Source organism: Loxodonta africana, chromosome 1 (genome assembly GCF_030014295.1).
Source record: "Loxodonta africana isolate mLoxAfr1 chromosome 1, mLoxAfr1.hap2, whole genome shotgun sequence".
Taxonomy (NCBI): domain Eukaryota; kingdom Metazoa; phylum Chordata; class Mammalia; order Proboscidea; family Elephantidae; genus Loxodonta; species Loxodonta africana.
Window position 1 is genome coordinate 11,294,956 of NC_087342.1, and position 144,179 is coordinate 11,439,134.

Consider the following 144,179-nt stretch of genomic DNA (forward strand, 5'->3'; position numbering starts at 1 on the left):
ATTCTGACCTTCCATTGAATACAATTTTCTTCTCTCAAAATGAACCTCATGCTCACCATCAACAGAATTGAATTTTAGCTGCTGAGAAATGGTAATGACCCCAAATTATATTAAGTTCTGTGAAATGGAGTTTTAGACCAGTCTGTGACAGGAGCCACTGTGGACTACAGTGCCTTCACTTTGTTCAACTGCTGCATTGTTTCTCTCTGCAAGAGAGGAAGGAAAGTTTGAGTGCTGATGAGTACAGCTGAGCTTGCTGAAAAGCATGGGTGGATTTACTCATTGACCTTCCCTATTCTTTGCTATTGCTGGCCTCAGAACAAAGTCCAGGGCTAGATGTGTGTTCAGAACAAGGAAAAGAGGGTTTATCTATATGACTGAAGGATTTGACTCAGACTGTGCTTTAAAAAATAGAAAAGAAAGTAGAACAGCTGGTGGTTTGGAAGGGAGCCACCCAGCCCTGGGAGAAGTGTGAGTTCTGAATCCGTTTCTTGGTCTTAGCTGCAGTGCATTGGCTGAAGAGGAGGGCGGAAACTGCTGAGTCACTGTCAAATCAGTTGGTTTTCCTAATCTGCTGAGAGAAAATTACAGATGAGTTTATTAGAGTTTTAAAATGCCATGGTCCTCACAGCTGAAGGTATCCGAATTGAGGAAGCAGGATCCTGCAGCTGATTTTCTGAGGCTTTGAGCTCCAGGACATGCAACTCTAGTTCAGTGACTGTGTAAAAATAATAGTCATACAAAAAGATAAATTGAGAAACTAGTTTGGTCTGTAAACCTTCATCTAAAGTTCAATTAAAAAAAAAGAAAAAAGATAAGTAAACAAATAACATTAAGCAAATGTGTTTGTATATTTTCTTCAGAGCAGATTTCTGAAGAATTTTATCCAACATAAAAACATGATTTCATTTCTTTCCAAGAAAGGATTATATGCACACTTGCCAAATGAAGGAACAAATGACTGAGCTGCATGTGACTTCAAAGCCATCAGTTCTTTGGCAGCTCATTAGTGTTTCTTTCTCACCTGGTCCCCAGGATAGGATTTATCTGTCAGAGTGGTTTTATGATGCTGATTCTAGGCAACACCCTGATGAGCAGGTGGTGTACCTCAATTCCTCTTTTTATTTTATTGAGTTTTTGGTGAAAGTTTATGCAGCAAGTTAGGATCCCATTGTTAATTTCCACACAAATTATTCAGTGACATTAGTAACAGTTATCATGATGTGTCAACATTTCTCTTTGTGTTCTGTTTGTTCTCTTTCTAGTACTGTAGTTTCCCTGCCCCCTTATCTTCTCATCTTTGCTTTTGAGTAACTGTTGACCTATTGGTCTCATACTGCTCATCTGCTATTCAAAGGTCAGCAGTTCAAATCCACCAGCTGCTCCTTGGAAACCCTAGGGGACAGTTCTACTCTGTTATATAGGGTCGCTGTGAGTCGGAATCGACTTGATGGCGATGAGTTTGGTTTTGGTAAGAGCTTGGGTGGGGCCCTGGTGGTGCAGTGATTAAGCACTTGGCTGCTAACCAAAAGGCTGGTGGTTCAAATCCACCAGCTGCTCCCTGAAACTCTATGGAGCAGTTCTACTCTGTCTACTCTGTCCTATAGGGTTGCTACTAGTTGGAATCGACTGGACGGCAGTCTTTTTTTTTTGGTTGTAGATACTTGTATTCTCACCTGTGTATACACCTGTACCTACCTGTATACGAATATGCCTATACCCATCCATGTGTGCTCACTCATTTTTACTTTGGTTTGCTGTCCTCACTACATCCACATTTGGTGCCGTTTTTTCCATCACCAAAAAAAAAAAAATAAAAAGCCTCACATTCTAAAACGTACTTTCCCCTCCCCCCTTCTTCTCCCTGGTAACCACCAATGAACATGGTCTCTCTATATGTACCTATTCTTGTCTTCTTGTAAAAGAGGGATCGTAGAATATTTGTTTTTACATGCTTGACTTATTTCACTTAGCATTATTCCCTCTAGGTCCATCCATGTTATGTTTCATGGTATCTTAGTTATTTAGTGCTGCTATAACAGAAATACCATAAGTGACTGGCTTTAACAAACGGAAGTTTATTTTCTCACAGTCCAGTAGGCTAGAAGTCCAGATTCAGGGTGTTGGCTCCAGGGGAAGACTTTCTTTTTCTGACCGCTTTGGAGAAATGTCCTTGTCATCAATATTTCCCTGGACTAGGAGCTTTTCAATGCAGGAACCTCAAGTCCAAAGGATGCTCTCTGCTCCTGGTGCTGCTTCCTGGTGCTTCTCTCTTTTATATCTCAGAAGAGAGTGGCTTAAGACACTATCTAATTTTGTAGATCTCATCAACATAACTACCGTCAATCCATCTCATTAATATCATAGTGATGGGATTTACAACACATAAGGAAATCACATCAGATGACAAAATGGTGGAAAATCATACAATACTGGGAATCGTGACCTAGCCAAGTTGACAGATATTTTTAGGGGACCCAGTTCAACCCATGACACACACATTGTTGTTCTTTATGGCTGCATAGTATTCCATTGTATGTATGTACCGCAATTTGCTTATCCATTCATCCATTGATGGGCACTTCGGTTGTTTACATTTATTTGCTATTGTGAATAAAGGAGCAGTGAACATAGGTGTGCATATGTCTGTGTCATTATTTTTAGGTCTCTAGGGTATAAAAAAAAAATTTTTTTTTTTTTTTAGGGTGTATACCCAGAAGTGGGATTGCTGGATCATATAGTGTAGTTCTATTTCTAGTTTTTCGAGAAAGCACCATACTGTTTGCTGTAGTGGTTGTACCATTTTAAGTCCCATCAGCAATGGATAAGCGTTCCAATCTCCCCACATCCTCATCAACATTTGTTACCTGTTTTTTTTTTTTTTTTTTTTTTTATCAGTGGCATCTTAGCTGGGGTAAGATGGTATTTCATTACAATTTAGATTTGCATCTCTCTAAAGGCTAATGATTGTGAACATCTTTTCATGTTTGTGGGCAGCTTTGATGTCTCTATGGTGAAGGTTCTGTTCATGCCCTTTACCCATTTTGTGATTGGGTTGTTTGTCTTTTTATTGTTGAGTTGTTGCAGTTTTCTGTAGATTTTAGAGATTAGACCCTTATTAGGTGTCATTTCTGAAGATTTTTTTCCCCAATCTGTAGGTTGTCTGTTTACTCTTTTAAAGAAGTCTTTTGATGAGCATAAATTTCTAATTTTTATGAGGTTCCATGTATCTATTTTGTCTTCTATTCATACATATTTTTTTTGGTTATATTTGTTAGGCTTTTTTTTTTTTGTTACAAAAGATGAGCTTCCATAGCTTTCTCCCAGGAATTTTTGGTTTTAGGTTTAACATTTAGGTCTTTGATCAATTTTGAGTTAGTTTTCGTGTATAGTATGACCTATAGGTTTTGTTTCATTTTCTGTGGGTGGATATCCAGTTTTGCCAGCACCTTTTATTGAAGAGGGTATTTTTGCCCCACTGAATGGACTTTGACCCCTTGTCAAAAATCAACTGTCCATAGATGGCTGGGTTTAATTCTTACTTTTCAGTTCAGTTCCACTGGTCTCTGTGTCTATCACTGAACCAATACCAGGCTGTTTTGATTACAGTGGTTGTATAGTATGTTTTGATATCAAGGAGTGTGAGGCCTCTTGCTTTGTTCTTTTTCTTCAATATTACTTTGGCTTTTTGGGTTTTCTTTCCTTTCCATATGAAGTTGGTCATTAATTTTTCCATTTCAGTAAAGAATGTTGTTGGGATTTGTATTGGGATTGCATTGTATCTGTAGATGGCTTTAGATAGCATTGACACTTTCACTATATTAAGTCTTCCATCCATGAGCATGGGATGCCTTTCCGTTTTGTAGGTCTCTTTTAGTCTCTTGTGTTAGTGCTTTATAATTTTCATTGTATAAGTCTTTTATGTCTCTGGTTAGGTTAATTCCTAGGTATTTTATCGATCTGGGGGTTACTGTAAATGGTACTGTTTTCCTGATTTCTTTTTCAGACTGGTCTTTTTTTAGTGTAGAGGAACCCAGCCGATTTTTTTGTATTGATCTTGTACCCTGCAACTTTGCTAAATTCTGTTATTAGTCCCAGCAGTTTCCTTGTAGAATCTTTAGGATCTTCTATGTATAGGCTCATGTCACCTGTAAATAGAAATAGTTTTACTTCTTTATTTCTGATTTGGATACCTTTCATTTCTCTTTCTTGTCTTATTGCTCTGGCTAGGAATTCTGGTACGGTGTTGAATAAGAGTGGTGAGAATGGGCATCCTTGTCTCATTCCTGCTCTCAAAGGGAAAGCTCTCAGCCTTTCTCCATTGAGTATAATGTTGGCTGTTGGTTTTGTATATATGCCCTTAATTATGTTGAGAAATTTCCCTTCCATTTCTATTTTGCTGAGAGTTTTTATCAGGAAAGGATGCTGAACTTTATCAGATGCCTGTTCTGCATCAAATAATATGATCATATGGTTCTTTTCCTTTGTTTTATTTATGTGATGGATTACACTGATATTCTAATGTTGAACCTCCCTTGTAATCCTGGTGTTAGGAATACCACTTCATCAAGGCGTATGATTTTTTTGATATATTGCTGGACTCTGTTGGCTGGAATTTTGTTGAAAAACTTCGTGTCAGTGTTCATAAGGGCTGTTGATCTGTAATTTTTGTGTGTGTGTGTGTGTGTGTGTGTGTGTGTGTGTGTGATGTTTTTGCCTGGTTTAGGTATCAGGGTTATGCTGGATTCATAGAAAGAGTTCGACAGTGTTTCTTCCTCTTCTGTGTTTTTGAAGAGGTTGAATAGGATTGGTGTCAACTCTTCTCTGAATGCTTGGTAGGATTCTCAAGTGTAGCCATCTGGCCCTGCGCCTTTTTTTTTTTTTGATAAGCATTTTATTGAGGTGTACTGCCCGTGTAGAAAAGTGAAGATGTACAGCTGGGTGTAAATCACCAGCCCTGAAGCCCTCTTCCAGCCATCGTCTGCCCCAAGATGGTTCTAACAGTGTAGACTAGTTTTGCCAACTTTTGAACTCTATTTAAGTGGAATCATACAATGTTTACTCTTTTTTTTTTTTAATTGTGCTTTAGGTGAAAGTTTACAGAGCAGATTAGTTTCTCACTGAACAATTAATATATAAATCATTTTGTGACATTGGTTGCAAACCCTGCAATGTGTCAATACTCTCTTGTTCTCCCCCCTGGGTTCCCCATTTCCATTTGTCCAGTTTTCTGCCCGTTCCTGCCTTCTTGTCTTTGGTTTTGGGCAGGTGTGCCCATTTGGTCTCATATACATGATTGAACTATGAAGCACCTTCCTCACCTGTCTAATCTTTGGCTGAAGGGTGAACATAGGGAGTGACTTCATTTCTGAGTTAAAAGGGTACCTGGGGGCCATATTCTCTGGGTTCCCTGAGAATATTTTTTTGTTGGCAGTTTTTTGATGACATTTTCAATCTGTTTTTTAATGGGTCTGTTTAAATTTTCTACCTTTGTGTTAGTTTGGGTAGGTAGTGTATTTCTAGGAATTTGTCCATTTCATCTAGGTTTTCAAATTTGTTGGAGCATAGTTTTTCATAGTAATCTGTTATGATTTTCTTTATCTATGTTGGATTGGTCATAATGTCACCAATTTCATTTCTTAATTTGATTATTTGTCTGTTCTGGATTTTTCTTTCTTTTGTCAGTCTAGCCAGTGCTTTGTCCATTTTATTGATCCTTTCAAAGAACCACTTCTGGTTTTGCTGATTTCTTTCTTTTGTTTTTCTGTTTCATTTATTTCAGCCCTGATCTTTATTATTTCCTTTTTTTCTGGCAGCTTTTGGCTTCTTTTGCTCTTACTTTTCTATTTGTTCACTTACTTTCCTAGTTGTTCAAGTTGTTGGTTTAAGTTAGTGATTTTTGGATCGTCCTTTTTTAATGTAGGCATTTTTTGCTATGAATTTCCCAGTGAGTACTACTTTTGCTATATCTCAAAGGTTTTGATATATTGTGTTTTTATTTTTGATACTAGGAACTTTTAAATTTCACTTTTGATTTCTTCTGTGATGAAAAGATTTCTCCTTTTAATAGTGTATTATTTAGTTTCCATGTATATTTTCCTTATTTTTCCTGTTGTTGATTTCTAACTTCATAATGTTAAAGTCATATTTTTATAGTTAGAGAAGATGCTTTGTGTGATTTCAGTCTTTTAAATTTGTTGAGACTTGTTTTGTGTCCTAGCATGTGGTCTGCTCTGGAAAATGATCCACGTGTGTGGAAGAAGAAGGTGCGTTGTTCTGATGCTGGGTGCAGTGTTCTATATAGGTTCTTTAGGTCCAGCTGACATATGGTTTTATTTAAGTTCGCAATGGCCTTAGTGATCTTCTTTTTAGATGTTTTGTCTATAACTGAAAGTGGAGTGTTGAAGTCCTCTACTATTATCGTGGTGTTGTCTATTTCTCCTTTCATGTTAATCAGTATTTGTTTCATATATTTTGGCGTGTTGCTGTTAGATGCATATATATTTATAATTGTTTGGTCTTCTTGCTGGATTGACCCGGCTAATATTATGTAATGAATGTCTTTATCTCTTGTAATAGATTTTTGATTTAAAGCCTGTTTTATCTGATATTAGTATGGCTACCTCTGCTGTTTTCTGTTTACTGACTGCATAGAATATTTCTCTCCACCCTTTTATTTTCAGTCTGTTCCTGTCCTTATGTCTAAGGCGTGTTTCTTGTAGACAGCAAAAGGGTGGATCATGCTTTTTTATTCATTCTGCCACTCTCTGCCTTTTGAATGGGGCTGTTGAGACCATTTACACTTAAGGTTATTACTGAAAACAAAGTGTCTGCCTCACTCATTCTGCTATTTGCTTTTTGAGTGTTCCCTATCTTCTTTTTTTTTATTCTGATTTTCCTGTTTTTATTTGTATTTCACTGCTTTCTTGTGATGATCCTTTTTGCTTTTTTCCTTCTTTTCGTCTGAATGTTTTTTCTTAGTGATTTCTTAGTGGTCACGACATATATTATATTACAACTTACAATTGCAACAATTTTTAACATATGAACAACAGTTAACGTACAACCTTAACCCAATAAATCTGTTCCTGATATGCGCCTCACCCTCCCCATTTCTTTTGTTGTGTCTCCCTTAACATCAATATACAACCTATATTTGATACGTTTATTTATATTTATTTCTTACAAACTTGATATTGTATTGTTTGCAGGATTAAATTACTGAGTTTATTTTCTGAAAATATCATATACTTGGTCTTTGTGATTGCCTGTGTTGCATTTTTTGGAGCTCTCTCTGTCTCTCTGTTATTACTTATTTGTTTATTCATTTTCCCTGTGTGTAGATACAAGTATTTATGCAGTGCTCTTGCTGTTCCATTTGGAGTCCTCTCTTGAGTAATACATGCAAAGCTGGTCTGGAGTGGCAGATTTCCAGCACTTCTGTTTGTCAGGGAGAATCTGGATTTCTTTCTTGTTTTTGATGACAACTTTGCTGAGTAAAGAATTCTTGGTTCACAGTTGCTTTTGTTCAGTATTTTTTATATGTTACTCCATTGTCTTCTGGCCTCTAGAGTTGCTAGGGAGAAATCCATGCAGATTCTTATAAAAGACCCTTGAAATGTCATATTGTGTTTTTCTCTTGCTGCTTTTAGAATTCTCTCGTCTTTGGTTTTCAAGAATTTTATTAAGATATGGTACGGAGTTGATCTTTTTGTGTCTCTTCTGATTGGGGTTCGTGTAGCTTCCTGTATTTACAGGCTTGGTTTTCTGTTCAGGTCTGGGAAATTCTGATTATCTCCTGTATATTTGTCCCTGTGCCTTTATTGTTGTCATGGTACTCTGGGATTCCAATAATTCTAACGTTAAATTTCTTAATTGAACCCCATATTTCCTTTTGGGTTTGTGTGCTTTTTTTGTTCTTTTCTCTTGATACTTGATAAGTTCAGTTATTTTGTCTTCTAGTTCATTTATTCTGTCTTCTGCCTATTTGACTCTATTGTTGAGTATTTCTCTTGCTTTTTCTAAATCCAGTTGCTGTATTCGGTTCTAGTAGTTCTCTCTGGGTTTTTTTTGTTTTGTTTTGTTTTTTGATGTTTTCCTTTTTCTTGTTGAATTTCTCATTTTGTTCCTCTATTTGTTCCCTGATCTTCACTAGTTTTTCTCTGTGCTTTTTGCTTTCTTTAAACATATTTAGCACCATAGTCTGAAAGTTAGCAATTTTTTGCATTAGTTTGGCCTCTGCAGGAGAAATTCCCTCTTCTTCCTATTTTGCTTTTGGTTGGTCCTTTTTCTCTTACGATTTTGTACGTTTTACTATTCTTTTTGTTGAACTCAGGCCATCTTGTTATATATTTTTTACTTTAATTTTGTATTCTGGTTTTTGTGGGAAAATTATCTGATTGGGTGGTCTGGTGGCACAGTGGCCAAGTGCCTGGCTGCCAGCTGAAAGGCTGGGGCCTGCATCCACCAGCTGCTTTGCAGGAGAAAGATGTGGCAGCCTATCTTTGCGAAGATTCACAGCCCTGGGAACCCCATGGGGCCACTCCACTCTGCCCCACAGGATCGCTATGAGTCAGACCCAGTGGCAGTGGGCTTGGTATCTTCTCCTGAGAACCACTAGAGAGCACTCTTAATCCTTAGTTTTTTTTTTTTTTTTTTCAGTGCCGATTCATGAGTTTTGGATGCTCGATCTCTGGAATTCAATATACATGCATGGGAGGGGGGTTTAGCTGGTCACAGACACTGATGTAAGTGCTGGAGCTTGACTTTCTGGTGGTGAAGGTGGGGGGCTATGTCTTTTCCTCATGAGTGCCCCTGTACAGGCTCTCCCATGGTGTCCCGCTGTAGGCAGGGAGCCAGCTATTTTCCTCTGTGTCACCTGTCAGTCTGAAGTATTTCCCTCGGCCTTCGGCCCTTGCAGTTCCTCCTGGTCCTAGTGCCTGTCTTGGCCCCCAGCAAGAGTCAACAGCACTCTCTCGAAGCACCATGGTCTTCCTTCACCCCCTTCCAATTGCACAGCCCTCGAGCCCCCACGGCCAATTTGAGCCACCTTAGAAAAAATCTAGGCTACAGCTTCTTCAGATTAGCTCTCTTTCTGTGATCCCTGTTTGAGGTGTTGCTCAGCCTCATCCCAAAATGGCTGTGATGAGCGACTTCTCCTGATGTTTGCCAGTATGTTCTCCCAGGTCCTGTGCTGCCCCCACTTCTCTTTTCCCCCACTTCTGGACTCACCCGAATATCCACCGCCTCAACTCCCATCTGGAGTTCTGAGATCTTAGTCCGTGCTTGTTTTTATTTGTTGTTCAATGAGTTCGTTGCTCAGAGAGTAAATGGAAACATCCACTCACTTTGCATGAAGGAAAGAGAGAGGTCAAGGTAGACATGGAACTACAGCTGCCTTTTCTCCTGTGAAAAAAGTCCAGTATTTCTAGTTGACCTTAATGGGAACATGGAATATAGATTGTCAGGGGAACTTGCAAAGATTTTTGTGGTAGGCTGGATAAAACAAAAAAACCCAAACCAGTTGCTGTGGAGTCTATTCTAACTTATGGCAACCCCATGTGTGTCAAAATAAAAGTGTGCTCCATAGTTTTTAGTGGCTATGATCTTTCAGAAGTGTCTCCGGGTGGATTCAAACCTACAACCTTTCACTTAGTAGCCAAGTGCTTCACTGCACCCCACCAGGGACTCAGGATGAAAAATGGCCCCCAAAGATCTTCATATCCTAAACCTTGGAACCTGAAAATGTTATATAGCAAAAGAGACTTTGGAAATATGACTGAGGATCTTGAGTTTGAGATGGGTAGATTATTTTGGATTATCTAGGTGGGCCTTGAATGTAAGTACAAGAGTCCCTATAAGAGAGAAGCAGGGAGAGATTTCACTAAGAAGAGGAAAAGGGTAATGTAATGATGGAATCAGAGATTGGAGTGATGCACTCTGAAAATGGAGGAAGGGGCCACAAGCCAAGGAATGCAGGTGGCCTCTAGAAACTAGAAAAGGCAAGGAAATGGATTCTTCCCTAAAGCCTCCAGAAGGAACCAGACCTGCTGACACCTTGACCTTAGCCCAGTGAAACAAAGTTTGGATTTCTGACCTCCAGAACTGTAAGAGAATCTCTGTTGTTTGACGCCACTAAGTTTGTGATAATTTGTTACAGTGGCAACAGGAAAATAATACAATTAGGTAGATCAGTGAGTCTCATACTGGCTAACTATTAGAATCACCCAAGAAGCTTGTTAAATACACAGACCCAGACCCAGTGAATCAGAATTTTTAGTGGTGGGGCCTCAAGTCTGTATGTTAAACCAACTCTTCCTTTTAAGAATGAAGAAACCAAGCTTTAGAGAAGTGAATCAAGTTACTCAAGAACATAAAGTAGCCCATTTTAGATTTAATTTTATTATTTTATCTTTTTAATTTTCTTCCTCTTTTTTTTCTTGTGCTGTTTTTATGTAAATGTGACTTCATTTGAGGCTTTGTGTTGTTGATATATTAAGATGAAGAAATAAAAGGTGAGAAATATTTTTTAAATTATACCATGTTTATTGATCGGAATAAGTATGATGCAACCTGGTTTACTCGGCTTAGCCTCCTGACCTCTAGAGCTAACCTTTCCTTGTGGAGATTAGGCAGCAGGCTGGGAAGAATGCCTTTGAAATTGAGAACAAAGACCAGCATGCAGTTTACATTTCGTGTGCTACTGCTGTGCATAGTAAGTTATTTAAAAATTACAGCTGGATAGGATTTTAGATATAATTTATTTATAAATGGTAAGGATGTTTCCAACCCCTGCTGAAATTCCCCATATGATATTCATCAGGAAACAAAGTTTTTATGTATGCTCCATTTTCCAGGACTTCAGCTATCACCATTGATAGGATGATCCCAACATCTGTGCCCCAAGCCTGCCCACTCCCTGTATATCCAGCCACTTTCTGGGTATCTCCACTTGGCTGTCCCCCAGCAACTCAGATTTGGCTGAAATGCTCTGGGATTCTGGAAATTGCAGGGCCATGTCCATATGCTTTGGACTTGCCGTTTCCTCTGGCTCCCATTCTTCTTCACTTAGCTAACTCCTATTTCTCTCTTAAGACTCAGCTAAGGAAAAGCTCCTTTAGGAAGCTTTTCTTGGTCCCATCTAACCCGGATTCAGTCCCTCTCCTATATTAATCTGTGGCGTCAGGTGCCTAGCACGGAACACTAGCTGAATAAATGAATGAGAGTTATTGCTTAGACCTAAAGACAAAGAAACAGAGTCTCATTTCAGTGGTGGCTGTTTTCAGCATCTGTATTAATTAGGGAGATTTTGATTCTTCCAATGCAGCATTACTTGAAGAGCATTAGGGAAGTGCCCAAACCCTACATCTGGGAAGAAGTCCGCAGTCTGGCCCACCTGGCTTAAGCCAAGGTTCTGGGCATTCTATTCAGTTCCTCATGCACGTGTTGGACACTGACTCAAGTCTGGGCATAAGGCACTGGGAACACGTCCCTTTTCCCTGTCCTTAAGATATTCAGTCAGTAGATGCCACTAAGGGTCATTTTAGAGCCTTGGCTTTAGTGTCAGACAAACCCAGGTTCTAATCCAATCTCCATCACATACCAGCAGTGACCTTGGGCAAGTCACTTAATCTCTCTGAGTTTAACTTTCTTTTCTGGTTAAATATAAACAATAGCACCTACATCCAGGATTTATTCTGAGGATTACAATATAAATTAATGCATGGTTAAATTGCCTAGCCCTACTAGCACATAACCCACAGATACTTTACACATTAAATAAAAAGAAGGAGTTATTTTCTAGATGAGGTGCTAAGGCTTCTACTGGCCAAGAGTTGATTTTGAGCTTTCTGACCGAATAGATTAAGCAGATGTGATTGGCCAGTGGGAAGCAGCCCAGGATGCTGCAGCAGAGTAGGGATGGGAAACGGACACAGTGAGGTGGAGACACAGTCCATGGTAGAGTGGAGCCCCCATGATGCCTACACATTCCCAAGACAATATTTGAAATGAACAAAGGCAAGAGATGGATAATAAGAGTTTTATCTCTGCCCTTTATCACTTCTCCTTCACACCCAGCCCCAGCCATATCACGAGTATCACCTGTGAAGCCTCTGAAAACAGGGGTTTGGACCAGGGAGTCTCCAAGTCCTTTCCAATTCTGACACAGTGGAGCTCCCAGAAGCTTCCCTAGGTTCTTTCTGAAGAAGCTGCAGTGAACCTCCCAGATAATTTCTTACCTTCAACTCGGCCATTCTCCTCCTGCTGCAGTAGAGATGACTTCTGAAAACCCAGGTCCAGGGAGGATGAGTCTAAAATGCTTCTGTTTCTCCCTCAAACCTGCCTCTGGATGTTCTTGTTTTCACAGCTTGGCTGTGCCTCACTGGGCAGCAGGTCACTCAAACTAGCCAGAATTGCTTAACTGCCTGATATATTAGGGAGAAAGTACAGCTACCTTATTTCTACACTGTTTAAACAATTGTCTTGGTTATTGATTAATCACAGGCCATTTCTGGAAGAGTTTGTAGAGGCCTGGCTCTTCTTTACTTGAGGTAAAAATTGACCAATTATCTGTTCCAGTTAAAAGAAGGAGGATTGTTGCTAAAGGTGGAGAACTTCAAGCTACGTGGAAAAGAACTGTGGTAGTCAGTGCTGCTGTGTGTGGCGGAAGATTCGTCACTCAGCCCTGACTCAGGTGGGAAAGGAACAGGGAAGAGAGCTCACTTTCCCTGGGAAGCAGCAAGGAAATGAATTGTGCTCTAACACTGGTGCACTGGCATCTACACACAGCTGCCAGAAGACAGGAGCCAGGACTAGAGAGCTGGCTAGGTTTTTCCATACACATTAAACCAAAAAACAAACCCGTTGCCACTGAGTCAATTAGTGCCTGTCTTAGACATCTAGTGCAGCTACAACAGAACTACTAAAAGTGGACGGCCATAACAAAGAGAAATTTATTCTCTTACACTCTGGGAGCCTAGAAGTCCAAAATCAGAATGTCAGCTCCAGGAGAAGGGTTTCCTTCTCTGTCAGCCCTGGGGGAAGGTCCTTGTCATCAATCTTCCCCTGGTCTAGGAGCTTCTCAGCACAGGAACCCCAGGTTCAAGGGCACGCTCCCCTCCTGGTTTTTTCATTCTTGGCAGTAGGGAGGTCTCCCTGTCTCTATGCTTGCTTCTCTCTTTTACATCTGAAAAGAAACTGACTCAAGATACAACCTAGTCTTGTGGACTGAGTCCTATCTCATTAACTGCCTCAAATCTTGCCTCATTAACATCACAGAGATAGGATTTACAACACATAGGAAGATCACTGTCAATGACAAAACGATGGGCAGTCGCAAAATACTGGGAATCCTGGCCTAGCCAAGTTGACACACAGTTTTGGGGGCACAATTCAATCCACTAACAGTGACCCTTTAGGACAGAGTAGAACTGTTCCATAGGGTTTCCAAGGCTGTAATCTTTACAGAAGCAGACAGCCACATCTTTTTCCTGCAGAGTGGCTGGTGGGTTCGAACTGCTGACCTTTCAGTTAGCAGCTGAGCACTTAACCATTGCACCACTAGGACTCCTTCCAGACATTACTTCATTTAATTTCACAAAAACAATCTGTAAACTAGGCTTTATTAACACAAACTCAAATGCAAACAGTCCAGGTAGGAAATATAAATGAATAAAGAAGACTAGATGATTGTTCAAGATAAAATTTTTATATGACGTTTCCAAATTTTAAACAGTGGCAACTAACAATAAGTAAAACCATTGTAGTAGACTGCAAAAAAAAAAAAAAAAGAAAATTCACAAGCTCCTCCCATTCTTTTATGCAGGAGCCTTTACAACATAACTTTGCCGCTCCTTCCAACAAGAGATGGAGTCTACTTCTCACTTCCAGGAATTTTACTTCAGCCAATGGGACAGTAGCAAGTATGGCACAAGCAGAGGCTTGAAAAGTGCTTGTGTCTTAGGACTTATATCCATTTCTTGCTGCCTAAGACCAACATCTGAAAAAGCTGTGCTAGCCTTGCAGAATGAGAGATCATGTGGATGGAGAGGCCTAGCCAACAGCCAGCGCTAGCTGTGGGACATGTGACTGAGGCAATCTGGAACCATTCAGCACTGTTCAAGCTGCCAGACTGCAGGTATATAAGTGATCCCAGGTGAGACCAGCCTCACATCAGTTAAACTTAACCCAAATTGATGACCCACAGAATTGTGAGCAAATAAAATGGTTGTGTTTTATATTGCTGAATTTTGGGATGAATGGGTAAGCAATGATAGAATAGACTCACCCATTGCCGTTGAGTTGATTCCGACTCATAGCAACCCCACAGGACAGAGGAGAACTGCCCCATAGAGTTTTGAAGGAGCGCCTGGTGGATTTGAACTGCCAACCTTTTGGTTAGCAGCCGTAACTGTTAACCACTACACCACCACGGTTTCCAGTGATGGAATACTGATACAGTTTTGAAGCCCAAAAAACCTGTAGGTGCAGTTCTACTCTGATAAACAGGGGTTGCCATGAGTTGAAGTTGATGTGGTGGTACTTTTTTTTTTTAAACCATATGTTTACACCATATAGAATAACAAGAAAAATCTAAAGTATCTAAGATGAATCTAACAAAAATATTTAAGTTTATTGTGGGGAAAAACTAACTTTACTGAAATAAGGCCTAAATATAAGGAGAGGTAAACATATTTATGGAGTAAAAGACTCAATATTTTAAAGATGTCAGTTTGCTCCAAGCGACCCACTGGTCATATTTAATTCCAATCAAGATTCTACAAGGCGTTTTAAGGGATTTGATATGCCAGTTCCAAAAAAAAAAAAAATGTATGCAGGTTTGAGATGGTGATGAGTTGCCAGTTTGAGACCCTCTGCTGTAAAGTCTAAGCAACCTCCAGAGGTCTCCAGGTTCCAGCACAGTGCAGTAGCAGTGCAGAGAGATGGCTTCCTATGAGGGGTTAGCAGAGAGAGGGCCAGACCAAGAAGGCCATGTGGAGAAAAACAAGTGAGCAATTAGTAACAAACTATGGGCATGGATGCCTGTGGACCAAGCATCTTACTGGCCATCTCAACAGATGTCAGGACAGATAGATGATGTTGTGGTATTATATAAGCCTCCCTGGGATTTATATGCAAATCTGGGCGTTACCGGAGTGGAGAGCCTGGCTGAGGCTAAGTCTTCATGTATTTGTGCAATATGCAGACTCAGAATGGAAAGTGAATTCCAGGATAAACATGTATTGCATACCTGAGTTTATGAGTACACTGGGTCTTGAATCTCTGTTGATCCTCAAAGTTAGCCTTTGGCAGTTAGGAAAGAAAAAAAAAGTGAATGGGGGCCAATAAAAGACAAAAAGCTTTACTACTGTCATGGATTAAATTGTGTCCCCCCAAAATATCTGCCAACTTGGCTAGCTCATGATTCCCAGTACTGTATGATTGTCTACCATTTTGTCATCTGATGTGATTTTCCATGTGTGGTAAATCCTGGCACTATGATGTAATGAGATGGATTAGTGGCAGTAATGTTGATCAAGTCTACAAGATCAGATAGTGTCTTAAGCCAATCTCTTTTGAGATATAAAAGAGAGAAGTGAGCAGAGAGACATGGGGACCTTATACCACCAAGAAAGCACTGCCAAGAGCAGAGTGCATCCTTTGGACCCAAGGTTCCTGCCCTGAGATGCTTGCAGACCAAGGGAAGGCTGATGACAAGGACCTTCCTTTAGAGCCGAGAGAGAAAGCCTTCCCCTGGAGCTCGCACCCTGAATTCGGACTTCTAGCCTACTGGACTGAGAGAGTAAGCTTCTCTTCGTTAAAGGCATACACGTTTGGAATTTCTATTACAGCAGGACTACATAACTAAGACAATTACCTTATTTTTCTGTGAACTTTCTATGCTCTTCCCATTGAGCCAGCTTTGAAGGCAGAGGTAAATGAGGTTTCAGCCCCTTCTAAGGTGTGAGATTCCTGAAGGAGTAAGAAAGTGGTAACAGATCCTTGACTGGATGAAAATTACTTTAAGGGCCTGGAAACATTTGAAATTAGATGAACCTACCAACTAACTTTAGAAGTTTCTCCTAAGTGGCTTAACTATTTCCTGTCTTTCTCTGAACAATGTAATCAATTCAGAAGACAGGTATTTACTTTGCAACTATTATATGACAGGCACTGTTATATACATACAAGGCATATGTGAGGATAAACAAAACACAGATGCAGATAGTTCTGATGTCTCCAATTCCTGCTGCTTTCCAGGTTCTCCACCTCACACATTTCTGGTTTTTAGCAACTTTCTTCTTGTTGCTCATCGCTTTGATAAAATGGCTCTCCATTTTAATATAATCATTTATTTATTAAATAATTAAATAAATTAATTAATTTATTTGACAGTTATTGAGGAACTATGTGCCAGACCCAGTGAGATTCAAGGATACAGAGATGACTAAGAGTGTCCTGTTCTCCAGCAGGGCAGCAGGAAGAAGACTGACCAATAAATGGGCCATTAGAGTGTGGTGAGTGCTGTGAACAGGACAAGCCCAGGATGCTACGGGAGTGACTGGAGCCACCCAGCCTAGACTGACAGTGCCGTGAAGGGCTTTCCAGAGATAATGCCTGAGTCAAGACACACAGAGTAAGAGTTGGGTAGGAAGAGCACTGAGCACAGGGAACAGTGTGTGCTAAGACAGAGAAGTGGAAGTGCAGTGCATTCAGAGATCTGCGTATAAGGCAGTGTGACTGAAATAGCAGCATGGTGGGGCCTACTCAGGGAAGGCGAGAGTTTTGGCAGACATCGGAAGTGGCAAAAGAGAGGGGGACCTTCTGGGCTGGGTGATCAGCATTCAAAAAAGATACCCAGTGGAAGGAGTGTGTTGTGTGTAGGGACAAGGCAGACATTTACTGAACCAGAGTGGAGTCACAGTATCAAAGCGATGAGCAACAAGAAGAAAGTTGCTAAAAACCAGAAATGTGTGAGGTGGAGAACCTGGAAAGCAACAGGAATTGGAGACATCAGGTGTCTGCCTTTCTACCACAAGATAGGTTTACTCTCTACAGAAGCTCCTTCAGAGAAATTCTGGACTCACAAACACCAGGGGGTGGTGGGTGCGACCCCAAACAATTGTAGTAAGTGAAAAAAGAAGTCTGTTTAATGATGAAACCTCCAGCCCTCTTCCCCCACTGCACTCCCAGAATGCTATCACCAAGTGTTTTACCCTTCAGTCAGGAGACTGGAAGATTCTTCCCTAGGACCAAACCAAATAAAACCCACTGCCGTCAAGTCGATTCTGACTCAGAGCGACCCTATAGGACAGAGTAGAACTGCCCAATACAGTTTGCAAGGAGCACCTGGTGGATTCAAACTAACGACCTCTTGGTTAGCAGCCACAGCACTTAACCACTATGCCACCAGGGTTTCCAATTTCTTTAGGACGGTGGCCCATAAATACTGTATATTTTTATCAGTAATTATCAAACATAGAAAGATGATCCTCCCAATTATTTCATATATTCAGGGATGAATAAGTCCGATTTCTAAAATGGGACAGGATTCTGCATCCTAATTTTTGGTTTTACAGATATAAGCATTGAGAAAACTTGTTCACATAAATATGCACTAAGAATGGAAAGCATTTTGTTATACTAAAAATCATTCACTTCTCTTTCCAAATTAAATACCAAAAGTCACATAGTGATCTACCATTAAACTTTATTTTGAATGATCTATCGGTCACCAACTTGATTACATTCTCCTTTAATTTTGTGGAAAGCAAATAACTGGAAACCTGATTTGCACAAGGATTTATTACCCAGCTGTTGGATTTATTCACTCTAATAAATGTTACCTTTCCCTTAGAGGTGCTCTGTCTACCTCATTTACTCAGGAAGAGTTGGGGAAATAAGAATGTTAATTTTATACACCTTTGTGTATATCAAATTATTTTTGATAGAAATGTTATTTTGCTATTTTGATAGACCAAACAAGAAGCCTTGCCGTGAAAGAAAGTGCCACAGCCCTCAAAATTTCTCCCCAAAGCTGTCTTTGCTTTGTTCTCAGGGACTCTTCTTATGAGCTCTGCATTTTGTAGACGTGGAGGACTGACTCCCGGACAGATGTCTCTGGGAAAAAGTGCAACGGATAGATTAACTGTGCTGGGCGAACAAACCGTGGCCCACCTAAGGGTCCTTGTGTAAGACGGTGAGGCACCAGTCAGATATATCTGGAGGGAACAGTGACGCTGATAAACATGGCAGGGATATATCAAAGACAAATGTTCCTGTTTTGTCACCACGGTGTGACAGTCACCTCATGCTTGCCTTGGCCTGTGCAGCCTTGAGAGGGGAGTGCTCGATTTATGGAGGGGAGATCATGTAGCGGTGGCCAGAACTTTGATGAACTCTGCTGTATTGGGACTCATAAAAGCACACAGTCCAGAATCGTAGTACTCTCTACTTTTTGATATGAGTTTACCAGTCCTTCTCAAAGGGTGAACACCCAAGACTACCTGCATCGGAATTACCTGATTGGCCTGTTAAAAATGCTAAATCCTGGCCCTGTCCCTTATACTTGGAATCAGAATCTAGGGGATGAAGTGGGGGGTGGATAGAAATCCTTGTATCTAAATTTTAAACAAGCACCTCAGGGGCTTTTTATGCACTCTAGAGTTCCAAAGGCGTTGATTTAAGCCCTTCAATGGAGTGCAGATTAATTGTAACTGGAAGTCTGAGCTCTCTCCTACTCCATGGAGCAGCCCTGGCGGGCTCCAGCTCCAGATATGTTGCATCAGGCAAAAATCCTGTGTATTATTTGCAGCTCAGGGTTCTCCCAGGACTAGATATCCTGAAACCCGTCCTCTCCCACCACAGTGATCTGGCTCTCAGCCTTGGGAGAACGGAGGAGAAATGAATTTTTAATTTCCTTTTCCTCCTTTTCCCGGTACCCTCCTTTGAATTTTAACAGATTTTTAAATCAGTGCAGACATCCTGTTAGACCTTCAAACCTCTTAGAAAAGGATGCTACCCATGCTTTGAAAATGCAATGAAAGCAACATCTACTGAACACCCATACAAGGCCCTCCCCGTGTTGGGCCCTACAGCACACGTTATTGAAACAAAGACTCAAAAGCTCTGATTACGGCAGCCAATAGGAGCGCTTTGTCTTCCCATACAGTCCATTTCCAGAATGGACAGAAAAATAGCATGGCTACATCATGATGCCTTGAGTTTGGGGACTCCTGAGAACCCAAGCCAAAACTGACGTAGAAAGGACCAGTCCCTCTGGGAACAGCTCTTCTTAGAGCAATGAGGTGGACATCAGCTCAAACACTGGATTCCAAGGGCCTGTCCACCTGAGGGACAGATGAGTGGCCATCCGCCTTCACATCTGGTCACCTCTGTGATTCATGAGAAGGCTGGTTAGAGCTCGAGATCACAACAGAAAGAAATCTCTCTGATTGTTAGCACCTTGCCCCACCAAGAAAGTAAGAAAACTGAAGATTTAATAAATACTTTTTGGGGACTATTTTGGTATTTATACTTGTTTGTTATTATTTACAACAAATTTTATGAGTAGTTCTCAGGAAGCCTCAGCAAAGCTTGTTTTAAAAACATTCTTTTTGAAGAACTCTGCCTAATAACGTTCATTCTGGCCAACAGTCTTATTTTGCTGCTACTCAGACTTGCCACAAATTAACCTTAAAGTATTAAAAATTATTTTTTCTTAGAAAACTAAATTCAGGAGTAAAGCTGGCAGCAGGAGGGAATGGAGTTGAGGAATACTGTTAATTTTTCAAGGTTGGAGTCCTAAGTAATGGCTATTTTTATAGAGAAATACAAAAATTGAGATGGATTTTTTTTAAATTAAAGAAATAGAAAGAAGGGGGGAGAGAAGAGATTTATTTTTTAAAAGGGGAACACAAAGAGCTTTAAGTGGCTTAAGTCTTGAACATGCATTTGGACTTCTGCTTCCCAAGTGCACAGCCTCTGACTGCCATGAGACAGTGGTGGCAGATTTCACACACGTCACCATCTGCATAGCTCTCCTTTGTGTCAAAAAAGAAATCAGGGCATAGTCTTGTGAGGGTGGAGGCGAAGAAAGACAAAGAATATTCTAGCTGATGAAAAGTGCTTTAAAAATCCTTTACCAAACTCTCAAGACTGCCTTTCTAAAAGCACCCTCTAACACTCTTATTTCAATGTTCTCTTTTCAGTGTACTCTGATTTCCAAAGTACTTCTGAGATTTCATTAAAATGGAATAGCAAGTGGATTTAGTGTCTTCCCCTAGTTTTAAAGTAAAAAACTGAAACTCTGTGTTTATTATTATTATTTTTTAATATGGATCAAAATCAGGAGTGCAGGGACCTGCAGCAGAGCCAGAGAGAGAATATGGGTTATAAGGTGTTGTTGTATGAGTGAGGCAGGAGATTAGAGGTTTTGGAAACCAGGTTTATATATTAAGAAAGAACTGGGGCAGAGAGAATTAAACAGGCAATAAAAGATGGGTAAAAAAAGTAACAATGAATGATTATGCATACAAACATACAGCATCCCCAAAAAACACAACCCCCCCAAGCAAAACTCACCCAAAACATATAAACAAACCAATGTGATGTTAAATAAATTACTGGAGTGATTACGGAATCCAAGTCCATAATTCATGGAAATGTGTTGGCTGTGGAACTTATTTTTACTTCTCTCCATAAACACATTGTTGACACAAAGTATAATATTCTTAGTTTACTATTTCAGGACTTGACTTTTCCTTCAGAAAAATAAAAATGAAGAGGCTGTGCGGGTCTTAGGTAAGGGAATGCAGACAGCCGTATCCTAAAGGGTGACGGATTTGGTCAGCTGTCAGTTTCTCACAGAATTCTCTCCTGGTACTGCCGTTCTGTATGTATTATTAATCTGTATTTATATTTAACTCCAGCTATAGGCCGCCTCTTCCAGCCACAGAGCCCTTTAAGGAGAGGAGTGGCAGACAAGGGCTGCTATTATTAGGTATCCCTGTGTGTGATGAGGGTGGAGACAATTAAATAACACCATTTTGCTGCTTCCAAAGTGACAGAGAGATTGTTTGCGGTGGACAACTCAGGTCTGGTTAATGTAACCTTTCCCCTCAAGAAGGTAAAACAATAGAGATACATTTTTGAAGTACTTAATTAAGCCTTCAGCAATCAGTGTGGGAAAATTACAGACCCATAAAAACTCAGCAGCTCCAGGCAAGAGTAAATTTTCTCTGCAGCACTCTGTCACTGTTCATTTACTGCATCATTCTGACATCTCATATTTCCACAAGACTTTTACATAATCTATAAACAGGGTCAGGAAGGTGAGGAACAGAGAGGATGGGGACAAAATCTGGACCTCCCACACTGTTACTTCTTTCTTTTTTCCATCAGAGCGTGAGGCTGAAGGGTGGCGTTTTAAGATGATTTCATTAAAAGGCTGAGACGTTAATAATTGACACAGTAAGAGGAAAGCTGTGAAAACCCGCCACTGCTTGCTCACTCTTCCAGAGGATAAGTGTAATTTAGTCGTAATGAAGGCTCTTGAAGGTTCCTCCCCCAAACCTTTTTCGATCAGGAAAGCCTGCAATCTGTAGGCAAGAAAGACGATCACGTTAAGCCTCCAGCAGGAAGAGTTCAGATGCCAACAGCCTTTTCCATCTCTTTTCTCATTTTCTGTTTCTTTTTGTCTGCTTGTTGTGCCTTAAAGAACCAGCTTTCTGAGGTTTTACTCAGAAAACCGCTGAAGCTTTAAATGATGAAAATGGGAAAGATGTGCAAACGACTTGGTAACAGTGTCACCTAAGTCAGGATGATATTCACCTACTGGAGTTCTGTATGAATTATTTGCATCGTGGTAGCCTCCTGAAGTTTTAAGGAGACGATTTTCTTCTATTATCTTATGATGGAACCTTATCCCTGGCTGCTTCTTGTTCCTTAGACTCTTATTTTCCCTTTTCCCTGATTTCCCCCTTTTATATTTAACAGGATATAAGAAAATCAGTTGCTTATGCCCTGGTGGCACAACAGTTAAGGGCTCGGCTGCTACCCAAAGGGTTGGTGGTTCAAACCCACCCAGTGACTCCTCCGGAGAAAGGCCTGACGGTGTGCTGCTGTGACGATGAACCTGTGGCCGTTGTGAGGCGCTGCCGTATCAATTCTGACTCACAGCAACCCTACAGGACAGGTCAGAGCTGCCCCACAGGGTTTCCGAGGCGGTAAATCTTTACAGAAGCAGACTGCCACATCTTTCTCCGGAGGAGTGGCTGCTGGTTTCGAACCACTGACCTTTCAGTTAGCAGCTGAGCATTTAACCACTGCACGACCAGAACCCTGTAGGGCAGTACTACTCTGTCACATGGGGTTGCTGTGAGCTGGAATTGACTCGACGGCACCCGATAAGAACAACAACATGAGCAGAAAGGACTTCTTCCCACTTATTTTTTTTAACCACTTCTGTAAATTTGGAAATCATCCCTCCCTAAATTTAAGGCTCCATTTTACCAAGAAAAGATGGATACCAACCTGATTACTTTCTCTTAAAAAGTATCTCTTCTCTACGACCTGTGAGAAACAGAGAAAGAATTTAAGGGCTCAGAAGACATACCTGGAAAAAGTGGTTAACTGTCATGGCTGCTAATGGAACTAACAGGTTTATATTCAAATTAATAGTCTTTTGAATAGTTCTACATGTTCACTCATACAGCAAATTAATGAGATCAGGATTGTGGGAGTATTCCCATAAAGGTCTGCCTCATTCCTAAAAACATTAATGATAGATCAAAAAATAAACGGACAAACAAAACCCACCAAATAATCAGAGAATGAAATGAAGACACCAACGACCTAAGACCCCATGCAATTCCTGGTGCATGGTAGCGAGTCTGGCTGAGTTTCACGGCAGTCAGCCCTAAAGGGAAATACCACCAGGTTCCACAAAGAATCCGTAAGGGAAAAGCAAAGCGCTGTGCTCCGACAACAGCAGCTACTCTTTGAAAAGGAGACCATGTCAGGCACTCAGCTGCCACAGTCCTGCAGTGCACACAGTATACACTCGGCACATACTCCACGTGGACAGGTGGCACAAGACCAAAAGTAGTCAATTAGCTTTCTTTATGGACGTAACCTGCACCTTTAGCTCAGCGGTTCCCGAACTATCTGTATTTGGTCTGTAGGAGAAATGAGTTAAAGCAGTAGAATTATCTGTACAAATCCATCTCCTACTATTGAAAAAAAACCCTCAAATATAATGAGTTTAAGAGCATCATGTTTTCAGATGATGAAAAACATTTGAAAAAAGTCATAAATTCTGTCCCAAGACTTGCGAACCTACAGCGGCTGCAGAGGCAGTATTATTTTCCTCACACAGAGCCGCTGGAAGGAGAAAAGTTAATCAGGTCAGGGTGCAGATTAGCAGGAGGTTTACACTTAAAACATTCACTGTTAGTTATAAAGCTCAGAGTTGCTCTGAGTGAGCACAGTGCTTCTTCCAGTGCCCTGTGGCTGGCCTGAGGGCCAAATCACCTGGATTCTTTCTATCTTGGAGACCATGGCTGGGCTACTTGGAGCCACAGGAGACTCAGGGCAAAGTTGCATTCAGTAGCTTCAGAGTAGAAAAGCTGGTTCACTAGTGTAGGTCTCAAAATACTCTTTCCCTCAAAACTCAAGAAGGGACTGATTCCCTTTCTTGTCATTTTGAAGGGAAATCCTCTCATTCTAGAGAGGGGAGGAATTACTACTAGTCAAGGGGGTCGGGAGGACTCAAGTCTTCCTCTTGGAGAAGAAATCTTTAAAATACACTGAACTCTGGAAGATGTGATGTATAGAAAACTGGGCAAAACTCTAGGTTTAGTTGCCAGATGCCTGGGTTTTGGGTAACCACCGCAGTCAGGAGGTCTGGCCAACCTCCTAATTCACATTCATGTGTTGTGACTGAAGCAACGAAGAGGAAAAAAATTGCCTTTTTGTCTTCCCACCACCAACTTGTAATGCCTTTCTCTTATCAAATCTTGCTCCCTCATTAAAATCAACCAATTACCTCTGCATTTTCTTTTTTTTTTTTTAAATAAAGCCTTGGCCTGATAAATTGAGTCATCCTGGTCTATAACCTATTCTCTCTCTAAGCTACAATTTATTACGTCTTATTTTTTTTAACCATGAAATTAATATCTTACTAAAAAATTTACACAACATAATGTCGGATCTTTGCATGTCAGACACAGGCTTATAAGATGTTGCTCTTAAAGGAGAGAATGTATTCTAGGATGGGGGCCATGGAAGTTCCTATATTTTAACTCTGAAAACAACGTGGAGAGAAAATCTGCTCCTCGTAGTGCTTCCCGACATTTTTCATGCCACAGCGCATTTAGAAACGGCTAATATTTGTACAGCACCCGGGGCCAAATGGAAGAGGCTGCCAATCACCCAGTCTCAGCACACCTGTAACCTACATGCCTCATACCGGCTGTGAAGTTTTCTGCAAATAAGCAAAATATCCCAATGATGTAATATTAAACACGAAGGGGAGTAGGGCTTATCTTATGTGCACATATTGGACAAAAGGGCCAAATATTAGTTACAAGAAATGTGATTCATAAAGAACCATGAGGAGGGACATGTTTTTCTTAGGAGGTTATACTTAAAAGGAAATATAGTAGAAATTAATCTTTTCCAACATTACATACAGAATTCATCCTGTTTTTCTTCACCATGCAATGCCAATACCAGGCAAACAACTTAAGCTTGGTCACTACTACGGGCTACGAAGCCACACGGCCTTGGGATGGGAAGACAAACGGTGATCACATTTACCAGTATGCTGAGTCAGTCTACATTTTCACCCCAGTTCAGGACACTGCGATGACACTAGCAAGGAGTAACTGGGGGATCAAGGAGATGACAGTATAATTTTACAAAGTAACACTTAGGTGGAGAACAGTAATTGCTGGGAGAGCATAAAGAACTCAGGGCTTTAAATAGAATCTCCTCAATTCAGTGCCTTCTGGGGGTGAAGAAATAAAAAAAAAAAAAATAGCTAGAAAATGGGAAACGTAAATTGTTTTAAGGAGAGGAATTATTTATCTTTCTTTAAAAAACCCTCTTAAATCTAGTAGCTTTACCCTTTGCTGAGAGAACACTGGTGATGAAACACTTACGTCAGCAGGCCTTGAGCAATGACACTAACAGATAACAGAGATCAAAACAAGTATTCAGGCTGTGGAGTTCAGGAGGAAGGAATAAAGGGCCAGAGCACTCTACAAAGAAGTTAAACTCTCAGAATTTGTAAATGAAGTTTAAAAATAACTTAATTGAAGTCATTACCTTATCAAAAAACCTACTGAGCTTGACAGCATTGGAAGAGCCTGCAGCTAAGTACCGTGGATTTGTGCAGTCCTGGAAGATAAAACATAAGACCCTCACTGAAAAGCTGGGAAACATGAGCTCTTTGCTAGTCATGACTGTCCCTGCTGCACATTTCTACAGTGAAGTATCAGGCACAGTACTCTTGTAAAATACTGAGGTAATTTTCAAATTATGGTACAAGAAGCAGAAAAAAGTGCTAAAGGAAGATAAGTCCACTTACTTTTGTCATTTAAGCAGTTTTAGAGGAAACGGAATCAAGGTATTCATCACCACCTAGATCCTAAAGGAAGATGAGATTGCTAATATTTTACTAGTTACAGAACCAAAGTACCCATCAGCCCTACCTACATTTACTGTGGAAATCAGAATGTAGCCGCTAAAAACAGCAAACACTTTGCTTTTTAGTACTAGTCAATTTGCCAGTGTTCAACAAATTAAGTACTACGCATGAAAGCAAGGATTTAGAGGAGCAAAGCATAAACAGAACAGTTGGCAGGGATTTCTCCCTCACAGAATGCAATGTGCTACATCTCTTGGTGGGCTGCAGAGATACACTGTTTTTGATAACAAGAAACAAAAACATATTACTATTATTTAATAGAATTTTTATAAAAAAGAGAGAAAAGAAATGGGGCGCAGAAGAGACAAAACAGTCTGGCATGTTAAATTGTTAAAATGACCAGCAAAGACTTCAGGCTTACTATCCCTTCTCCTGGAATTCCAGTGTTTCACTGCCTTTGTTTGTTACCACTGATGTGCCACATCAACAGACAGTATTTTGGTTTTACCTCAAATGCCACCTAAGACCAGACTGAGAATACCATGCACGCTCCTTTGTAAGGGTGATATTTGTCTCTCAGCTGCTGACTCTTTGTGTCCCTTGGGAAATTCCTGAAATTATGCTCTGTCCCATTTACTCTGTTTTGTAACCTCCAGGCCCACGAGATGCCTTTCCGGTGAATTTAATAACAATCACCTATTTTTTCCATATATGGTATCTCGAGGTTCGCATTTTTAATTTTGGCCAGGAGCTAGAATACTTTCTCCAGAATGACATCAAATGAGACTATAACAAATTTTTCAAAGATCACAGAGTACTAGAAAAATCAGGGGTCTCGGAGCCAGCAACCTCTGAATACAAATGTCAGTCCCAGCATTTTTGGTTGTGTATCATTGGTTGTCCTACTAAACCTTCTGAAGTTGAGCTTGTTCATTTATGAAACCGGGATGACAATATCTATCCCGTAAGATTTCTGTGACAATTAACTGAGATAGTGCATGTCTGGCACACAGCAGGTACTTAATACTAGCTCTCTTCTCTCTTCATACAAGAGAACGCTATCAGGTTGAATTTCCAGGCCCCCAAATACCTAAAATAATAAAGATAATTCCATATATGGATTAAATAGACCGAAGCAACATTGTACAAACTGCTGTATTTGAGACAATGTTTGAACGTATTTCTAAAGCAGGAGCGGCAGGTAACAGACCTGAGACAGATCTGTGTCAGTGGCAGGTAACAGACCTGAGACAGATCCGTGTCAGCTAAATTCTGTAAAATGGATACTGACTACAGTCCTCACAATCTCAAAAGATTTCAGAGATGATTCCAAATAGAGGTAAATAAGAGTACAAAATACAAAGGATAAAACAAATAGCAAATGAACAAACAAAATTTCCTCCCAAAATGTAGCTCCAGGGCTCTGCAGTTTCAGGCTAAAGGCCCTGATATTAAGGTGAGAATTTTAGAGCTGAAAGAGCCATCTGCCGTTGATCATGTCTGAGGGCAAAGCCTGAAAATCAGTGGCTCTAAATAGCTTGTCTAAGCTCGAGAAAAGAATATTAACTGGGGAAGATGCTTGAATAGGATCACTTTGAAGTAAACATAACAGAGAAAAATTTGCACTAGACACAATAAGCCTAACGGGAGTTTTAAAAAAGTAATCTTCCCCGTTTGTAACTGAAACAATTTGCACGTATTCAGGTAGAATATGACAGCTGGGAGTTCGCCTTTGATTCATACTTTTATTCCTACTTTTCTATACTTTTAAGTAAAGTACAGTAACTGGTGATGCTAACACGAATACTGTTACCTTCATTTCTTATTTGAGGCTTTATATTGACGTGTTGAGGCTCTGGACTGCTATCTCTTTTGGAAACTTCTCTTACCCGATTTTCCTCCCCCAGTTTTCTTCCTTGGATCCTCAAAACCCTCTCCTATTGCTGCTTCTGCTGTGTCCTTGAGGCTGTACACTGATGAAAGGCTAAAAGTATGCTGTCTGTGAACTCTCTGGAGTCTCACCACTTAGGTACCTTTACAGTCTTGTAAACAATGGAAAGATGGCCCTGCCTGTGCAAGGGGAGCGGGAATAACATGCACCTAGATTGTCCTCACAGAAATCCACAGGCCCCAGAAGCGGATACGTTCTGAAATACATGAAAAGTATGCAGTGGAACAAGTTAAGAGTATTCAGTGGTAAATTTCCCTTGGGAAATAATGTTAAAACAAAGTAACTCCAGCACCTCTCCAGCAAGGATGTTATATACTCTACATATCAGAAACCCTCTAGGGTATTATGGTGGTACAGTGCTGCCTACCTGGGGCATTTACAGTGAGCATTCATTCCATGGTGGCAGTCCTCTAGGGTATTACGGTACAGTGCTGACTACCCGGGGCATTTACAGTGAGTATTCATTCCATGGTGGCAGTCCTCTAGGTATTACAGTACAGTGCTGACTACCTGGGGCATTCACAGTGAATATTCATTCCATGGTGGCAGCAGAGAAAAACGAGGCACCTCGCACTGCAAAGCAGAATGTAAAAAGCAATGGAATGGAACAGAAGGTGACTCAGTTGCTGGGGTAGGGTAGGGGTTAGGTTGAACAAAGCAGTGTTTACAAATGTTGATTCACAAATTAAATGCCACAAGAAACACTTGAATCATCTGTTAAAATTACAGGGTCCTGGTCCTCATGCCAGACCCTAAGAATAAGAAGTCTAGTTGGTAGGGCAGTTATCTGAAATCCTTCAAAAGTAGTGCCGGTAATATGAAACATCCTGTCAGGCTTGGGTAACTGCTGTTGTACATGATTTCTAAGCGTTCTTTCGGCCTCCAAATTCTAAATTTAGCTGCAGGATAATTAAGTGGAAATAGCTTCTCTGTAGAGTACAGACTGTGGAGTCAGAGTGCTTGGTCTGACCTATATAACTTTGACCTGATATCTGACCCCTCTTTGCTTCAAGTCTGATGCGTGTGAGATAATGCACGCAGTTCACATACCCACTGCCGTCGAGTCGATTCCGACTCATAGTGACCCTATAGGACAGAGTAGACCTGCTCTATAGAGTTTCCAAGGAGTGCCTGGCGGATTTGAACTGCCAATCTCTTGGTTAGCAGCTGTAGCACTTAACCACTACGCCACCAGGGTTTCCATATAAAAAAAAAAATTTTTTTTTTTTTTTTATAATAAGTGCTAAATAAATGTCAGCCACTAGCACTACTATACTACCACCACCATCAGCAGAATGTGCTGCAGAAATCCTGCCTGTGAACAGGGCATACAAACCATGACTGAAGCTGCTGGCCAGAATTCTTCTCTGGGCAAGGCTAGCCGGCTATTATGAGGACCATTCCTCAGCATTTTCAGTACCAAGTTCTAGTGGAGCTAGCTATCTCAGGAAGGAACTCAGTCCTCTGCATACACAGGAATTTAAATAAACTTGTGCTTAGGAAGCACTCCTAGTTAACTTTCTCATTTATCTGTTTGGTTGCTCTTGAAGGTAAATTTTGTAGCATAAGAAGCTAAGACGCTTTTCTAAAGCAAGAATAATCAAGGTACAGTATCAGTGACTCTTATTTGTCACCTTAATTATTTTGATTTCGGTGTGATTAAAAAAAAATCTTTTTATGAAAAGGTTATGACATTACTCCTTGAACACAGGCAGTTTCAGGGTCACCGTGGCAACTGCGGTTTCCAGTAGATCAGCATACGAGGAGGCTGAAGGGGTCGGTGCCCGCGAGGCAGTCTCGATATGCTGACTCCAATCTTGTTACATTTCGGGCTAGAACCCAAGCTGTCTCACTTCAAATATAAAGCTTCTTTCACTAGACTACAGTGAAACCTGTGAGAGCCAGAACTCGACAGGACTGCCTTGTTTTTCCAGGTCTTGCAAGTTTTCTGCCTTTCTGCAGTCTTACCCCTTTTCTATCACTCCTATTATGGAAAATATTTGAGTTTTCCTCCCCTGACGGGTTTCCACCTTACACAGGTTCTGGCTTTCACAGGTTTTACTGTTTATGACTCGTGAAGTCTTCGGTTTGCCTCTATCTGTTAATATAAACATGCATTAGCGAAAATACATACCAAATTAATCTCTTCTGCATTGAAATCCTCAGCCAGGAAAGCAATCCTAGTTAAAACTTCATGGCGCTTGGTTTCATGAATCTGGTCCAATTTAGTCCCTATTACCAACAGTGGGATCTGGTTATCAGCAAACTGTTCCCGGTCATAATCCCTGTGATAAATAATAACGAAAAGGTGAATAGAATTTGCCTTTCCAATATAGGTTTGCAGTATTTAAATGGAACTAGCTTATTTTACTTATAATTTACTGATTCTTCACCTATAAACCTACTTTTCTCTCAATTTCTTCCATCTACTAGTTCATTTATCAATCCATCCTCACCACCTGTTGAGTTCCAACCATTCATGTAACTACTCAAAATCTGTTCCCACATGTCTTTACAGACTACTTGAACAACTCAGTGCCCACCAGGTATACCAAAGCAGGCTGACTCAACTGCCCCCAAAGCTCTGTTCTTAGAGAAGAGCTCAGGAATTTTTCCGTGTAGAAGCAGAGAATGGATTCACACCTCAATGTAGAGAAAACCCAGCAGCCTAACACGGCACTCAAGCCTTGTCCCAGAAGGGAAAACGGCAAGCTTCTGGGCACCTTCTGGGGTGGACTGGCTCTGTATCTACCAATACATTTCTGCCTATGAATAATAAAAGAAAAATAGATCATTTAAAAAAAAACAGGGATGCTTAGGGCGAGAATAAATTGAATATAGATGGGAAACATGGATTCAACAAAGAGAAGGAAATAGCTGAAATGCAAATGAATATTAAAAGGAAAGAATTTACTGATAGTTGTTTGTCCTGGCATGAGAGCCATGGGAGACAGGCAAAAAAGAACCACTGAGACTTAGTAGCCTTGGGCCATTTGCTTTTTTTTTTCCCTATATTCACCCAAAGGATAGAGTGTAATGTAGATGACGCTTCTCATTACCGAAAGGAAGATAGGCCCCAACGTTGCTGAATTAATTTAAACTGTGTTCACATATGAGAAAGTAGATTTATATTTCTGACATGTCCTAAGCTCAATTTACAATAGTCAGCAAAATCTGGTTGCAAACAACTTCTGACAGTAAATCAATATTATGTAATGCAGTCAATACAAGCCAGTCGAGCATAGCGTTTTTTTCTTTCTTTGACATTACTTTTCATTCTCTTTGATTATCTAAAGGGGGGGAGGGGTTACTAAATCTTTATGGCTTTTACCGTATCTTATAGAGCCTCAGCTACTCTTCAGCCTTGCAACACAATTGTTTTGAACTATGCGCCTCCCTTCTCATAAAAATATTACCACTCTGTTTATTGCATCAAAGCCAATAACAGCTTGAGCTGAAGCCCTTTCTACCAAGACCTTCTTACCAACATCAATCCTGCTTCAAAATAATCCAGTTGAGAGCAGCAGAAGGTGGAGAACGGGTAGAGGTGGATGAAACAAAAATGGCCACTGTTGGAAGTGGGCAACAGGTATACAGAGGTTTAGTATACTATTGTTTATGCTTACGTATGTTTGAAATTTTCTGTTACATAAAGTTAAAATTTTTTTCCATGATTCAAAACTTAAATTGATATAGAAGACATATGCTAAGCAGTTTTGTTTCTACTCTTGTCCCTCCCTACCCATTTCCCCTGGTCCCCTATAGGTGGCTATTTTTATTAGTTTCTTCATCTTTTTACTGTTTCTTCATATAGATATAAACACATATTGTTATTTCCTTACTGCACAATAGGAGACTTACTATATATATACACTCTGCACCTTGAATTTTTAACCTAACAATGTATCCTGGAGATTTCTCTATTTTAGTATATAGATCTTCCTGATGATTATTTTTTTAATAGCTGAATAGTATTCCAGTGTGCAGATACACTATTGTTTACTCAACCAATCTTCTGTTGCTAGACACTAGGGCTGCTACCAATATTTTGTTATTATGAATAATGCACCAGTGAAGAAAAATGTATTAAAGTTTTATACATTTGTAGGTTCATCTACAGCATCAAAATTACGTTGTAGGGTCAAAATGCAAATCTGTAACTTTTACTGCCACTTTGAATTCCTGTACAGTACAGATCTGAATGAATGTACTGTCTCTTAAGCCTAAATTGAAGAGTAAATTGCTTGAGTAATTATAATTTTAGTACAAAATAAAGCTAGGTTGATGAAGACGCCAGTGAAGAAAGGAGCTGAGATGGGAAGCAGAAAACGTCAATTAGACCTTGAAATGTGGATTTGAAATCAGTTGTGTTTACTCCTTTAGTAGATCGCCCATGAATCCACACTAATGCACACAAACTTACACTACCTTGATTTTCACTTAACAATTAGATCTCCACACAGAAGACAGTCTTCAAAAGACATTCTTCAATTAACAATGGATAACGGGGTTCTGTTCTGGGTGGAATGGAGTAAGCAAATCCACCCTGTCCCACCCACTGAATGCAGCCATACACCCTGGACAGAATGCATCAAACAGCTATTTGAGGACTCTGAAAAGTTAATAGTGCAGGCAGATTGAGGAAGTATTACTAAACCAGCAGTGAGTTAACCCATTTTTTTCTCCCTCCCACATCCCCATCTGAACGCAAATGCAAATGAAATCTGAAAGTGGACACTGATGTAGACAGAGAGAATTCTAGAAGTCCTATAGTTCTGGCTCAAGGAAGAGGAAAGAGGTCTCCTAATTCTCACAGAGTGTGGAAATCCACTGTTTTTTTCCCTCTCTCTGTTCTCTATACCTCTCCCCCACCCCTAGCAATTCCATGATGGTTGTGACAAAGACCATAACACAATGAGGGTGCTCAGGAGTCATCAAAAATAATAGAGTCCAGAAGAAAGTGGTACCACCTTCAAAGTGCAATGGACTATTTACCCAGAATATTATATCCAGTGAAAATGTCCTTTGATGATAAAGGTAAAATAAAAACATCGTCAAATGAAGGAAAACTAAGAGAATTCATTGTCAGCAAACCTGCTCTGAAAGAACTGCTAAAGGGAATTCTTCATATGGAAGGGAAATAGAAGAAAACTTGGAACATCAGAATTGAAGGAGGAGCAACAAAAATGGTAAATAACTATGTAAATATAATAGATTATGTGGGGTTTTCAATGTACATAGATGTAATACTTTTGATAAAAGTTAATTTCTCAATTTTTTTTTTAATTGTGCCTTTTGGTGTCATGTCTGAGAACTCTTTGCCTAACCCCAGATCATGAAGGTTTTCTCCTAGGTTTCTTCCAGAGGTTTTAGGGTCTATGGTCTGTTTTGAGCTAGTTTTTGTATAAGGTTTAGGTCGAGGTTGACTTTTGCATACAGATGTGTAATTGTTCTCACACCATCTGTTGAAAGGCTGTCTTTTCTTCATTGAATTACTTTTGCTCCTTTGCCAAAAAACAATTTACCATATTTATGTGGTCATTTCTGGGTTCTGTTCTGTTCCATTGATCTGTGTGCTATCCCTTCCTGGTACTACACTGTCTTGATTTCTGTGTAGTAAGGGTTAAAATCAGGCAGTGTTAGTCATCCAACTTCATTCTTTTCAAAGCTGTATATTTTATTTACTTGCCTTTCCATATAAATTTGAAAATCAGCTTGTCGGTGTCAACAAAAAGGGCTGCTTGAATTTTGACTGGAATCATGTTAAACCTATAGATCAAATTGGAGAGAACCGACAGTTGTAACTCTGTTGAGTCTTTCAGTCTGTGAATGCAGTGTGTCTCTCCGTTCATCGAGGTGTTCTTTGGGTTTTGTTTTGTTTTTTAAATCAGCATTTCATAGTTCTCAGCATACAGATTCTGTGCGTGCTTTATTACACTTATACCTAGGTATTTAATATTTTTGACATTCTTTAAATTTCAGTTTCAAATTGGACATTGCTAGTGTAGAGAAATATAATTGAGTGTTGACATGTGACCTTGCTAATTTCATTTATTCTAGGAATTTTTTGTTAGAATCCTTGGAATCTTCTACATAGACAATTTTATTTCCTCCTTTCTAATCTGTATTCCTTTTCTTTTTTTCTTGCCTTATTGGACTGACTCTGACTTCCAGGCACATATTATTAATATCAGGGATGAAACGGGATATTACTATAGACTGAATTTACATACCTATATAATTGTCTTATGTATTACATCTATGAGAAGCTGGACTATATGAAGAAGAATGGGGCGTCAGGACTGGAGGAAGACTCATTAACAACCTGCATTATGCAGATGACACAACCTTGCTTGCTGAAAGTGAAGAGGACTTGAAGCACTTACTGATGAAGATCAAAGACCACAGCCTTCAGTATGGATTGCACCTCAACATAAAGAAAACAAAAATCCTCACAACTGGACCAATGAGCAACATCATGATAAACGGAGAAAAGATTGAAGTTGTCAAGGATTTCATTTTACTTGGATCCACAATCAACAGCCATGGAAGCATCAGTCAAGAAATCAAAAGATGCATTGCATTGGGTAAATCTGCTGCAAAGGACCTCTTTCAAGTGTTGAAGAGCAAAGATGTCACCTTGAAGACTAAGGTGCGCCTGACCCAAGCCATGGTATTTTCAATCGCGTCGTATGCATGTGAAAGCTGGACAATGAATAAGGAAGACCGAAGAAGAATTGATGCCTTTGAATTGTGGCGCTGGCGAAGAATACCATGGACTGCCAAAAGAACGAACAAATCCGTCTTGGAAGAAGTACAGCCAGAATGCTCCTTAGAAGCAAGGATGGGGAGGCTGCATCTTACATACTTTGGACATGCTGCCAGGAGGGATCAGTCCCTTGAAAAGGACATCATGCTTGGCAGAGTACAGGGTCAGCGGAAAAGAGGAAGACCCTCAACAAGGTGGACTGACACAGTGGCTGCGAAATGAACTCAAGCGTAACGACGACTGTAAGGATGGCTCAGGACAGGGCAGCATTTCGTTCTGTTGTGCATAGGGTTGCTATGAGTCGGAACCGACTTGATGGCACCTAACAACAACAACAACAAAATGGCTCTAAAAAAAAAGTCTATTTAAAAAATATACATTTTAATGACTTTTGAACTATTTAGCAGGGTGCATTCCAATAGCATTATATTAATTCAGTGACCACCAGCAATGCATAAAAATACAAGTTCTTCTGCAATTTCCCCAGTATTGATTACTGTCAATAAAAAATGAAAAATTTTGTTTAACAAAAAAAATCTATGGACTGGGAGAAATTATTTGCAAATCAAATATGTTACAAAGTATTATTTTGGAGGGTGTCTTAGTCATCCAGCGCTGCTATAACAGAAATACTACAAGTGGATGGCTTTAACAAAGAGAAGCTTATTCTCTCACAGTCCACTAGGCTAGAAGTCAAAATTTAGGGCGTCGGCTCCAGGGGAACGCTTTCTCCTTCTGTTGGCTCTGGAGGAAGGTCCTTGTGATGCATCACTCTTCTCTGGGTCTGGGAGCATCTCAGTGCAGGAACCTCAGGTCCAAAGGATGCACTGTGCTCCCGACGCTGCTTTCTTCGTGGTAAGAGGTCCCCATGTCTCTCTGCTTGTCTCTCTCTTTTATATCTCAAAAGAGATTGGCTTAAGACACTACCTAATCTTGTAGACTTCATCGATATAACTGCTGCTAATCCATCTGATTACATCATAGTGACAGGATTTACATTTAGGGAAATCACATCAGAAGATAAAATGGTGGACAATCATACAGAGGAATCATGACCGAGCCAAGCTGACAGATATTTTGGGGGACACAATTCAATCTGCGACAGAGGGTAAAACAAAACCAAAACCCACTGCTACAGAGTCGATTCTGACTCACAGCGACTATAGAGGACAGAGTAGAGCTGCCCCATCGGGTTTCTGAGGATGGAACCTTTATGGAAGCAGACTGCCACGTCTTTCTCCCACAGAGCGGCTGGTGGGTTTGAACTGCAGACCTGTCAGTTAACAGCCAAGTGCTTTAACCAGGGCTCCGTTTTAGAAAGTACACTCATACAAATGCTATTTCAAACTAAGTGTGAAGTAATTGGGCTTACCCATTTGTTACCAAGACTCCGGTTGGTGCCAAATCCCTGTTGAGAGCTTCCAATGACCAACGATACAAGTTTTGGGATGATTTCTTATTTGTTAAGTCATGTACTAAAATAATACCTACAATAATCAGAGAAAATAATATCAGTACTATAATAATTCCTCTTCATTTCACACCTGGCAAAGCAGAGTTTGGAAATACAAGTATTAGACTGTTTGATGCAACTAGTGTTCCAGTATGATTAACAAACTCAAAAGACACAATTATTTTAAAACTTCCTCTACGTAGTCTTACAAATAGCTAACTACAAAACTTTCTTGGTCAGTTATATAACTTATTATTCTATAAAGGCTTATAAAATGTCATTGAAACTTTTATAATGTCCTTTCTTTTTTTTTTTCATTCGACAAATACTGAATGCCTACTCCGTGTCTGGTCTTAGTTGTAGAACCACCTCATTAATAAAGAGAACAAAAACCACTTCGAGTACATAAATGATAATCATTCATAAGTTATATAGTTTGTGCACTGCACAGAGTACCACAGTGCCGTCAGAGGCATCAGTGTATCTACGTTACCAATAGTCGTGAAGAAGAATATTAGATAATAGACGTTTATTAAAATGGCATTGGTTTAATTTGCTACAATTGCTATTCTTTAGCTGAACAAAATGTCTTGTAGATTTCTTGGACCTAATCAACTCCAAGTCTAATTTTCTAGTTCTTTGAATTAATGTTTAGCTCTATAAGTTTGCTATCTATGGGAGATTTAGTTAATAGAGCAGAAGAAATGTGCTACTAGAAGCAGGTAGGAAGAGATAGCCAAGAAATACGAATAGTGGAAAAAAAGATGGACTGTGGAGAGCTTGAGAAAGACAAAGTGTAAAAACACAAATACAATAAAATAGAATCAGTTAAGATCCTAGCTAGAAAGGCAAAACTGGCAATTATTATAGTAAGACATAGTTAAGAGAAAAATCTTTAATGCTAGTGGAATTTGGGGTATCGTCTTGTGGTCAAAGGCTGTAGGTTTTCAAACCTCTATCTGACATTTCCTGTATCACCCACAGTCTACTGTGAAAAGAGAACATGAAACTGATAAGTCCTCCATCCTCCAGATGTGGGATTCATCAATTTGAAACAGAAGGGCAGAAGAAGTAGAATAATTTGACTTCTTTAGTTTTTACAGCCATCTGTGCAACTAAGGTGCTCGCGTAAGCTACAGCTGGCTTGTTCAGCTAGCTCAGATAAACCTGTGTTTATCCTGGTGTCTGGAACAGAGATCTGCCTCTTGCTCCCATATCCAGTTGCACTCATTTGACATTCCTTAATGAGGGGTTCTATTAGGCAGCAAGGACACAAAATGGAGGATTCATTAAGATAAGGAATAATAAGCTTCTGCTGAGAGTACTGCTCCAGAGCTATGGTAAAAGAACACAGAAGTAGGTTTTTCAATAAACAACCTAATAGGGACCTTTTCTTCCTTTTTTAAACTTTAAGAAACAGAATATATTTCAGCTGTATCTGTAAAACCAACAGGACATTAAGTTCGTGATAACATTTGAGGAGACAAATCTTTAATGAATACTAGGTACAGAAAAGATAATCAAATAAATATGAATTTAGATAGATTTCTTTTTTAGCACATACAAGTTTGCAATTCAGAATTCTATGAAGTTTCTAGGACTTGAATGGTTTGATCTTTATTATTTATATATTTTTTTACCCTACCTCTTTCCCAAGGAGATCTAAATGACAAAAGGTATCATATGTTCAAAACTTCCCTTTGCTAGGTCAGATGGTAACTTCGACAAGTTATTTGAGTGATACAATGCACATTTATCACTTGATTCTTGGTTTAAACTAGGGCTCATTTTCTTCTTCGCTCTTCTCTAAGAAGTCATTTCTAACACTTTACCAGTTTTAAATTATCTTAATCTTTTCCTCATTTATATACACTGTGGAAACCCTGGTGGCACAGTGCTTGAGTGCTATGGCTGCTAACCAAAAGGTCAGCAGTTTGAATCCACCAGGCGCTCCTTGGAAACTCTATGGGGCAGTTCTACTCTGTCCTATAGGGTCGCTATGAGTCAGAATCGACTCGACGGCAGCGGGATATACATTGCGTTAATATATGCCATTATCGTATACTTTTTTCATGATGATGACATATTAATGTCATTATCTTGTAAGTATGTTTTGTGTCATTTATGAACATTTTATTTCATGACTGACACTTTCTCATGGATTTCTGACTAGCTGGGACATGGAACTCAACTACTACAACTCATCCTGTACTCTGAAGTGCGTATCCTATGGCGAGAACCTTCTCAACTGCTTTTTGTAGTGTCCACGACACCCTATGATGTAGGAAGACAATGCAAGAGGAATGTAAGGAATAAGGAAGGTACTCAATAAGTGCAATGCTTACCTAACACTGAGGGAGATCAAAGCACAGTGTAAATGAGATCCGATTACACATTTACCAGGAGAGGAGGGGTGAGGTGCCAAATCTTTTGATATTTTGATCAGAGGCAAAGTAAAATTATATTTCACAGTAAAAGATGTTTTAAAAAAGGAAAAATAAAAAGATAATGGAAGATACCCTAAAGGCATCAATGGTTCAGTCCCCTGACACATAATACATCTTTAGTTTTTACAGCCATCTGTGCAGGCATTCTATGAATTGCAATTACGTCTTCTATCAACACTTCCATCTGGAAGTCTGCTCCAGGTATGTGAATATTTGTAACTGGATGAAATTTCTGCACCCCCAGGCAGCTCTTTATAATTACGTAAGCCTCTCTGTAAGGAGGAGATGAAGAGTTCCCTGTATCTCTGTGACCTCTGGCTTAGAATGGACTGCTGATGGTTCTGCTGTATTTACTCGGTCGGCTGGAGAACAGCACTCCCAGGGGACGGTGTTTTCAAAGTCCCATGTTTTATGTCTTACCCCAAACATAACTTCCTCAATATTTAGTTCATGACAATAACATAACTAGAAACACTTAAACCGGATATTTAATGTTCTGAATTGCCTGGTTAAAACCTAGAAACACAAACTGGAATGTGATATAAGAGTTGAAATCACGAATGGTGAATACCTTAGATCTTTCTCAAATTCAGACGAGTACATCATCTCAGCGCGTTCTACATCAGATGATCTCTACTCCTAGGTCATTCATAGATGGTAGAAATACAAAACACTTTACCATTTACGGAATTGTAGAATACTGCTCTTGTGCTTTTCACACTGCTGGCACTGCCCACAGAGCCTCCAACATCCCATAATTCTATGTAGTAAGTCTTCTCTTCTGGGGTGCCTTCTTTATAGTCATGAACCTACCAAATCAATAGATTAAAATTATTACAGCTACTGAAAAAACTAGTAAGGGCCTTCTTTCCAGTTTAAAGCACTGGACATTCCCTGTCAGCCATCAGCTTATCATTATATAAACCACAATTTCTCTGGGCTCACACTCCCCATCTATAAAATGGAAGGTACTGGTGTTAATATCTAACATCTGTCCCAACTTTAATATTCTGTGGTTTGCCCTGGAATGGTGGTGTAACAGAAGAAAGCGGTTTTTATCTTTGTGACAAAGGTGTAAATTTTATTAAATTGCCACTTGGCCTCCTACAACATTTTTTTTTCTTCACTCCATTGCTTTTACTGAGTACTTCTCAAATTATGAGGCAGCGTCAATTCCAATTACGTAAAGTACTACCATTCCCATCTTTCTAATCAAATTGCTTCCTTAAAGATGCCAATGGCTCTCTCACCAAATCCGAATGCCTCTACTATTTTCAGCCCTTTTCTGATGCCTTGTTGAAACATTTTCTTTTACTGCCCCCTATCCTGATTCATCTCACTCTCCATTATTTCTGTCCCTTTTACTGGGTTCTCTTTATCATAAATTTGTGACTATTTTCTAAACCTCAGTTCTTAACCTCTGTTCTTTCCCCTACAACATCTTCTTGTGTTTCAGACACCTTTGGTTCACTAAACCAACAGCTATTCCCCAGTTGCCTTTTCCCATGCCCCCTCTTACTATACAGACTGGAAAGCCAGATGCCACTTTGCTTTTTCGGCAGTTAGGGATGGCCCCGTGATCTAGGTCTGCCCAATGACACTTAAGGGGAAGTCTGCTGGAGACTTCTGGGAAAGCTCTTGCTTTTCCTGATAGAAGGAGCAAATGTTGATGCTGTGCCTTCTCCCTTTTCCCTGCCTTGAACAAAGGCACAATGCTTGGAACTACAGACGCGATCGTGCATGCCTCCTAAGGATCCTATCCAATCTTTTGAGTTGCTGTTGTCAGTTTGATCCCATACAGTTCTTAAAAGAGCATAATGCTCAAAGCAGACATATTTTACTAGTTAAGCTAAACTATTGTTTGGTTTTACAAAGACTTCAGGGAACATTTTTGTTTTAAGGTTTAAAGATTATTTCAGGGCAATAGTTTCAGGGGTTCATCCAACCATCATGGCTCCAGGAAGTCTAGAGTCCGTGAGAATTTGAAATTCTGTTCTTCATTTTCCTCTTTTTGATGAAGATTCTTTTATTGAATCTTTGATCAAAATGTTCAGTAATGGTAGCCAGGTATCATCCAGTTCTCCTGGTCTCCTGGCAAAGGAGGCAGTTGTTCATACAGTCAATTAACCACACATTCCGTATCCTCCCCCTACTCCTGATTCTCCTTCCTCTGTTGCTCCAGGTGGATAGAGTCCTATAATAATTCTTGGTGATTTCAATATTTATATAGATGACCTTTTCAATATGCTGGCCTCTCAGTTCCTTGCCCTTCTCTCTTCCAATGATCTGGTTCTCTACTGAGTTTCAGTTACTCATTGGCATGGTCATACCTGAGTCCTTGTAAGCACCAACAACTGTAACCCCTCCATAATCTCAAGTCTGAGCATCTCATTCTCTGATCACCTATCTTCCTACACTGACCCACCACCCTGCATCTGTACCCATGTAATTTGCCTTCCCTCCTGCTATTAGAGATGGATTGTCTGTGCTCCTAAGGGCAATGTCTCCTCTTGTCCATAAAATCTTATCCTCTCTTGCTCACTCAGAGATGTAACTCCACCAATTCTCCCCTCTCTCTATCAATAATTTTCCCTTTCTGCTAGATAATTCTCACCCACATGCAAAATACCACAGTTTTCCTCATCTTATGAAACAAAAAACCTCCTGACTTCTTGTCCTCCTTCAGCTACCATGCCACTTCTCTGTTCGTTTATATAGCAAAACCTCTCCAAAGAAAGTCTATTTGAACCTGTAATCTTTTTTCTCATATTTTCTTTTGAACTCATTCTTATCAAACTTTTTCTCAAGCACCACACTGAACTATTCCTTTTTGAGGTCACCAATGATCTCCTCATTGCTAAATCAAATGGTCAATGATCAGTGTTCACCTTACTCCACCATTTGACATAGCTGATCATTCCTTCTATCTTGCAATACTTTCTTCATTTACCTTCTGGGACATTATACTTTCTTGGTCTTCTTCCCACCTCAATGGCTAATCCTCAGTCTCCATTTTTCTGATCTCTAAACTACTAGAGTATCCCAATGTTTAGTTCTTGGATCTCTTTTCTTCTCCAGCAACACTTGCTCTCTTGGCAATTTCATCTATTCTTATAACTTTAAATGTTATCTTTATGCTGATGAATTCCAAATTCATATCTATCCTGGACCACCCCTTGAAATTCAGACTAGCATACCTACCAGATTACAACTTGAATGTCTAACATGCTCCTCAAACGTTAGTCCAAAAATATTTCCTGATATTCCTCTCAAAACTACTCTCTCAGTTTTCTCTGTCTCAGAAAGGAAACTCCATCTTTTCAGTTGACTTGGACTAAAAACTTAAGAGTGACCCTTGACTCTTCTCTTTTAAATATATTAAAAAATACATCACCGCCTCCGCTATTACCCCTTGAGAAAAGCCTCTATCCACTTCTTTGCCAAGATTAATGTAATGGTCTCTCAGTTGGTCTCCCTACTTGAGCCTTGGTACCCCCTCCCTCATTTATTTTCCACACAGAAGCTACAGTGATCCTTTAAAAATGCAAGTTAGGTCATATTACCTTTCCACTCAAAACGCTCCAATGACTTTGTCACTCAGAGTAAACTCCAAAGTTTCTCCTTTTCTCACAGTCTAGATTCTTCAAGCACTTATTTTCTGTACTATATAGCTATTTCAGGAACAAATTCTGATATATGGCAACCTTACCTATACAGTTAAGAGCCACAGTATAGCATGGGGGTTCTTAAAAGGGGTGTATGTCAGAATCTTCTAAGACTTTTTTTTTGAGAAATACACATGCCAGACCTCATTCCAGACCTACTGAATCAGGACCTTTAGGGTTCAGTCCTAGGCGTGGATATGTGGAAAAATTCTCCAAATGATTCTGATGTAACTTCTATTTAAGGACTACTGACTTTATTAAATTGGACTATTTTGGTATCAAGAGGTCTAGATTATTGTCCTTGATTGCCACTGGTTATTCCTGGTAGCCAGTTTCTTTGCCTATAAAAGGAGTTGTATTAGGTGATTTCTAAAGTATTTACTAGCTTTGAAATAATAATTTAAAAAAAAGGTAGCTCAGTAGTTAACATAAATGTCATAAAATGCACTAAAGCACACCTACTATATTCAACAAAATGCTTCACACTTTCGGTTATTTGCAATTTTTTTTGTCCAAGATCGTTTGGCCCAAGGAAAGGGTTAAATAAATAAGGTACCTATAGAAGTTATACTGACATAAAGAAAAGACAATTATGAGACTGACAACAAAGAGGGTAGGACAGAAAAATGAGAATAACAAAGCCACAGCAGTTTGGGACCATTATGGATAATGGAAATTAACCCTCCAGACTGTGATAAAAGGTATCATTATTTTGCTATGTGGCACAAATAACTGATAAAAAGTGATCATGCCAAGTCATCAATAAAGAGGTTTAACTACATGAGTTATGTTTAAGAACGCAGAGGCATATATATTTTAGCGAGATTTTTAAATCAAAACAATTGAAACAATACAAAGAGCTATAAGGGGTGAGTTATCAGTTATTAAAAAGCTCAGCTGCTTCCGTGATGCTTCCCTGCCCCTGCCCTCCTCCCCTGCCCCGAACAACCAGCGTGGCTTAGCTGCCCTCCTGTTTGCTCCCGTAACACCCGTACTCTCGTCTATCATCTCACTAACCACACTGTCATATTTATCTGCCCACATCTTTCCTATTAGGCTCTAAGCTTAAGGACAGGAACCCTGTATTCTTCATCTTTGTAGCTCCAGAAAAGAGCATAATATTGGCACATAGTAGATACTTCGATGTTTGTTAAGTCAATGAATAGATTTAGGAAAACTTATCCTCTAAGATTTTATAATACTCAATTTATTATTTTACTGAATCCCAAACCAACCAAACCACCAAACCTACTGCTGCTTAGTCGATTCCAGCTCATAGTGACCCCTTAGGGTTTCCAAGGCTGTAAATCTCTACGGAAGCAAACTGCCACATCTTTCTCCCATGGAGCCGCTGGTGGTTTTGAACTGCCAACCTTCCAGTTAGCAGTCGACTGCTTTACCCACTGTGCCACCAGGGCTCCTTACGGAATTACAGTAATTCTCAAGTATTGTTCTGAGAATGAACTAAATGAGAATAGGAAGTCTGTTAAAAATACAGATTCCTGGACCACCCCTAAAGCTTCTGGGGGTAGTGCTCAAAAATCTGTGTTTTTTAAAAAACCTCCCTATGGGAGCCTAGGAATCCAGATGGGGGCCTGGTAGTGCAGTGGTTAAGTGTCTGGCTGCCAACTGAAAGGTCTGCAGTTGAAATCCACCAGCCACTCCTTGGAAACCTTATGGGGCAGTTCTACTCTGTCCTATAAGGTTGTTACGAGTCAGAATCGACTTAACGGCAACAGGTTTGGGTTTTTTAAGGGATCCTGATACAGAGTTACATTTGGCAACCACTGCAATACACTACTTTTTTGCTCTGAAGTTACTTGAAATGTCTAATGTTACCTCCCCTGAAAGACTGTAACTCCTCTGAGAACAGTCATCATGTTATATAATCCCAGGGCAGTCTGCTCTCTCAGCCTTGCAGTGTTATCAAGTCTGTCAACCAACTCTCTCTGGCTACATACACTCCCAAGCCAGTGTGACCCCATTCATTTATACTCTTCTCCACCATAAAATACTTTCTCTAATCAAATCTTCTCATCCTTCCAGAATTAGAAGAGAAGGTACTCTCTCTCCAACTTGCTTGATCATATCTGACTGTTTAACTTAATTCAAATGGAATGAGTCCTAAGAGCTTTAAACCTGTGGCTTGCAGCTTGTAGCTATAGCATTATATCTTTTACATAGATGAGTGATCTCCAAGGGAAAACTTGACACTATAACAAGTATTGCTCTTGACGCAATAAGTGGTACCTTGATGCTAATACTAAAAGCCCAACATAATTGGGGGTAATGCTAAACTATAAGAAATTCGTTTTATATTTAAATCAGGTCACCAAGGACCTGGTATTTAAAGTCATTACAGACCTTAGCACCTGGCAGATGCTCTAGGCGCTAAGGTCTATAATGACTTTAAATACCAGGTCCTTGGTGACCTGATTTAAATATAAAACACATTTCTTATCTGCCAGGCGCTCCTTGGAAACTCTATGGGGCAGCTCTACTCTGTCGTATAGGGTTGCTATGAGTTGGAATTGACTTGATGGCACTGGGTTTACAGACTTACTGTTACTGAGTTACACGAGGAAGGATTTTCTCAACAGGAAGCAACACCGTGTGCTGATTATCAAACGGAAAAAGGAACCACACTCCTCAATGTTGCTGTCTACACGGACCTTCTCATTTACTCACCTCTTTACTTTTTATCAGAAAGCAAACCAAGACTAAGAACAAAAGGTTTTTGGTTCAGTTGAAGAGTTCACTCATTTATAACTTTTAAAAAGCAGAAGCCAATTTAGTAAAGAAAATGACACATGCTAAAAAAGCAAACTGTATGTCATAGACGCTTCTCAATAAGTTTGGTTTAATACTCCTGCCTGCAGAATTACACTTAAAAAGAGGCAGGAGACTAGGAGGTCTGGGAGAGAACCGGGAGAAAAGAGAGGAGGGTAGAAAAGAACAACTGGGAGAGTGTACCTGGGGAGCAGGAACTGAACTTGTCTCATTCCATGCTGTACCTCCAATTCATCGCACAGTGCCTGGTACCCACAACGTATGCAATGTATTTACTGAATGAACAAATGAATGAGTGAATAATATAAAGATTATTGCTAATTGCCTATTCCTTTTCAGTGACTCTTCTTTTGCTTTCAGCCAAGCTCATTTCCTCTTTTTTGAAAAAACCTTCCATTATTTGACTTCTGAAAATGGTGAAAGATTGATTTAAATCTGTCTCTATTTCCTCTCTGCCTGCTCACATCATTTGGTTTCTGCCACCTGTATTTCACTGTACTTTCAAACATCAGTTTGAAAAATCCAATGTATTTTTTCCCCCCCTTTTTTCTCATGCTTATATCTCTGCAGTATTTCATACTGAAAATCAATCCCTCCTTTGAATCCTTCTTTGCTCCTGTGGTATTTCACCATCTTGGCTACCTACTACTTCTTTGACCAATCATTCCCTGACCCCTCTTTAACCTTCAACTCTCTATACAAGGTCCCAAGGTCCTCTCTCTGCTCTTCTCTTTCTAAAAACCTCAACAACTCCCATGGCTCAGCAGATGATTCCAACTCAGAATTCCTTCCTGAGTTTCCGCACCTCACTTCCACTTGCTTTCTGCGCAGCTCCAGCTGGATAGCTAGCCGATACCTCCCTCTACCCTGTCAGAACGAACTCATCATTTCCTCCTCTTTCACATGTAATACATCCCCCTTCTTGGGGAATAGTCCATCCACCCAGTTGTCCAAGCCAACCATTCAACAGTTAACACCTGGTGTAATTTTTCGTTTTTCTCAAGCACCTCACGTTGTCTTTTCAACTGCTATAACATTTATTTTCTTTAACAGCACTGTCCAGTAGAACTTTCTGCGATGATGTCAATGTCCAATATAGTAGCCGTTAGCCATATATGACTATCAAGTACCTGCAATGCGGCTAGTTCAACTCAGGAACTAAATCTTAAATTAAATTAAAATTAGCCACGAAGCTAGTGGCTACCATACTGAGCAGCATTAGGATATTTTTCTCACCGTTCTGGAACATTTTGGAACAGCATAGTGGTTAAGAGCACGGGCTCTTGAACCAGACTTCCTGGGTTTGAACCCCAACTCCATCACTCACTAGTGATGTGACCTTAGACTAGTCATTTCACACCTCTCCTCTGGGCCTCAATTGGGTTGTCGTAGGAATTAAATGAGTTGTGTGTAAAATGAATACCTAGTAAGCACTATAAAATGTTAGCTATTGTTATTATTGTTGTTTTAGGTCCATTCTTCCGTCCACTACATACATAATACCACATTAAACAATGAATGTATATATACATATATATAAAAACCCATTGCCATCCAGTCAATTCCAACTCATAATGGCCCTATAGAACAGAGTAGAACTGTCCCAAGAGTTTCCAAGGAGTGCTTGATGGATATGAACAGCCAACCTTTTGGTTAGCAGTCGTAGCACTTAACCACTACGCCACCAGGGTTTCCATATATGTGTGTGTATATAGGGTCGCTATGAGTCGGAATCGACTTGACGGCACTGGGTTTTTTTGTTGAGTGTGAGTGTGTGTGTATATATATATACAAACCAGGAGGAACCCTGGTGGCACAATGGTTAAGCACTCGGCTGCCGACCAAAAGAAAGGTTGGTGGTTTGGACGCACCCAGCGGCACTGCGGGAGAAAGACCTGACCATCTGTACGGGACAGTTCTACTCTGTCACGTGGGGTCGCCATGAGTCGGAAATCCACTCAACAGCACCTAACAACAACACCCCAACATATATAAACCTAGTCCCACTTACCAGATCCCATCTTATATTCTTTGTGACATAAAGACCACGCCTTTTTGATTGTAGCGCTTGTACACTGTTATGCTGCCCAAAGAGGAATTCAATAAATACTGATTGTACGTAATGCGTAAATCAGAGTTAAAACCCCATTAAAGCAACAAAATGACGAAGTCAATTTTCTTATAATTTGTGAAAAGATTAAATCCTGCAAATCTTGTTTTCATAATTAAGAGTGACCATGCAGTTGTATTAGTCCCATTACCCTTAACTAGTGAAGTTAGAAGAATGAAGAATACCACAAAATAAAACTTTTCTCCCCTTCCCCTTCAGTTCAGTTATGAACAACCTCTGCACTCAAGGCTAAATTCAAAATGTGAATAGTTACCGAGTACATATATTAAACTCATCAGCTTCACCTAGTACTTGGAACAATTGCACTGTCATCTTTATCACTCTATTTTTAGTTGGCTCTTAACAGATCTGAAGTGAGCTAAACGAGGAAACCATGCGTATTTATGGACCTACAGCAATTCTGGAGACCCCTCTCACAGGTTTCAGTAACACAGAAGCTGTATTTGCAATATAAAAGCTGCTGTGGAAGACAGAGTTCTTTCAAGCTATTTAGGTAAAAGCTTTATAAAATTTAATCATTCTTTCTAAAGAGAACTGTTCACTTTATCATAACAACAGTCAGAACGATTTACATGTCTGTGACAACTTTTCTTGAGGTTATGGTTTTAAAATGCCTTTTACTTATGGTGTCACTCAAGAAAAGTATTCTTCCCAAAGTTGGAACACAGAGATCAACCAAACTAGGATACAATGAACAGTAATAAAAGCAAGGTCATTTTCAGCCCCACATGTCCCATTCTTTCATAATGATGCAATTCAGGTCAGACTGGTTTTAAAGGAGTCAATGAGTACCACACTCATTCCAGTAAAGTCAGTCACATCATAACATGGCATTTGCCTTGACTGCTGTAGCTTTTATCCCAGCCTCCTTGTGGGCAGTTTTATGCCCTTCCCAGTGTTCCTTTTAAGTACAGAGCAAATGTAAACATCTGCAAACAGTCCAGTATAAGCTGACTCAAAGCAACTCTACTTTCTCCAAAAGCAGAGGTTTCCAAAGGGGAATGCTGCTGTTACTTCTAAAACTTGGTAAGAATCTTGAGAACTAACTTATCTCATGTTGTCCTAGTCACTGAGACTTGTGCTGAAGTCCTTACAGACACAACCAAATCTCCACCCTCATACACAGGGGACTGTCAGAACAAAGCTCCTTCTGGGAATTTTGACACCAGCTACCCCAAGACACTTTATATCCCAGTTATCTTTGGTTGGAAACCCTGGTGGTGTAGTGGTTAAGAGCTATGCCGTTAACCAAAAGGTAAGCAGTTCAAATCCATCAGGAGCTCCTTGGAAACCCTATGGGGGCAGTTCTACTCTGTCCTTTGGGTCGCTATGGGTCAGAATCAACTCTACGGCAACACGTCAAGTCCAAGTGTATCTTTGGTTATCATACATATTGGGCCTTTAATTGGTATCTCATATTTTTGCCCACAAACTGCTTTCTGCTTCCTCCGTCCACCCATCATTCAACCTCCAGTTGATCCCTTTCTCCAAATTTTCCCACTCTCCTCCTGGAACAGTACTCCATGGTTCCAAAATCTCATCACGCCCTAGCCTTAGCCGCATTCTATTAACTGACACCTGCCTCCACCCTGAAGATACAACTTCTCCTGTCCCCTCTCAGACGGATACTGTTCATTCTTCTACATTCTGACTAGTTTGGGGTTGAGAAACAAGAAATGCCTTGCTTATCATCTAAAGCTATTTCTAGTACATTATCAAAGGATTATAAGAAAACCCCATGTTTTTCTGAGGCTTGGGAACACCTAGCTATCCTCCCTTCCCCATCTGCCTTGTTGTTGACACCTACCAGCCTCCTGTCAGCATCTGCTCTCAGTCTTGCCCCTCTGTTGCAGGTCTTGCATTAACTACTTCTGTATCCACCTGGAAAACTCATTCCACGCCTGACCCAGTATTCCTCAAAGTGCTATCCAAATACACCAGAATCATCTTAGGTGCTCCATAAAATACAGATTCCTGGGCAACATGCATAGCTCTGAACCAGAATATCTGGTTTACGGCAAGCCCAAATATCAAACTAAAAGACTAAGATCCGTAGACTAATTATGAATAAAAAAAATCTAACTATCTTCTCTTTATGAGAGACACACCTTAAACATAAGGACACAGAAAGCATGACAGTTAAAAGGTGGAAAGAGGATACACCATGCAAACACTAACACAGATAAGTTGATGTAACTATGTTAATATAAGACAAAATAGACTTTCAGATAAGATGTATTACCAGATATACAGAGAAACATATCACAGTGATAAAATGTTAACTCCTTCAGAAAGTTTAAATATTTTAAAATTAGTATAAACCTAATAATATAACCTCAAAATATATAGATGAAAAAGCTGACACAAGTAAAATAAGGAACAGTCAAGTCCACACTTATAATTGAAGATTATAATACTCATTTCTTAACAACTGGTGAAGTAAACAGCCAAAAACATTAGTAAAGAAAATATTTGAACAAAATGGTGAACAAACTTGACCTAAGATTTGAACAAAATCACGAACAAACTTGACCTATTTAGAATGCTGCATCCAATAAATTACAGAATACACATTCTTTTCAGCTGCGCATGGAGTATTTACCCAAACTGACAGTGTAATGGGACATAAGACAAATTTCAAAGGATGAAATCATACAGTGTATGCTCTCCGAGCACAAGGAAATTAAGCAAGAAATCAATAGTTAAAAGATACCATTCTTGGAAATGAAGCAGTAGACTTCTAAATAACCCATGAGTCAAAGAAGAAATTACAATGGAAATCAGACAATATTTTGAGCTAAATAGTAATAACTGAAATGTCAGGGATGTAGCTCTGATTAGACAGAAATTTAGACCTTAGAGCTCTAAAGAATGCCTGAGAAAATAAATCAAACAACTGCCCATTTTAAGAAATTAGAAAAAACATAGCAATATTAAACCCAAAGAAAGTATGCACACAGTGAAGGTAAAAGCAGATATTAATGAAATAGAAAATAAACATATAAAAAAAGCAGGAAAGCCAAAAGCTGGTTCTTGAGAGGATCTGGAAAGACTGATCAAGAAAATAAGAGAAAAGCTACAAATTACTGATACCACGACTGAAAAAGGTAGTATTATTTCAGATACTACAGATATTGAAAGATAATAAGATATGAAAACAAATTTATTGATAATAAATTTGACAATTTACATGAAACTAACAAATTGTTTCAAAAACAAAAGCTACCAAAGCTGACACAAGAAGTACAGAAATATTTTCTATTTATTACTGAAACTGAATGTTATTTAAAAATTTCCCACTAAGAAAAGCTTAGGTACAGATGGTTTCACCTATGAATTCTTTCAAATAGCTAAGGAAGAAATAAATCCAATCTCACACAAGCTCTTCCAGAGAACAGACACAGAGAAAATACTTTCCCACTTATTTTATGAGGGTAGCATAACCCCGATACCCAAAACCTACAAGAAGATTATAAGAAAGGAAAATAAGCCAATCTTTTTCATGAATTTACATTTAAATATGTGAAGAAAAAAAAAAGTTAGCAAACTGAATCTATTGATATATGAAAAGACTAATACATCAAGACCATATTGGATTTATTCCAGGAATGCAAGATTGGCTTAACAGTTAGAAATCAATCAACATAATTTACCAGAGTAACAGAATGAAGCAGGAAAATCATGATTATCATTAAAAAGCAACTGATAAAACTCAACACCCATTCATGACACAAAATCTCATCAAAACAGAAATAGAAGAGAATTCCTTTATACCCTCTCCTCACTGACATGGTTAGGTTCCAAAGACCAGGTCGTTATGCAAAATCGCTGTTACACAAAATGGAAGATGATTGCGTCAGATTACAAAATGGATGATGACCACATCATTACATACCTGCCAAAGCACTGACAATCATGGCCCAGCCAAGCTGACACATAACCTTAACCATCACAGCCAATGCTACTCTTATCTAGCACCGTGGCATTCGTTACTGCCAGATGTATATCGTTAATGTGCAAAACAGTCGGATAGTAGATTTTTTACTACTGTTGTAAATGTGAAAAGTTGGATGATGAGATAGTTGATAAGGGAGGAGAAGGTATGATCTGACAAAGCATGTTGTTGTTATTTTAACTCACGGTGACCCCATGGTTTCAGAATAGAATTGTACTCCACAGCGTTTTCATGGCTGTGAGCTTTCAGAAGCAGATCATTTGGCCTTTTTTCTAGGTGACTCTGAGTTCAAACCACCAACCTTTTGGTTCATAGCTGAGCACTTAACCATTTCTGCCACACAGGGGCTCCATTATATTGAAAATTTCCCCTAAGACTGGGAATGAGACAAATTAAATTTCCCATTACTACCTCTATTCAATATTGTACTGGAGGTTTTAGCCAATACAACGAGACAAGGAAAAAAAAATAAAGGAAAAGGTAAGTAACATGAGTAGACTAGGCTCTGGGTAGGGATGGGACTAAAGGCCAGGGCAGAGATGCGGAGGGGGGGGGGGGTGCAGAAATCTGAACCAAAGTTCAATTTCAGCTCCAGACTGTAAAGCTTCTCTGGTCCTCTCAATAACCTGTACGCAAGTAGATGAAATAAAAGGCTCACAGAGGTAAAGTTGACTAGTCTAAACTTATTCTTTAATAAGCAAAGGCAATATGGGGGCTGACCTAGGATTTAGAGGTTCAAATCTAAGATTCTTTTCAATATATCACGCTCTCTCACAGAAAGAGATCTAGAAAAGTCCAAGGGGAAGTTGTGCCCAGAACTATGGGTTCTCCCAAACCTAAGTAAAGTTCCCTTTGAACTCATTATCTAGGATTTGTTTCTCTTCTATATCTAGGACTTTGGGCATTCTGATGGGCTGAAATGATACAGACAGGTCCCCTCCTACGTCAAACTCATGGAAATGCTGGAAAAGTGTGGGGGGAAAAAAAAGAGAGAAAAAAGAAGTCAAGCTCAAAGAAAGAAAGGGAAATTCCTAGATTCTTGAAATGAAGAAAGAACTTAAAATCAGAGTGCAAAGTGGGAACTGGCCCAGATTCAGATACGGCTCCAGTGGCCGGTATCTGGAGTTTCAGTGCCCATCTAGGAAGAGCAGATCTCTTTTCCAGCTTTTAAGGCAAAGGTGTATGTGGATGAGTGATAACAACTAGCCTGCAGTTGTCTTCAGGAAATCCTTGGTGGGCTGCCCAGTCAGCCAAAGACAGAGTAGGAAAAACTTTGTCCAGTGGCTCAGAAAAGCAGCAAAAACGTGCTGCATGTCAAGAACCTTGGGTGGGGAGTGGTAGAGAGTGAATAAAACGTCCACAAGAAACGGGAATCTCAGGCCTGTGCCACATTCAGATGCTGGGGAATTTACATTACCTATTTTTTTTTTTATACCAAAAAACAAACCAAACCATTGCCATCGAGTCGATTCCAACTCAGAGAGACCCTACAGAACTGAGTAGAACTGCCCCATAGGGTTTCTGGGGAGCAGCTGGTAGATTTGAATTGCCGACCTTTTGATTGCAAGCTGAGCTCTTAAGCACTGTGCCATTAAGGCTGTCACTTCCTTAATCAACCACTTAACTCTAACTATTGTCTCTGAGTTCTATGTGGTTACTGCAATGGGTTATTGAATACACAAGAGAAGTAGAGAGTTCCATGGGAGGGATGGCTGGGGTCAGAGCTGGTAAAATGTTAGAGAGTGGAGGTATGTCTGGCATCTACCTCCCAGGGATCAGCCTTGGGCCGATCTTGGTTCACATTATGCCCCCTGAAGTCAGATGGGCTGTGATGATGCTACTACTACCACTACTCCCACCATTTTACAAATGGCTTCAAAGAACTGAAAAGAAGTAACTGTCAGTTTCCCAGTGCCGTCTTAACTACTATTCCTACTTCTTTGTTTTTTAACTCCAAGGAGAGAGCTGTGTCAGCAGAAGAAAGACTTGCTCTGAACTAGCCAAGATCAGAAAAGACCAACAACATCTGGGAAGATATTTAATGTAGTGGAAACTTCACCTGCGCCTTCCTAAATATGAAATGGAACAGATGACCTAGACGTGAGGCTCCAAAAGCTTTTGCCTTGACACTGTATTTCCAGGCATAGCTTAACTGAACTCTAGATATACATCACAGTAATTAAAACTGATGTCTCTGGGAATAGACTGAGTTCAAACCTTGGCTCTGCTTCTTATGACCTGAGTGAATCTGGTCAAGTTACTTTACTTCCCTATGCCTTAAGTTTCTGTACTATATCTCACAGTTTGGAAAAGATTAAATAGACAGACGTGTAAAGGATTTAACATAGTGCCTGGTACAGAGCAGGTGATTAATAAGGTAGCACAGTGGTTAAGTGCTCAAGTTGCTAACCAAAAGGTCAGCAGTTCGAATCCACCAGCTGCTCCTTGGAAACCCTATGTATGGGGCAGTTCTACTCTATCTTATGGGGTCACTATGAGTTGGAATTGACTCCATGGCAACAGGGTTTGGTTTAATGTTATTACTTAGTCTTGTTTACAGTACTATAATTTGATCATACAATCTGAAGGCACTATCACCATCTTGGAAAACCTGGTGGTGTAGCAGGTAAGTGCTGAGGCTGCTAAACAAAAGGTCAGCAGTTCAAAACCACCAGGCATTCCTTGGACACCCTATGGGGCAGTTCTACTCTGTCCTCTAGGGTCGCTATGAGTCAGAACTGACTCCGTGGCAATGGATTTGGACTTTTTTGTTTTATCACCATCTTTAATATAACTATTGAAAAACTAAAACATAAAAGGCACATACTCTGACATCCACTGAGCAGCCCACAGTCCACGATGGATTTCCCAGCACTTGATTTTGGCATAAGAGATGAACTAGTGAAGATTTGCCAACACCTGTAAAAGATACAACACTCAATTCAGGTAAGTGTAAGAGGCATGCTTGAAATCTATTCTGGCATGAATAAGATAGGAAATGTGCAAAAATAATGAGACGTAAAGCATGGCTGTTAAAAGGGTGTTCAAACAGTACCAACAATACAATAAACCTTATGAACAAGGTGAAAAAGATGGTCGAGGGAAATGATCCTCAAATTCAGCATGCAGCAGAATCACCTGGAGGGCTTGTGAAAACAGACCTTGCTGGTTCCCACCCGCGAAGTTTCTGATTCAGCAGGTCTGTGGTGGGGACCAAGATGCTGCACTTTTAACAAGTTCCCAGGTGATGCTGATGCTACTTGTTTAGAGGCTTCCTTTTGAAAACCAATGGTCAAGGGAAATTTCATGTAAACTAAACCATTCCTTTTGAATGATTTCACCTAATTAGCCTGTTTTAGAATTATAACATCTTTTTTTTTTTATTTTTTAATAGATCTTAGAGGTAATCTCCATCCTGAATACCAATTTAGAGGTCCCTTTCACAGGTCTTAGATGGTTAGATGGTCTTCCAGACTGTTCTTGAGCACTGTCAATGACAGGGGTTCACCATTTCACGATTTCCTATTTAGACACTCCAGTTCTCTAATATAGTGATTTAAAAAAGTCAGCCAACCACCTGGTGGAGACAATTCTACTCCCTCTTTTACATTCTGGTCCTTTACCTTAGACAATATTTTATCTTCTTTCAGGCCTCCTGGGCTCAGGGAAGTCCAGTTACCAAGGCTAACGGCAGCATTCTGACATTTGTATGATGAGAAAAGGGAATGAACTCTCTTCCTACACCTGTCGGTGGAGTCATTCATTTAAGAGCATCCTGGGAACGCCGCATGCCAAGCACAGCTGGTGAATCTTTATGCGTCACTAGTTGTACTGAAGAGTTAGATCACCTCTGATGTGCGCTATCAAGTATCGACCTTTTGCTTATGTTTATTTTTATAAAAAGTTATATTTACAAAAAAATCTAGAAGACACTTATGTCTTCTCGAAGACAAAAGCACCTGAAGACCACTACTGTGTAGGTTTATCTAATCCCATAACCAGGGTTTTTCTATAAACATGTTATTGTGGTCATACATACAGCGCGTACTTAAAACAACAGCATCGCATGAATGTAATTCCTGTCACTGAATTGTACGCGAAGACTGCTGAAATGTCAGATATGTTGTTACATGTATACTTACCACGATAATAAACAAAATAAAATAAAAACATTTTAAGACTTCGTTTACACAGCTTGTTCTGTCTGGAATATTCTACTCCCTGTCCCCATCGGCCTGGTGAATTAATCTTTCAAGACTCAGTATTATTACAATTGTGGTCTTTTCTGACTCCACACAGGTAGAGCTAAGCACAACATCCTGAGTCTTCATTGTACCCTGTATGTTTTCCTACAGAGCACTTAAAACATATCATTTGTTTGTTTATAGGTTTTATTCACTCTGTTCAGTTTTAAGCTTTTTGGGGTTTGTGGCTGTTTTACTCATCTTTTTATCTCCAGTACTCAGAACAGGGTCTTAATTAGTATTTACTTAGTGACTACATTTTTCCATGTTATTACAAAATCTTTATAAACATTTTTTATGTCTCCATAGTATTTCAGAAAGTAGACATAATAATTTACTTAACTACTCCCTTATTATTAGACACTTAGGGTTGTTTGAACTTTTCACTATCCTCAGAAAAACTTCTTTGCTGCTTAAACTTTTGTTTAAAATTAGATTTCTGCGTATATCTCCCCAGAAGTGAATTTAAGAGTAAAAGGAAATGAACATTTAAAGTTCTTGATGTATCCTGACAAACACTTTCCATCTGGTTGCTGCCACTAGCCACAGGAGGCTGCGTGTCTTGTTCCACCTCAGCAGTGTCACGTAGTTGCTTTTTCAACTCTGTTAATTTGATGAGAGAAAAAGAAGTGACATCTTGTTTTAGTCTGCATTTCTTTACGTTCCGGTAAAGATATGTTTTTGTTCATCTTTGCTAATCAGTGGTTTTTCCTCTTTAATGAATTATCTGCTGATGTGTTCTGCCCATTTATCTACTAGGTTTTAGTCTTCCTGCCAATTTGTATGATCTATATATATATATATTTTTATATATATTAGAGACATTATCTCTCATGTAAAGGAATCAAACATTTTCCCAGGTTTCCTTTTATCCTATTTATTTATTTATTTACATACAGACATTTAAGATTTTTGAGTACTCAAAAGCCTAGCTTTGCCTTTGTATTTACTGCATTACAACTGATATTCACAAACTTTATAGGGTATATTGTTCATATTGGAGCCACATATCTGGGCATTTAGTTATCAGCTCAATAAAAGGCTTGAGCTTCTAGTTTTTGCTTAATTGTGTCAGGGTAAATATTTCTCTGCAGCAATACCGTATAGCTCTCCATAAATTAACTGCTTTGGTGGGTAAATCTTACTTAACACTAGATAAAACTCTAAATAGTAAGAACAGCTGAAGTGCTAGGAACAGTAGCCAACTATTTATTTCTTTAAAAAATTTGGAGGGTTCTGATTTGAACTAAAGTAGATCGAAAGAATGAACTAAACTTGCTGGCAAGAAAAAAAGAACCAAAAATAATTAAATAGATGCCAGCTCCAAATGTAGGTGTCATATATTAAAATCACCCTGAACCTCTGAAAGAACAAAGAGAATACAGTATGTATGTGTTGGTGAGATTTTCAAGATACTTTACTAAATTATCAAATATCTCTATAGGGTACAAAGCAAGTCTCTAAATTCCAAGTCATTCCTTTATATGCTTGTGAAATCCTCAAAATTTTATGGGGGGAATAAGCCTTTATTCAAAAATAAACTTTGAAGTTTGAATACAAAGGCAGATAAAGTATAAATGGTATATTCTAACCTGTCAGATAGGAAACTGCAGTTAAAAGGGAACTAATGAAGGCAATAACTGACTCTGCACGTGTAGTCTAACGTTAGTGAATGTGTGACAAGATTAAACACTTTCCTGGTGGGCAAGGCTGTGTCTTCTGTTTTTCAGCTAAACTATGACAGGGGAAAAAAAGCATACTAATTGCCTGGTTACTTTTCCACATTTTACACAGCATATAATCTACCCCTGTTAATGTATTTCATTGATTTCACAGTTAAAACTCTAGCACCTAATACAGTGCCTGGTATGTAGTTGGCACTTAAGTATTTAAAAAAAAAAAATCAACCTACTAGTTTCAATAGTATTTAACATGAAGGATTCTTTAGATGCAATAGAAAGAGAGAAATACAGACTACAGAGACAACACCCTTCTTCACACGTCATGCAGAACTGTTGCCAACAGCTCTGTATTGCAGTCCTAAATCCAATGTGGTGACACTCTTGCCAGGGCCCCTTCATGTCATTACCTTCTTCATCTGTGAAAATGAAGCCACTCTATTATATTAACTTCAGTACTACTTCAAAGTTTCATGAAGAACTGGAGCTGACATAAATTGGTTTATTCTCATAGAATTTCCTACCGGAACTTTCTTAGGGGAGTATTGAATGCTCTCTGTAAAATATCTGACAATGCAAATAATCTTCAGGCAATGTGAAAACATTTCCCCCACCTCCAAATCTATATAGAGTTTCTGTAAGACTAGTTTTCAAGCTCTTTGAGGTATGTCCTCTCTACCTCCAAGCATCTGGCAGTGTCTTTACTCACAGCACACACACAAAAGGTCAACTTCAGAAAAGCACATCTAGGAAACACAAGATAAGCATTTTTTCCAAGTTCTTAAGGAGTATGGGACTAGGAGTTGTGGTGAAGAAAAGCTGAGGCGGGGGACGGGATGCAGACTTCAATTTTAGTTCTCAAATGTCCAAGGTGTCAAAAGAATTTTAATATTAAGATTAAATCTGGGCTCACCACTAAGTCCTAGCTACATCAAAATGTGGCCTTTATCTTAATTTCTCTATTATTCACAACCTAGCACACAGGAGGGATCAGCCCCCGCAGAAGGACATCATACTTGGTAGAGGGTCAGCAAAATAGAGGAAGACCCTCAATTAGAGGGATTGACAAGGTGGCTGCAACAATGGGTTCAAGCTTAACAACGATTGTGAAGATGGCACAGGACCGGGCAGTGTTTCTTTCTATTGTGCATAGGGTCGCTATGAGTCGGAGCAGACTCGACGGCACCTAACGACAACAGCACACAATAGGTTTTCAATTAAGAAAAAACTAGAACAAGAAATCAAGAAGCCTCGTTGAGAGTAAAACAGGAGGGCCACCGTATATTTCATTTCATAATATAGCTTGGCGTTCAATCCAGTTTGCCGTTTACATCTCTCTGCCTTACTTTCCTACCTGTAAAATGGACTAATAGGGCTGTTCTCAGGATTAAATCAGTTAATATATGCAAAGCGCTTGGAATAGGGTTCTGAGTACCTTGAGGTCATGCTTGTACTAATTTCCGTACAATACTCAAGATCTGGTATCTTTCAAAACAAAAGAATCGATAATACGCTCTAAACTAGCGTACCCCGGGAGACAGTCAAACGGAGCAAAGTCCTCTGGGAAATGTAGTCTTTAGGCTTTGAGAACTACTTCATCCACGGGCCGAAGAGCCAGGAAGTTGGGGGGTTAACAGTGAAGAGGGACGGTTATCAGATAACTCAAAAGTGTCGGGAGCCCCAGAGATGGGTCTGAACCACTCACCTGAGTCCCCCAACACCAGCACCTTCACCCGATCTAGGGAAGCCATCTTGCCACTGCCTTCCGTTGGTTAACGCCTCTTCCGGGACTCTAGGCCAATCAGAGCTAAGCATGGACGGCAGAGCCTTCAAATTTCATTGGCCAGTCAGAGCGTGACCGTCCTGATTGAAGGTTTCACTGTGCTGATTGGCCGGCCTGGGTAAATGCAGCATGCGGGCTCCAAAGCTGGTCGCAGGAATAATGCGTGTTCGTCGTCGCGCAGGTGGCGTGCTCCTTTAAGCCGGTAGTTGAGGCGCTGAGGGAAGCTGTAGTAGGATTGTTCGAGGATTCTCTTCGGTAAACCTCGTTCCCAGTTCCTTGTTCCCGGTTCCCTGGCCCGCCGTGGCATTTCAGGCTTTCTCCTCCTTTCCATTCCTCCTGTCTTAACTATCCTCTTTTCCTTTGCTTCCCTCCTGATTTGGTCCTCTTCTTGGTCCGCCAAAGAACCATTGACCCTGGAGCGGCCCGGGTGCGAGCTCGGGTATGGCTGCGCCGAGTTATGTCCACTGGACTCAACTGGGAGAGTGTTTGGGAGTTTGGGGTCCTGGGGTCTCACAGTGGGAAGGAGCAAGCGTTACTGAACGGGTCGCTAGGAGGGCAGCTGGGCCCGGAGGTTTCGCTGCAATATGCCTGTTTACATATGGAGGGCGCGGAGAGTGCGGTGAAATATGGCAACAGAGAAAATCGCAGCTAGATGTGTAGAACCCCAGTTCTTCTAGAACTGGAATGAATAGCAGTATACTGAGATAATCTAACAGAACTCTCGCATCCTCCCCTTTTTCCTTCCCTCCACCCTCTAGTCAATGTAATCTTTTAAAATGCGAACTTGATCTGTCACTCCTGCTTAAAACCATTTTAAGTTTAACAAGAGGGTAGGCGGTAGCCTGTTCTTTTCCATTGTGGAAACAGGAGTGGGAAAAGTGAATTGGGAAGCTGACAGGGTGGGCATGTTGGAAGAACACGTGCCTAGGAGATCTAATGAAAGTTTTATGGAAGTACTTCACTAGCTGTGCTGGGTGCTGGGGATTCAATGATAAGACAGTGCCTGCTCTCAGTTTACTGATTTGGGGATTGGGAGAGATAGACATAGAGAAAGTACAAGACTGTCGAGTGCAGCTAAGTAGAAGGGGGAGAGAGGTATGGGAACGTGTGAAAGAGGATCATCCTAACTTACCATGGGGAATTTGGGAAGGCCTCTCTGAGGAAATGTTATTTGAGACTTGAAGGAGTAAAAGAAAGAGGTTTGGGTTTAGCTTTGGGGGCAGAGGGAACTGCTTGTGAAAAGGCCCTGAAGTGGAGAAAGCATGCGTGGCTCATGAAATTGAGAAGATACCAGTTTGGCTGGAGATGAGGCTGACAAGGACAGGGCAGAAAGTGCATATCTTTCAACTTTGTTTCTCCAGCTCTGTGCCTGGTACTCAACTATTTGTATGACTGGAATAAACCAAAAAAACCAAACCAGTTACCATTGAGTTGATTCCAACTCATGGCAACCCCATGTGTGTAGGACTAGAACTGTACTTCACAGGGTTTTCCAATGCTTGGTTTTTTTTTTTTTTTTTTAATTACCAGGCCTTTCTTCTGAGGTACCTCTGGGTGGACTTGAACCTCCAATCATTTGGTTAGCACCTGAGTGCGTTACTGTTTGCACCACCCAGGGACTCCATGATTGGAATGCTGTTGTTAGGTGCCCTCGAGTCGATTTCAACTCATAGTAACCCCGTGTGACAGAGTAAAACTGCCACTTAGGGTTTCCCAGGCTGTAATCTTTATAGGAGCCGATTGCCAGGTCTTTCTCTCATGGAGTCTGAATGGGTTCACACTTCCAGCCTTCGAGTAGCTGAACGCTTAACCATTGTGCCACCAGAAACACATGGAATACAGAAAACAAAACCAAATTGCCCTTGGGTGTCTGGGGTAGTTATAGTTAGGGAGAGAGGTGAGGCTGGAAGTGACTGATGGACTACGAGGACGAAGAGAAAAAACAAGCTGACTCTGAGAGGTCCCACACTCAAAAGTCTCTAGAGGCCAGCCAAGCCCCTTCCCTGTCTGAAAGTATCAACTGGTATTTAGCTGGTCGCTGTGAGTCGAAATCGATTTGACAGTGGTGGATTTGGTTTTTGGGTTTTGCTTCCTTGTGATAATGTGGTCTCTTTTTTTTTCCTCAGATATTTTAAAGAGGGGCTGAAAGTAAAAACTTATGTGAAATCTCATAATTTTTAAATGTTGATTACTGTAATTCAGAATTTTTTTTCAAAACATTTGTTGGGTCAAATAATGTATGTGGGCTGCCAGCTTGAGGTCTCTGATCTAAGCTGTTGCCCTTGAGTTGATTCTGACTCATAATGACCCGATAGGACAGAGTGGAACTGCTCCATAGGGTTTCCAAGGAGTGTCTAGTGGCTTCAAACTGCTGACCTTTTGGTTAGTAGCCTTAGCTCTTAAACCACTACGCTACCAGAGATGGTAGAAGACTCTGCAGAAGTGGGGAAGTGGAAGTGATGGAGGAAAGAAGGCAGAATTTGTTGGGAAGGAGGATTTCAGAATGCAGAGATTTTGAGTACAGTGGCCCAGCCTGGCTTCTTTCCTGAGCTCTAGTTTCATTTGTTCAGCTATCTGCTAGACATCCTCACAGGGATATCTGGTGGTATTTCCTCAGAGACAGCATTTAAAATGAAGGCTTCATCCGTTCCAGACCTGCTCCTCTTCAGACGTTACTTATATCTCATGGTAGTACTTCTCTCTTCCTTTTTGCACTGGCTCAAAACAGCTATTTTTAGCTTTTCCTCCTCTAATATCCAATTTCCAATATATTGTTAGGTTCTTTTGACTTTATTTCCCTAATAGGTTTCATTTATCCTGTCCTTTTCTTGCAGTTTTGTGTTCTTCCTTAGTTTGGGTTTGGTTACTGTAGCTCATAATTCTGCCAGAGTGCCTGCACCTTCCCTCACTTCAGTCAAGTCCTCATGTTGCTGCAAGAGTCTCTTTTCTACATAGGGAGTCTTATTAATGAATGCTGGAGTCCCAGGGTGGTGCAAATGGTTAAGACGCTCAGCTGCTAATTGAAAGGTTGGAGGTTCAAGTCTACCCAGAGGCAGCTTGGAAGAAAGGCCTGGCAATCTACTTCCAAAAAATCATCCATTGATAACCGTGTAGAGCACAGTTCTGCTCTGACACACATTGGGTTGCCATGAGTCCAAATCAACTGGATGGCAACTGGTGTTTTATTATGATGCCAGGACTTAATCCAGCTCCCTTTATGGTGCCAGCCCTGAAAGCAGAGCACTTTATATGAATTATTTAATCCAGTACATCACCCCTATGAGGACGGAACTGTTAACTACTTTTTATGTTTGAAGACCCTGAAGCTGAGAATTTTCTGGCGGGAGCGGGGGTGTTTCAGGCAGAAGGAAGCAGGCTGAGTAGTGAGTGTTAAGTACAGGTGTGCACTGGCAGCCTGTGTAATGGCCAGGTCCCGAGTTTGTCTGGACCAGTGGCCATGACTTGCCGCACATTAGAGTCACCTAAAGAGCTTTAAAAATTAGTGTGATGCCCAATCTGGCCCTCTCAGACCAGCTGAAACAGAATTCCTGGGAATGGGCCCAGGCTCGGTATTCTTAAGATGCTCCACTGAATTTCCAGCCCGGTTAAGAACCACTGGTTTGTAGTGTGGAGATGAGGAGGGGGAGGAGGGATACAACAGTAGGAAATAAACTGGAAAGGTAGGTTAGAGGAAGATCATGGGCTATGCTAAGACATCCATTCTGTAGGTAATACAAGAGACACTGAGGTGTCTGCAGGTATGTATTCTGTAAGAAAAGTGTCAGATCTGTGTTTTAGGAAGTGACAGCAGTGGGAAAGAAATGGCTGGAGGAGCAGGGGCATGTAATAGAAGAGATCATGTTTGGGACAAACCCAAACCCAGTGCCGTCGAGTCAATTCCGACTCATAGTGACCCTAGAGAACAGAGTAGAACTGCCCCATAGAGTTTCCAAGGAGTGCCTGGCGGATTCGAACTGCCGACCCTTTGGTTAGCAGCCGTAGCACTTAACCACTATGCCATCAGGGTTTCCTGTTCAGGACAGGGGCAATGGAAAAGAAGGGATTGATCGGAGAGGCATCTGGGTTTTAGCAGATTACATTTGAGACAGTAAGGGGAAGATAATTAAATCATGGAGAATACTGGGAATGGAGAAAAATGGTTTACGGAAGTGTAGGATGACCTTACATCCAATTTAACTGGAACAGTCCCAGTTTATGCCTGTTGTAGGTTGATTTCCCTCTGTTAATTATTTTTAGCAACCCCTTTCATTCTCAGAATGTCGTGGTATGGGCGATAAGTATTAAATAGCTTACTTAAATGGATTCTCAGGTTTAAAATGTCAGCTGTTGTTTCTTTAGCAAAAGAGTCTTCAGGGACATGTTGGATACAATCAGCTTTTGATTACACGTGCTAATATGTAATGGCACATTGGGTAATTCCGTACAGTAGTCTAAAAGTTGGGTTTTTTTTTTTTTTTTTTTTAGTCCAAAAGTTATGCTTTCCCTGCCAGCTATGACGGATACTAGACCAGGAGAGCACAAAGAAGGAGAAATGGTTTTAACTGAAGCTATGGGACTGGAAAGATGAAACATGAGCTAGGAAGCTAGTAGAGGTGGTTTCTGCAGGAAAATTCTGGGTTATTTCTTCAGAAGATTACATTTATTTGCTTATTTCCTGTCCAAGAAGGTCTTTGTTATATAAATGAATGTTAAACATGGTTAGAATTTTAGCTGAGCCAGTCAACACTTGCTTACTCACACTGAATCCTTTCCAGGATTGAAAATCATAAGAGCGATGGTTTGTTCATCCATTTGCCTCTCTAAAGTGGAATCAGCTTTCCTTGCTGTGAACTTGCATAATTTTTCTTTAATTTTGTACCTGTGGATTCTTTAGTCTGCCAGTAAAGGCTTTCTGCTCTCCGATTCCAGTCTTTCCTTTTTTTAAAATCATTTAACCCATTTCATGATCTTCCTATTCCAGCAATTCTCAGAAATATCCTGGTTTTTTGTTTTTGTGTCCTTTATTCTTGCTATTCTATTTCTTCTATCTGGGAGACCTTATTCTCCCCCTAGGTGCTTATTCCTTAACTTTTCTCTGATTATTGACATCCTCTTTATGGGGCAGTTTTACTGTGTCCTATAGGGTCGCTGTGAGTCGGAATCGACTCGATGGCACTGGGTTGTTTTTTTTTTTATCCTTTAGGACCCAACTCAAATATTGCGTTCTCCATGAATCTTTCTTTGACTTTTTTCCCTTCCTTTGCACATCTCAGCACTTTGTCTTCATTATAATTCTATCACTGTATATTTTTTGGCTACCTTTAATTTTTTTTACCTTTAATGAACTAAAGGTATCCATTGCCATCAAATTGATTCTGACTCATAGCGACCCTATAGGACAGAGTAGAACTGCCCCATAGGGTTTCCAAGGAGTGACTGGTGGATTTGAACTGCCGACCTTTCTGTTAACAGCCAGGCTCTTAGCCACTGTGCCACCAGGGCTCCAACAGACTAAAGATAGGGATTGTATATTTGTCTCTTTGTCTCGTGCTACAACTGACATGTGGGGTATTTAGTAACTCTTCATTAAATTAACACTTTAGTTCATTCTTGAGACAGGAGTATGGGAGATGGTCTGCTTTTAAAGGGATGTTTGAGCTCATAATGATTGTTATGTTGACATTTGTTGCCATTCTTTGGCCTGTTGGATATTTCCAAAGCCCATATATATATGTTATGTTTTGCCAACTGATGAGCATGTGAAATAAAACAAAACAAAACACAACAAAAAAACAAAGCTGGTCTCAAGTACAGTGTAGAGACCGAATCGGAGAGAAGAGCAAAATGTGCCCTACTGGGCTATGATACTACTTTGGTGTTGAACCTCAGCACTTATCTGTCATCCTTAAACCTCAGGGTGACAGAAAGGGTCTAGGACCATACGTTTGGATCAGGGGAACTAAACTGCTGCTGAAGTTTTCCATTTATTTGCCCTGAGAGTAGATATATAGGATGTTCCACAACCTGTAATAATTTGGTCCCTGTTTCTGAGAATCTATATAACCATCCTCCAAAAGAAAGGTAAGAGTCTGCCTTTTTCTTACCTACAAGTGTAGGTAAGAAAAAAATTGGAAGACTGCTTAGTGGATGGAAAGAAAGTGAATTTATAGCTGAGTAAAAAGGGAAGCGAGCGACCAAAGGAACCGTAACTGAACCATAATGGAAAAGAGGAAGACCCTCAATGAGGTGGATTGACACAGCGGCTGCAACAATGAGCTAAAGCATAACAACGATTGTGAGGATGGCGCAGGACCGGGCAGTGTTTCGTTCTGTTGTACATAGGGTCGCTATGAGTCGAAACCTCAACAAAAACAACAACAAAAAGGGAAGCTGTTAGTGCAGTATCCACAGAATCTAAATCTGCTAGAAAAAACCCAAACAAACCGTTATTTCCTATGCATTTAGAGCAGACTTCCCAGGGTGGCATTTTAGAAGTTGTGGGAGCATGTATGTTTTGGTTGTTAGAATGTTTGGGAGTCTGCTGGTGATATTTAGTGGCTGGGGACCAGCAGTTGCTAGGTGTCTTGCAAAGACCAGGATAGTTCCATACAATAAAGAATGGGCCAACATAATGGCCAGATGTCCTGCTGGATATTCCAGTAGGAGAATGACTTATTTAAGCCTAGAACACAATTCTTGCTTTACAGAGTAACACAAAGTATTTTTGTGTTGCTTTAATATGCAATAAATATATTAGTTCTTACGCAAGTGTCCACCTAAACTTCTGCTCTTTACGTTTCCTGTACTTTGTGTATGACTGACTTCTGATCTTTGCACTTCTCTAAAATTGTTCACTTTACATATAATTTATATTTGAAACTATATATATGTATATATGCATGCATGCATCTGGCTACTTTTTCGTCTCTTCTCGTGTATAGCCGTGCCTGAGTATTTATAATCTGAAGCATATATTTTATTCTAAATGATTCTTTTTTATTTTTTCCTTTATTACAAATAGGGCATTATATTTTTCCCCAAAAATAAGTGTATACGTTGGTTACTTAGGAATTTCTTTTTAGTAGTGTGGATATAAGAATATTTCTTATGAAAAGGGGTATCGACTCTGATAGGGTTGATAATCACTGTTTCACATAAAAAGTTCAGTAGAAACTAATATTAATAACAGAATATGATTCCCCATTGAGATAGCTCAAAGGATGTCTGTTAAAAATTTCCTTATGGGGTAGGGAAATCTCACTTACTGTAGTCTCTGTGGGTAGCTGACCATTTTTAGTTTGGAACATACTAAATTGATATGGAAGCTCTCTTTGCCAACAAGTGCTTTCTAAACATTTTACTCGCATACTCACTCATTCATCACAGCAGCCCCATTGACCAAAAAAACTAAACCCACTGTCGTCGAGGTGATTCTGATTCATCGCAACCCTATGGGACAGAGTAGAGCTGCCCCACAGAGTTTCCAAGGAGCACCTGGTGGATTCGAACTGCCGACCTCTTGGTTAGCAGCCGCAGCACTGAACCACTAGGCCACCAGAGTTTCCCAGTCCCAGTGAGGTAGACGGTATTACCCTTATTTCTCAGGGAGTAAAGTATGGCTTGAAGTTTAAAGGATTTGCTCTGGATCACACATCTCCCAAAACACAGGCTTCTTAACAACCACATGGAAGTCTGGCCTGTGCCACTTTGGGCTTTCAGAAGACAGCTTTCTGGATTATGACGTGGAAATTGGGTACACTTACTTCTGCTTTGTCCTACAAGGAATCCAGTACTTAAAGACATCCTGGGCTATTTTTTTCCCTCTCTCTTTTTTTTTTTTAAGAACTGTACAGTATTTTCTTAGTTGCTTATCAGATTTAACTTTGCAAGGTTGGTAAAGTCTCTTGGAACTAAAAGTGTTATTTTCTTTCTGTTTTACAAAAGTTAATGATTATGCCAGACACCCCAACTGGTGATGACTTATGTGTTTATTGGTTTGCAGTGGTTTTATTGTGAGATCATGAGTGTAAAACATTGTAGAATCTATCTTGGTAGAAAAATTTACTTAAGAAATAAATACGCTTCAAGGATTTGCTGACTGCCAGGATTCTCAAGGGATTTCTAACACTCCTGAAAATCTATATCATTGAGAATAGCGATTACTTCATTTAGCTTTTTTGTGTTTTTTCTTTCTGAGATAAAGTAGGCTCGATATATCATTGTTTTAACTAATAAATTACAGTGAGGAATCAAGCACACGGTAGATTGTGGAAGTAATCATATTAAGAAATGGGTTAAGCTTTATAGGTGTAATCTTTCGTGCAGTCTAGAGAAAAATCTTGCTGTTGTGTTAAATGCTTAGGCATTGGAAGTCTTTTAAAACAGCGTTTGACTATCTTTGCGGCGCTCTTAAGAATAGTGGTAGCCATCAGCTACCAGTAATGAGTCGGTTATCCTAGATCTCAGACGATTACTGTGTCCTTATGCCTAGCTAATCTTCTTTCCCTCTTTTTTTCTCAGTTCAGTGATTTTGAAGTTGAAGTTTGCGGCTGAAGATGGCGGACCCAGACGTCCTCACCGAGGTCCCTGCAGCACTGAAGAGGCTGGCCAAGTATGTGATCAGGGGCTTTTATGGCATCGAACATGCCCTGGCCTTGGACATCTTGATTCGGAACCCCTGCGTGAAAGAGGAGGATATGCTGGAGCTGCTCAAGTTTGATCGGAAGCAGCTTCGATCGGTCCTGAATAATTTAAAGGGAGACAAATTCATCAAATGCAGAATGAGAGTGGAGACTGCTGCAGATGGGAAGACCACTCGCCATAACTATTACTTCATTAATTACCGCACTCTCGTTAACGTGGTGAAGTACAAGCTGGACCACATGAGGAGGAGGATTGAAACGGATGAGAGAGATTCTACCAACCGGGCTTCCTTCAAATGTCCTGTCTGTAAAAGTACTTTTACAGACTTAGAAGCTAATCAGCTGTTTGATCCCATGACAGGTGAGGTTTGTCTAGTTTATGAATCTCTTAAGTAACTTTGAGAAAAGAAACGTGTACCCTTTTTCTTACATTGACTCATCTAATGTTTAAGCCAGTTGTGTACGTCATTACAAAAGTGAATGGGTCAGTGTGAGTCAGCGTACAGTCCTTGGTAGTCTTACTGCCTTCTGTTAGAAGCTTTGGCTGGCCTTTCTCCTTCACGAGGGAGTGTACCCATCCGTGACTTCTCTCGCCCACAGCGCTCCTTGACCGCTGCAGCCTAATTTAAAGGTTGACTTCTGTAGTGCTTTTGAGGCTATTCTGACAACTTTTTTTGGACTTCTTCATTTCAGGAAGTATTTGAGCGCCTACTTGTGCAAGTCACAGCCAGACAGTAACAATTCAGTGTACTTACCTGCTTTTGTTAGTGGAAGTACAAAGTGCTATCGGGAGTGTATCGCTAGGGTATATACTGTGTATTCAGCATTTGGGGAAGGTCTCTAGAAGAAGTTAAGTAACAGCTGAGACCTGAAAAATAAATCAGAGTTAGCCAGATGAAATAAGTTAACAACTAGGTAGATATTTAGTGTCTCTTAGCAAGGCATTAATAGAAGGGAATTATAAATAAAAGATAAATAACTTGTCTCATTTTGTGAAATACTTTTAAGTATTTTCATTATCAACTCAGACTTTAACAAAACAGGCGTTTTTGTAGTATGTCTGTCAAGCATTAACATGAGAAACTTCAAAGTCCCAGGTTATATAGTCGTTTTATCTTGATATTTAAAAACTGGAAAAGAGCCTGCAGCTTTGCTAATTAGTGGATCCATGTTGTATTATTTTCTAGACATAAAATTTTTGGGAAGAGCGAGGGCTATTAAGTTAGATTGTCCCTTTGTTATGGCTGAATTCAGGAGTATAGACTACTTTTAGATCACAGATTTGTCTTTTAAAAACTTTATCAGAGACTTTAAACTTTCACACATGAAACATTTTGTTATAAAAACTTTACAGGTTTGTGCACGTGTTTAATTTTCTGATTTTTGCATACATGTGTATCGTGCATTTTAAATAATTTGTAATTATATTTTTAAAAACAGGAAAACCCAGTATCAATTAAGATTATTGACAAAAAGAGCTAGAGATAGCATATGACCTTTTTTATTTCTTATTTATTGTAATACAGTCAATTTGGGGGGGAAAAGAAAGTCCTTTAAAAAACTGGCATTTGTATTAAGTGTTTGCTGTGTCCAGACCTATTTACGTTGAAAGGGACTTAACTAGGATAGATCTTAGTTATTAAAAAAAAACAAAAACCTTAACTATCCTGGGTATGAGAATTGTTTGAGTGAGTGATAGAGGAAGGTTTTAGAATATATCTGGAGCTCTTTCTAAATAGAAAACTTTCTCTTGGTTTTTACCATTAACTCTATCAGCTTTCCTAAAGGAGCTCTGGGTTTTGGTTTTGTGATTCTCTGCAGATGTTGGTGTTTCAGTGGTCCAGTCTCCATCACCACGGTGGAAGGTGTCATCCAGCCCCTCAGAGAGGGTAATCTAAAATAATGTGCTACTCTTACCTTCACTCATCATTTAGTTCCTATTTAATTTCATGAAACTTTCTAAGAGAAGGCTACCCCACTGCTTAGCCTTCTTTATTTAGGTGATTGATCTGTGAAGCTTTTTGCATTTCACCGAGGGTTATTCTCTGGAACTAGTTACGATCAACAGATGGGCCATGGAAGAGACGGTCTAAAATTCTAGCAAAACATACACATATAGTCTAGATTATTCGAATCAGGGAGTTGAGATAGGGTAGGGAACAAGAAAACATTTTGTAAAAGAAAGCCAAAACTGAAACAATTAGGTTGTGGCCAGTCTGAATGAAGGGGTACAGGAGAGCAAGAATAAGGCGCTTAATCCTAGTATTGCTTAGTGAGAACGCGTATTAACCACCCAAAACTGATATTTGCCTTAATTGAGTTACATCCCTACCAAACCAAAACCAAATCCATTGCTGTCAAGTAGATTCCGACTCAGGAACCTTATAGGATATAGAGTAGAACTGTCCCATAGGGTTTCTGAGTAGTAACTGGTGGATTTGAACTGTCAATCTTTTGATTAGCAGCTGGGCTCTTAATCACTGTGCCACCAGGGCTCCTACATTCCTACAGTGAAGCCTGAACTTGTAATGATTGGGAACCTCCCTTCTGAGAACATACTTGCCTTTTGATTATTATTTGGCTTCTCATTTGGACTTTCCTTTAAGGAGAAGATGTGCTGATTCGGCGGCATTAGGGCCTAGTCTGCTTGTTAGTTCTGTTTTTTGTTTTAGTTTTTCACTATTAATATCTTGACATCCTCCCTCGGTCCATACATTCCCTTTAGAAACCTTTGTCATTTTCCTTTTCTTCCCTTCTTGTTTTGCTCCGTATTCACCCTCCATTATGAAGAAGATGGGGAATAAACATTTGGTGTGTATAGTAGGGAGGAGGGAGCTATCTTTTTCTGCTATATTTGTGCTCTGTTTAAATAGATGGAGTTTTCATTCTGAGCTCAGCCCTGTACTCTCAGCTATCCTGTCTCCTGGTTGCCAAATCCTTAAAATTGACCATGTTTCTAATTAATTGATGGGGGTATCTGATGGCTTCCAGCTCCGTTTCCTCATCAACAGCTCTTAAGATGAACTGTGGATTATGTTAGCAAGTGGAGAGTATTCAGGGACTAGACTGGAAGGCTTCTAGACTTTACTGCTTCTCTGATAAAAAGTTCCTAACTTAAGAACTTTGTACAGACACCTTCCAGTGAACCTGGATGAGCTCCTGAGGAACATCTGAAGTGCTGGCCTCAGAAAAATGAGCCCAGCCAGGATTGTGTTACCAGTGTTCATTCACACACAAGCTAAGTATTTTCCTACTTCAGTTTACAGCTTTTTTCCCCAGTCCACCACTCTTTTTCCTAAACATTTAGATTCTCTATTCTTCCCATTCAGACTTTTGTCTTTGGTGTTTCTGGTTGAGCTTCCTCCAAATGTATAATGCTTGGTGTGATCCTTTATTTCATTAAATGAAAAAGCCTAGCCTTTGCCAATCAGTCCCTGGATTCAGAAATTCAATCAAGCAAAACCGGATGTTGTAGTACCTGAAATATGGGGGTTCTGTGGAGTCCAAACAAAGACTACCTGATATGACATCCCTCAGATCAGTAGAAAAGCATCTTGTGGTTCATAAATACCTGTTTTAGATTTAGAAAGCTTTCTGACCATGGATACACATTTCTGTTCTAGTGACCTCAAACGTGAGTGGTTTAGTTAATGGTACTTCCAAGTTAAGTTCAGCAACATGCTTCCCAAAAGTGAGAGGTGAGGTGGGATCGTGTTCTTCTTTTAGGTGTTTAGGCTAGAAGGTATGCAAATAACTTTATATTTCCCATTTTTAATTTAAAAATTATACAAGTATAATGCCAGAGAAAATTCAGGAGAGAAAAAAGTCACTCAAAAACCCACCAGCCTTTTGCATGTAACTTTCTAGTTTTGGATTACATGAGTATATTTCTTTAAGTAGTTGCAGTCATAGCCTGGAATAGTTTACGATCACTTGGTTCTTTATACACCAAATTGTATTGTTTGTATCTCGTGTTCAAAACGTGTTTTATTAGGTACGGTTTTCCTGCCTTCCATTCCACCCCTTTTGGATACTTTTACTTTATCTCTTTTTTTGCTAGTAAGGGTAAGATGCTTTGAGTACCTTTGTATATATAGCATTTTATTCCTTTTAAGTTTTTCCTTAAGAAGAATTCTCAGTAATGGGAATATTGAGCCAAAGGGTATAGTTTTATGGCTTCCGTAAAGGCGTATATACATTGTTTTATTGTGGGTGGGGTAAAACTGTGAGGTATTTGAATTAGAAGTAGTTTGGGAGCTTCTATTACTGAATTCCCCCCATGTGTCCGTCAGTTTTTTGTACTGTGGGAGCTTGTGTGTTGCTGTGATGCTGGAAGCTATGCCACCGGTATTCAAATACCAGCAGAGTCACCCATGGCAGACAGGTTTCAGCTGAGCTTCCAGACTAAGACAGACTAGGAAGAAGGACCCAGCAGTCTACTTCTGAAAGGAATTAGCCTGTGAAAACCTTGTGAATAGCAGTGGAACATTATCTGATATAGTGCCAGAAGATGAGCCCCTCAGGTTGGAAGGCACTCAGAGTACGACTGGGGAGGAGCTGCCTCCTCAAAGCAGAGCTGACCTTAATGATGTGGATGGAGTCAAGCTTTCGGGACCTTCATTTGCTGATGTGGCATGACTCAAATGAGAAGAAACAGATGCAAACATCCATTAATAATAGAATCATAGAATGTACAAAGTATGAATCCAGGAAGATTGTCAGAAATGAAGTGGAACGCATAAACATCAGTATCCTAGGCATTAGTGAACTGAAATGGACTGGTATTGGCCATTTTGAATCAGACAGTCATATGATCTACTATGTCGGTAATGACAGCTTGGAATGGCATTGCATTTATCATCCAAAAGAACATTTCAAGATCTATCCTGAAGTATAGCACTGTTGGTGATAGGATAATATCCATATGCCTACAAGGAAGACAAGTTAATATGACTGTTACTCAAATTTACACACCAACCACCAAGGCCAAAGATGAAGAAATTGAAGACTTACCAACTTTTGCACTCTGAAATTGATCAAACATGCAGTCAGGATGCATAGATAATTACTGGTGATTAGAATGGAAAAGTTGGAAATGAAGAAGGATCAGTAGTTGGAAAATATGGCCTTGGTGACAGAAATGATTCTGGAGATCACATGATAGAATTTTGCAAGACCAACGACTTCTTCATTGTGAATACCTTTTTCACCAACCTACGCGATGACTGTACATGTGAACCTCATCAGATGGAACACGCAGGAATCAAATCAACTACATCAGTGGAAAGAGACGATGGACAAAGTTCAGTATCATCAGAAAGAGGCCAGGGGCTGACTGCTCAACAGGCCGTCAATTGCTCATATGCAAGTTCAAGTTGAAACTGAAGAAAATTAGAACAAGCCCCACAAGAGCCAAAGTACGACCTTGAGTATATCCCACTTGAAATTAGAGACCACCTCAAGAATAGATTTGACGTGTTGAATACTGATGATCGAAGACGGGATGAGTTGTGGAATGACATCAGGGACATCATTCATGAAGAAAACGAGGTCATTAAAAAGACAGGCAAGAAAGGAAAGACCAAAATGGATGTCCGAAGAGACTCTGAAACTTGCTCTTGAACATAGAGTAGCTAAAGCAAAAGGAAGAAGTGCTAAAGTCAAAGAGCTGAACAGAAGATTTCAAAGGGCGGCTTGAGAAGACAAAGTAAAGTATTATAATGAAATGTGCAAAGACCTGGAGATAGAAAACCAAAAGGGAAGAACACGCTTGGCGTTTCTCAAGCTGAAAGAAGTGAAGAAAAAGTTCAGGCCTCAAGTTGCAATATCGAAGGATTCTGTGGAGAAAATATTGAACAATAAAGAAAGTGTCAAAAGAAGATGGAAGGAATACACAGAGCCACTACACCAAAAAGCATTGGTCAGTGTTCAACCATCTTGAGAGGTAGCATATGATCAGGATGCGATAGTACTGAAGGGAGAAGTCCAAGCTTCCCTGAAGGAATTGGAGAAAAACAAGGCTTCAGGAATTGACAGAATACCAATTGAGATGTTTCAACAAACAGATGCAGAGCTGGAAGTGCTTACTTGCTGATGCCAAGAAATTTGGAAGACAGCTACCTGGCCAACCAACTGGAAGAGACCCATATTTATGCCTATTCCCAAGAAAGGTGATCCTGTCAAGTGCAGAAATTATAGAACAATATCATTAATATCACATGCAAGTAAAATTTTGCTGAAGATCATTCAAAAGCAGCTGCAGCAGTATATCAGCAGGAAATGCCAGAAATTCAAGTTGGATTCAGAAGAGGATGTAGAACCAGGGGCATCATTGCTGATGTCAGGTGGATCCTGGCTGAAAGCAGAGAATACCAGAAAGATGTTTACCTGTGTTTTATTGACTATGCAGAGGCATTTGACTGTGTGGATTGTAACAAATTATGGATAACATTGTGAAGAATATTAATTCCAGAACAGTTAATTGTGCTCACGAGGAACCTGTACATAGATCAAAAGGCAGTTGTTTGGACAGAACAAGGGGATACTGTGTGGTTTAAAGTCAGGAAAGTCAGGGTTGTATCCTTTCACCATAGCTATTCAATCTGCATGCTGAGCAAATAATTTGACAAGCTGGACTATATAAAGAAGAACGGGGGATCGGGATTGGAGAAAGACTCGTTAACAACCTGCCTTATGCAGATGACACAATTTTGGTTGCTGAAAGTGAAGAGGACTTGAAGCACTTACTGGTGAAGATCAAAGACCACAGCCTTCAGTATGGATTGCACCTCAGCATAAAGAAAACGAAAATCCTCATAACTGGACCAATGAGCAACATCATGATAAACGGAGAAAAGATTGATGTTGTCAAGGATTTCAGTTTAATCGGATCCATAATCAACACCCATGGAAGCAACAATCAAGAAAGCAAACAATGCATTGCATTGGGCAAATCTGCTGCAAGAGACCTCTTTGAAGGGTTAAAAAGCGATGATGTCACTTTAAAGACTAAGGTGCGCCTGACCCAAGGCATGGTATTTTCAGTCACCTCATATGCATGTGAAAGCTGGACAGTGAATAAAGAAGACGGAAGAAGAATTGATGCCTTCGAATTGTGGTGCTGGCGAAGAATCCTGAATATACCATGGACTCAGAAGAAAGAACAAATCTGTCTTGGAAGAAGTACAACCAGAATGCTCCTTAGAAGCAAAGTTGGCGAGACTATGTCTCACGTACTTTAGACATGTTATCAGGAGGGGTCAGTCCCTGGAGAAGGCATCATGCTTGGTAAAGTAGAAGGTCAGCAAAAAAGAGGAGGACCCTCGAGGAGATGGATTGACACAGTGGTTGCAATAATGGGCTCAAGCATAACAACAATTGTGGGGCTGTCACAGGACCGGGCAGTCTTTCACTCTGTTGTACATGGGGATGCTATGAGTTGGAACCAGCTCTGTGGCGCTAACAACAACGGGTACTGAATTAACCTAGAGACCTAGGTAAATAAGATATAATTCAAAGTTTTAAAAATGAGCTCTTGTGTTTTTATTTAATAAAATCTTAGAGATAGGAATTTAGAGATTAGTCCAGCTCATCAAATGATATGTGTGCATGTGTGTGCATGTTCTCTTGCCTCTGTTGTGCTGCTGGTTTGGAGGATCTTACAAAATAATAAAATCAAATAAATCTAGAGATATATAGATTGCTAGGATGTTTCTGACCAGATCTTAGGGAAGAATATAACAGCTGTCATAGAGATTCAGCTTGTGTGACTCCATGGAAAAGATTTAGGGACAGGTAGATTTTAGGATTATCATGAAGAAATCTTGAATAACTAACTCTAAGTGATTTTATAAAATGGCTTATTTTATAAGCCTCTAATCACTCTTAGAAATACCAACAATGGGAATAGACTTCTTCCAGTGGTAAGTTCTGAGTCACTGGGAATATTCAAGTAGACTTGGTGTCTACTTGGGATATTCATATATTCTGTTCCACACGAAGGAGCCCTGGTGGCATGGTGGTTAAGAGCTTGACAAGAGATTGACAACATCAATCTTTATAAGAGCTTGGCTGCTAACTGAAAGGTTGGCAGTTCCAATCTACCAGCCACTCATTGGATATACCCTATGGGGCAGTTCTACCCTGTCCTGTAGGGTCACTGTGAGTTGGAATCAACCTGATGGCAACGGGTTTTTTTGGAGTGAAAATTATAAAAACACTGCTGGTCTTAAGTTGTTTTCCATAATACCAAAGACTCCAAGAAGAAAAATAGGAATTTTGCATTTGGCTTTCACCAGGCTAGTTCTCTATTATAATGGTGTTTTTGTGATAAACACAAGACCCGGAGATTCAGGCTAGCTTTCCCACTTGTCATATTTGCCAGAGATGTAATTGCCGGGAGACAGTTCTGGGTCTCATGTTTATGCGTGTCTTCCGAGCAGAGGCGCTGACTGCCTTTTCCCTGGAGTATCTGTCCAGGGATTTTTGTACAGTGAATAGCCTTGGAAGATAGAGATACTGTGTCTCTCCAGAGCAAAGGACAGGTTAGTTTTGTGTTCAGTATAAGAAAGAAAAGCAGGTATAAAGCAGGTATGTTTATGCCCATTTGAAAAAATTTGGGCTCCTTAAGCTTGGAATTTCACAGGGCCAGGTGACACTGCACATACAACAGGTTATATTAAAAAAACATATATATATATGTATATATAACCTGTTGTGTGTGCAGTGTCACCTGGCCCTGTTTGTGTCACCCTTTGGGAATTGGGGCTCAGGGATCCAGCACAGATGCTGACACTGGCTAATGCTGTTGCCATGAGTAATAAAGTCCTTTGTCTCTGACCCAAGGTTCTTGTGTCTTCTGCTGGCATTGAAAGTAGGGTAAAATCTTAGACCCTTCACAGTTCTTGACAGTAATATAAAAGCTACTCATCTAAAAAAAATTCTTGACAGTAATATAAAAGCTACTCATCTAAGAACTGCAAAATGCATCCCTATCAGTAATTCTTGTTAAATATTAATCTAATTTAAGCCATGAGTCTCTGGAAAGTTAACCTGGAGGAGGCTAGAATTCAAGTTCCTTATAACTATGTGCTCTTTTTTCCTCTTGTATTTTTTTGTCACAAAGCTGAATTTATTCCAGTTAAAATACTGTCATTCTGAGATTGCTGTTATGAAATGATGGTGTCTTAGGCTGGGTTCTCTGGAAAAGCAAAACCAGTAAAGCATGTAAATATCTGTATAAAAAAAAGTGAAACCCGTTGCTGTTGAGTCGATTCCAGCTCATAGCGACCCCATAGGTCAGAGTAGAACTGCATGTTAGATTTTCCAAGGAGCTCCTGGTGGATTTGAACTGGCAACCTTTTGGTTAACAGAGGTAGCACTTAACCACTATGCTACCAAGGTTTCCTAAATATCTATATAGGATCCTATTCATCTGACCTCCGGTTCTTGGAACTTGAGCTAGGAGCTTACCTGTCACCTTGCCTGCTGATCTTGGGGCTTGTCGGTCTTCGCAGCCTGTGAGCAAGAGCCTGCTGACTTATCGGTTCTGGGTTCACCAGTCCCTGCGGCTTGGTGAATCAGGAGAAGCCTCCAGCCTGACTCATGGATTTGGGATGTTCCAGCCCCTACAACCACATGAGCCATTTCTTTCATATAAATCTCTCTGTCTGGGAAACCCAGAACCGGCAGGTCAGACAGCAGGGCTCTTGCTCACAGGCTGTGAAGACCCACAGATCCCAAGATCTGCAGGCAAGATGGCGGGTAAGCTCCTAGCTCAAGTTCCAAGAACCAGAGGTCAGATGAATAGGATCCAGCTGTGAGATCGAGAGAGAGCAAAAGGTTCCCATTAGACAATTTCTATACCAGTTGTTCAGTGACATTAGTTAACATTTTCACAGTGTGTCAACATCTCTTTAATTTTGTTCTGATTGTTTCCAGTACTTTATAGTTTGCCTGCCCCCATGTCTTCTCACCTTGAAGGTTTTATAATACATTTTGGGATGGTGGTGGTGTAAATTGCTGGCTAAAGGCTTGTCTTGAGGCCTTCACTTCCCTGACTGGAGGCTTTTGTTTTCTCTGTAGGAACTTTCCGCTGTACTTTTTGTCAGACAGAGGTAGAAGAGGACGAATCAGCAATGCCCAAAAAAGATGCGCGCACACTTCTGGCAAGGTTTAACGAACAAATTGAGCCTATTTACGCACTGCTTCGGGAGACAGAGGATGTGAACTTGGCCTATGAAATACTTGAACCAGAACCCACAGAAATCCCAGCCCTGAAACAGAGGTGAGTGTAGGCCCCGTGGTCTTACCAAGAACACTTTAAGTTCACTTTTGTTTTAACTGCCTGTACTTTGGAGAGCAGGTGCAGGTAAGTAACTTACCAGGAAACGAAAGCCTCTGTGCTGACGTAGGTTGTAAGCTCTGCAGTTCCTGTCCTATTAACTTGTGCCTGTGATGAAATCGTTTGTACCGAATCCAGAACAGTATGGGCCTTAGGCAAAACCTTTAAATAGTCGGGTTTGCCTTCAGGTACTCGCTTTGCTTGGGCCTTCTGCAGCTCAGCCAATTGTTCACTAATCTTAAATTGGTTAGTACCTCTTGGGGATATTTGAATTTTTCTAGCCAACTTCTGAAGGCTGAAGTTCTTTAAGGGATACAGGTTTCTCCGTTCTATTTTTTTGTTTCTGGAGTATTTTAACCACTCATTTCTTGTCTTGCTTAGTTTTAAATATAACTTCCTTAAAATTGAAGTACATTAGCTGTTATCAGTAGGTTAATACTTCTATGTCTCCCTGTTTTCATCTGTGTACCCTAATTTTGAATTGCAGAGGTAGCCTTAGTTTTGCCGTGCCTTGAGAAGTAGTTTATATTCTTTTTTTGAATACACCAGGGAGAATTAGGGTCAGGGAGTTCTTTCCTATGCTACTGTTTTTTTTTTTCTCCTCCGTGAGGTCAAGCTGAGGGCTTAGAGTTTACGTCCACCTACTCCCTTCCCTAGAGCCCAAAGGTTCATTCAGGCTGTACTTGTATAGTTTTTAGGATCTCTCGTAGTATTTTAACCCTGATGGCGTAGTGGTTAAGAGCTACGGCTGCTAACCAGAAGGTTGGTAGTTCGAATGCACCAGGCGCTCCTTGGAAACTCTATGGGGCAGTGCTGCTCTGTCCTGTAGGGTCGCGATGAGTTGGAATTGACTGGATAGCAATTGGTCTTAGTATTTTATTCCCTCTGGTACTGATGCTAGAGCCCTGGTGGTGCCGGTGGTTAAGTGTTCAGCTGTTAACCAAAAAGTCGGCAGTTCAAATCCACCAGCCACTCTTTGAAAACCCAGTGGGGCAGCTCTGCCCTGTCCTATAGGGTTGCTGTGAATCAGGATTCACTCGAGGGTTTCGGTTTGATGCTGTTGCTACAGAGTGACCAGTTCCGGGCAGCCTGAGCACACTGAGTCTCTTCGGTGGTTAAACCCAGCCCAGTTGTACGTGAGATTTTGTATGTGTACAAGCTATGAATTTTCTAGCCTAGCACCATGTATTAGTTGGGTTGCTTTTTGCTGCGCATAACAGAAAAATCAGCTAGAGGCAGATTGAACAGTTAGAAAAACTAATCTTGTGTGACAGAAGTCCTGAGGTACTGCAGTTCAGACCTGGTTAATTTCACAGCTCAGTTATATTCTCAAGGATCTAGTTTTGTTACATCTTTACTCTCTGCTGAACACGTCCTCTTGGGCCCATGAGGGGAGCTAGCCTAAGATGGCCATGTTTTTGTAGGCATCACATGCAGATGGTAATGTCCAAATACAGAAAAAGGAACCATCCTTATGTCCTCTTTTAACTGAAGGAAGCTTTCCCAGAGGCCCTCCTTCATCCCACTCTTCTAATGTCTCTCTGGCCCAAATTGCTTTATATGCTTATTTCTAAACCAGCTTCTGGCAAAGAAAATAGGATCACAAGATTGGTGCTTAGGCTGGTTAAGATTAACTTCCTAGGGCTGGGGAATGATCTGGTAGAGTCCTTTGGAGCAAATAGCCAGCAGTATCCAAACAAAATCAGTAAGCGAAGAAAGGGAGGGGCCACCACTGGTGGGCAACCGGTATCAGCCACATAACTGGAAGTCTTCAGTTTTTGTTACTGGTCATTTGATCTTTTATGAATTTTTAAAAATCCTTTTCTGTCCATATAAGTTACACTCTAGTTGTAATACAAACACCAGTGAGGGAAGTTGCTTTCCCCAAAATGCAAAATATGCTGAGGGTCGCCGTGAGTCAGAATCGACTTGATGGCAGCTGGTTTTGTTTTTATTTTCGGTTTATGGTTTGATGATTTCATGCTGAAATATGAATATGTTCTGTATCTGTCAGTGCTTTCTACACAGTAACCTATGAATTACTCGTGTTTCCCCTTCTAACTGTAGTGTATGTCTTGTTTATTAAGATGCTTCCCCACAATAATAACATTCAGTCACCACACCACTGATACCTGCTTCTAATGTTCACCACCTGCCACAGTCCCTCCCCATCCCAGGAGCTTTATTTAGATGTCTCTTACTCCATGGCTAAGAGAAGTCTGAGTGGAGCAGTGACACCAGAGGCCCAGCAGCAGCTCACTGTATCAAGTCAGCTGCTTCTCATCAGGAATCACGGTGACTCTAGCGATTCAGAGGAATCAGGAGTTAGCGGAAATAAACTGATCAGGAAAGAGAATTCTCAACAGCCTGAGGAAGAAAGGGGGAAATAGAGGCAGGAAAGAGAAACAGAATGGAGTACCTAGATTTGCCGGTTAGAACAATTACAGTTGTTTCCCCCCGGTCACGGGAAGACCGCTGGCGCTGGGCCGGAAGCTGCTGCCCTGACTGAGATGGCCCCGCAAAACATTGAACAAGCTCTGTTGCCTGGGCGAACACCCCAGCAGTGGTGTTGACCTGGACCTTCTGTGCTATAGGATCTATTTCAGGCTGCAAAATTGTGTGATAGCCCATTGTGCGCCAGGTACAAGAAATGAAGCATCAGCAGAGAGATGTGGGAGCTCAGGGATGATAGTGATTCATTTTTTTTTTTAATAAGTGACGTGGGTATTAGCTTGGTCACAGGGTATGTGACCAGTTCAGTTCCAGCTCGTCCGAGGTCAGGAACCAGAGGCTGCGCCCGCGGAGCTCGTCGGCTGGCTTAACCTGAGCGTTGACGGGTGGCTTCGTCCTGTCGTCACGGCAGCTCACTGGTGATATCAATGCTGTCACTCGGAGGGCAAAGGCCACACCAGGTGGCACCGTCAGAGGGGGCGATGCCAGAATGGCCGTCTGTGAAATTTTGTGCAGTGTTTCAGCAGAAATGTATTTTTTATAAAAAATAGCCCAGTAGTTCGTTATAACAACAAAAATAGTTTTTCGTAAGCCAGCTTACGTACACCGGTCTACCTTCAGGGCTAGAACTCTCTGCTGGTCTACTTTTCGAACTTCTGATGTGCTCTGTTCAGAGCTGCCGTTATTACCCAGCCACAGTGGCGCTTCGAATCACGTGGTTTCGTCTGCACGTGCTACAAGCTCATGCTGCTAATTTCGTTGCTGCCGATGTTTTTATAGTCACTGTTTTGTCAGATTTTCTGGTGCTTTAGCTACAATATGGTGGTAATTAGTATTTATGAGCCTATATTGATAACTTTTTTGAGAATGAAGTAGTAACTAAAAGAAGTAGAAAAATAAAAAAAGGCTCAGTTACTCATGATGTTGTAACTAACAATGTAACTCATTAGAGGAAGATTTTATAAAACAGTTTTGTTGTTAGTATTCATATAATCTAAGAAATATTACGTTTAACCAATTTACAATTATATTTATCACATATTCTATGGTTAAAATTGATAATAAACTTACATGTGTAACAATTATTGATTATATAACTCTTTGATAACTAAATAGAGAAGTTGACAGTTTAAAACATGCAGTGGGGGAAATGCTGTCTCTTGATACATGTTTAGAAATATAACTTACATCTTAAATTCAGCTTTATTTAAATTTTAGTCTTCAAAATTTTTTTTAAAAACTTCACTGTCTTGCATATACTTACCTGCTTTTAATGGAATCTTCAGGGTTTAAGTTTGAATCATGATTTAAAAGAATAGTGACACGTTAAAAAGTGAGTTGGTGAAAGGCATTGATTTTGATGAAGTCGTTCACAAGTTCACAGTCTTGAAGGCCAGGAAAGAAGAGTTCTGACTGAGTCGATATGTTCACTAAGTGCTGAAATGCTTGTCTGTTTGTTCCTGTTTGCTTTTCTGGTGTTATTTCATTTATGAATATATTTCATATGTATTTGTAACTTCTGCATTATTTGGGCCATTATTGATTATGCAAACCTAATCCATTAATGTATTTCATGTGATGGTAAAGTTTAACGTTAAAATGAACGTAATTTGGATGTAGTTCTTAAATGTTTTTACTTCAAATTCTGTTGTTTTCTTATCAAATTTTCACTTTAACCACAGGAAACTATGTAAATGTAAATACATTCAGGCTTTGCATATGATAGTGTAATTTAAATTTCGTGTGTTGTTTATGTCACTACTATTGCTGTTACATTCAGCGATATGTGGGAATTACGATTTACGAGTAATATTAGTACAAAAAACATTCCTAAGGTTCCGTATAATCTGGTATGGGGGAGGTGACACCGTGAGTTACTGCACCGGCTGACTCCAACCCTAGTGACACCACTGGCTGGTATTTAAAGTCTTCCCGTGTTGCTTAAATAGAATTCCTTGCCAGTAAGCTGTCCTTTTCCATCATTTCTTATTTAACACTTAACTCAAAGACATTTAAGAATTTAGTTTTGAGATTATACTCCTTCCTTAAACTGAGTAAGAGTTACAGCTTTTAAAAGTTAACAGTTCTAAAATATCTTGAATAATGTAAAAAGATTCAAACCTGAATTGTCACTTTTGTCATCTTCAAGTGCAATGTGTATATTCTGTCTGTAGAAGAAAATTTAAATTTACAGAAGGAGTGAACCGAGGTGTCTTTCATCCAGATTTTCTCCAGTGCCGCATTTGCTGGTGATTTAGATTTGTCTGTCTGTGGTGAAGGTAGAAATTAAATCTGTGTAGTTAATACTCTATGGGTAAAAATACCTTTTTTTTTAAAGTTCTTCCAAATTTTAAAATTTGATTTATGGTCAAATTTCTTCTGTCTCAAACTAGACTAAAACCAATCTTGAGTTTCTGAAGGGAGTACTAAAAACAGAAGACTTTTAAAATGTCTTCTCTTGTTAACATTTTAATTTTTCTGATCTTTTTCTCTAGTCTTTTTGTTCTTCTCTACTCAAAGTACTTGAATACTTGCTGACATTCAGAAGATAGTCATCAGAGTCAACTCTAAAGATAGAGTATAGGGGAAAATTGTGTTGGGGATTATATATAGTGAGAAACAGAGTAACCTCAGAAAGAGTGAATGAAGCATTTAAGAGTCTGGATGAAGGAGAGACAGCTGAAGACAAGAATTTAGTTTGCCACATCAGAGCTAGAGAAACACTGAATGGGTGGAAAGAGACAGAAAAGGCATATGGTTAGCTCAGGGAGTCACACTGAGGGGTAGACAGGCGTATAGAGCAGACTCAGGATGTCAGGAAAAGGACGTTGGCTGAGGATATAAGAGGCATTTAAAAGGTGTCAGGGAGACACAAACTGATGAGAGAGGAAAAACTCAGATTATAGAGTGAACACAGCAAACACGTAAGCACCCATCAGGCCAAGAGAGAAGAGAAGAGAAGGAAAAGTGAATGCTGAGGGAGACCTAAATTCAAAAAGCCAACCTATACCAGAGTAAGTAGTCAGATTACAGTGAAAGCAGTGACACGGCCTTCTAGAAGACAACATGGAACAGGTAGCAGACAGCAGTGACTAGGGACAGATAGGGATTAAATTGAGAGACACGTAAATGGTGCAAAAAGTAACACCAGGTGAATACAGAAAGAAAGAGAAGGTACAGAGAGACCAGGTATTTGTGGTTATAGCATCAGACTTTAAAATATAGCAAGACAGATAGATTGGTTACAGAGAGATGCCTCACAGGTCTAGGCTCAGAGTGGGAGAGCAAATAACTAGTACAGAGTGGGAGCAATGAGACAAATATGGAGGAGGCAAAGGAAGTGATTGAGATACAGAACAGATAGAACAGGCACTGGGAAGAAGTGGGAGAGAGCGGTTTCCATAGAAGTACAAAGTGGCCCTGGGTGCAGCTAGAGCAACAACAAGAATGCAGAAGCGGCAACTGGCAGGCGTGGATTAAATGGCTGAATCAGCATGGATTGAACAACTGGAGAGAGCGTGTTTTGTGATAGCAAAAGTGGCAGTGGGACTGTAGCTATCCAGAGGCAGGACAAGAAGGATGGTGATCAAAAATTCAGAGAGATGTAGTAGGCTGGTCGTATACACGGACAGATATATATCAGGGAAACCTCAGCCAAGCATGAGACAGAACGCCCAAGTAAGTGGTAGGAAGTGGGCCCAGAAGGCAGCAAAGAGTGATGGCCTAAGCAGAAGTGAAGTAGGGCCAAAGAGAAGCAAATGGATTGTGAGAAAGAAGTGGCAGAGGACGTAAATGCGAATGAAGAGATGTTGATTAGGGTACTTAGGTTCAAAACGAGACAGGGCTCCACAAAGGAGACAGCCCAGCATCCACGGAAAAGGTTTAGAGAAGAACGGAAGAAAAGTAAAGGGGAAACATGAGGCCGAAAGAGTCAATCAGTAGACACTTAAAGGAACACAGCAGGAGGTATGAGAAAGATACAGAGCAGGTGCAGAGTGAGTGAGTAACTCAAGAAATATGCAAATAGGTTATAGAATGAAACACAGCTGTCCAAACAGAGAGGGAGGGAGAGCCCTGCGTAGAAGTTGATGCAGAAAGCATCAGTAGTAGGCAGAGAAAGACATGGTATGTGCTCAGACACACCGTGGATCAGGTGGATTCAAAAGGCCCTGGAACAGATTGAGAGTCAAACAAGCAGGTAAACACAGGGAGCAGCAGAAAGACTGAAAACTTGGCTTAACTCATTGAGATGGGGAAACGTTAAGTGCTAGAGAAAGACAAGGAATGACCAGACCTGCAACAGGCTAACAGGCAAAGAAGAGGTAAAAAGAAAACCCAAAAATGGGCTGAGAAACAGATCCTAGAGACACTACAGGATAGAGAGAAATAATGGTTGGAGGTGGATACAGAGACTGTCCAAAATGGCTGAGACAGTAAGACAGAAAAGAAGCTGGGGACTAGTGCAGAGAGGTATGCCTTACTAGATGAGTGGCAGGAGAGGAACATTAACTCTAAATTGAGGGCTGGCTTTGTAGAATAGTTTTCTAGCCTCTTCCATGGTCAGGCTTATAAAAGAAAGAACACACAGAGTCACTTTGAATTACTCTGGATCAAGCTGAGAGAATGTTATTAAAAATATAACGTGGTTTTATAATGATTAAACAGAGAATTACCATATAACCCAGCAATAGCTAAAATGTGGGAATAGCCCAGATGTCCATGAACTGAGGACTGGATAAACAAAATGTGGTATATCCATTCAATGGAGTATTACTTACCCATAAAAAGGAATGAACACTGATGTGCGCTACAATGTGGCTGAACCTGGAAAACATTATGCTAAGTGAAAATCTAGTCAGGAAAGACCAGATATTACCTGATTGCATTTATATATTATGTCCAGAATAGGCAAGTCTATATATAAAGATGATTACGTCACGGTTACTTAGAGCTGGGGGAAATAGGGAGATACTGAGATGATGGCTAAAGGGCACAGGTTGGAGGTAGTGAAGTTATTCTAAAGTTTGACTGTGGTGAAGGTTGCACAACTCTGTGTCTATGCTAAAAATCACTGTGCTGTACATTTTACGTGGGTTAATTGTATGGTACATGAATTACATCTCAATAAAGCTAATATAAAAAGTCCTTTATGGTCTCACCTCAAAATTAGACACACACACCAATATATAACATGTTTTAAAATTTTTTTAAGCAAAATACTCAGAGAAGATGTTAGTGGGAGAGATTTTTGCCAGACTAGTGTATTTGTATGGATTATGTCACCGTATCATTCCCCCTCCCCCTGAGTAGATTGACTGAAACATCTTAATCCATAAAACCTCCGTCATTTATATACATCGGCTTTCACCCTGAGGTGTAAGAGAGGTTTGTCAAAGTTTTTAAAGTATGCGTACATGGTTGCAGGGTAGCATTTGTTTGTAATACTTAAGTGACCACTTCCCCAACTGCCCTTCTTTTCTAGTAGCAGGACTTTAATTTTTCCTCTTCCTGTCGTCCTCTCATTTTTTTTATATAGCAAGGACCGTGCAGCAACTACTGCTGGAGCTGCTGGCCTGGCAGGTGGCCACCACCGGGAAGCATGGGCCACCAAAGGCCCCTCCTATGAGGACTTGTACACTCAGAATGTTGTCATTAACATGGATGACCAAGAAGATCTTCACCGAGCCTCCCTGGAGGGGAAATCTGCCAAAGAGAGGCCCATTTGGCTGAGGGAGAGCACTGTCCAAGGGGCATATAGTTCTGAAGATATGAAAGAAGGTAAGAGTAGAAGTCAGTAAAATGGATGTATCTTGGGTTCAGTAGAAAATGAATTTGACTGATAGGGAAATTACCTGGGCACTTGTTAAATACTTTTATTGATAATTCACTGCATCTGTTTCACAAAACAATTGCATTGTAACAGGAAGTAAGAAATAAAACAATAAGCGTTAAAACCGACCAGTATACTTACATTGCCCTGCAAAGTAGTTGAAATAACAAATAGACAGCTTTTTAAACCTCCATTTGAGATTTGAGGAATTGCCATCTCTTTTTCTTAATTTCTTAGGAAAGTGCTATTATGCTGAAGGTGGCCAAATTCACCTCTCCTTTAATCTTATGTGGAAACCCTGGTGGCGTAGTGGTTAAGTGCTACAGCTGCTAACCAAAAGGTCTGCAGTTTGAATCCACCAGGTGCTTCTTGGAAACCCTATGGGGCAGTTCTGCTCTGTCCGGTAGGGTCTCTATGAGTTGAAATGGACTCAGCAACAATCAGTTTTGAGTTTTAATCTTATGTGGCCCTAACTTATAAGTATTTTTTATTTTTCTGCATTGGGAGCCGTAACTCTGCACTAGTACAAATTGTTTTATTTTACCTCATAGAAATATCAAGGAGTTTCTACTACCTGAAATATATAAAAAGATACCACAATGGTTACGTATCTGACATTTTCTCAGTTTAAGAAGACTGACAGAACTTTAGAAAATTTTGGAAATCTCTCTGAGCTGTAAAGGGTTAAGAATCTTCAGAAATTTGAAAACTGCAAGATTTTTCTTCTTTAATTTTTATCTAAGTTACTGGATTCAGAGGCTGTGAATGGTGATGGTTTTGAGGTATAGAAAATGGGAGCCTAAGACTGGACAAAGGTGACTCAGAAACTGGAAGGCAGAGGTGAAAGGGGGTCTCTTTACCTCTGGTTAGATTTCAACAGTGTAAGAATCTATGTGTCGTTACTAACGTGTCATCTGAGTATGGTTCTTTGATGCTAAAGAATCGTCAGTAACTGAAAACCACATTTCAATTTTTTGCCCTTTCTCCTAATCCCTTTTCCCTTTCTAATTAGCATTTATTTACAGGGTACACTAAATCAAAAACCAAACCGGTTGCCTTCGATTGGATTCTGACTCATAGTGCCCCTACATAGAGTTTCAGAGGAGCGCCTGGTGGATTTGAACTGCCGACCTTTTGGTTAGCAGCCATAGCACTTAACCACTACGCCACCAGGGCTTCCTAAACTTCCTAGGCGTTGTAAAATTAGGGTGAAGTTGGGTAGTGATAATAAAAGCAGGTAAAACCTCTAACGTGATTTTCTTTGATGTTTTAATTCCTGTCCACAAAAAATTTTCTTTGGCAATCATACTTCCCTCTCCCTCTTGCCCACTGATTAGTGCTGGTGGCACAGTGGTTAAGTGCCCAGGTGATGAGGGGTTTGAGGTTTGAACCCACCAGCCGCTTCACTGGAGAAAGATGTGGCGGTCAGCTTCCATAAAGATGACAGCCTTGGAAACCATATGGGGCAGTTCGACCCTGTCTCCTAGGGTTGCTATGAGTCGGAATGGACTCGAAGGCAACAGGTTTTGTTTTTTTGTTTTGTTTTTAAATGATGTTTACTTACTTTGATTCAAGTTATACAGTAGTTTGTACAACTATTTAACAGGCTCGTTTTCTCTATTTTGGCTTCTTGCCTGTTTTCAAAGCAACCGAACTTTCTGTTCTTTGAATGTAGAAACAAAATTGAATAAAACTATCATTAACTAATATTGTATACAGTTAGGCTCATAAGCTTAACAATCAATGTTTATAATTTCTAGAATCATAGAATTTGAATCATAAGGGCCCTAAGGAAGTCTTCTAGTCTACCTAATTAAGTTTCGTGAGTCTTTCTTTCTATATACAATAGGATGGTATGCTGTCATGTATAAATTTGTCTTCATTAAGGTTCATAATAGTAGAACAACCTCTATCCAGTGAATGTGTGAAGTGAGTCATATTTGTCCTAAACTTAATTTTCCTCAAACGTCAGTCATTTTAATGTCTTTAAAATTTTTGTATAGACTGTCAGTCAGGTACTGAAGGTTCGAATTCCTTCTGATTGTACTACTCAAGTTTCCTCCACCCACAGTTTTTGTTTTATTTGTCTTTTTCTGGACCATCTCTAATTGCAATATACTTTACTTGAGACCAGGAACCCTGGTGGTGCAGTGGTTAAAAGCTTGGATGCTAACCCAAAGGTTGGCAGTTTGAATCTACCAGCCACTCCTTGGAAACCGTATGGGGAAGTTCTGCTCTGTCTTTTAGGGTCGCTATGAGTTGGAATCGACTTGACAGCAATGGGTTTGATTTTTTGGTTTTACTTGAGGTTCAGTGACCAGAACAATACGTGTTGTACTAAGCATGGCTTCACCATTAACGACTTGAGTATTATTTCCAGTATCCTTCTGGTTCTTACCTGATGTTTGTTGCTTTGGTTCCGGAAGCACATAGACCAACAACTTTAGAAACATGCACTGGGATTTTTAGGACTGTTTCTTGACCTGTATCTGATAGTTTGGATCATGTCTTTAAGTATATTTTATACTATTTCTCCGTGGGCAGGTTTTCTTACGTGTGCCATTGTAGAAGTGGATCTGCCATTTTTCTGTCCACTTGTACAGCCTTCAGCCCTTCCTGTGTACTTTCCTGTCAGCTTAGCGTTTAAGTACTCAGAATTGCTTATCATCATCCGTAAACTTGACGATTTCACAGAATACGCCTTCTTTGTAATTTATTACTCTAAAAATAAGATTGTTCCTAGCACTGCTGTTTCTACTTTTCTATCCAGAGATGTACTCATTTATCCTTTTTTTTTTTTTTTTCCTGTGTCTATAACAAAGTAATTCTTCCCCCTCAAAACCTCTGATGACCCTTGTCGGAAATCTGTTAGATATGACTTCATTTAGTTTATAAAACTGATTTGATTTTCCCCTAATTTTATATTTACTTTAAACATTTACCAGAATGCTTTGTTGGTAGCATTAAGCTATTTGGAACATTCTGTTAGAAGCAATGATTGATTGCTTTGGAGACTCGCATACATTCCTTGTGCGTGTGTTTTGTGTTGAAGTACTGTCTTAGCTGTGGGGAGGGGGTGTAGCTTATAGCAATGTTTTGAAGTAGGTAAGTTTGATCTTAACTCTCATTTAAACGTCCATGTTATTAAAAGCCTGTTTTCTCTGACCTAGAACCTTTAACCTATCAATTCCTGTTCTCCTTTCTCTCTCTTACCTGCCTAATATCTCATCTCAGGAGTTCTGTACTTTCCAAAATGTCCAGGGGTATAGCTGATCTGTTTTCATGTTCCATTGAGAAGGTACTTTCACTTTATCCATAGCCAGAACTGGACATTTCTGAGCCTTCTCTCGATGTTGATGGTAGATTACACCATTGTAAGCGTCAGGCATATTGTACGCCCAAACCAAACCAAACCCACTGCCATCGAGTCAATTCTGACTCATAGTGACCCTAAGCACTTCACAAGTATTCCCTGAATTCCTACAATGACCCGGTGAAGTAAATACGATTTTTTTTTTTCCCTTTTTGGACTTGAGAAAATTGAAGCAGAGAGAGAGAAAGTAACTTGACCAAAACCACATCAGGATTTGAATCAGGGCGTCGGGTTCCAAACAACACTTATGACCCTTTTATGTATTTTAAGTAGTAGTATGTTTGATATTATTATCAGAATACAAAATACAGATGTTTTTCTCAAATGTTTCTTCTATATCAGATATTTACACAGAGTGAAGGAAGGTGTGTGGTAAGAGAAGCGTTATTCCTGATGTTAGATTCTTTTTTATAAAGAGTTCAAAGCGTGCCTAGTTTGCCTCAGGAAAATAAAACTGCCATTCATTCACTCATTCAGAAAATATTTATTCAGTGCCTAACAAGTGACAGGCATTATTCTAGGCTCATGTGATACACCAATGAATAAAAAAGACAAATACTTATCACAATAGAACCTACTCCTGGGAAAGGGGAAGATAGAGACAAAAGACAAACACTACTTATGTTATGTTAGAAATTAAATGCTGTGGAAAAAATAGAGGCAGGCAAGGAGGATTGGGAATGTAGGAGTAGGGATGAGTTAAAAGAAAGTGACATTCGAGCAAAGACATGAAAGATAGGAGGGAGTTAGCCACGGATGCCTGGAGGAAAGATATGTCAGGCAGAAAGAATAGGCAGTACACAGGCCTTGAAGTAGGAGTGTGTCTAGTGTGTACAAAAGTACTATGGAGGCCACTGTGGCTGGAGCAGAATGAACAAAGAGGAAGGAGACAAGGTCAGTGGCAGGGTGGGAGGGAGAAACTTCAGTTGGTGTAGAACCTTGTAGGCCATTGTAAGGCTTTTGGCTTTTACTCTGCACAAGATGAAGGGCTGTGTTTTGATTTCGTGCTTGGCCAGCTACTATACTTCATCCATTATAGACATTATTCAATACGTTGTTATTCAGAGCCTTACAAAGGTAAATGCTTTTATCATTCCATTTTGTGGAAAGAGGTACTGCAGTTTAGAGACGAAATAACTTGCCAAGGTGGTACAGGTTGCAAGTAGAAGAACCCCGGTTCAAATCTAGGCTGTATTACTGTGAAAATCCATGTACTTAACTATTAGGCTACTTGCGCTCTAGTGTGTAAGAAACCTTTTGCAGATCTTATGGACGGTAGCTCAAAAACACAGGACCGGTGACGTCTGTGTTATTTTATCCCACAGCTATAGGAATGCCCTTTATATCTGAGGATGTTAACTTTTTGGATTTCCCCCCCAGGCGGCGTAGATATAGACGCATTTCAGGAGCGCGAGGATGGCCGTGCAGGGCCGGATGATAACGAGGAGGTCATGCGAGCGCTGCTCATTCACGAGAAGAAGACTTCCTCTGCCACGGCCGGCTCGGTGGGGGCGGCGGCGCCTGTGACCACTGGCAATGGAAGTGACTCGGAGAGTGAGACCAGTGAGTCAGACGATGACTCTCCTCCGCATTCGGCGGCTGTGTCGGTGCACCATCGGGACGAGGATGAGGAGGATGACGAGTTTGAAGAAGTGGCAGACGACCCTGTTGTCATGGTGGCTGGCCGTCCATTCTCCTACAGTGAAGTGAGCCAGCGGCCAGAGCTGGTGGCCCAGATGACACCAGAGGAGAAGGAAGCATACATAGCAATGGGACAACGTATGTTTGAGGACCTCTTTGAGTGAGCTTTTCCTGCCTTTTCCTCCTTTCTGTGATGCTTGTTTGAAAAAGAAATTTCCTACCTTGAAGAAAAGTGTTTAAGTGCTTTTCTACCCCTCTTGATGTAAAGCAATTGTTAATCTCGTGCAAAAATAAGGGGGGAGAAAGTTTGATTTTTCTACGAGAATTTTCCCAGCAGGGTAGTCTGCCTGTACGCATTCCCCTTCCTGTGTTTCCTGCAGTATTAATATTTTACTGTATTTACTTATCTACTTGTTTGCCTTTTGATGACACACTTTTCTCCCTTGTGAAATGAAGAGAGGGAAGTCTGTAAGGGGAGCTCTCCCTGTCTGCACAAGTCTCCTACACCAGGTTACAGTAATTCACTGACAACGTCTTTTTTTATCTGTTCTCACCAAGTGTTCCAAACAATTCCTTATGTTGCTGCCTACCAGAGCAGCTTGCTAATGGACAGATTATTAATGAGGGGAAAAAAAATCCTAAAACTTCAAATTTCCTCACAGTTGACGATGGAGTCCATATATCAGGGGTGGAGGGTGGCGGGGAGGGGTGGGTGAGGGTATGCGCAGAAGAGGAGTGGTTGTGCCTGAATCTCATGATTAATGTCAACCCCAAATTTGTGTCTTTAGAACTGACCACGCTGGTCGATTCTCGTTTTCCTTAATGCCTTTGGTTTGGTGTTAGGTGATAGAAAACAAAGTGTGCTTGGTGAAGACTTATGAAGAGATTAGAAGAAAGCAAACAAACATGGATTTGAGACAAGGAGTCCATGTAAAGGGGTGAAGAGTGGAGAGCACTGGGGACAGTGCCTTCTGAATTGCCGGAGCGGGTGATGGTTTGGAGATCATTTATGCAAAGCTGAGATTGGGCTCCCCCTTCTTCTGCAGATCTCTTGGCGGTACTATAAATCGCTTAATGAGACTGTTGCAGAAATTGGCATGAAATAATTGATGACTCCTTTTCTCTCTTTCTCCAAGCATCATTGAAGGCCTTTTCTGTCTCTCCTTAGGTTCTCATCAGACATGGCATTTAAGAGCATATCCAGTATATTGTTGAGCATTGTAGCCTCAAAGAACATAGTTTATTTTTGGTTCTGATAAGTAGTATGGTGGGATTCACTAAGGTAGAACTTTAAAAATAAAAAAAACCCTTTCGTACAGGGGTCTATAACACTTGTATTTTTTGTAACATTTTCCCTTGCATTGTAATTTTTAAATATTTATCATTTTTGTAGTACATGTGTGAAGTTACAGTCGTACTTTAGAATACCTGAGCCTTGTATGGGGCAATGGCTCATTTACCTGGGTTGTGTTAATGACTGAATATTGACAATAAACCTGTTTTATACTCACTGAAATTTGTTAATTTCTAGCTCTGTAACATCTTGGAGCATAATTAAAGTGAATGAATACTCTTCCCATTTAAAAAAATGTTTTGGACTTGTTTCTCTTAATAATCATATTATTTAAGATAATAGAAGCGATTGTTTTGTGGTCTAAACTTTTTCTGCCTTAAGAATAATCTATAAAGATTATATAAATAACTTGTACATGTGGGAACACTCAACTTTTAAACCCTATTTTTTAAAAAACTTTCATAGTTATACAAAGAAGTTTTATTTTAAAAAATGGTAATCAAATGTTAATTTTTGAAAATGTAATCGTAAGTGAACTGTCAGAGCTCTTTATTTCAATGAATAAATGCTTTTCATTTTTTTTAATCTAATTTTGCATATTCTGCTTCCTGAAGCTGCTGTCCTGTTTTCCTTTCCCGTTACTTACCAACTTCTTAAAAAATCAAGAATGTTAGTTGAGTATTTCCCCTCCCTCTTGAGATCTGCCTTTTGCCCTATCATTACAGTGAAATAGCCTCATCTAGGCCTAATTGTTCAACCTAACAGCACTTTATTTCTCTTTCTCTTCGGCCTGTCTTCAGTATTGGATGCTATTAACCCATCCTTTTTCCTTGAAACTTTTCATTTAGTGTCCTTGTCATTACACTGTCCTGGTCCCCTCTCCCTCATTGAGTCTTCCTGCTCATTCTCCTTCAGACTTTATTCTCCTCTGCTGTATGCACGGACATACCTTCAGGCTTAGGTTTTGTCTTTTGTCTTCATTTTTTTTCCTGTGGAATTTATGTGTGGACGAATGTCACAGGTAAAGACAGAAGTATGAATATAAGGTTATGAATTGCCGCCGTGTTTGAAATAGAATAAAATGGAAAGATCGATACATAGTTGCACTAAATATGCATTAATCAGGGCTTAGTTAAATTATTTTCCTGTGAAACCACATAGCCAAAGAGAATATATTGTCAGAAAAAGACGTCCATAATGTGGTAAGTATAGAAGATTCAGCTTTTCTACCTTTGTGAGTATTCGTGTGCGTGCGCGCGCGTGTGTGTGTGTAAAGAAAATAAGTAGCTGACTGTGCTTACTATGTGCCAGACATGGATATAACTGCTTTACATGTGCTGGCTCATTTAATCCTTTATAGTAAACCTGTGAAGGAGGTATATGTGAGTAAAGATACACATTCTGTTAATAATTGGGCATGAAAATTACAGTGGTCTTAATGTGTTATAATGGAAATACATTCCCATTTTGGAGACAGACTTAATGGATGTTCAATGAACTTCACGTAGAAAGTACCTGATAAAATTAAAAGCCCAGAAATAGAGTGACAGAAGCAAACTTTTTTTTGTTATGCCAGGGCTTCTAGATGTGTTTTTTTTTTTTCAATCCTGGATCCATCATTTCCTTGGAGAAACATCTCTGACCTTATTCTCAAAATTAATAAGAAAGGATAATTTAATATGTAAGATTTTGGACATTTTTCAATCACATGTCTAATAAACAGTATGAAGCTCCATTGCGTCTTACCAGACAGGCTTGCCTCTGAAGCAGCACAGTACTCGAGAGAGGAAAGCCAGCCTGTGACAGAAGGACCAAAGTGAGCCCTGCCAGCTATCACCTCACTCAGAGAACCAAATTCCTGGCCTTCCCTTATTATAGGCTGTGGTGACAACTCCAGCTGTCCTGTGACCACACGTCTCCCCCAGCCTTGGGTGTGAACCTGTCCCATGATAAGGGAAGGCCAGGAATTTGTTTTCTGTGAATGAGGTTGGCTGTATTAACACAAATGTCACCTGTTCAGGTGTCCCAACTTTTCTGTTGATTTAAATAGAACTTTTTTATCCTAACATGATGGAATACTTCAGTATCTTTTCTTTTGGGGACGGAGAGTCATATCCTCTGGCTCTAGCTCTCTGCTTTCCTGGCTTCTCCGTCTCTCTTCTGTACCACCTGAACTGACCCCCCCACAATACTACCACCATGTGCATGTAGTAGACCTTCAAGCCAAAGTTTTTAGGGTAATGGGCAAGGGCAGGGGGAGTCAGTAAGAGAAGTTTCTGTCCCAGCACTGTTTAGCCAAGGAATAAGATTGGATAGTACACATCTGTGCTGTTAACCGTTCTCACAGGTTATCAACCCAAATAGAATCCTGCCTCCAAATCTCACTAAAATTTCAGCTTCCTTTCTTCTCTTATCACCCCGTTTCTCTTCAAAGGCCTTCGAAAGTTCTAAATGTATTAGGGAAAATAATTTAGTTCTTTGTTTTATTATTTCCTTCCAAAAGGATCTTGAAACCTCCCATCAAAAGTGGCCTATTAAGCCATTTCCCTAAACGAAGAATCACGTCTCCACCTCTAGGAGCCAACATGGGAAGTTAACTATGGCTTTTTTCTCTCCCCACTGCACTAAAAATATCACTCATCATACTTTGCCCGAAGTAAGGTGATAGGCGAGCCTCAACCTCGTGTCTGGTACAAAGCTGCTTTCCACAATTCTGTGCTTTTGTCCTGTCTGCTCTTGAATTTGAAGACTTTTTTTTTTTTTATTTTGAAACTCCGTTTTCCCAAAAACATCTTCAGTGGTGTTCAGTTTAATTGATGAAAAGAAAATACTCAATTGGGCGTGATCTGCAAGTCAGGAGACTAGGTTCTAGTCGCTGCTACAGCTGACTTGACGCTGGCACTGTTACCTGATGTAGCCTTTCTAGGCCAGTTTCTCAACTCTTAGTACTGAGAGGATTGTGCTAGGATCACTTAGATTCCCTCCAGCTCTAATATTTTGTGGAGAGAGTGGTAGTCAGTATATTTAAAACTGAGGCCAAATAATAATAACCAAAAAAACAACAAAAAATCTTCTAATGGGCTATAGCAATTTGAACTAGGTGAAAGATATTTTACTTGAGGACTAGTGTGGGTGGCAGGTTTAGGATTGAGGGTGTATCAAGCCAAAGCATAAACAATAGCTAGTTAGGTTTCTCTTTCCTCGTCTTCCCAAGGTGCTTCATTTCTAGTCATCTAAAGGACTGAGGGAGAAATAATTGAATATTTTATGTTCTTCTTAGTATTGTTTGAGAGAATTGGACACCGAGTGGAAATAAGATCGAGAAGAGCAATTCCCAGCCAGGACCACAATAGAAAGATTTACATATGTATTCCTGAGTTTAAAAAAAGTAACAGAAAATGGCAATTAAAAAACAAATATGAAAATTTTTAGAATTGAGAAATTGGTATAATTCCGCCTTTCTCTTTGTTTAGCATTTTTTCCCACTAAAGTGATTTTACGTATGTCATTTCTAGCAGAGCTATGCTATGAAACTTTTTTTTTTTTAATCTAAAAATCTCATCGGGATATGTGGAAGATTTTCAGGAAGGAACTGGTACTATGGTAAACTTACGGCCTGTTCTTTTGGCTCTTTATATTTTAAAAGAAACAAACCGAATGAGGTAAGTATAGATACTCAAAACGTAAAGGCAAAATGAGTTGGGAAAAGGAAGGAGTCATGAAATTTTACTTCTTTTGAAGGTTTTTTTTTTTTTTTTTTTAAATCCGAGTGTTTTTGGTGAAAGTTTACACAGCAAATTAGGTTCCCATTTAACAGTTTCTACACAAATTGTTCAGTGACATTGGTTACGTTTTCCACAATGTGTGAACATTCTTGTTATTTATATTCCAGTGGTTCCATTTCCAGCAATCTAGTTAGCCTGCCCCTGTTATGGATTGAATTGTGTCCCCCAAAAATATGTCATAATCCTAACCCCAATACTTGTGGTTATAATCCCATTTGGGAATGAGTTTTCTTTGTTGTATAGCCTGCCCCTGTTATGGATTGAATTGTGTCCCCCAAAAATATGTCATAATCCTAACCCCAATACTTGTGGTTATAATCCCATTTGGGAATGAGTTTTCTTTGTTGTATTAATGAGGCAGTATTAGTGTAGGGGGTGTCTTAAGTCAATCTCTTAGATATAAAAGAGCAGATTGAGCAAGCAAGCAAGCACAGATGGGGGAAGATAGATGCCACACCACATGAGATCTCCAATAAACCAAGAAACAGAAGCTAAAAAGAGACAAGGACCTTCCCCCAGAGCTGACAGAGAGAGAAAACCTTCCCCTAGAGTCGATGCCCTGAATTCGGACTTGTAGCCTGCTAAACAGTGAGAAAAATTTCCGTTTGTTAAAACCGCTTGTGGTATTTCTGTTATAGCAGCACAAGGTAACTAAGACAGTTCCCTTTCCACCTTTGCTTTAGGGTCATTGTCGACCTTTCGGTTTCATATAGATCATTTTTTAAAAGTACAGTACTCACAGGGGATATTCTTTATGAGCCAAAGGTAAGTAACCTCAGGATAGTTTCGGTTCAAGGTTTAAAGAGTATCTCAGGGCGACAGTCTAGAGAAGTTCTCTAGTCTCAACTGGTCCAGTAAGTCAGACTTTTTAAGAATTTGAGTTTTGTTCCACATTTTTCTCCTGTCAGGATCCGTCTGTTGTGGCCCTGATGAGAACAATTGGTTACGGCAGCCAGGCACCGTCTAGTTCTTCTGGTCTCAGGGTGGACGAGGCGCTGATCCGTGTAGACCGGTAGTCCTGCAGACTAGTTTCTTCTCTGAGTCGTTGGTTTCCTTCTTGCTGTCCTGCTCCGGATGAGTAGGTTCCATCAGCTGTATCTTCTATGACCACTCAGAAGCTTTAAAGACCCCAGACACTACTCACCAAACTAGGATGGAGTGCGTAAACTTTATGAACTATATCACGTCAGTGGACTGAGTTGTCCCACAAGACTATGTTCCCAAGCCTTAAACCCGGAAAACCAAACCTGTGAGTTGTTTGGTTATGTCTAAGAAGTGTCAGTAACTGTGCCCCCTATGTGCTTTACTACGTATATGAAAATATATGCCTGCACACACATGCGTGTATATCCACATACCAAAAACCAAGCCCATTGCCATCGAGTCGATTGTGACTCATCAACCCTACAGCCCAGAGTAGAAGTGCCCCATAGGATATCCAAGTCTGTAAGCTTTATGGAAGCAGACCGCCACATCTTTTTCTCGTGGAACAGCTGGTGGGTTTAAACCACTGACGTTTTGGTTAGCAGCCAAGTGCTTAACCACTGCACCACCAGGGATCTCTCAATACATATATGTATGCACACATATATACACGTACATACCTATACACATAAATACGTACATATGTAACCACACACACATTTTTGGATGTTGCAAAATTGCGTATGTGATAGCATTTATCAAAGACGTCCTTTTTTTCTTGTGCACTTCTTAGTGACGTCATTTACCTTGGTTAAGCTGTGCATGCTTCACCCACATTTGGTGTTACCTTTTCCATCACCAAAAATAACCAGTCTATTATCTAGAGAATAGTTTCCCCTCGCTCCCAATGCCTGGTAACCACCAATGAATGTTGGCTTCTGTATGTATTCCTAGTCTTCTCTTTTTATTAAAGTGAGGTCATACAATATTTGTCCTTTTATGGTTGACTTATTTCACTCAGCATAATGTACTCCAGATTTATCCGTGTTATAGAGTGTATCAAGGACTCAACATTATTATTTATGGCTGTGTAGTATTCCATTGTATTATGTATAACATTTTGTTAATACCTTCATCCGTTGACGGGCACTTAGGTTATTTCCATCTTTTTGCTATTGTGAATAGTGCTGTAATGAACATAGGTGTACATATGTCTGTTTGTCTCTTCTATTAGATCTCTAGGGTATAATTGCTGGGTCTTAGCTGCTAACCAAAAAATCGAATCCACCATCTACTCCTTGGAAACGCTCTGGAGCAGTTCTTCTCTGTCCTATAGGGTCGCTATGAGTCAGAGTGGACCTGAAAGCAATGGATATATTTTTTTTTTAATTAATTTCTAGTAGTTCTATTTCCAGTTTTTTGAGGAAGCACCATACTGTTTTCTACAGTGGTTATTCTATTTTACAATCCCACCAGCAGTGGTAAAGGATTCTAATCTCCCCACATCCTCTCCAGCATTTTTTGTTTTCTGTTTTTTTTATCAGTGTCATTTTACCAGGGGAGAGATGGTATCTCATTGTAGTTTTGATTTACATATCTCTAATGGCTAATCCTGGAGCCATGGTGGCACAGTGTTTAAGCACTTGGCTGCTAACCAAAAGGTCAGTGGTTCGAACCCACCAGCCTCTCCAAGGGAGGAAGATATGGCAGCCTGCTTCCGTAAAGATTTACAGCCTTGGAAACCCTGTGGGGCAGTTCTGTGTCCTATAGGGTCGCTGTGAGTCGACAGCAATGGGTTTTTTTTTTTTTTTTTAGTTTAATGGCTAATGACCGAGAGCACCTTTTCATGCGCTTGTTGGCTACTTGAATGCTCTGTTTGGTGAAGTGAATGTTCATGTGTTTTGCTCATTTTTTAATTGTGATTTTTGTCTTTCTGTTGTTGAGTTGATGAAGTTTTTAAAAATATATTTTAGAGGTTAGCCCCTTATTGGATATGTCATTCCCAAAGATTTTTTCCAGTCTGTAGGTTGTCTTTTTCCTCTTTTAATAAAGTTTTTTTTGATAAGCATAAGTATTTAATTTTTATGAGGTTCCGGTTATCTAATTTGTCTTCTCCTATTCATGCATTTATAGTTGTATTTGATAATCTACTTAAAAAAAATAAGTCCCATAGTGTCATCCCTGTATTTTTTTCCAAGAACTTTATAGGTTTAGGTTTAGGTCTTTGATCCATTTCGAGTTAGTTTTTGTGTATGGTATGAGGTATGGGTCCTGTTTCATTTTTCTGCAGGTGGATATCCAGTTTTGCCAGCACAATTGTTAAAGAGATTATTTCTTTCCCATTGAATGGACTTTGACCCCTTGTTGAAAATCGGTTGTCCATAGATTGATGGATTTTCTTCTGGGTTCTCAATTCTAGTCCATTGCTCTATGTGTCTATTGTCGAACCAGTATCAGGCCATTTTGCTTACCGTAGCTATATAGTATATTTTGAGATTGGGGAATGTAAGGCCCCCTATGTTGTTGTTGTTCTTCAGTTTTGCTTTGGCTATTTGGGGACTTGTTTCTTTCCATACAAAGTTGGCGATTAGTTTTTCCATTTCAGTAAACAATGTTGTTGGAATTTCAATCAGGATTTGTGTTGCACCTATAGATCGTTTTGGGTAGTATTAACATTTTCACAATATGAAGTCTTCCAATCCTTGAGCACAAAATGTCCTTCCATTTATGTAGGTCTCTTTTAGTCTCTTATGGTAGTGTTTTATAGTTTTCATTTTTAGGTCTTCTATGTCCTTAGTTAGGTTTATCCCTAGATTATCATTTAAGGGGCTATTGTAAATGTGTAGTTTTCTTGATTTCCTTTTCAGGATTCTCCTTGCTGCTGTAAAGGAGCCCAACTGACTTTTGCGTGCTGATCTTGTACCCTGTAGCATTGCTGAATTCCCCAATTAGATCCAGTAGCTTTCTTTTGAAATCTTTGGCATTTTCTATGTATAGGACCATGTCATCTGTGGATAGAGATAGTCTTACTTCTTCCTCCTTTGAAGATATTGGCATGCCCCTAGCTTTTCTTCAGAAAGAACCTCGTGCCCTTCTGAGTACCAAAGCAGCCTTTCCTATTCCAGTTACAAAGCAGATAGGCCTAGTACACGACCCAGTTTCAACAATCAACCCACGTGTCCAATAACACAAAAGTACATTATTGCCTACCTAATGTACATAAATCTGAGAAGTTAGTCTGGAAAGAAAGCTGGTGTCAAGTCATAAAGTGCCTTGAAATTTGCTAAGGCATACAGGATTGTTTTACAGTTTTTTGTTGTTGTTATATAAATATACTAATTATTTAAAAATTTTATCCAACAAGAAATACACAGAGTAAAAAAATGAGAATTCCCCATTTCACTACCCCAGGGTAATCACTGTTGATTATTTAATGAGTATCATCCCAGACCTTTTCTAGGCCTTTAGAAACATTCACAAACCCACAGATACACAGTTTTTTTTTTTTTTTTTTTTGCATAAATGGCATAAATGCAGTCACACACATTATCATTTGATTTTGATTTATCTTGGAGATTCTTTCCATGTCAGTATATTTAGATCTACTTCATTTTTTGGAAATAAGGGCTAGATAGAATTCGGTAGTATAGCTGTATGATGGTTAGGTGACAATTCTGTTATTGATTGGCGTTTAGATACTTTCTAATTTTCCACGTAGCAGCGATGTAATGAATTACCTTTATATTTTCATTCTCTTGTTTCAGTATTTCTACAGGATAGAATCATAAAAGATAAATTGCCAATCAAAGTGTATTCTGTTTTCAACTTTGGTACATAATGCCAACATGTTCTTTGAAAAAACCATTGGAGAATTTTAAGTGGGGGAACAATTTGTAACATTGATGTTGGGTTGGTGATGTTTAAACCTGAAAGGAGATAAAGAGACTAGTCAAGAGGCCATTTTATTAGTCTTGGTGAGTAATTCATTCTAAAGACCTGTCGAAGTCAGTGAGGATGGAAAAGAGGGGACAGATGAGAAAAACGGAGGAGGTAGACTTAATGGGATTTGGCGACTGTTTGGATAGGGTAGTGCCTTGAATGAAACCCGATTTCTGGCTGGATAGTGGTTCCATTCACCAAGATTGAAAATACAGCTTGAAGGATAGGTTTTGCTCCTGTTCCAGGCTCCCCATCTCAGTAAAATGGCCACCATTCCTGCATTCTCAGGCCAAAAGTCTAATAGTTGGCCATCCTTAATCCCCTCTTTTTCTCATCCCACATCCAATTTATCAGCAAGTCCTGTCAGACTCAAAATATAATCTAATTTATGTAATCCAATTTTGAAGGTAGAAATGACAGGCTTGGGGATGAATTGAAAATATATTCTAAATCTGACCTCTTATCACTTCTACCTGGAAACCCTTGTGGTGTAATGGTTGGGTGCTACAGCTGCTAACCAAAAGGCTGGCAGTTGGGCTCCACCTTGCACTCCTTGGAAACTCTATGGGACAGTTCTCTGCCCTATAGGGTCACTATGAGTCGGAATCAACTCGACGGCGACAGGTTTGGTTTTTTTGGTTTATCTCTTCCACCACTCCCATCCTACTCCAAGCCACGTCAACTCTCACCTTGACTACTGCAGCAGCCTTCCAACTGGTCTCCCCACTTCTGCTCTCACCACGCCCCCCTGACTGGTTTTAACCATTCCACACACAAACACAGATTTTTTAAAAATGTAAAAAATCAGGTGATGCCATGCCCCTGCTTAAACCCTTCACTGGTTTCTCTTAGAATAACATCTGAGCTCCTTACTCTTTCTGTAGGTCCTGCGTAGTCTAACTCCTGGCTGCTTTCAGACCACATCTCCCCCTATGATTCTCTTTGTTGACTGCTCTCTAACCACACTGACATTCTTTCTGTTTCTCAAATATGCCCAGCTTTTTCCTGCTTAAGGTCTTTGCCCTAGCTGAAACACTCCTGTAGAAAACAGTCTGCCTTGCTCTTCTTCCTGTTACTTCTTTTCTCAACTTCAATGCAATCTTCTCCGAGGAGACTTCTCTGTCTGCCCCATCTAATGTAACCTTGCCCATTCACTATCCTAGTTTCCTGTTTTGTTTTCTTCATAGCAAAACCACTATTTGAAATCAGCTTGTTTATTTTTATTTATTTATGCCTGTTGACCCTCCCCCGAATACTGTAATCTCCCTAAGGGCAGGATACCTCATATAGAATTCATTCTGGCACATAATAGGCTTTTAATAAGTGTTGGATGGATGGATGAATCATTTTGAATGATTGACTAGAGGGGAACATAGAGTTTTCTCTGTCAAGGCTGGCCATTTTGTTCCTCCCTGGACTGCTCACTTGTGATTCACAGGGCCTGTGGCTGTGTCTAGCACTAGGGGTGCCGGGATATAGCTTCTAGGGCACAGCTAATGAGACAGGCTTCTGTGCTGGGGAGCCATTAGCTTTAATGTTCACAGAAAAAGGAGTTTAGTGAGTGTTTTGTCAGGGGCTGTACTGTCCAATAAGTTAGCTACTAGCCACTTGTGACTATTTAGCACTTGAAATGTGTCTAGCCCAATTCAAATGTGCTATAAATATCTTACACACTGAATTTCAGACACTTGGAATAAATGTAAAGTAACTGATTGAGTTTTTTTTATGTTGATTCTATGTTGAAAAAATAACTCAGAATGTGTTGGGATAAAGAAAATATATTGTTAAAATTAATTTAATCTATTTCTTTTTTTTCTTTTTTGGTGTGGTTATTAGAAGATTGCAAATTATATATATGGTTCATATTTTATGGCTTGTATTATATTCCTGTTGGACAGAACTAGTCTAGGGCATTTTCTTCAGGTGCTAGCTAGAGTTACGTGTCTGACCTCATGTACTATACTTAGTGGTTGTTTGCAGGCTTTCCTCATCTACAAGCTTTTGACCTGAATGCTGTGCCCATCCTCCTTACCTCCCCCACCCTCTATCGGACAGGTAGGCTTTGTTTTGTTTGTAGGCCCTTTGTTTTGGGGAGCAGTAATGGATTTTGCTTTTTGCTAATTTTTTCCGTTTTTGTGGGAGCTGAGTGTAGGTAGTTGGAGATTTGTTTATTTCCTGAAGGAGGATGAAATGGGGAGAAAAGGGCAACAGTGGTGGTAAGGAACTGAGAAGATTTTAACTACTGAGACCAACGGTGCCATGGGAAAGAGCTGCTGACTTCTGGATAACTGAGGGAGCTGAGCACCCTGTGAGGCCATGCCAGAGATGGAGCGCAAAGAGCCAGTCTTAAGCCAGAGAAGATAGAAGCTCAATGTGTTTATTTATATGCATTATATTAATATGCCTTATGGATTAAATTCCTTATGTGTTTATTGTCTATCTCTTCCTCGCTAGAACGTAAGCCTCATGAGGGCAGAGATACTATCTTTCTTCTCCCTGTAGTATTTCTACTCAATCCCTAGCTCAATGCCTGGCACACTGAAGGTAGTCATCAATACATATTCATATTTGTTGAATGAATAAGTAATTGTGTGGCAGTTTCGTCAGGCCAGGAATAAACAACAGCTCTCATGTAAAAGGCTGGTGGTGCAGTGGTTAAGTGCTCAGCTGCTAACTGAAAGGTTGGTGGTTCAAACTCACCAGCCACCCTGTAGAAGAAAGATGTGGCAGCTGGCTTCTGTAAAGATTCCAGCCTTGTAAACCCTATGGGGCAGTTCTACTCTGTCCTCTAAGTTTGCTATAAGTCGGCATCAACTTGATGGCAACGTGTTTGTTTTTTGTTTTGTTTGTTGTTACATGTATACCTAATGTTTGTGATGCTATTTTGTATTGTTTCTCCAGAGGTTCGTGTTCAGAATGCTTACAAGTGGTGAGGACTGATCTGTGAGGAAAAGGGCATCTTCCCAGCAACTTGTGAAACTCCCTAACCAAGAGTACAGCTAACCCAAGGGTTACACATGGATTTGTCCACTTAGTCTGTGTTAAGGTTATTCTTTAAAGAAGAAATTTGTGAAGAACAAAGATTAGGATGTTTCTTGTTAAATTAATAACCTCTCCCTCAACTATGTACAGTGATCACTGTCATCCAGTGGGGAGCAGACAGGGCCTTGTAACCAAGGTATCTGTTTTGGTTATCAGAGACCACAGAGAATACCAGAACTCTAGGGTTCGTGACCAGAGAGCCTTTCCTGGCAACAAAATGCAGAGGACAGATTCATAGGAGGTATGTATATGAGGTAAGAATTCTGGAGTCCTGATTTTTTTTTTTTTTTTTTGCCTGAATGAATTAATAGGTTCTCTGAATTGCCCTTTACATCTCTTCGGACTAAGTCACAATATAGACTTATCCTGGCCTTTCAGTGCCTGAACCTGGAACTGTGATCTCTATGCTCCAATTCTGTGTCCCACCATCAAGCCTTCAAGTCCAGGGTCAGAAGTGGGCTGATATCTTCATTTGGTTATGCATAAGGTAAAGCCCTTTCCTTCTGCTTGAACATATTTGGAACTGTACTGACATCAGGGTGGTGATGATGGCAATTCTTAACACCCAGAGGATGGATCTAGAACTAAATTGCCTCTCACAAGTATTTGCTCAGTATGAAGTCAGCTTTAATCAGCCCTGTTCCACAGGCTTCAAAAATGGGAGGCTGGCGGCTTTTCATTTCAGGGTAGTGACCTACCTGGGAGGTCTAAAGAGTGATTCTGACAAGTTACCAAGAGAACCGTTCCCTGCTGTTATGTGCCTGTGTGCAGGTATAATGTGTGTGTGGGAGGGTGGAAAAAAGGCAAGACAGAGTGGGCCTTTATGTTCAGTGGGTGGGTGGAGAGGACCCACAGTGCTAGTGTGTGTCAGTCACATTTCACATCTCTCTGACAGGCTGTAACTTCTAGTAAATTTAGTGATCATTTCTTCACTGCTCTTTTTCCACAGAGACTCATTAAGCTATAAAATTATTGCAGTGTTATGGGCATCTACACCCATGTCTCCTGCAGCAGGTCTGACTCCTTCGAGACTGTTACAGCCTCTTTCCTTCCCCTGTCCCTCCTACCAACAGTTAGGAACAAAAACACCTACCAAGCAAAAGAACTTACTGGAAGTATGTTTTTCCCCGCCTAAATCACTGTTTCACCGAGTGCATTGGGCCAATTGGAGAGGTCTCAGACGGGCCTTTGCTGTGTTTTGACTCAAAGATTTCAGAGTTTCAACACCTGTCTCCTCATACCACCTCCCATTCCCCAGAGTCTGCTTGGTAGTCTCTTTCAAAACTTGCTTTTCTCCCTAAGTGCTACTTTCCGTCTGCCTCGAGTCCTTTCTTGGTTTTCTTCCTTCCTCAGCCCTTTGTCCTTTTCTCAACAACCATCTCTTCTAGAACAAGCTTCTTAACCAATGCTGGATATGGCTTGTTTTCATTTGCTTCCCCACAGCTTTGCTTTCCTCCCCCATTTTCCATCCATGTGATTGAGCTGCAGTTGACCCCAGCCATAGTGACAGATCCAGAGAGAAGCATTGGACCCTGAGAGTTACCTCAGGATTTTTGTTAAAATAGAGGGAGAAAAAAAAGCACTCTCTTTTTCTACTAGTGTTCCTAAGTCTATGGGACAAACTGCTAGGGGGAATCTTTGTCACGATTTGAGGGCAACCTGCTTGAAAATGAAACCAACACAAAGGAAGGCAGAGACTGGAGACGGAGAAAGAGATTCCAAAACCAAAAAGCTTGAGCACCTGAATCCTGCCACACCTGAAGCCATTTTTACTCTTGGATTATTTCTATTATGTGGGTAAATTTTATTTTATTCCTAGGCCAATTTGAATTGGGTTTCTATCCCTTGCAATTAAAAGTCTTGATTAAGACAGTGCTTATCAGCCCACTCCTACCTCTGTTTCCATCTTCTCCACTGCCATCTTTCTCTCTGGGCCTTATTTAGTTAGAGGTGGCACTTCGCTTATATCCTAAGCCTAGTTCTCAGCTCCTCCTTCCACTGACCCACATCGGTATTATAATCCCATATATACGCTTATCTAAGGCTTTGTAGTCTATAAACAAGGTTATAGGTGCCCATAATGCATCTAATGAGAGCCAGACTTTCCTATCTCAATTGGTCTTCATATAAAAGCTCTGAGAAAGCCACAAGAGGCATTATTACCCGATTTCTTCATCTGAGGAAACAAGTTTATGATGATTTTCCCACATCAAGCTACTTACAGTTATTGCTGAGGCTCAAACCCAAGTTCCCTGACTCCAGGTCTGGAGTTTTTTTTTTTTTTTGTATTGTAGCTGCCTCCCCTGGGTGGAAACCTGGTTCTAATATAAACTGCCTCTGCCCTCTCCCATGGAGATTTCCTTTCTCTAACACCTGTAAACCCAGTGGGACAGAAGGACTCATCTTTGTTTCCAGTATCTTTGTCAGATTGGCAGTCCTCCCTCTGTTTTACTTCATTTGGATTGCATTTAGTCAATCTGTACCACCAAAGCCTTTGTTGCTGTCATAGGTTATTTCTCAAGGACTTATCCTAGTCTGAGAATATGACTTTTGTTCTGGGTTATATAATGACTTTGGCCCTGCTGCCCATTTGAGAACTCCTTGATTTCTTCAAGTCTCCAACTTCTCCAATGACCCAGGCCTTCCCACAGAGCCCACAAATCATTCATCCATCATCCCTAAATATCTTCCTGATCTGCCTTTTATGCTCCAGCTCCTGGGCTGGGAAGTACAGCAGCAAAGATACCAACTCATGTACTATAGGCCCTGTAGCCCGTTTTCATCTGGGCCTTTCTTGCTGTGCAGCAGGTCTCTCATCCTTGACCTTTCCAGTCTGTACAAGGTCTTGCTTTCACCTTTGATGTCTAAGATACACCTTCTTTGCTAAACGTTACTGGTTGCCTATTCAGCATGCATGTGTACCTTCTCAACAGTACCTTGATTTTTGCTAAGGGAGCCTCCTTCCCCAGGAAGGAGTACATGGGCTTCAGGAGAAGTTGACTCTACAGTCATCTCCACGTTGGGCCTGATTGAATCAAGGATAATCGTGGTACTAATTGGGGCTATTCACAAATATTCTAGATCTTTCCTTTCTAGGTACGTGGTAGGATTGTATTCCCCAGCTCTTTGAAGTTCAGCAGCCATGCGATTTGCTTTGGCCAATAAAATGTGAGTTGAAGTGATACATGTCGCTTCTAGGCAGAAGCCTTTAAGATCCAATGCATGATTCACCAGGCCCCCTGCTTCTGGCTGCAGTGAGTGCCAAAGCACATGCCAAGATGACACCTCCATCAACCTGGACCCATAATGACTTTAATGGCAGACCTCCCCCTACTGACCTACACTGGACATGTAATGAGAGCGAGAAATGAATTTCTGCTTTGTTAAGCCGTTGAGATTTGGGGGTTGGCTGTTTCCGCAGTGTAAACTAGCCTATCCTAACTGACATAGTGATTTCATCCTCTTACCAGGGCTGTGTCAGGAACCTAGCCTATGTCAGGCAGCCTGGAGCATTCTCTGGCCAAGAAATTGGTTGAGAAGAGGGCTGGTGACTCAGTTTGGTACACTGAGAGGAGAAGAGAAGCTTGCTGGAGCTTTGAGGAAAAAGTTTCCTCACTTGTAGAAGCACCGCCAGACAAGATGGACTCTATCTTCCTCTGGATGTTGTGTATAAAGGCAAGGCCTAGAATGACAGCCATCTTGCTCCCAGCACCCGGTTGAGAGTAGTAAGTAAAGACTAACAAGAAGTGAAGCCAGAACCCTGACTGGATCATAACCAGTCATTACCTACCCTACTTTTAGAATTTTTCAGTTATGAGAGCCAATAAATCCTTTTAACTGTTTAAGCCGTTTGAGTTGGGTTTTCTGTTACCAGCCTCCAGAACCATCGTAACAGCTGTAACTTCCTGTCTCATTTCTTGTCTCAGTCTTTCTACCCTTCCATCCAGTTGCAGAGGAATAATAATTAATAGCAGCACCCATTTGTAGAAGACTTACTACGTGTCTGGCTCTATGCCAAGTGCTTTCTAGAAAGAGATTTTAATTTCATTTCAGAGTAGCCAATATTATGTTTAAAGTCCTTGAGAGAAGGAATCTTTCCTTACTTACATTTGTTTTTCCCACAATGATGATGTGGTATGAAGTAGGTGCTCAGCAAATACTGATGAACTAAACAAGTACAAATTGAGCCTGAATGAAAGAGATCATTAGTGCCCGAAGGTTGGGAGGGAAGACTTTCTGGAGAAGGATCAGATTTGGACAAGCATAGCAGAGCCAGAGAGCAGGTGCCACTCAAAGTTAAGGCACTAACAGAAACAACAGCATGGTGTTGAGAAGGAACATGGTGCATTTTCGGGACTTCAGGACATTCAGTTTAGGAGCTCAGTAAATGTTAAACCTTTTATTTCATTTTTATCATCACTATAGATAATAGAGTGCCATTTTTCCTTGAACTGCTTGATATATAAGAGATGTTAGGCCACTACCCTATTTATCGACTTACTTGCTCAAACCCCTTGCACAGTCAAACGTGTTTTGAGAATTGCAAAGACATCCATTCATGCGCTATTTCTCCTCAGAGAAAGTAGAAGGCACTGGGGGCTTGTCTACCAAGCGTGCTACTTCTTTTTTGGCTCTCTTAGCTCAAAGCTGGGCACACTGTTGGCACACAGTAGGCCCTTAGTTAAGTACTTATTGAATTGATTCAAACTATCTGCTTTGGGAAGAAGTCATTTGCCTAGGCAGCTTGGTTTCTCAGCACATAACACTTCATCAAACCTCTGTCAGATCAGATTCTCAATAGGGTATCTTAAATACATGTTATTAAAATACCTAAATAGAAGTTCTATCTGTTTGAATAGAGTGAGCCTGATGAATCAGCCAGAGAGGTGGGAGGCTGATCCAGCCAGACATGAACTGCTCAGGTAGGGAACAGGCAGCTCTCTCTCCCTTTCCCACCCCAGAGTGCTCACACCAGGACGTGCAGATGCACAGAGAGAAAACGGATCAACAAGTTGGCAAAACCGGAGGACTGAAGCAAGCCCCAGGACAGTATCTACGGGCTAGTCTACCGAGGTCTGACTGGAGATCAGGCTGAAGTCTGTCAGAGCAGGAGAAAGAGAAGCTCTGGGACTTGCCCCGTCGTAATTCCTGGGCCTCTGGAATCTAGATTTTGTTTTCATGCAATTGTAAAAAGCACTAGAAAACAAAACAAAACAACAACAAAAAACAACCAGGATTTATTTTCGGAACCGTCAGTGGTGAAGACGCCAAAGACTTAGACCTAAGGTGAGATACAGTGGCGGAAAAGCGTTGATGGGGCAACATCCTCTTTTATTTCCCCAAGCAGGACTGTGCACCAGCATCCATCCCTGACGAGAGTCCATCCGGCCTCACATTTCCAAGCTGTCTTGGCTGCCACAGTCATAAGCACAGCAAGCTTCTCAGCTGCCATAATCTCCCCTTCCCTACCTCCTCTTAAATATACTGGTTATGGATTGTACTCTTTGATTCTGCCATTTCTGGGTCACTCTTCACCAAACCAAAGTAAAACTGATCTCTCCTAAGCCTTGCTCCTCTTGGTAGCACTCAGCACATGAAAACTTGTACATAATAGGTGCTCAATAAATTACCTGTTCAATTGAATCGACTCACTCTTCAGTTCTCTTAGAAAAAAACCTAGTATGCTGTCAACTTGTCCCCTCCATATCTGAGTCCTTAACCCTGTCCCCTATACATACATACAAACGCAATCTTATTCTTTGACCCATTCACATGCTTATTATCATTCCTTCAGGGTTTTGTTTGTTTTCTTTATTAAATGAGAGGGGATGTGAGAAGGATTGTGTGTCAGAGTCAAAAGACCTGGATTCTGCTCCTAGCTGTGTCATTTATTGGCTTTGGATCTCAGCTAAGTGACTGTGCTCAGATTCTTTATCTCTGAAATAAAAATAATTTAAAAAATATGTGCCCAATCTCCCTCCTAGGATTGTCACAAATGCCAAGTGAGCTAAAATATTTGAAAGTCCTTTGAGAACAGTAAAAACGTTGTAAAGGACTGTTCTTATTATGACACCTTCCCTTCCCCAATTCATATACTCAGTGAAGCACATGTATTGAGAATGACTTCTGTAGTGTATTTCTCTGGGAAACAGGCTCCTCTCTTCCCCAGCAGAGGCTAATTGGCTGGCTTCCTGGGGCCTGAAAGGGCCACATTTCATCTGGTGAATTTACTGGGACCCAGGGTCAAGCCCTCAGCTTTGTAGCGTCAGAAACTCGATCTTGGCAGAGCCTCTGCATTGATCAGACTCAGGGATGCTGACTCATGGTAACCCACAAGAGACTGATGTATAGCCAGAATGCCAGTTTATTAATTTACAACGGGAAACATTGGCCTGATCTGCCCCTTCTCTCCCTATAGACCAGTTTCCTGGGAAGAGAGATCATCACAAGGTTGCTCATTGAGCAAGGAACCTTGAGAAGGGGAATTGGATGGTTCAAATGTTTAATAAAATCAGACACTGCTCATCCAGGGTCTCCATCTCAACAGGAATCTACCCACCAGATGGTCTAGATGTTTCAGGCATCTTGGCAGGGCACCCAATTCCTGGACCATGCTGGCATGACCCAGTGTGTGCCGAGTGTGTGTTTTTCCCATGTCCCCTTTGCTGATCAACCCTCTTGTGACCAACACATTGCTCTTTATATATGTTAGTCTCTTTCCGACCTCTTGTAGTAGAACTACAGATTCTCAAAGCCAATCTGTTGACCGGGGCAGGGCTGGTTGCCTCAAAAGTACCTGGAGAACTTACAAAGAAATATAGACTTTTTTTTTGGCTCTACTGGAAATTCTAATTCATTGAGATCTGTGAGTCTAGGAATCTGAATGTTTATAGGAATCCCAAGTGACTGATCATTGGCCAGGATGGGAAACCACTGATAATATAGTCATTTTACAAATCCATACTGTAACTTTAAGATGACTTTGCATACCTCTGACCTGATCCATTACAAATTGATTGTATAGATTAACTCTCAGAACAAAATGCTAATTTGTAGTTCTAAAAGGCCAATCGCTGTGCATCCTTGAACCTCTTCCTTCGCTCCTACCCTCCTTCCCTTCCTTCTTTGCTTCCTTCCTTCCTTCCTCCATTCCATAAATATTTATAAATACCTAATGCATCAGGAAGCTTTCCAAAAGAAGACTGTGGCATTTGACCCTTCAAGTGCCAAAAGTAAAAGCTGCTTTTAGGTGATACTAGACCTCGAAGATTACAGTATGTAAGCCTGATACATAGCTCTAAGGCCAGCCAGTAAAACCTAGGCCTGAATTGAACAATCTAGAGACAATTTCCTTGTGGTAAGTAACCCTGGGCTTTGGCATTCTTACTGAGCTGATGTCCCCCCAGAAACAACCTTATCCTCACAAGTGGTCTTGAGGGAAACCCCAAGTACAATGTCCCATTACATTCGTGACAAAACAAAGCTGTCTTTACTCTCAAACATGGTTCCCATCTCACTATCACCTGGCCATGTATTGCTTCCTGCAGAACAGCAAAATTAGAAGAATCAACCGATCATCATCCAAGGGGGCTGCATAACACGTGATGGGCATATCTTAATATACCAGGCATTGTGTCACCTCGTACTTTCTATGCCTTACTGCATTACAAAAACCAAGGAAATGATTTTTGATATTCTCATTTTCCAGATGAAGAAACTGAGGCTCAAAGCTTGCTGAAGGTCCTGGAAGCAGTAAGTGGCGGAATTGGGGTTTGAATTCAAGCCCACCCAGTTTTCTGAGTTGTATGTCCTTTCCACTATCCCATGCTTCTTGGTAAACTAGGGGTTAGAAGTGGTAGTTTTGAGCATAAGGTTCATTATGCTATGCGTATGTATTTATAAATAATTCTTACGATTACTGTGTATAGAATTATACATATATCATGTATTTTCACAATGACACCTATCACATTAACACATATAAAATATAAAAACCTGAAAAACCAAACTCATTGCTACTGAGTTGATTCCAACTCATAGCAACTCTGTAGGACAGTGTAGAACTGCCCCATAGGGTTTCCAAGGCGGTAATCATTACAAAAGCAGACTGTAAAGTCTTTCTCTCATGGAGCAGCTGGTGGGTTCGAACCCCCAGCCTTTCAGTTTGCAGCTGAGTGCTTAACTACTGCACCACCAGGGCTTCTTGTATGTAGAATTTACCAGCATCGAAATCTACATTTGGTTCTATAGCTAATTCTGATTACTTTGTTGGTGGGGGGAGGTAGGAAGCAAAAAGAGCTTATAATTGGGGACTGGATTGGGAGTCAGGACATCTGGTTTATAGTTCTCGCTCTGTCATTTGCTCATTGTGTACCTTTGGAAACTTTATCCTGCTCTCTGGACCTCAATTTCCTCATCAAAGGGAGGATTGGATCAGATCTCTAACATGCTAGGATTCAAAGAACCAGACAACTGTTACCATGTGTCTTAATGGCTTTATATCAAGTCATAGAAAGTGAATACTAGAAAAAGAAAGCTGAACACATTTAGGTGGCTATTTAATAACTGATATTTATGGAGTGCTTACTGTATGCAAGGGACTGAACGAACTATTTTACATAACTTATTTAGATTAGTTCTTATCACATCAACTTTATTTTTATTTATCTATATTGGAGGAACAGAGAGGTAAGAAATTTGCTCAGGATCTCATGGCTGGTAAATAGAGAAGCCAATACTCAAATTCAGGCCCAACTCCAGAGCCAGCTCCTGATTATGGTCCTATGCTCTATTCTCCTGCTTTATGGGCCCCACTGATGACTATAGGACTTGCTACACATTCCTTAACATTTCCTAAAGTTCTTATCATGGATTGAATTGTGTCCCCACAAAATGTGTCAACTTGGTAGGCCACGATTCTCAGTAATGTGTGATTGTCCACCATTTTGTCATGTGATGTGATTTTCCTATGTGTTATAAATCCTACCTCTCTGATGTTAATGAGGCAGGATTCAATCTACAAGATTAGGTTGTATTTTAATCAATCTCTTTTGAGATATAAAAGAGCAAAGTGAGCAGAGAGACATTGGCACCTCATACCACCAAGAAAGCAGCACCAGGAGCAGAGTGCGTCCTTTGGACCTGGGGTTCCTGCAAGGAGAAGCTCCTAGACCAAGGGAAGATTGATGACAAGGACCTTGCTCCAGAGCCAACGCAGAGAGAAACCCTTCCCTTGGAGTTGGTGCCTTGAATTCAAACTTCTACCGTACTAGACTGTGAGAGAATAAACTTGTGTTCGTTAAAGTCACCCACTTGTGGGATTTCTGTTATGGCAGCACTAGATAACTAAGGCAGTTCTTTAAGTTCCATTTGAGATTATTTTTCCTGGAGATAGGAGGAAAAAGGGGAGCACATGTCAGTCCACATAAGGGAATTTCCTAGAGAAATATCATTATAATTATCTCCCTTTGGAAGGGGAGTTGTAAAACATTTCAACTGTATCAGAGAAAACATTATGCTGGTCAGCAGGACCTGGCCTTAAACTGTTTCAATTCCTTAGTAAGTTATTTTCCTAACATTGATTTAATAAAAGTTAGGCCCCTGTTCCTCTGACTGGGTTGTATAGGAGGAAATAAATCAATCTGATCCTGTGGGGATGGAGCAAAGAGGAAGGAAGGCATGGTTGCTGGCAGGGCAATAGAAAATTATTAAAGGGCTGAGTCTTATGTGGACTGTGGCTGCTGCATTTGATATCCATGCTATTCAAAGATGCCTTAATACTAAACAGTCCTTTGATCTCCCTGGATAGAAAAGTTGGGTGGCTAGGCTGAGCCTAGAAGGAGTTATAAACATGTCATTAGCCACATTCACCCTGAAGGGATAGTACCTGGGCTAGATCACAAAGGTATCTGATCCTGACACCAAGGATAGGGGAATAGGGAGAGAGGTGCCGATAGTGTCGTTACTTTTTTATTTTCTTCCTGGGTCACTACCCCCAATAAATAGGCCTCTTTTTCTTCTTTACATGCCTTGTATTATGTACCTTGCAGGTGGGTTGGAGAGAACTGGAAAAAGCTGTCTATAAATTGCTCCGGCTAATTTAGAAGTCATTCTGCATTGTGCACCCAAGCCTAAACTTTTAAGACTTGTCAGCAAAGTTTGCTTTGCTTTTGCAATGCATCAACAGGTGAAATGATATTTTTACTAAAGCTACAGGTGACGCGAAGCTGAAAAGGATAGCCGCGGAACCAAACCAGAATTCAAAACTGTCTAGGCAGTCTGGAGTGTCTTTCTAACTCAGTAAGATGAAATATATCAGAAATAATTGCAGCATCCTGTATTCAGGTTAAAAAGGAAACCAACCATATAAGTATAGGATGGAGATTACCTGGATGGTATTTGTTCATATGAAAGAACTGGGGACTTTAACCACAAGTTGAATATTTGCCAACATGACAATGTGTCTGCTGAAAAAAAGAAAATCAGTCTTTACATGAAAGGAAGTGAGGTGGAGATCACAGGCAGCCCTGGTCCTACTACAGTGGGCTGTGGTCAGACCACATGGAAATACTGGGTTCTGTGGTAGGTACCACAATTCTTGGGGGATATTGACCAACTAGAGGAAGGCAGATAAGATGGTGAGGGTCAGCAGATCAAGAATAGTTGATAGCAATAGTCACATTTAGCCTGGAGAAGAAAGAAAGTGAACCAAAGGAATATCGGATCATTGTCTGCAAATATTTAAAAGGTTCTCGTGTGTCAGGCAGAATAAATTTGTTCTTCCCTGTCAAGATGTAGAGCTAGACCAAGGAGTAGAAGTTAAAGGCAGATTTCAGTTCTGCATAAGAAAGAGCTGTTCAACAGCTGAACCATTGTTTTAGAGTGGAAGCACGATGGCTAAGGCCACCGTGGAGGAGAGGAGACCTTTACACTGGGCAGAGGTGAGCTGAGAGGTGAGGCAGCATTATTTGTTTAATTTATTACCTGGATGAAAGCATTGTCTCTGTTTTCCTCTGGTTGGACTCATTGCTCTGATTTCCTAATTCCTGTACCTGTAAATATGACCCTGTTTGGAAATAGGGTTTTTTTTTTTCTTTTGTTATGTTAGTGAGGTCATACCAATGTAGGCTGGACCCTAAACCTAATTACTTTAGAGTTATAAAAGGGCAGAACAGACAGAGACACACACGGGGAAGGGGAAGACAGGTGATGGAGACAGATGCATCTACCAACCTGGGAACACCAGGGATTGCTGGAAGCTACTAGAAGATGAAATAGAGCACATCCTGAATCTTGAATTGTGAGAAAATAAATTTCTGTTCTTTAAAGCCGCTGGCTTGTGGTATTTCTGTTTGGCAGCACTGCGTTAACTAAGATCACTACTTTGAAAAACCTGAGCCTGTAATCTGGCCCCTTAGGAGCGCCCCTCAAAGTGAAACTCAGGCTCTTGTACTCATTTGTTTGCCTAATAAAAGAAGGACTCGCTTTCCTTTTTGAGCATTCGTTAGGCAATTATTGTTTCTGCTTCGGAAACATTACTTCATCTATTGTACTTTTATCTCGTTCAGTTTCATCTGATAATTTTTAAATATTTTTCTCTACTTTTAAAAATGATGAACAGATATTTGATAGTATGATACTTTTAACTGTAATTGAAACTACTACATCTGAAAAAAAAATGGACAGGACTCTGGGTGTGAAAGTCCCGGGGCTTGGCTGTGGTATTAAGAATACCTGGAGACTTCTCCCTGCAGGGCATATTCATTTAGCCCTGAAAGAGATTGACCATCATGGCTGGTCCCTGATCATCCCTGACCCTGCAGCTAGCCCACTAAGAAAGACTGTAGCCTCATTCTCAAAATCCTTGATCCAAGAGCTTAGGAGAATTACAGCCTAAATTTCCTTTAGGCTTATTAATATTTATTATAATTAAAATATAGGAATACTGAAAGTGAAAAAAAGAAAAAAAAATCACCAATAGTTCCACCAAGTTTGGACAATTTTCACTCTGCCTTTCATATAGTCGTAAGGGAAAATAATGTTTTATTGTCGTTTATACTTCTGAGGGGTTCCTGGAAGCTAGAATGTCCTTTGTTTGCTGAATCATGATGGATGATGGGGATATAATTTGGAGATAGAAGCTGGTGTATGTGTGCGTGCACACATGCATGTGCGTATCTGCTGAATTGCTCTGCACAACAAACGAACAAGGTAAATGAAATTCTCTATGTGAGAAATGATATAATCTCCAGGTTAGAATTTATGAGTAATCCCTGTTTAAGATAGAGAAGGAAGCCATTGAGGGCTCTGAGTCTTAGAACCGCCCCTGTTAGAATGGGCTACCTTTGTGATATCTTTTAACCAGTTCCCAACTTGTTGAGAGTAAAGATGAGTCTCTGAGCGCTGGGCCTGAGGCACTGGTGCCAAGTGCTGTTAATCTAGCCATCTTCTCCAAGTCACTCTTCTCTGGCCCATCCCTATAAGGGGCAGCCATGATGGTCTCTTCTGTGTTTCCCCATCTCAAGTCAGACTCTTAGGAAACTGGGAGAAGCATACATGATCCAACTTAAATCACCTTAGTCAATAGTCCCGGGAATGCGTTATTAGCAGGGAACCTGGACCAGGAAGATTGTTCCCTTTCAAGTTTGGCCTAAGGATAGCCTCCAGAATCAAAGGCTAAAATACCGAACTAATTTATAATCACAAGCTAATGTGCCTGAGTAATAGCCTAGGGAGGGATTTTACTTACTACAGAAATCATGGCATCAATGTTATTATTTAAAAATTACTTTCCTTTGCTTATTTCTATCTACAAGTTGGGTATTTTAGATTGGTTTGAAAGCTATTACTTAACTGTTAAGTAAATCTGAACCCTCAAGATTGCAAATCTTTATTCTTGCAGATTCTGTATTACCAGAATCATAACTCAAAGAGAAAGATTAAGGAGTAAAAAGAATGAAGTGGAATAAGGGCTTCTCTATTTCTATGGCTAATCTTTGGGGGGAAAAATCAGCAACAGAAACTTTTTCATTAGCCACCTGTAGCTAGATTTTAGGCTGGGTCTAATCAGCCATGATTACTCCTTGTTGGAACTATGGGGAACAAGTCACTCAGTTTGATAGAGATTGTTTGAAAAGGGCAAGTAAATCAGGAAAATATAGATAAAAATCATCTTCATTAGATCTCAGAGGATGTTCTACAAAAAAGTATTAAATGTAAACCTTCTGTTAAGTGCTTGGCCAGGATGACTCCCAGCAAGTGCACAAACTAAATTGGGGCAGGGCGGAGTTGAGAAGCAGCAGCAGCTTCCCAGGCAAAGCCAGGGCTTCTAGGGAATGCAACTGAAATAGGGCAAGGGTGAGAGGAAGAAGGTCCAACCCTGGGAATCCAGAGAGTCAAGTCCAAAGAGTGCCAAGGGCTGAGGTTTTGGTCTCGCCCAGGCTCCAATATCTGGGGTGCATGGAGGGGTCTGAGAAGCCCCAATTACACAAGAGATCCAGACCCAAAGGGACCACTAGGGCATCCAAAGAGGGTAGCTCTCCCTGAAAGCACTCCAGGATTGTTTGTCTCCTGTATCCCTTAGTAATTTTTAGCTTAGAGTGAAAAAAAAAAAAAAAAACTGATAAAAATGTGGCTTAAACAAAATGGATATATACTTTTCTCTCAATGTAGAGTTGGGAAATTGGTAGTCCAGAGCTGGTGTAGCAGTTCTAAAATGTCATTGATGTTTGGGCATTAGTCTTTCAGATTCCAATATCCTTAGCATGAAATTTTTGTCTTCAGGATTGCTTCATGGTCATAGTTGCTTTCTGCAGCTCCAGCTATCACATCCATCATACAGGTAGGAGGAAGCAGGCAGTGGGTTGGGGTATGGGAAGCAAACATACATGTATAAGTTGAGTCAGTCAGTCCTCTTTAAAGAGCATTCTTAGATATGCCCCACCTTGAGATTTCTGCTTACATCTTTTCTCCAAATCTGTTTCACATCACCAATCCTAACTACAGGAATACCCACTGCTGTGGAGTCCATTCCGACTCATAGTGACACCACAGGGTTCCCAAGGCTGTAAATCTCTACAGAAGCAGACTACCACATCTTTTCTCCCTTGGAGCAGCTGGTGGTTTCAAACCACCGACCTTTAGGTTAGAGGTCAATCCTTTTAACCATTGTGCCACCAGAGGTTGGGGAAATACAGTTCTTAGGCTTGGCACTGAGTTGCCTTAAATAAAATCGGGGTTTTCTTAGTAAAGAAAAATGGAACTATGGATATTACATAGGCAATTAACAGCCTCTGCTACAACCTGCAACCATAGAATAGCAGAAAAATTATTCCCAACTCCCATTATGTATTGATTGGGGCTCTGGATATATTCATATTCTCTGGCTGTCTTTTCATTGATTCCAAGGAGGAACAGGACAGCTGACGGACAGCTTATTCCAACACTGGGTTTGAGCTAGACTAACACAGACAACAATGATATTGAAATGGGATGCCTCTGAAAAGAGCCTGGAGGAAGTGCACCACAATGATTACGGTGGTGGGATCATGACTTTCCCTTTTTCTAGTTTTCTCTTATGCATTTGTATTATTTAAATTTTTCTATTAAGTTCCTTTTCCTTATTTCAAAACAACTTGTAGAGGGAAGGCATTTGGGCCAGTTACTTAAAGTGAGGTATGTGCACAATGTATAAACTAGGCAAAAGGCCTACGTGCTATTTAGGGAACACACCAGAATGTGTGAGATTGCCCTTGTATAACCATATTGTGTGTGTGATGCTGGTCTTTAGATCACAGAGGAGCCATAATAAGCTGGCAAAGCCCCCCAGGAGGGTAAATTAAATGATGAGGGAGGCCCCTGAAAGTTGTTGAAGACCAGATGGCCGTGGTCTGTACCTTCTGTTGTGCCGCCTGTTCTTCAAGAACTTCCATAGGGGGCCTGGGTTCTAGGCCTTTAACCAGTCCTGTCTTTAACTAGCTGCATGATACTGGGGAAATTAACCTATTTTGATCTCTATTTTCTTATCTATAAAATGAGGGAATAGGATAAGATGATCATTAACTTCTTTTGCAGTCCTGGATAGTTTCATTTTCTGTAATTGGTTGAACCAAGAAAGACAATTGTGAAATATTTTGGGAGATAAGGATGAGGGTGGAAGCAAGCAAGCAAGTAGTCTAACACATGAAGAGGTTTAGCCAAGTGTTGAAAGACTTGGAAGAGGTGCCTGAAACAAGGAAACCATCTGCGGGTAATTTTAGGTGTGTGGTAGCTATACAGAACCCCCTTGGATTGGGAGATTTACCACACCCCATTGATGAGTAGAACATGGTGATTGCAGATGTAGCACCAGGAAGGGATTCCCACAAGCACCTGGTTGCCTCCACACAATTAAAATTCTTGAAACAAGCAATTACTTTTATGATCACCTAAGTCACCTAAGTCAATGAAATAGACTAATTCCCATTAGAAAGATTTAAAGTACTTATCCTAAAATAGCATTAATTACATAATTCTCCTAACCTTGCCTTCTAGCTTTCCCTAATGTCTGTTCCTCCAAAACCCCAGCCCTTTTCCCTTTAAACCTCCACAAGTCTTTTTCTTTTTAAATTTAGAAGCATCCAGTAATCAGTTAATTTTACTTTCTGAATGCTTTGTAATTGAAAAAGCACATATGTATGTGTGGAAATGTGTTTGTGTGTGTGTGTGTGCATGCACATGAGCAGGCAAGAGATTGCTAAGGTTCTCCTGAAATGTTTTCCTAGAAAATATCGTATAATCTAATATACTGCTCCTTTTTTTATGAGATAGTTTTTCAAATGCAAATAAGGCCTTGGATTCTTCACAAGAAATGGAGCTTCTGTCCCTTGCTATCACACTAATTACAATTATTTGTTATAATAGCTCTTCCTTGAGCAAAGCTTTGCTCATTCTTCCTGGTACCAGTGACAAGAGGGTAAGGAGATAAAGTCTGCTTCCCAGGTTGGTGGGGAAGTCAACGAGCAGAATGTTAAGGAAGAGAAAGCAGACCAGTACAGACTCAGGCTCTTCACCTTCGATGTGGCTTCAGTGTAGTCTACTCCTTGGTCTCTCTTAGCCTGAGGCTTCGGGTTTGTTTGTGTAACCTTGGGATTCTAAAGCTTCTGGTCTAAGTCCCTGTGTTATTTTCAGCAAATGGCACTAGCATTATTCTACGTAAGTCCCCTTTTTCAAAATCCCCTTTCACTGTGACATGTAGAAAATCATTCCCACCCTTGTTCCCTCATCTCATCCTCCAGAGGAAAAGGTGCCTCTTCTGCCTAGAGGTAATTTCTGTACTTTACACCTCTCCACAGTTCTCAGACACTGTGTCTTTCTGTAAACCTGAATATGCTGGGTTATCTAGCTCTCGCTTCAAGGCCAGACTAGGCACATTATTGAAAACTAAACAAAATCTAAAGCAGAAAATTCTAAAAAGGAATTAGATTTTTACTGGAAATTTCTTTGGGAGATGGGAAAGGGAAATGCAAACTTTCCTTAAAATATCTTGTAAACTCCCCCTACCAAATCCTATTTCTTCTTCCCTGTACCTGCCTCTGTCTCTGATTCTCACTACCAGATCATTCCCTCTGGGAGCCAACTTCATCTTCTGAAGCCATTTGGTACCTATGAGCTTTTCCAGTGGCCTTCTCCCCTCCTCACCACATGACAAATCTATGGCCCAATAATTAGCTGCTAAAGAGAATTTTCTTTCTCTTTAGAGGTCAGGGGACTGGGTAATACTCATCATCTAACATTATAAAATATAGCAATCATGCTTCACAGAGTTGTGAGAATTAGGTGATATAATAGATGTAAAGTTCTTAGAGTAGTGGCTGGTACCAAGAAAGTACTCAGTGCATTTCAGTTCTTATTACTATTAGTTATTTTCTCCTGGTACATCACACTTATTTTTCCTTTCCTAGCAGTTATTGTTTCCCATTTGCTCCTGTTCTTAAACATTCTATGTTGTTTGACTATTTCTATTTCTTCTTTATTTGTAATGTTAAGCTTCTTGAAAAAATAAGCTACCCATTGCATATCCATTTTCTAAGTGCCTATTACCTCCTGATGGTGTAGTGGTTAAGAGCTCAGCTGCTAGCTAAAAGGACAGCAGCTTGAATCCACCAGGTGCTCCTTGGAAACCCTATGGGGCAGTTCTACTCTGTTCTGTACAGTCGCTATGAGTTGAAATCAACTTGATGGCAATTTTTCTTTTTAATTACCTCCTGAAGTCCCTGATTTCTAGGAGTTCAAGAGAGGTGAAAATAACATGAGCAATACATGTTATTCAAGTACAATACACTTACAGAACTCTGTTAGCACCAAGAGGACACCGGAGCAAAGGGAGTGTCGGGAGAGGTGGAGGTGGCCAGAAAGATTAGAGGAATTTGGGGAGAAAGGAAGATAATTTTTGGCAGATAGTGGTGAAGGGCACTCAGGTGGGCATGAACAGTGGTCTGGAGTAGAAATATTGTGTTCAGAGAATAGTAAGATTTTCTGTACTGAAGCAGAATATCTGAAACAGAGCAATGGAACATGAGGTTATTGAACAGCAGTTTTTGACAAATAAAGATTATGGGGGAGGTAATTGGTAGAGAGCTTAAAGCAAATGCAAAGGAGTCTAGTTTTAATGCAGAGAGCAAAAGTCAGATTACATAATTCAGGCTTATAATTATTAATAGTGAGGATGATCGATCTCATTTTCTGGGAGGCTTACTATGTGTCAAGTATTGTGCAAGAACCTCCTAGATGGTCTCCCAGCATTTCCTCTTATTACGCAGATTCTTTCCTCAACACAGCAGCCACAATAGTTTTTAAAAAACCCAAATCTCATTATGTTACTGATTTCTCTCTCCCCCCACCCCTACTTTAAAATTCTTCACCCAATCTCTTGGCTTTTGCTATGGCCTACCGGGCCCTGCTGGATCAGGTTGAGCCTCTTTAACTTCAAGATTTGTTCTCTGTTGGTCCCATAACACAAGCCCTGCCCTCTCCTGGCTCGGGGCTTCACACCTGCTGTTTCTTATCTTGGACAGCTTCCGCCTACACCCCTTTGGTCTGGTTAACGCTGACTTGTCCTCCTCATCTCAGCTCAAATGACACATTCTCAGGGAAGCGTAGGTCAGCTTCTGCATTACCCTCTCTTATAAAAAAAAAAAAAAAAATTTCCTTCATAGCACTTGGCAACCACAGAAGTTCACTGAGTGGTTCTCTCTTCAAGAAAGAACTTGCTGTTCAGTGGCAAGGAGTGTGGTTGACTGTCTCCAGCTCTTAGTGCCTTCAGGAGCCATCTCAGCTTTCTAGCCAAGACCACACTTTTCCAGGCAAGTCCAAAGCTAATGACTAGACATAGTGAGGGTCCTAGGGCCTGGCCATTCTGTCCTCTAATGGGCAGTCATTGTTGCTGAGTCCTTATCGAATTGATTGAGACTTTGACAGATCTGCTTTGCAATCTGAGGCTTATCCCCCCCAATTCTTCCTCCTCTCCCCTTAACTTTTCTCAGGCATTAATCTCCAATATCTTTCTTACATTTCTAACTCTGCCTCAGCATGTTTCCTGAAGAGCTCAACTGACACATAGCACTTGTCACTATTTAAGCTTATGCATTTATTTGTGGGATGTGGGAATTATTGAACAGTATCGTTAATATCACACACAAGTAAAATCTTGCTGAACATTACTCGAAAGTGGTTGCAGCAGTACATCGACAGGATAATGCCAGAAACTCAAGCCTGATTCAGAAGAGGATTTGGAACCAGGGATATCATCGCTGTTGTCAGATAGATCTTGGTTGAAAGCAGAGAATACCAGAAAGATGTTTACCTGTGTTTTACTGACTATGCAAAGGCATTCGACTGTATAGATCATAACAAACTATGGATAACATTGCGAAGAGTGGGAATTCCAGAACACTTTATTGTGCTCATGAAGAACCTGTACTTAGACTAAGAGGCAGTCATTTGAAGAGTACAAGGGAACACTGCATGGTTTAAATTCAGGAAAGGTGTGCATCAGGGTTGTATATTTTCACCATACTTATTCAATCTGTATGCTTAGCAAATAAGCCAAGAAGCTGGAATATATGAAGAAGAACATGGCATCGGGATTAGAGGAAGACTCATTAATATCTTGCATTATGCAGATAATACAACCTTGCTTACTGAAAGTGGGCTTAAAGCACTTATTGATGAAGATCAAAACTACATCCTTCAGTATAGATTACACCTCAACATAAAGAAAACAAAAATCCACACAACTGGACCAATAAATGGAGAAAAGATTGAGATTGTCAAGGGTTTCATTTTACTTGGAGCCACAATCAACGCTTATGGAAGCAGCAGTCAAGAAATCAAATGATGCATTGGGAAATGTGCAGCGAGAGACCTCTTTAAAGGGTCAGAAAGCAACTATGCCACTTCAAGGACAAAGGTGCATCTGACCCAGGTCATGGTGTTTTCAATCACCTTATATGCATGTGAAAGCTGGACAATGAGTAAGAACACTGAAGAAGAATTTATGCCTTTGAATTATGGTGTTGCTAAAGAATATTGAATATGCTGTGGACTGCCAGAAGAACGAACGAATCTGTCTTGGAAGAAGTACAGCCAGAATGTTCCTTAGAAGCAAGGATGGCAAGACTTCCTCTCATGTACTTTAGACATGTTATCAGGAGGGACCAGTTCCTGGAGAAGGACATAATGGTTAGTAAAGTAGAGGGTCAGCAAAAAAGAGGAAGACCCTCAAAGACTGATGCAATGGCTGCAACAATGGGCTCAAGCATAATAACAACTGTGAGGATGGGGCAGGCTCTGTTTCGTTCTGTTGTACACAGATAGGGTCACTATGAGTCAGAATTCACTCAACGGCACCTAACAACAACAGCATTTATTTGTGTGTTATCTAATTAGTGTTGATCCCACTCCACGAGGATGGGAGCCACATCTGCACTCAAAATTGTATCCCTAGTTATCTTCCAAAATGCTTGGCACAAAGAAGTCCACAAAAAAATTTATGGAAAAAAAGTGAAGAGCTTTTACATGCATTGTCTCACTAACCCTTTGACAGAGCTACTATTATTGTACCATTTTGAAAGTGGGGAAACTGAGTGGAAGAGATTATAAAAGTGGGGAAACTGAGTGAAAGAGATTAACTTGCCCAAATTTGAACCCAAGTGTACCTGACTTCAAAGATATTCCGAACCTCTAATGAATTCCATTCCTGAGCAGGTTAAAAAGAGGATCAGAATGACTTCAGCTAGAGCCCCTGGGTTTTTACCTTGCTTGGATACTTGCTGCTACCAGATATTATGGGCTCAACTTGAAGAGGTACGTTACTGAATTCATTTTTGTGTATCTCATAGTGCCTGGCACATGAAGGCGCTTGCTCCATGTGTAGTGAACTGGATGGAGAGTGGAGAGCAGGGACAGTGCATGAAAAGGACGATTCTTGTTCTTTGTAGATCCCGGGAGGATTGTGAGTCAGCTCTCCTGCCCCCCAAGAGGAATCAATGCCCAGAACTCTGGAGCACAGCTTTCTCTGAGCATGGCTCTTTATGCCCCATTTCTAAGGCTACGTGGCAGGCAGTATCCTCTGTAAATAATGTCCATTCGTGCTGCAGAGAGGAATCAGTGGGCCTGAGAGCCAATTGTTTTCCTCTTGCCTTCAGAGTTGTGATGAATGTGATGCAGCTACGAATGAATTATTGCAGCACAGCCTGGAAGGAGCCTTAGAGAAAGATTAAGGCTACTTATTTTGTAGGGGGAAATTGAGGTCCAGGGAGGTGAGGCAACTTGCCCAAGTAACTGAGGCAGGACAGGAGCCAGATCTCATGTCTTTCCCATTCTTGACCTCCAGCTTGCAGAAGAAATTAAGAATCTTTATTTTGATTCCTAGCAGCAAGGAATCTTTGCCTCAGAGAGAGTCATGGGACCACCTTTTGCTGGGATGTGGCCCGGGGGAGAGGAATGGGCCATAAGAATGAATAGGAGGTTCTACAATAGCAGTACTGTGCAAGAATCAGTATTTTCTAGACAAGCCTAACTTTCGACAATAAGATATACTCACTGGAAGGGGAAATATAATTGCTTGACCACAGAGTTACCTAATCTAGTTTGGATCTTATTTTTGAAAAGTCTGATCAAATTTGAGTTCTCCTGCACTACTTTCTCAAGCCTGAATGATACTAGCCTAAAGCAATCACTGCTTTCTCCCAAGGAGCTCTTCCCACTGCTGTGACATTGAACGTCTCTCTCAGTGTGTGAATATTTGTGCCTTCCTGGTGTTATTTTCATCTTATAAATAAAAAGAGGAGGCAAAAATAGGCATATGTCCTACCAAAGGTCACACCAGCTCAATATAAGGACCTATCTTCCTCATTGACAAAGGTCAAAGGAATTCTCAGACTAGGAGAGGTGGCCCAGGCAGCCCAGGTTCTCTCCTGGTCCCTGGTCTGCCCTGGTGCCTGTCAGCCTGCCAAGAGCCAATGCCGCAGCTCTCTCTTAGTTCCCATCGTTAGCCTGGCTGGCTAGGAGGCCTGCTGGGTTTGGAGAGGGTCAGGGCACAGGGCCAGTCAAGAAGAGAGGCCACAGGGAAGAAGTGAAGATGCATTTCCTGAGGAAATGCATCAAAATAGTGCTGAGAGCAAAACTCCGGCTACAGACCCAGGATTGGCAGGAAAGTGAAACAGCCCGGCTCAAGGTCAGAGCAGCGCAGACGTTCTCAAGTTGGAAACTGAAATCAATTCGTCTTTCCTTTCAGCCAAGCAGTTGCATCTGGTGGGTGGCTAGGAAGCTGGAACACAAAGAGACAGCCGTGGCAGCAGCAAGAGTCAAAAGCAAAAGAGCCACAGACACAGGGGTAGGGTCAGGAAGGGTCACATTCTTTGGCCCCCTTGCTAACAAAGGTAGACCTGCTCTGTGGCTGACAAAGGGCATCGTGGGAGTATCTCTTCTCATGGGTCCTCATATTCACCATGATTAGTTTTTCATTTTTTTTTTTTAATGTAAAAATCACTCACCCTTTGTAGTTAAGGCCTTGTTTTTTTTTTTTTTTTGATAAGAGCCTGCATAAAAAGAGATCTTTCCTCTATTATGAGGCTTAAAATTCAGAGCAGGGAAGGCGCTGCACTTCTTACCAGAATCTGCTTTCGCCAAGACAGGTCTAAGCATTTTGGATTGATGGAGCACAGAGTCGGGGAGGTGGGGAATGTGGGGAAATAAAGCGCCTTTTCTCTCTCTTCTGCTTCACTGCTTGGTGGAGTGCATAAATGTGAATATAATTTAGGGGTGGAAAATAGAGCAAGGGAAAGCCGTGTCCAGAGAAGGGAAGAATCACAGAATGAGAGCTTTAGAGAGTGAGGAAAACCCATATCTTGAAAATTTCAGTGTGGAAGGCACGTTTTCATACACATCCATGTAGATCCGTAAATAAGCAAATAAACGGGGAAGGGAAAGGTGCAGGAGATGGGGCAGTGGGGATACAATGGCCAGAACAAGTATGGGTAGTGTGTGAAGGCAGGTTTTCTGACAGCCTCTGTAATGGGGAAGAAAGAGAATAGATGCATTGGAGGCTAACAGTCTACCTCTTCACATTTCAATTCGACCAACATTTATTGAGCACCTACTGTGTGCCAGGCATTGTGCATTGTGCTGGGTACTGGACATTCAGAAACTAACAAGATAAAAGTTACGTCGCTAAGAAGTTTCTATCTTAGTGGAGGAGATAGACCTGTTCACAGACAACCTCAAAAGTGACCAATGTAATAGAGGTAGAAGCTGCACGCTACAGGAGGCAGAGGAGGCTGGGATTAATTCCAGATCAAGGAAGCCTTCATGGAGGAAGTGGCACTTGATCTGGAATTTGAAAGGTAATTTTATTTTCCTTTGGTCTGTGCACTGCTTTTTTTTTTATTAATTGAGTAGGTAACTGCACTAGCTTAAGAAAATTAAATCTGCCATTTTACACAAAACAATGACAGTAGCAACTGTGATGACTCCCTGGGGATATTGTTATTATCTGTCAGAGCACGTGCAATTGCTCTGCTAGCCATGCAAAGAGTCCTGAGGAAATGAAGGGACGAAGAGTCCACAGAGACCCTGGCAAGCTACAATAAGAAACAAACTCCTCAAGGGTAAATGACAACTCATCATTTAAGGAAAGCAATATTGTCACTCCTCAGTAATATGCAGCTATTGCATCTTCGTGATTCCAGCTCAGGTCATATTTATAATCAGCTGGTATTTTTATATATGAAATTGCTTAAGAACAAAGAAAATATTAAATGATGTCTAACTAAATTACATTTCTCAGAGCCAGAGACTGGACACCCTGCCTCTTTTAGCCAGAGGTCAGCAATCTCTTCTGTGAAGGCCCAGATAGTAAATATCTTCAGTTTTGCAGTCCATGTGGTCTCTTTTGCAAACTACTCAACTTCGCCATTGTTGTATGAAAGCAGCCGTAGACAATACATACATGAATGAATGTGGCTGTGTTTTAATAAAACTTTATTTACAAAAACCGATAGTGAGCTGGATTTGGTCCTAGGGTCATAGCTTGATAACTGCTTTTAATCATCAGTTTAACATGATTCTTTCTGTCCCTGCCAGCCTCCCACGTCTGCAACATAAATGGTGGTGGTAGTTTCCATTGAGAGCATAGACTTCCTTTTCATTCGTTTTTCCAAAGCAATAGTTAATTTCCTTTTTATGTTTAAATATCAAAATATATCCCTACTTTCTAATCTAAATTTCCATCTCCTGTTTTTCTACCTCTAACCAGGCATATTTTAATAGTTATATGGATTAATCTTCTCTTAACCTTAGCAACGACTGTGGCTGACCTACTGTGGAAACACAATGTCCAGAACTCTCTCCTGAAATGTGGGATAAATTGCCAGTTGTTTACCTTGATATCTATTATTTTCTTTCCTTAGTTACATAGAGTTCAATATTTGACTAGGTACATAGCCATCCAGAATATAGACAGTATGATCAGGCATACAGACAGTAGGATTAGGTAATTAAGTTCTAGCCAATGTGACATAAGCAGGAATATTGTGCAGCACCTTCCAGGAAACCACTTTTAAAGGCAGCTGGTGAGTTCCTTCTCCCCTTCTTATTCTTCATCATTAAGAATGACAGGACAGCGAGCCGGAAGAAGAATTAATACCTGAACATTGTGGATTTCCATATTCATACCAGACCTGGATCACCTAACTTTTGCCTGAGAAATAAACTTCTATCATTTTTAAGTTGCTGTTACTTGCAGCCATGCCTAACACTAATGAATATATTCAATATGCTTTAAAATTTTGAATAAGGAAATAGATATTTTTTGAAACAAAGACTGAGATGAGTTTCATTATTGTTCTTAAAACAATGGCTAATTTTTTTAAAAAACAATGATCATTTTAAATGTTACCTCATTTGCTATTTATGATTGTTAAATGTGGCGGAAGAGAGCACAGATGTTGTGTATTTGAATTTATTGGAAGTTTGTATTATAGCTTGTAAAGTTTCATTGCTTCTTATGAATTCAAATAACAAATAAGGGCAGTGGAGAAACATTTACTATTATCTTAAGGAACCCTGGGGTCTGGAGCCGGCCTAGTTCTCTCAGCAATAATTGTGAAACAACAGAACAAAGGTTATGTTATATGACCAGGTTAAATAGACACAGCACGGTGCTCAGCAGAGCAGTATCAGAAGAGCTGAGGGTGTGCAGGCAACACATGTACCTCGTATAGTTCACCGTCGCCGACCTACAGTCTAGGCTTGCAATCTGCAGCAGGGTTCCCCCGGCCCTCACCCACAGCTTGCACTCTAAGGCCCGCTTCTTGTGGGTGGTAGGATATATGATAGGACCAGGGAATCCCATAGGCATCAGCTTTCAATATGGAGTCTTTGGAGAGGAGTTTGTTCTTTAATCAGCAATCACACTGCTGAATTCTCACACAGCTGTGGGAATTCCCTATGAGGGGAGGTCCTACCGAGCTGTCCACTTCTGGTTGCTACTCCAATACTGGGCAGCATAATTTGTCTTTTCCTTCTTTGCACTTGGTATGGAAGTTCCCTGCCATGTTGATTTGTCAGACCCAGGACAGAGGCAAAAGGCATTTCCTACAAGGTTATACACTGGTGCTATGTTTCTTTATATGCCTCCCATTGGGCAACATGAAAACAAAGATTGCCTCTTTCCTGCCACATTTTACTTAAGGAAATAAAAAGTAATCAGCCACTATACTTTCCTTCCTCAGGAATGCTGTAAGGTAGGGACCACAAAATTTTTGAAAGACTTGTCTTCCAGGGGCCCAAGATATGCCAGCCCATGGATTATCTTTCCAACTTTACCTCCTCAAACCCTACACTTCTACCTTCTCATACAAGGATGGGGAGGTGCTATTGCCCTTCACCTTTGTAATAAGCCAGAACCAGTGCCATACCTTTCCTTGGACCTATTATTGATATCCCATTTGTGGTAGCAATTTCAGGTTTAACTAAGCTGTTCTGGTTGCAAGGAACAGAGAAATGGGCGAGTAGGGGTGGCTATTCTAAGGATATATTGGATCGTAACTGAGCCTAGGAAAGTGGTGGGAGCCCATGTAGTTGCAGTAACTGGCTGCTTTCTCCAACTCTCTCAGAGACAAGTGGTTTCTCTAAATAACAGTTTCTCTGCTACTTTCCTTTTGCTCTCCTGATTGGCTTTTGCTTCATTTACTCACTTATTCTCTCAATCATTCATTCACAAAGTATTTATTGATCACTTACAATGTGCCAAGTATTGCTTCAGGCACCAAGGATGCAAACCAAAAAAACCAAACCCAGTGCCGTCGAGTCGATTCCGACTCATAGCTACCCTATAGGACGGAGTAGAACTGTCCCGTAGAGTTTCCAAGGAGCGCCTGGCAGATTGGAACTGCCATCCCTTTGATTAGCAGCCGTAGCACTTAACCACTACACCACCAGGGTTTCCACCAAGAATGCAGCAGTGAAGAAAACAGACAAAGTCATGGTGTAGCCTGACCTTATTAATGCCAGTAAATTTCTATTAGCCCTTAAACTAGCCCGAATCAGATTTGGCCCACCTGCCATGTGCAGAAGGGCCAGGCTGTGACTGCTAATTGACCTCAAAGAGGGCGCAGCAACAGGAGGAATGAATCAGAAGGAAAATCATCACCCAGACCCTATTTCGAAGCAAGAGGTCTGAAAAGAACCATGTCGTCTCGTTTCCTGGCCGCCTTCTAGAGTTTCCCTCCCCAGAAACACCTGCTTGGCCATCATCTTGCTTCCCAAATCACATATAAGCCCAGCCTACCATAGCTTGGGAAACCCTGGTGGCATAGTGGTTAAGCGCTACGGCTGTGGCTGTTAACCAAAAGGTCGGAAGTTTGAATTCACCAGGCGCTCCTTGGAAACTCTATGGGGCAAGTCTGAGCATGCTGGATAAAGACCACCTTTCTGGGTTCAGTAACAGTGGAGTTCAAATTTTAATGGAAAGAGAAGGAAATAAATGATAAATGTGTAACGTCAAGTAGCAAATGTTATGAAGAAAAATAAACCAGGGCAAGCTAGAAAGTAGCAGGGCGCTATTTTAAATAGGATGGCCAGAGAAATTCTGCGGATTTAAAATTTGAATGCAGCCCTGAATGAATTAAGAAAAGGGAGCTACAGGAGCTTCCCGGCAGAGGAAACAGCAAGTGCAAAGCCCCTAAGGCAGCAATGTGCTCGTCATGTTAGATCAACACAGAAGTTAGTAGTGGGAGCTGGGAGAAATTCACACATAATAGGATCAGAGAGGTATACAGGAGCCAGATTCTGCAGGCCCTGTAGGCCATGGAGCGTGCCTGGGTGGTGCAAGCATTTTTGTGATTGGCTACAAACTAAATGTTGGCGGCTCAAACCCACTCGGCAGGAAGAAACATCTGGTGATCTGCTTCTGTAAAGATTACAACCAAGAAAACGCTACGGAGCCCTTCTACTTTGTAACACATGGGGTTGCCATGAGTTGGAATTGACCTGACGGTAACAGGTTTGGTTTTGGTTCGGTGGACAATGGTAGAGTAGTCATGACCTGACTTACCATTTTAAAGCACCATTCTGGCTGCTGTGTGGAGACTAGACTGTAGAGGAACAGGAGTAAAAGCAGAGAAGTCAGTTTGAGGCCAGTGCAGTAATCCAAAAGGGAGGTGATGATAGAATGGGACTAGCATGATACTGGTGGGGAGGTGGGGATTGGTTGGGTTGGAATATATAGACATATACACACTTAAAAATTTATTTATTTATTGAACTTTAGATGAAGGTTTACAGAACAAACTAGTTTCTCATCAGTTAGTACATACGTTGTTGTATAAGATTGGTTAACAACCCCATGACATGTCAACACTCTCCCTTCTCATCCTTGGGTTCACTATTACCAGCTTTCCTGTCCCCTCCTGCCTTCTAGTCCTTGCCCCTGAGCTGGTGTGCCCCTTTAGTCTTGTTTTGTTTTACGGGCTTGTCTAATCTTTGGCTGAAGGGGGAACCTCAAGAGTGACTTCTTTACTGAGCTGAAAGGTTGTCCGGGGCCCATATTCTCAGGGTTTCTCCAGTCTCTGTTAGGCCATCAAGTCTGGTCTTGCTTTTTGAGTTAGAGTTTTGTTCTACATTTTTCTCCAGCTCTGTCCAGGACCCTCGATTGTGATCCCTGTCAGAGCAGTTATGGTGGTAGCCAGGCACATCTAGTTGTACTGGACTCAGTCTGGTGGAGGCCATGGTAGATGTGGTCCATTAGTCCTTTGGACTAATTTTTCCTTGTGTCTTCAGTTTTCTTCATTCTTCCTTGCTCTCGAAGGGTGAGACCAGTGGAGTATCCTAGATAGCTGCTAACAGGCTTTTAAGACCCCAGATGCTACTCACCAAAGTAGAATGTAGAACATTTTCTTTATAAACTTATACCAATTAAGCTAGATGTTCCCTGAGACCATGGTCCCCACAGCCTTCAGCCCAGCAATTTGGTCCCTCAGGGAGTTTGGATATATCTATGGAGCTACCATGGAATTGCCTTGTACAGGTTGTGCTGGCTCCCCCCGTATTGTGTATTGTCTTACCCTTCACGAAAGTTACCGCTTATCTATTGTTTTTCCATCCCCACCCCTCCCCTCCCTCATAACCATCAAATACTGTTTCTTTTTGTATGTAAACTTTTTCATGAGTTATTACAGTAGTGGTCTCATACAATATTTGTCCTTTTGTGATTGACTTATTTCACTCAGCATAATGTCCTCTGAATGCATCCATCTTATGAGATGCTTCACAGATTCATCGTTGTTCTTTATCGTTGCGTAGTACTCCATGTGTGTATGCACCACACTTTGTTTATCCATTCATCTGTTGATGGGCATCTAGGTTGTTTCCATCTTTTTGCTATTGTGAACAGTGCTGCAGTGAACATGGTGTACATATGTCTATTTGTGTGACAACTCTTATTTCTTTAGGATATATTCCTAGGAGTGGGATTGCTGGATCATATGGTATTGAAATGCCGTATCATTTTCCAAAATGGTTGTATCCTTTTGCATTCCCACCAGCAGTACATAAGAGTTCTGATCTCCCCACAGCCTTTCCAACATTTGTTATTTTGTTTTATTGATTCATGCCAGTAATGCCGGGGTGAGATGGTATGGCATTGTGTTTTTGATTTGCATTTCTCTGATGGCTAGAGATCGTGAGCATTTCCTCATATGTCTGTTGGCCACTTGAATGTCTTCTTTGGTGAAGTGCCTGTTTGTTTCCTTTGCCCATTTTTTAATTGGATTATTTGTCTTTTTGTTGTAGAGGTGTTGGATTTTCTTGTAGATTTTAGAGATTAGACCTTTGTCTGATTTGTAATAGCCCAGAATTTTTTCCCAGTCTGTAGGTTCCCTTTTTACTGTTTTGGTGAAGTCTTTTGATTGGCATAAGTGTTTAATTTTTAGAAGATGACAGTTTTCTACCTTATCCTCTGGAGCTTGTGTGTTGTTGGTTGTGGATTGCATCCTGTCAATGCCGTGTATTAGGGCCTCTAGCATTGATCCTATTTTTTCTTCTATGAACGTCATAGTTTTTGGCTTTGTATTAAAGTCTTTGATCCATTCTGAGTTAGTTTTTGTATATGGTGTAAGGTATGGGTCCTGTTTCATTTTTTTGCAGATGGACATCCAGTTTGCCAGCACCATTTGTTAAAAGGACTGTCTTTTCTCCATTTGATGGATTTTAGGCCTTTGTTGAAGATCATGTGACCACAGGTGGATGGATTTACATCTGGGTTCTCAATTCTCTTCCATTGGTCAATGTATCTGTCATGGTACCAGTACCAGGCTGTTTTGACTACTTATCTGTATAGTAGGTTCTGAGGTCAGATAGTGCAAGTCCTCCTACTTTCTTCTTCAATAGTGGTTTACTTATCCGGGGCCTCTTCCCTTTCTGTATAAAGTTAATGATAAGTTTTTCCATCTCTTTAAAGAATGTTGTTGGTATTTGGACTGGTATTGAGTTGCATTTGTAAATCGCTTTGGGCAAAATTGTCATTTTCACAATGTTGAGTCTACCAACCCGTGAGCATGGTATGTTTTTCCATTTATGAAGATCTCTTTTGTTTTCTTGCAGTAGTGTTTTGTAGTTTTCTTTATATAGGTCTTTTACATCCCTGGTTAGATTTATTCTCAAGTATTTTATTCTTTATAAATGGTATTGTTTTCCTGATTTCCTTTTCATTGTTCTCTTTATTGGTGTGTAGGAATCCAACCGATTTTTGTATGTTTATCTTGTATCCTGCTCTCTGCTGAATCTTTCTATTAGTTCCAGTAGTTCTCTCATGGAATCTTTTGGACTTTCTAAGTATAGTATCATATCCTTTGCAAATACGGACAGTTTGACTTCTTCATTACCAATTTGGATGCCCTTTATTTCTGTTTCTTGCCTTGTTGCTGTAGCTAGTACTTCCAACACAATGTTAAATACAAGTGGTGATAAAGGGCATCCTTGTCTTTTTCCTGTTCTCAAGGGGAATGTTTTCAGCCTCTCTCCATTGAGAATGACATTGGCTATTGGTTTTGCATAGATGCCCTTTATTATGTTGAGAAATTTCCCTTCTATACCTATTTTATTGAGAGTTTTTATCAGGAATGGGTGTTGGACTTTGCCAAATGCCTTTTCCGAGTCAGTTGAAATGATCACATGATTGTTTTCTTTCCTTTTATTTATGGGGTGGATTACATTGATTGATTTTCTAAAGTTGAACCACCCTTGCATACCTGGTATGAACCCTGCTTGGTCATGATGTATTATTTTTTTGATATGATGCTGAATTCTATTGGCTAGAATTTTGTTGAGAATTTTTGGATCTATATTCATGACAGATATTGGTCTGTAATGTTCTTTTTTTTTTTTTTTTATGGTGTCTTTGCCTGGTTTTGGTATCAGAGTTATGCTGGCTTCATGGAATGAATTTGGAAGTATCGCTTCCTCTTCTATGTTCTGAAATAGTTTGAATACTACTTGTGTAAGCTCTTCGCTGAAAGTTTGGTAGAATTCTCCAGTGAAGCCATCTGGGCCAGGGCTTTTTTTTTGTTGTTGTTACCTTTTCAATCTCTTTTCTTGTTATGGGTCTGTTCAGATTTTCAGCATCATTTTTTGTTAGTTTGGGTAGGTAATGTGTTCCAAGAAATTTGTCCATTTCCTCTAGGTTTTCAAATTTGTTGGGGCATAGTTTTTCATAATACTCTCTTAAGATCCTTTTTATTTCATTTGGTCTGTTGTAATGTCCACCATTTCATTTCTTATTTGGGTTATTTGCATCCTTTCCTGTTTTCCTTTTGTAAATTTGGCCAGTGGTTTGTGGATTTCATTGATCCTTTCAAAGAACCAACTTTTAGTTTTGTTGACTCTATTATTTTTCTATTCTCTATTTCACTTATTCCTGCTCTCATCTTTATTATTTCCTTTCTTCCGGTGGCTGTGGGCTTCTTTTGCTCTTCTCTATTTGTTCAAGTTGCATAATTAATGTTTTGATTTTGTCGCTTTCTTCTTTTTTGATGCGTGCATCTAGTGTGCATCTGAGGACTCCCTTTGCTGTGTCCCAAATGTTTTGACATGATGTGTTTTCATTCTCGTTTGATTCTAGGAACTTTTTGATTCCTTCTATTTCCCAGTGGTTTTTAAGCAGGGTTTTATTCAGTTTTCATGTAACCGATATTTTTTTCCTTATTCTTCCTGTTGTTAATTCCTACTTTCATGGCATTGTGATCAGAGAAGATACTTTGCATTATCTCAGTGTTTTGGATTTGTTGAGGGTTGCTCTGTGGCCTAAGATGTGGTCTATTCTGGAGGATGTTCCATGTGTGTTGGAAAAGAATGTGTACTTTGCAGCTGTTAGGTGAAGTGTTCTATATATGTCTATGAGATCAAGTTGGCTGATTGTGCTCTTTAGCTCTTCTGTATCTTTGTTGATTTTCTTTCTAGATGTTCTGTCCTTTACTGAGAGTGGTGTATTGAAGTCTCCTACTATTATTGTGGAACTGTCAATTTCTGTTTTCAGTGCTGTTGGAGTTTGTTTTATGTATTTTGGAGCCCTGTTATTGGTTGTGTAGATGTTTATTATGGTTACGTCTTCATGATGGATTGTCCCTTTAATCATTATATAGTGCCCTTCTTTGTCTTTTATGGTGGATTTTGTTTTAAAGTATACCTTATCTGAGATTAGCATTGCCACTTCTGCTCTTTTTTTTGGTAGTTATTTGTTTGATATATATTTTTCCATCCTTTGATTTTTGATAAATTTACATCTTTGTTTCTAAGGTGTGTCTCTTATAGACAGCATAATGATGGATCCTGTTTTTTTTATCCGTCACTCTGTGTCTCTTTATGGGTGCATTTAGGCCATTTACATTCAGTGTAGTTATTGATAGGTGTGAGTTTATTGTTATCATTTTTTAGTGCTTTTCTTTTTTGTGGTGCTAATGTTTTCTTTGTTTCTCTTACTCTCCTGTGCTGAGTTCCTTTTGGTTGTGGATTTCTTTTGTTTTTGTCGATTTTGTTTTTATTGAGACTTTATGTTTTTCTTCTTTATTTTGATGAGTAGGTTTTCTAACTTTCTTTGTGGTTACCTTGAAATTTACCTTTATCTTCCTAGTTTTGAACCTGTCTATTATTACTTGGTATCGCCTTGCCTTCCTCTCCATTAGAAAGTTCTATACCTATACCATTTAATCCGTCTTTTATTGTTCTGATGCTGTTGTCATTTACAGATTAACCTCTCTGGTTCCCTGTTGCAATTGTTTTGGTTTTGGATAGTCCATTTCCTACATTGGTAGCTGGCTGGTACAATCTTGCATCCTAGATTCAGGCTGTGGTCTGATGTTGTTTGTTCTTAGACTGAAGGACTCCCTTTAATACTTCTTGTAAGTTTGGTTTGGTTTTCACATATTCCCTTAATTTCTGTTTATCTGGAAATGTCCTAATTTCACCATCATATCTGAACCAAAGTTTTACAGGATATGTTACCCTTGGTTGGCAATTTTTTTCTTTCAAAGGTTTATATATGTCATCCCATTGCCTTCTTGCCTGCATGGTTTCTGCTGAATAATCAGAGCTTAGTCTTATTGTTTCCCCTCTGTATGTGACTTTTTGTTTTTCTCGAGCTGCTTGCAGGATTTTTTTCTTTGTCTTTGGTTTTAGCGAGTGTGATTATGATACACCTCGGTGTTTTTCTTTTGCGGTCTATCCTATATGGTGTATTGAGCTTCTGGGATGGTCAGCTTTTCATCATTCATGATATTAGGGAAGTTTTCTGTCAGCAATTCTTCAATGATCCTCTCTGTGTTTTCCGCTTTCTCTCCTTGTTCTGGAACTCCAATCACTAGCAAATTTTTGCTTTTGATTGTATCCCACATAATTCTCAGGGTTTCTTCATTTTTTTTTTTTTCCTGATTTTTCCTCAAACCAAGTTGTATCCAAGTGTTTGTCTTCAATTTCACTGATTCTGTCTTCCATCATTTCAGACCTGCTCCTCAGCCCTTCTATGACACTGTCCATTTCTGAAATCTTGTTTATCTTTTGGATTTCTAATTGTTGTTTTTGTATGATTTCTGGTTGTGAATTTATTTTTGGCATTTTGTTCCTGTATTACTTTCCTGAATTGTTTAATTTTTTTGGTCTGTGTTGTGTCTGCCTTTTCGATAAATTTGTCTATTTTTTCCTCATTTCTGTCTGTTTTTTGCTTCAACTCTTGGATTGCTCTGACTGTTAGAGATTTGAATTCCCTGTCAGGTGGTTCTAGTGCTTTTTCTTCTACTGGAAGGTCATCTGGTGTTTTATTTTGGACACATACTGGAATATTCCTATTCCTTTTTTTTATATGTTTTGATATTGTCTGCTGCCTTCGGGACATTCAGTAGTTATTTTCTTCGTTTCTTGATTTTATATTTGTTTGTTTCATCCTGCTTCTTTGTTTTACTTGGTTATGTTTGAGCAGGTGGGCTGTGTGTTCTTTGTTGTTTGCTCATCTGTAGTCACGACACTTTTCACTTCCTTGTCCAATGGGCAGGGTCAGTTTTCAGCTCTGGTGCAGCAGGGCAGGTCCAGTTGAAGGAGAGGGGCTGGATTGGTTGTTTGTGGCATGTACTAGGGTCGACAGGTAGGCCAGGAATCAGTGCTGGGCAGGTTCCAGTAGGCTGTGCCTATGCTGCTTGGGGGTGTGATGTTCCGTACATGGTGCAGGTAGGCAGGAACGTGGGGGGAGGTTGTTATGTGTGGAGCTAATAGGGGTGTGGGAAAGAGGAGAGAGAGGGGAGAGAAACAGGAGCCAAAAACAAGCAAGCAAAGCAAGAAAGAAAAAAAAAAGTTGTAAGGGAGCTTGCCATTCGAATGGAGAGATGAGAAACCGAGACACGGAGAAAAACAAAAAAAAAAAAGAAAGAAAAAAATAACTTGATAAAAATTTGGAAAAGAAAAAAGAAAAGCCCCCAGGAGCCCCAGAGTCCCACCGGTGGGACTGCTAAGACTGGGAAAGTGGCTCCCAGGCTGTGCAGTATAGCCTAGCTAGAGGGGGTATAGATGTCACATAGCACTGGGTATTCAGGAGACAGGAAAAAAAGATAAGTGTAGAGAGACAAGAACTGAGAAATCAAGAAAGACAGAAAGAGAAAAGAAAGAAGAAGAAAGAAAGAAAAAAGAAATGTCGCCAGTGATCCCACCTAGCGGCTGCGAGGATTGGGGGAGTGGCTCCTAAGCTGTGCAGTGCAGCCTGGCTAGAAGGGGTTCCCAAGCTGTGAAAAGAAAAAGAAAACAAACAAACAACCAAAACAAAACGAAACAAAGCAGAATAATGAAAGAAAAAAAAGCCCCAGGGATCCCACCAGTGTAGTGTCACAGGCCAGGGAAGTGGTTTCCCCAGTGGAGCATGGCTTCACAGCCTTTCAAGAAGAAGCGAAGATGGCACACGGAGCCAGGTGTTCCAGATAAAGGAGGCGAGGTGGTAGGAGGCACAGAAGAAAGCAACAGAGACAGAAAGAACCATCAAGCAGCTCAAGGGCCCGGCCAGTGTGGGCAGGGCGAACCCAAGCAGCCTAAGGCCAAAGCAGTTGCCTTCCGGCTAAGAGACTGTGTCTGGCGGGAAGCAGAGGAGGTTGAAGCGGGGAAGAAGGAGCGGGGGCTAGGGAAGCATATATCGCTGGTTATCGTGTGCTCTGTCTTCTGCTGGGAACTTCATGAAGCTGCTTTCCCGTGCTCCCTGTCCACCCATCTCCGATGTGGGTGGGGCGAACCCAAGCAGCACGGAGGCTGCACTTCCCAGCTGGCCAAGCCACCGCAGCCAGCCCGGAAACTCGAAGGAAGAGCAGCGGGGAGAAAATGGGGGGTGGGAGAGTGTGTACTGCTGGTTACCAGGTGCTGTGTCTCCTGCCGGGAGTTCCCTGAAGCTCCTTTCCCATGCTGCCCCTCTGCCCATCCGGACAGGAGTCCAAGATGGCGGATCCACGCTGCTTTAGCTGATAGGGCCCTCAGCAGGTATCGCTCTCCCCACTCTCTGTCCTCTGTCAGTTTCTTATCCCATTTGGTGCTTGGCTGAGTTTTTTATGTCTTCACTTGGCGCGTCAGGTTCCAGGAGTGATTTTGTCTCTGCTTTACTTTTTTTTTTTTTACTTAGTTTTTTGCGTCTTTGCTGTGGAGGGACGGCGTGGTGCTTCCGTCTATGGTGCCACGTTGGCTGCTGGAATGTATTTTAAAGAATTTGCTTGTGCATTGGATATGGAATATGCAGTGATGAAAGAAGTCCAAGAAGACTTAAAATTTTTTGGCCTGAGAAACTGGATGGTGTTATTTCCTGAGAAGCAGAACACTGGGGGAAGAACAGGTTTAAATTAGGAGAGATCAAAAATTTGCTTTTGAGTATGTTTAACATCTGAACCCATCTGTTAATTTCCAATGGACATTTCTCTGTCATTTAAAGATAGTAACTTGATTTTGAGCATTTTCATAGAGATGCTCGTGGCATAGCAGCAGTTTCAATTAGCAGTTAGATTAGTTCTAGTTTTCATGATCCTTATCAAGTGTGATTAAAAAAGTAGTAAAATAATAACAGCAGTGAACATTTAAATACCACTTATTATGTGGCAGACACTGTTCAAATCTCTTTACATATATTAACTTAATCCTCAAACGAACCTAGGAGGACACTGAGGCATGGAAACGTTTCTAACTTGCTCTAGATCACAGAGCTAGTGGCAGAGCTAGTATAGAAAACTATGTAGCTGGCCCCAGAGCCTGTGCTCTCAGTCATTCTGCTTTACTTCCTCTTGAGTTTTGTGGGTGTTATTAGGACAGAAACCCATCAAGTGTTTATACCACTTTTGGCAAGTGGTCATGCAGGACATATTGGCGAAAATCCATTATATATCAGGTTTCTCTTGCCATCGAAAGTTAATGCCTCCATTTATTCTATTATATTCCCTCCTGTCTTTCAAGGATCTTACTCCTTTGAGTGTTTTTTTCTGTCTTCAATCTTCACTATTCTTTTGAATACATATTCCCATTTTTTTTCAATATAAACTGGCTTCTTTCCATCAGCATTTAAATTCCAGCATGTCAAATCCCTGCCTATTTTGAAACAAATTCTCCCCTCTACCTGTGACCCTTTCCTTCCCTTCTTGAGTTACCTCCACTGTCTCCCCTTCCTTACTCATTGATCCAGTGAAACTGCTCTCCCCAAAGTCACCCATAACCTTTTTACTAAATCCACCATACACGTAGTCTTTATTTTAACTCGCCTCTAGAAAGCCTGTAACTTGGCTGGCTACTGTCTCCATGAAACCCTCTTTTACCTTAGCTTCTCTGATCCTCTCTACTGGTTTTCCTTGTTACCTGTCTGGCCCTTCCTTTTCAGGCTGTTTTACTGGTTTCTAGTTTACTGTTGGCCACAGGAATTGGCTGCCTTCTCACTCAACATAGTCACTCTAGATTTTCTTCATCCACTTGAGTGCCTTCTGTTTCCCTATATGTAGATGATTTGCACATCTCCAGCCGAGATCCCCCTCTCGAGCTTTTACGCATTGCCATCAAGTTGATTCTGACTCACAGTGACCCTGTAGATTAGAGTAGGACTGCTGCATAGAGTTTCCAAGGTCATAAATCCTTTATGGAAGCAGATTGCCACATCTTTCTCCTGTGGAGCAGCTGGTGGGTTTGAATCCCTGACCTTTTGGTTAGCAGCCGAGCATTTAACCACTGCACTACCAGGGCACTTTCCTTAGCCTTAGACCCATATTTCTGGGTGCTATTGTTTATCTGGAGCCCTGGTGGTGCAGTGGCTAAGAGCTATGGCTGCTAACCAAAAAGTTGGCAGTTTGGATCCATCAGCTGCTCGTAGGAAACCCTATGGAACAGTCCTACTCTATCCTATAAGATCACTGTGAGTCAGAATTGACTTGATGACAATGTGTTTTGGTTTTATTGTTTATCTAAGGAGCCCTGGTGGCATAGTGGTTAAACGCTCAGCTACTAGCCAAAACGTCAGCAGTTAAACTCACCAGCTGCCCACAGGAGAAAGATGTCTGCTTCCATAAAGTTTTACAGTGTTGTAAACCCTATGGGGCAGTTCTTCTCTGTCCTATAGGGTCGCTATAATTTGGAACCCACTTTTTTTTAAGGGCAGTGAGTTTGCTTTTTAAAATTTTTTTTGGTTTATTTCTTATCTCTCTTGGATAGCTTGTAAGCCACCTCAGTATATACAAATATGAACTCAGTTCCTCCCCTTCTGTCCTTACACACACACACAACACACTCCACTTCAGCTCCTGGGTTCCGTCTCTTAGGGGATAACCTGACTGTCTGCCGAGCTGCTCAAAGTAGAAACTTGGGTGTCACTTTAATTTTTTTTTTTAAATAATGGTTTTATTGCTATATAATTCACATATCATAAAATTCACCTATTAAAAGTGTATGGTTCAGTGATTTTTAGCATCTCTACAGAACTGTGCAGCCATCACCACTTTTTAATTTCAGAATATTTTCACCACCACAGAAAGAAAGCCCATTCCAATGAGCCTATTGTCTGTGGCTGCATTTGTGCTACAGCAACGGCACTGAACTGATGTAACCAAGGCTCTATGGCCCCCAAAGCTCCACACAGTTACTATCTGGCCCTTTTTAGAGAAAGTTTGCCAACCTCTGATATAGCACATTGAGAGACATGAAAACATCCACTAATGAGCTGTAAATTTTTTCAGACAGCCCATAGTTACTGTTCAGTCTCTGTTCCTGTCTCTTTTAAGGGTACATTTTACATAGCCCAGACTGGCCTCAACTCTGTCTCATTAGATGGCATTGTGCTCACCATGGCCTCCTTCTCAGCACGGTCTGGCTCCTGTCTCCCTCTCTGATCTCATCTTTCCTCCTTACTCCGCTCTAGCTGTCCTGGCCGTCTGTCAGTTCTGAGAATGTGCCAAGTGATTTCCTTCCTCAGAGTCTTGTGTTTGCCTTCTCCCTGTTTGGAAATTTCTTCCCCTAACCCCTCACAAAGCTGGATCTAAATCCGTCCTCAGATCTCAGGTTAAAAAAGATCGCACCTCAAAGAGGCCTTCCCAGACCATCTTATCTAAAGTGGGTCTCTCCCCTGTGCTTTTCCTTATCCAAAGACTCCATTTTCTTCCTTCATGGCAATAATAATAATCTGTCATTACGTAATTTATTTGTTTACTTTTTTTTGTCTGCTTCCCCACTAGAATGTTAGCTCCTTGAAGGCAGAGACTTTGTGTTTCTTATTCTTCATTATAACGTAGTTGTTATTTTCAGTTATTGTCAAGTCAATTCTGATGCTCAGCGGCCCCCGCGTTACAGAGTAGAACTGCTCCGTAGGATTTTCTTGGCTGTAGTCATGATGGGGATCCCTGGTGGCACAGTGGTTAAAAGAGCTTGGCTGCTAACCAAAAGGCCGGCAGTTCAAATCCACCAGCTGCTCCTTGGAAACCCTATGGGGCAGATGTACTTTGTCCTTTAGCGTTGCTATGACTCGGAATCTACTACACAGCATCAGGTTTGGTAATCTTAATGGAAGCAGATTGCCGGGCCTTTTCTCCCATGGTACTTGCCTGGTGGGTTGGAACCACCAACTTCAGGTTAGCAGTCCAGTGGAAATCATTTGTGCCACCTAGGGACCAGACTACTGGTATGTAACTGCATTAAAAAAAAGCTCATGTAACATTTGTAATCTGGAAATGCTTTGGAAGATTTAGACTGATTTAATATTTGGCCTTAAAACAGCCTTATGTTTTCTCCTGATACAGCCACTGTGGAGTGCCCTGAATAAATATTTATTGAATGAATGAGTGATATTTTAACTTCAACTCCCATTGCTAAGTGTACTAATTCTTTTGTTTATTTACTTTTTTTGGGTATCATATTCTCATGCTAAGGACCTGCTTGCCCTTATTAAATTTTTGCCCAAGGTCAGTCACAGGCCTCTGTCTGGCTATTGTTTGACTGACCTCGGTCAGATATTCTTCCTGGGCCTAATTAACAACAGTTAGGAATTGGGGGTGAGGTGGAGTCATGAGGGATAAAACGTAGCAGCTTGGGGGTGGCCTTTCAGCAGGCCTGTGAACAGGTGGTGAAAAGGTACTACTCACAGATGCAATCTGAAAACACCTTTTCACTTTCCTTTCACTGCCTGAGCCCTGTAGTTACATGTTCCTCTGCGTAGGAGTCAAATCTTAGACAGACCTCATTGCTTATAGGCTCATGATTGGGTAATATATTGTTGTCTCCTCTGACCACTTGAATTTCTAAAAAAGTCTTAGTTTTAGGAATGTGTTTAGTCCAATGTAATAGTCAAAACTCTGAACTGTATTCAGAGTTAAATCTCCTCTCCCCCATCCTAGACCTGCTTCAACTGGAATCTTGCTGTATGAGTGGGCGTGGGTGGAGAGCGTGGGTTGCTTCATTTCCTCCTGCTCCACTCCCTAGGCTTCCTGGATCCTCTGATATTGAAGCTCAGCTAGGTTAGGCGAGGTATGGGACCTGTCTTCCTTGACTAGCATCACTGTAATATGGCCTTTATTCCCTCCGCCCGTGGCAGAGATGAAAGCAAAGTCTCTAATGCTGCTTTTATGGGCTCCTCAGAGATTCCCCTGGTGGGTCACTCACCTGTACTCCCTGCCTGGCTTCTTACCTCTGCACCTCCCCCCAACCTCTATACCCGTTGACACTTTCTGTTGAAGACATTCTGGTCACTCAGAGAAAACACTCATGGGCAGTATCCTAACCAGCTTCAGGCCAGCAGCCTCTCTCCTGCATTACCCACAACTGATTGACAAGGAACAAGCACCTTAGCCCTGTTGTCTGCAGGGATTTGGTTATCTTCCAGCTGCAGTGCTCTGTTCTACCTCAGGTTACTTCAGGCAGCTTCTATCCTTTAGATTTCTCGCAGTTGACTTGGACACACATTCCAAACTCTCCGGGCACTTTCCTTGACATCTCTCTCATGGGGCTTAAGGTGTACTGTGGAGCCATATGTTGGTCCAAGGTGACCATGAGGGGGAAGGAAAATGCCACTCACTTCCACAACTCACTCTATAAGAGAAGCTTTTTTTTTTTTTAAAATCTCCAAAAATTCTCAGCTTCTCTAACCTTATTTTTATAGGCAGGGAGATGGAAGATCAGCTAATAGTCATAAAAAGTCCTGCTTAGGGGATCTAGCGCCTCCCTTTGGAACGTAGATGTAGTTGGCATCCATTGTCTTGGGGGCCTCAGCCAAACAGAGACAGAGTCCAATTTTAGCTTGCTGTTGCACACATCTAGTGCCCTTTGAAGCATTACATGTCTCAGACATGAAAAGCTCACTTTAGCTTGTGTGTGTGTGTTTGTGTATGTGTG

General features: G+C 40.5%; 2 protein-coding genes across 7 annotated transcripts; one reads left to right on the forward strand and one right to left on the reverse strand.

The window, feature by feature from the left end:
* Positions 1–20,432: 20,432 nt before the first annotated feature.
* On the reverse strand, positions 20,433–58,565 carry RABL3 (RAB, member of RAS oncogene family like 3). 5 transcript variants are annotated; one of them, XM_003412975.4, is made up of 8 exons: positions 58,441–58,531; positions 53,640–53,731; positions 38,951–39,080; positions 35,744–35,858; positions 29,737–29,887; positions 25,330–25,401; positions 22,534–22,572; positions 20,433–21,599 (listed from the first exon to the last, which is right to left on the reverse strand). In XM_003412975.4, the coding sequence occupies exons 1-8, from the start codon at positions 58,484–58,486 to the stop codon at positions 21,534–21,536; spliced, it is 711 nt and encodes a 236-aa protein (XP_003413023.1). In that variant the 5' UTR covers positions 58,487–58,531; the 3' UTR covers positions 20,433–21,533. The 5 variants fall into 5 exon arrangements, with proteins under 5 accessions (XP_003413023.1, XP_023407519.1, XP_010591231.1 ...); XM_023551751.2 differs by lacking the exon at positions 38,951–39,080 and having other exon boundaries at positions 58,441–58,565; XM_010592929.3 differs by lacking the exon at positions 25,330–25,401.
* A 64-nt stretch (positions 58,566–58,629) lies between these two features.
* Positions 58,630–96,389, forward strand: GTF2E1 (general transcription factor IIE subunit 1). 2 transcript variants are annotated; one of them, XM_010592928.3, is made up of 5 exons: positions 58,630–58,957; positions 67,039–67,521; positions 77,244–77,445; positions 85,490–85,731; positions 90,537–96,389. In XM_010592928.3, exons 2-5 carry the CDS (start codon positions 67,074–67,076, stop codon positions 90,959–90,961), a joined length of 1,317 nt encoding a protein of 438 aa, XP_010591230.1. In that variant the 5' UTR covers positions 58,630–58,957; positions 67,039–67,073; the 3' UTR covers positions 90,962–96,389. The 2 variants fall into 2 exon arrangements, with proteins under 2 accessions (XP_010591230.1, XP_003413022.1); XM_003412974.4 differs by having other exon boundaries at positions 58,630–58,773.
* The last annotated feature ends 47,790 nt before the right edge of the window (positions 96,390–144,179 follow it).

Bases quoted from the DNA above. Each gene is read 5' to 3' on its own strand.
- RABL3 (XM_003412975.4), bottom strand. From the start codon at position 58,486: ATGGCTTCCCTAGATCGGGTGAAGGTGCTGGTGTTGGGGGACTCAG. The intron at 22,573-25,329 runs GTAATGACTTCA...TGTTTCTCACAG, and splicing joins TCAGTAGGTTTTTTGATAAG to GTCGTAGAGAAGAGATACTT. The intron at 21,600-22,533 runs GTTGGTATCCAT...TCTTGCCTACAG, and splicing joins TTTTAAGAGAAAGTAATCAG to ATTGCAGGCTTTCCTGATCG.
- GTF2E1 (XM_010592928.3), top strand. From the start codon at position 67,074: ATGGCGGACCCAGACGTCCTCACCGAGGTCCCTGCAGCACTGAAGAGG. The intron at 77,446-85,489 runs GTGAGTGTAGGC...TTTTTTATATAG, and splicing joins ATCCCAGCCCTGAAACAGAG to CAAGGACCGTGCAGCAACTA. The intron at 85,732-90,536 runs GTAAGAGTAGAA...TTTCCCCCCCAG, and splicing joins TTCTGAAGATATGAAAGAAG to GCGGCGTAGATATAGACGCA.